Source organism: Furipterus horrens, unplaced genomic scaffold (genome assembly GCF_987537825.1).
Source record: "Furipterus horrens unplaced genomic scaffold, mFurHor1.1.pri manual_scaffold_1, whole genome shotgun sequence".
Lineage (NCBI taxonomy): Eukaryota > Metazoa > Chordata > Mammalia > Chiroptera > Furipteridae > Furipterus > Furipterus horrens.
This window is the reverse complement of record NW_028327171.1, coordinates 1394565-1532488: the sequence shown is the minus strand read 5'-3', so window position 1 is coordinate 1532488 and position 137924 is coordinate 1394565. Positions and strand designations below refer to the sequence as shown.

The 137924-nt window shown below is 58.2% G+C and overlaps 1 protein-coding gene across 4 annotated transcripts; it reads right to left on the bottom strand.

Moving 5' to 3' along the window:
- Positions 1-29081: 29081 nt before the first annotated feature.
- On the bottom strand, positions 29082-96972 carry HUNK (hormonally up-regulated Neu-associated kinase). 4 transcript variants are annotated; one of them, XR_016509885.1, is made up of 12 exons: positions 95332-96138; positions 71590-71882; positions 60618-60673; positions 55515-55650; positions 45842-45969; positions 42807-42942; positions 41589-41751; positions 38553-38636; positions 35789-35836; positions 31796-31976; positions 29445-31616; positions 29082-29300 (listed from the first exon to the last, which is right to left on the bottom strand). XR_016509885.1 is itself a non-coding variant. In XM_090271409.1 (11 exons), exons 2-11 carry the CDS (start codon positions 71793-71795, stop codon positions 30961-30963), a joined length of 1794 nt encoding a protein of 597 aa, XP_090127535.1. In that variant the 5' UTR covers positions 71796-71882; positions 96886-96972; the 3' UTR covers positions 29082-30960. The 4 variants fall into 4 exon arrangements, 3 of the variants coding, with proteins under 3 accessions (XP_090127535.1, XP_090127518.1, XP_090127532.1); XM_090271409.1 differs by lacking the exon at positions 95332-96138 and adding an exon at positions 96886-96972 and having other exon boundaries at positions 29082-31616; XM_090271392.1 differs by having other exon boundaries at positions 29082-31616.
- Between the last annotated feature and the right edge of the window lie 40952 nt (positions 96973-137924).

Below are 137924 nucleotides of genomic sequence, written 5' to 3'. Positions count from 1 at the left end.
TGCGCCCCATCGGGACGGTGGGGTGACAGATGCCACACAACGAAACCCCGCGGGGAGCAGGGCAGCAGTCCTTAGTTTCCCCGTCTCGCGGCGAGCGTTTCCTGCCTTCCGCCCCCAGGCGCACTACCGACCCCGCGCGGAGGGGGCGGGGGGCGGAACACGGAGGCGCCGGAGGCGCGCAGGCGCAGCGTCGCGTCCCTGCACGACTGTCCACGCGGCTCCCTGTCCCGGCCCCGCCCCTTCCGGCGTGGGCGCAGGAAGCTGAGCGCGGCCCACGAGCCGCGGGGGCGGTGACAGTGTGGCTGCTGCTCGGGCAGGGACACAGGAGGGAGCCCGGGGTCGGCGCAGTCATTGGAGGCCCGCGCGTTCGTGGACAGGAGGCCACGGGGACCGCCCGCGCAGCCGGCGCGCGTGCGCCGAGCCCCTGTCGCCCTGCAGGGCCGTTGACACCCGCCAGCCCGGCCTGGGACTCACAGACGCGCACGAGCCTCACACGGCAGGTAAGGGGGGTCCAAACCCGGCGGGCAGTTTCCAGCGTGGAGCCCACAAAACTGAGTCCGTTTGGACCCGTGGGCGGGAGAAGACTTAGAGATGGGTGACCGGTAACGTGGGTGCGGGAGTCCGCCGGAGCCCCAGACGGGGCGTGGCAGGTCCCCGGGGTGCTGTCTCCACGGCCCGCCGCCGCGCTGCAGAGGAGCCGAATTCCAGGGCCGCGGACGAGCCGCCCCCTTCGGAAGGGGTCGCTGAGACGCACCTGTCTGTGGGGTCTTCTGCCGGGACCTCCAAGCTCCTGCCTACCACGGGCCTAGGAGACACCGGGCCGTGGTCTCCCAGGAGCTTTGAAACAGATGCATTGGACTCAGTCCTCCCCCCACCCCCACCCCACGGGGAAACCCACTGTTAGGCCTTGAGTTGTTTCTGTCCCCCCACATTCAGGTGGAACCCTGACCCCTAGGACCTCAGGATGTGCCCACCTTTAGAAACAGGGCCGTTGCAGGTGTGGTCAGTTAGGATGCGGTCACACCGGGGAAGGGCCCCTAATTCACTGAGACAGGTGTCCTTACAAAAGAAGCAGATGAGGACGCAGACATGTGCACAGGGAGGGCTCCGTGTCCACATGAAGGCAGGGATCGGGGTGCTGTGTCTATAAGCCAAGGAACTCCAAGGGAGCCGGGAGCCGCCAGGAGCCGGGAGGGGCTGGAGCGGAGCGTCCCTCGACCTCAGAGGGCGCAGCCCTGCGGGTGCCTGAGCCTCAAAGCGCCAGCCTCCAGGGCTGAGACCGCCTCTGCGTGTGAGTCCCCAGCGTGAGGTGCTTTGTCCCAGCAGCCTGAGCAGAACAAAGTGTCACCTCAGAGCTGCTTTCCTTGCCAGCAGCAGGACAGCCACGTTATCTTCTCTGTGGGCGATGGCCGACTCTGCCACCTTGTGCCTGATGCGCGCAGGTGCCCGGCAGCCCGGGGCTGCTGCTGCGGGCAGCGCCGTTCTCAGAGTGTTCGGACGCGGGGCAGCTGCCTCTCCAGGCCCGGGTGCTCTGGGCGCAGGGAGCTCCGATTCGGGGGCAGCTTCAGTCACTGCCGCGCAGGAGGAGCGCGGCCTGTCCCGGCCAGCGGCCTCTGCCCCTCTGCTCAGACAGACGCACCCGCGGGCCACAGGACACGCGGAGGAAGTGGAGACCAGGCTCCCCGGCTGGCCAGGAGGCCCGGAAAGGCCCCGGCTCCGCCAGCCTCCCGATGAGCAGCTTTGAGAACGGCGCTGCCCTGCAGCCAATGGTTGAATTCAGGCCCCTGGGGTTCGTTCCGGTGCCCCCAGTGTGGAGGCTGAACGCACCCTTGAAAAGCAGAGCCTATGTCTAGCGTCCTGCTTCTGAGCCGCAGGGGGCACTCTGAGGACGAGGGGCCGGAAACTAGGGCTCCCACGTCAGTTTCCTAACCACCCTTCAGGCCAGCGCCATCTTCCCACCACTGACGGTGCATCAGGTGCCGGGACAGGCACTTCGTGGCGCTGAGCCTTCCACCCTTCTGCTCTAGGAGGAGGTCCCTTTCATCGTCCCATCTCATGCACGAGGGAGCTGAGCACAGAGGGGTTAAGGAACTCGCCCAGGGCCAAAGGGCTGGAAACCACGTGCTGAAGCTTCCACCTTGGGGTGCGCCCCTGGGGAAGGCCTCGGGCAGACAGCTGGCAGAGCAGGACTGGTGGAGGCCCCTGCGGAGCGAGGGACAAGGTCGAGGGTCTGCTCCAGGCCTTGTGTCCCTGACTCTGCTGCCCAGCAGATCGCAAAGTCGTACCGAGTGGAACTGAATGGGGCCTTGACATTCGTACGGTCCCCATTTCTCTCACAAAGAGGCCAAGGGCCAGGGAGGTGAAGGGACTGTCCCCAAATCCCAGTGCAAATCAGTGGCAGAACCAGGTCAGGGGCAGATGTCTTGGTTTACAACCCAGTGGCCTTTGTTATTACCACGTTCTGGCTCAACAAGAGGAGTCATTTTCTTCCACAGCCTGAGAGAGTCTTTCAAGATGAGAAACCCTTTCCTGTCCCCCAGGTTGTGGGTTGTCTTTTGCCTCCGCAGACCTCCCACGGGAGTTTGAAAAGTGGGGACGTGGGCTAGGTACGGTGACTCCCGGCGGGGACAGGCGCCCCTCCCCGCCCCCGCTGCCGCCCTGGTGTAGGAGGAGGTCCTGCACGTGAACTGTGGGCGAGAATTAGCCCACACAGCCCGCTCATATGGTTAGCTTTGGGGAGGGAGCAGATTGCAGTGAGATCCTGCTCTTCAGCCAAGACTCAGATTAGTCCCAGACGCTCAGAGAATCCGATGGAAGGCACAGGGCCGTCAACAAGGACACTTCCAAGGGGCTGCGGCTGGGGGGTGGCCCGGCAGGTGCAGGTGCCCAGCCAGCGAGGGAGGTCGCGAAGGAAAGGCCGGCTTCTCCACTCCCAACGACACCCCGAACGCAAAGGACAAGTCGCAGCATATCTGCCACACACACAGTAGGGTTACCAGTGCCCACGTCTAAGAACTCTCACGAAACAACACCAGATGGAAGAGAGCAGAAACGGCAAGGAATGCGAATGCCTGTTTCACAGAAGAACCAGAACCGGGCAATGTGCACAGGGAAGCAGTAAAAACAGCTGGAAACCGAATAGTATCTAAACTAACAGTATAGCATTTCAGCTGTCACGCTTGGCAACTATTTTGAAGATTAGTTTCTTTCAAGGATGTGATTTCGATCACACGCGCCCAGTGCCATGAACCAGTGCAGCTTCGCTGGCAAAGGAAGCGACACCGTGTGTAAGAGATGGTAAGTACACGCCTGCCCCGTGGAAGGCAAGGACTGCTCCGGGAGTTCGTCCTAAGGGAATAACAGAACACGCGAGGACACGGGTGAAGACTGACACTTAGGGACAGTCACGGCAGCGTTCGCCACCACGGAGACCTGGGAAAGGCCCAAGCGTCTCAGCTGGGGGGGGGATTCACTGGAAAAAGTGCATGTCTATGAGACGGGGCCGGCCCGTCAGTGACCCTCATAAATGAGGCAGCGTGGTGTGCCCCAAGTGGCGCCACACTGTGCGCAGACTGACTCCAGCTGGGACTCTCTCCCCCATGTCTCTGTCTCTGTCTCTGCGTCTCCCCACCTCGCCGTCTCTGTCACGCGTGCGCGACTACAAGGACACTGACCACAAGGCTAGCAGAGGTGACCTCTGAAGGGTGGGTGTAGCACTGATTTGGTACTTTTCCCCCGCAGGTACTACTTCTGCGGTCAGCGAAGGTGAGCTCCGTCTTAACTCTGGCGAGTCCACAGCCCGCCACGCTGACTGCGCGTCGCCCGGCCTCGACCCCCCCAGGGGCCGGAGCCTCGGCTGAGGTTGTTTACTGGGCCCCACAAAACAATTCTAGTAAATCATTACACAACCTGGGGCGCCAGTCACTTCTTCCGCAGGGACTTGTGTGCGCAGCTCCAGCCCGAGAGTTACCCAGCGTGGGCTCACCACCCCGACATCCGGCCAATGCCCCAGGGAGGTGCCTCTGCTGGGAGCAGCCGTCAGAGCCGCCCACAGCAAACTGGCCTGAGGGCCCATGCTGGGCCCCCACCCTGTGCTGGAAAAGCCGCGAGTTAAGAACAGTTTTTATATTTTAAAATGGTTATGTAATTACCTACATAATATCCTTGATTTTACCTCTTGGACCACAAAGCCTCAAGTCTTTTTTTTTTCTTTTCTTTTTTTATGATTTTATTTATTTTCAGTGAGAGGGCAAAGGAGGGACAGAGAGGTAGAGAAACATCGATGTGAAAGAGATACATCAATCAGTTGGCTCTCGCGCACCCCCAGCTGGGGACCTGGCCCGCCACCCAGGCCTGTGCCCTGACAGGGGACCTATCCTGCGACCCCTTGGTCGGCAGGCAGGTCGGCAGGTCGGCACGCAGTCCACTGAGCCGCACTAGCCAGGGTAGCCCAGTCTTTCCGAGCCGGCCCTTCCCTGCCTGCCCTCCCGGCCCACATGGTGTCGGGCTGCTTGGACACACGTGCACTTTAGTCAAACACCAGTAACAGTTTCAGAAGGCAGTGCCTTCCCTGAAAACGAGAGGAGTGACGTCACCCAGTGTGTGGGGCGGCCATACAGGCGCAGGGACCGCGGCTGCTGGGGACGGTGGGCTTGCTTAGCCTCTTCCCCGCAGTGATTAGGAATTACACACCAAAAGCCCTTCGGTGTGTGCAAACTTACTTACCTAGCAATGCCTCTTATTGGAACTTGTGCTGAGAAATGTTCCCTGTGTGCACGAAAATATACAATATAGCTGCATAGATGTTCACTGAAGCATTCACCACGAAACTGAGGATTCAGAACCCGCCTTGACGTCCAGCAGCGAAAGCTTTGCTACACACATTACGGAGCCTCCATCTGGTTATGCGGCCCTACTACGCACATGATTAACAGACACAGAAAGATGTCCGTGCGACAGAATAGAACCCAGTCAATAAGAACTATTACGCAGTATGAGCCCACTTTTTATGCTTTTTGGCATAAAAACTCCTAGAAGAATATAAACAAAAATGCCAGCAGTGGTCACATCTGTGTGATGGGATTGCAGGTCATCCCCCCCCCCCCCTTTTGCCTACCTGGACGTTAGGGATTGTTTCTGTTCAGGAGCACACATTGTTTATGCCTCTGCTCCCTTCCCGCGCCTACGTCCCGACCATCAGACCGAAAGCTGATGAACAGAGTCTCTCTAACCGTTGTACAAACATTGTTCGGAATTAATTTTCTTCTAGACTGAAGCCAAGGACCGAACTTTATCGTCCTCCTCTCCGCCCAGGGCTGACCCGGCTCTGTCGCCCCGTAGCCTTTGCAGATGTTTTAACACACAGGACTTCCTTCGGTTCTGTGCATTTCAAACATACCCGAAGGCTCCGTGTCTCCACTAGCCATTGCTGCAAAACCATACGCCCAAAATTTAGTGGCCTGAAACAGCCGCCGTTTTACTAGGTGCTTAGGATGTTGCAATTTGAACGGCATGTGGTAGGAGAGCTGGTCTCGGCCCCAAAGGGTGTCACCATGGCAACCAGACCAGCGAGGGCCGCCCGGGGTCTTAGCTCTGGGGCTTTGGCTCTCACTGTTGGGAGTGGTCCCTCCGTGGGTCTTCTTCACACAGTTAGCGTGGCTCCCTCCTGGCACGCTCCTCTCAGGTCGCTGGCCTTCTTCCGGGGCCGCCGGCTTCCTGCTGTGCAGGCTCGGCCTCACGCTGCCCGCGTTTGGTACACGCAGGTAGCCCACGTCAGCCCGGGGCCACATGGGAGGGGCCCGCACCCGCTGGGGGTGGCCACCGAAGGGACAGCCTCCTACCCTCAGCATTCACGGGGACATTGTAGCAGATTCTCTGGAAGGTGCACTGGTCGGTTATTAATGTAATTTGTATTTCCCTGGACAGAAATGCTTCAGCTCAGCAACGCCTGTAACAGGATGGTTTGTTACATATTTTACGGTTAGTGCGCACCTCTCACCTGACATAGTGCACGTACGATCGGTTCAAATATCATAAAATGGTCCTTTCATGTGCCACGTTACGAGAAGACTGTCATTTAAATATCGACATCTCCCTTTTGTTCCCCTAAAAGCAGCTAACGATGTAGGTAATCTGAGCCCCAGTGTTGCTCAGACCCCCAACTTCTGTGGTGAGATTCAGGGTACAGGGAGCATTTTGGATACAAGTTTCCCAAACTCTTCCAGCCGGACCAGCATTGGTCACCGAAGGGCAGAAGGACTCAAGGAGGCCCCAGACACCCAGCTGCAGTCACCGGGCTGTGGCGGGCAGGAACCGGGAGTGTGAGCAGCGAGGGTCTTGACCTCAGCCCCTGCCCCCACCCCCGGCTGCTCCATCTCCCACGGGACCAGGGACAGGCTCCTTGGCTTTCTCGCTGTCTTCCGCACTTCCTCCCGCTCCTCGTCTGCTGGCTCATTGCCAAGCTGTGATATTTGGGATGGGAGGTCAGGTGCGTCTCAGTTGGAGGCAGGGCCAGCACCGCATACTGACTGTCCCTCGGCTCCTTGTACCCACCCCCCCACGGTGACTGCCACTGCGGCCCCCGTTCCTCACTCCCAGACCCCCAGCAGAGGAGCCTCCTCAGTGTCTGCCCTCACCCAGCCTCAGCGTCCCCTTGACAGATCCAGACAGAGCCCGCCCGCCAAGTCCCCAACGGGCCCCTCAACCACGCGGTGAACCTCTCTGTGGCAGAAAATGGGGTGCCCATTCGGTCAGCGCTCCTGGGACAGGCGTGCTGCGTTTCCGTCTCTGGTGCCTCCGCGCAGGCTCCCTTTCCTCTGCCACGAGGGTGACGTCCCCAAAGGCCTGTGCTGGGCCCTCTTTTGGTTAAGTTCGTTCCAGGCCAGAGAGGTTCTTAATCTTGACTCTAGGACCTCACAACGTCTGTGATTCTGGAAGCAGGACCCGCGGGGAGATTGCTGCGTGCGCCGCTTTTCTGGCAAAGTTCCCAAAGTGTGGCGTGACCCGCAGACGGTGAAACCCCACTGACTGGGGCCGCCACACCCCTGTCCTGGCTCTGCCAGACCTCCACCGGCCCAGGACTTCGATTTTATTTACTTACTTCTTACTTCACTGAAGATTTCTGAGTCTTCCTCTCTGGCTCCTGTATCTTCCTGAAGAAAGGTGCATCCACCCTCGAAGTCTCACTGTGACTTCGTAGCCATAGGTCCAAGATCCAGCTCCTTATCTTCCCCTGAAATCCGGGTCCTTCCCCTCTCTCACCAAAGCTCCTGTGCTTCGCAAGCGACCCTTTTCCCTCCATCTTCAGTAGCTGCCTGAGCCCAGTCTTTCTCCCGCGTTCACGTCCAGTCCGGGCCTGTAGCTTTCGGCCGCCTCCGCCTTGTTCCCTTGGTGTGAGCCAGGAGTTGGCAAACGTTGTCCACGTAGAGCCGGACAACAAGCATTCAGGTCTCCGTCACACCTACTCAGCCGTGTCCTTGTGGCGCAAAAGCACCCTAGACTGAAGCACAGCTGAGTACCTGCGGCCAGATCCCAGAAGAGCTAGTCACGGATGCTGAAGTTCAGACTTTAGGTAATTTTTTACATGTCGTGGTATATTATTATTATTCCCATTTTCTTTAACTCTCCGGGAGTGCAAAATTCATTCTTGGCCTTTGGGCCATTCAGAAAGAGGCAGCAAGTTAGAGCTGAACCAGGGGCCCTCAGTGACCACTCCTGGCTCAGGACCTCCCAGCTCTGGCCCGGAATGGCCTTCCCCCAGAATCCCCCCTCGGATCTGCTTGCTCCTCTGGTGAGCATCCTGAGGAGGCCGCCGGGCGCCCCTCTCCTGCGTCAAACCTGCAGCAGGTCCCGTCGGCCCGAGAGCAGGTCTCCTCCGTCCCAGCTCCGGAGGGCGTCCTGGGGGTGGGGGTTCTCCTGCGCCTTCAGATGGTCCCCGTTCTGTCCGTCTGGTGCCAGTCTCACCCCCCCGGGGGTAACAGTCAAAAATGTCTTTGGATGTTGCAGAATAACCCTGGTTGAGGGCCGGGGCCCAGAAGGAAAGCCCCCGCTCCCTGGCAGGGCACACGGTGCTCCCTGACGCGGCCCCGCCTTCCGCCCTGACGCCAGCCGCGCTGAGCCCCCTCTACTTCCCCAGTGCGGGGTGGGGGGGGATTGCTCTGCAGTCCAGCTGCTTTGGCTGCTGTCAGATAACCACCCAGACGTGAGACCGCCGAACGAGAGAAAGCGACCAAATTTACTCACGGGCGCGTGCATGGGAGCCCCACCTGCACGCGCAGGTCAGCGACAGAAAGAGAAGCTGAGCACCTCAGACGTCCTGAGTGAACGCGGGGCGGCCCGGGGCCCCGTGGGGAGAGCGTGTGCTGGGCTGCTTTGCCCGCCCCGTCGACAGGAAGAAGGGCCCTGCTCATGACAACCGACCGCAGGCCGGGCTCCCAGTGTCAGTTCTGGACAGTCGAGGGGACAGGAGTTCCTCCTGAGCCTGCAGCGTCCTGGCCGCCTGTAGCTCTGAATAACATGCATATCACCAGGGCAGTCTGGGGGTGACGCACGCTGAACCCCACACGGGCCTGGCAGGCCTTTCCCACCCCATCCCTCCAGGAGCCCCCTCCTGCCCCTGGGTAGGGGCCCCTCCCCGTCCACAGCCCTGTCCTGTGCAGCCGTCCCGCGGAGAGACCCGACCTGGTCCCCTGCTGTCACCCCCACGTTCTTCTGTCAAAGCCCTTAAGACGCCATTAAGCCTCATGTTCCCACTTGTCTGCCATGTTGGATCATGGGCCCCCGTTGTGCTCGGTCCCTCTCTGCAGCCTCAGCCGTGGGTGAGTACGTAAGTGGGTAAACTGAGGCTCATACACCGGCGCCCGTGGTGGAAGAGCGCAGGACCAGGACCACGTGTGAGTGCCGGAGCCAGAGGCAGGTCAGCCCCGGCCCCGGCGCCCCGCCTCGCTGTGCTGCAGACCCCACGCCTGGAGGGTGGCTTTGGTGGCTGAGAGCTTTGCTCTTGCGGGTGAACGGGGACCATTTCCAGGAGAAAAGGACACTCCAGGGAAGACGCGTGGGGCCTGCGTCACTGGGCCCGCACACGCTGACTTCTGTGGGAGCCCTGGGGTTTGCCCCCCATGCCAGCGGGCGAAGGCAGACTGGCTCCCAGCGCAGCGACGGGCTGCGTGCAGACCCAGGCCCAGGCGACCGGAGCCATGAGGGCAGCCGTCTCCCACGCAGGGGCCGGGGCAGGCGGCAGAAGCCGGATGCGCCAGCTCCCAGCACCCTGGGGCCTCACGTCCCGGGGGTGCCCGGCTGCTGTGAGCTGGGGGAGATGACCGTCATCAGCCCGTGCTCCAGAATAGCATCACGGCAGGATTTTCGCAGCAGGCACTGAAGCACCCGGAGCCGCCGACAGCCACCTGGCTCGTGGCCGCTGTGTCCTCGATAGGTCATGCCGCCCGGACGGAGTCTCAGAAGAGCATCCACAGGCCTGAGACGCCCCCAGTTAAAACCCGAACCCTAGTTACGAGAGAGGCTTTTACAGCAGCGGCAAGGTGTTGAGAAGTGGCCTGGACCTCGGCAGGCCGGGGACAGTCCCGCTTGCGCTTCTGAGGGCACGTAGCTCTGGCCACCCTTCCCCACCCGCACCCAAGGTCCCGGCGCTGGCACCGCAGATGGGGCCTGCGTGTCCGGCCATCTGGGCCTCGCTGGGGCAGCTTCCGGCGCCTGAGTCAGGCCCTCCGTTCCTGTCACACTTCCTCCCACATGTGCCAACACCAGCAAGCTGTGCCTGGGGAGGTGCAGGGGAGGTGGGGCCGCCCTCTTTTCCCCAGACCCGCAGCAGCACCCAGGAGGAGGGACCGGGGACACCGGCAGCCGGAAGGCAGCGTGCTGCCGTCTCTCCACCTGCCTGGCTCACAGAGGAGCCCGAGGCCAGCGATGGGAGACGCCGGCCCAGGGAGCGTCGCCTGCCGTGATGTGACTGAGTGCATTCTATCGTCCTGCGCTCCCCCAAATGCCCAGCAGCGGAGGATGGGTCCCCGAGCTGGTGGAGCACCCCGCAGGGGAACGCTCTGCAGCCTGCCAGACGCGCTCCGGAGATGGGGGCGCCCTGAGGGCGGACACACAGCAAGCCTCTCGACTCAGCGCGGAGCAGAAGCCAGAGCAGCCGGCGGATGAAAGGGCCCAATACATGCTGCTTGGAAGCTGTCCTGGGCTGCCCTGCATCCCCCCAGAAGGCACGTCCAGGTCTTAGTCCCCGTGCTTGTGACGGGGCCTGATTTGGAAGGAAGGCCTTGCAGAGGTTGAGGGTGCGGCGGAGACGTAGTGTGGGGACCCCCCCCCCCCCCAGTGAGGAGTCTCCTTGGAAGAGCAAGGAGAGGAAGACTGGGGCACATGGGGAGAGGCCAGCGAACGGGGAGACAGCAGCTGGAGGGATGGGGCCACAAGCCAAAGGTCACCTGGAACCCCCAGGAGCCGGGAGAGGCAGGAGCGCCCTCCGCTGGAGCTGCCAGAGGGAGTGAGGCCTTGGCTCCTCGTGTTGGGACTTCCGCCTCCAGGCTGGGAGGGCATGCATTTCTGCTGCTTATTGCTGTTGTTGTTTTACTCTTTATTTTTTTATTTTTAAGTGTATTTTATTGATTCTGCTGTTACAGTTGTCCTAATTTTTCCCCTTTGCACCCCTCCGCCCAGTACCCCCTTCCCTCCAGCAATCCCACCCCCCTTAGTTCATGTCCATGGGTCGTGCATATACGTTCTTTGGCTTCACCCTTTCCTATATTGTTCTTAACTTCCCCTGTTTTGTACCAACCAATTATGCTTCTTAGTCCCTGCACCATTTCCCCATTTCTCCCCCTCCCCCCTCACAGCTGATCACCCTCCAAATGATCCCCACACCTATGATTCTGTTCCTGTTCTGGTTTGCTTAGCTGGATTTTGTTTTTATTTTTTAGATTCAGTTGTTGATAGTTGTGAGTTTGTTCTCATTTTAGTGTTCATAGTTTTGATCTACTTTTTCTTAAGTAAGTCCCTTTGACATTTCATATAATAATGTCTTGGTGATGATGAACTCCTTTAGCTTCACCTTGTCTGGGAAGCACTTCATCTGCCCTTCCGTTCTAAATGATAGCTTTGCTGGGTAGAATAATCTTGGTTGTAAGTCCTTACTTTTCATCACTTTGGATACTTCTTGCCAGTCCCTTCTGGCCTGCAAAGTTTCTTTTGAGAAGTCATGTGATAGTCCTATAGGCGCCATTTTGTAGGTAACTCTCCACTTCTCTCTTGCTGCTTTAAGATTCTCTCTTTATCTTTCAGCTTTAGCATTTTAATGATGATGTGTCTTGGTGTGGTCCTCCTTGGGTCTAGCTTGTTTGGGACTCTGTGCTTCCTGGACTTGGATGTCTATTTCCTTCGCCAAATTTGGGAAGTTTTCCTTCATTATTTTTTCACATAAGATTTCAATTTCTTGCTCTTCCTCTTCTCCTTCTGGCACCCCTATGATTCAGATGTTTTCAGTTTGGGAGATGTCCCAGAGTCTTCTTATTCTCTCCTCATTTTTTTGAATTCTTGTTTCCTCATTCTGCTCTGGTTGACTGTTTATTTCTTCCTTATGTTCCAAATCATTGATCTGAGCCCTTACATTTGCGTTGTTTTAAGCCACTAAGTTTATGGTAATTTATTAGGGCAGCCTTGGAGAATTAACATAGATGCTAATGGATAATTTTTAAAGTGAATTTAGATTTTATTGAATGCAAGATTAATATTTAAAAAATCAGTAACCTACAGTACTTATATGTACCAGTAATAAATGGTTATAAAATAAAAAATTCAAACTATGCCATTTATAATAGGATCAAATATATTAAATACCTAAGAATAAATATAACAAAAGCTATGCAAAAGCTCACTCTAGAAAACTATAAAATATTATTAAGAAAAATTAAAAATCTAAATAAATGGAAATAAATGTCACACTTATGGATTTGGCGTTTCATGAACAGTGTCAGGGGCCCCTAAGTGGCTTAATCAGCACAACAGAGGCGGACCGCGACCACCGTCAGCACTTGTGACGCCAATACACTGACCCTGACATGTGTGTGGGAAACTCAAGAATAACCAGCAGGCCTCACCGAGCAGCGGCCACCGGGGCCGCGCGGACTGGCCGGCCCCTGGAGCAGAACAGAGCACCCAAGAACAGACCCACACGCACACGAGCACGCGTGGGAGGCCGGTACGGATGGCACAGAGGGCTGTGGTCGCTGTGTGGGGCCAGAACCGGGATATGGACCTATAAGCCTCCACCGGCTGCCACATGCGCCCCCCGTGCTGTACTGCCCGTCCCGCTTTCTGGGGGTTCAGACGCAGAACAGGAATGCAAGGCCCTCTCGGAAGTCGATGAAGCCTGCTTGCTCTGTGTAGCCCCAGATCCTCGTCAGCAGGATGTGAAGGGAACAAAATGTTTGAGGAAACAGAGGCCTCACGGTCTTGCTGCCTGTCTCCCTCTGCTGACTTACGCTTCCCTCTGTCCTTCCTCCCAAGCGTTTGGGGGAGGTCTGCGTGCTCACCCCGTGCATTTTTGCGCGTAGCAAACTCAGTGAAAACCCTGACTGAGAAGAAGGGGATCAGTGACCTCCTATGAGAGACGCTCACCCTTCTCTGTCCTCAGACAACTCGTTTGAGTCAGTTCTTGCATCCGCGCCGAGGGAGCTGCAGGACGGGGAACCTCCCTAGTGGCACGGAACAGGGACCGGCGGGAAGGACTCGCCGGGGAACCGCACAAGCACGTTTGGTTTGATTTAGGACGAAAGATTCTCACTGCCAAATGGGGGCAATAGGAGCTTTTCAATAAGTGGTCTGAGTCAGTGGGCTGTGGATAGGGACACAGTCCCCGTCCCAGCCCCTCACAGCACACAGAGAACTCGGTTCCAGATCAGTCGCAGACCTAGGTGAGAACCGCAAAACCACAGCGACCGCAGCTGGAATAAGCAAAGGTTCTCAAAGACGCAAAACACCAGCCCTGGTGGGAAAGGGCGATTTACTAAATGCCACCAAAATCGAGGGCTTACTGATCAAAGGCCACGAGAGGAGGGTGCACGGGAAAGCGGCAGGACGGGAGGGGACAGCTGCGTTCCACCCGGCTGAGGGAGGACCTGTGTCTGCACCGTGTGGACACTCCTCTGTGCAGCAGCAGCAAAGACACCCCCGGGGGCTCCCAGGGCGAGCGGCTGGGGCAGGCACCTCCTGGGAGGCTACCCTGATGAGCAGGAAAAATAAACAAACTAAATCAGGCTGGGGTCATCGGATACGGCAGCCCCAAGCCAGCCCCAGTTTTGGAAATGAATTCAGAGCTGAAACTCCCTGTCGTGGGTCTGCCTCGGACCAGGCCCTGCCAAGGCCACAGCCGGAAGGTTTGCAATGACATCGAAAAGTAAAATGAGCGACAAGCAATGGAAAGGTGCTCGGAGCCATCAGCCATGAGCGCAGTGCAGACCACAGCCGTCAGGGAAACCGTGCGCACCTGTCCGAAAGCTGAGGTGAAAGGACTGGGGACAGCGTTTGGTGACAAAGAGGCGGAGCCGCTGGAGGTGGCCTAGCTGCTGAGCAGGCGAAGCCAGCCAGCCCGTGGGGAAATGGGCAGTTTCTACTGAAGTCGGACGCAAATATACGTTTCCCCAGCGACACGGGCGAGGATGCGCACGGTCACACTATTAGCAATAGCTCAGGAATGAACGCTTCCCCCCAGGAGAGGCAACCAGACGTCCACTGAGCGGAGGAGTGAGGGCCCTGTCGCGTTTTCATTCGGCGGGACAGGGAGTCACCATGAAGTGACGGCACCCCAGCTGCTGGTAAAAGCTGACGTGCAGGAAGGAAGCAGATTCCCTGGGGCGAACGTGCAGCGTTGGGACGCCAGCCTCAGGGGGCAGAACTGGGAGCGCAGAGAGGCTCTGCCATTGGGAGGGGCCCGAAGACACCAGGAAGGTCCCATAATTTTTATTTAAAAAAATTTTAATCCTCATTCAAGGACATGTTTGTTGATTTTAGGGAGGGGAACTTGGAAAGAGAGAGAGGGAGAGAGGGAGAGAGATATCTGCTGGCTGCCTCCCATACGTGCCCCGACCGGGGATCGAACCTGCAACCCCTCAGAGCACAGGACAGCGCTCCAAGCAACCGAGCCAGGGCCGGGGTGGAAGGCCCGTTTCTTGACGCGCGTCGCAGTGACAGTAGGCTGTTCGTTTTGTAACGATGCCCTGAATTTTGCATTCAGGAAGTTTGCATAGGTGAGGTGCATTTCGTGAATATTCGTAACATCAGTTAAGATCTTTAAAAAATTTTTCAGGGAAGACAAAAAAAATCCAAATTAAAAAAACAAAAAATCAAAGGCCTGAGAAAATATCACTGGGAGGGGGGGGCGGGGGGCAGAAGTTAAAAGGCAGCACAAGTTCTGAAGAGAAACCCTCTGGTTGCAGCCCCGCCCCTCGTGCCGCCCACCTCCAGGCGGCAGGAACGCCCCAGCGGGGACAGGAGGTGACAGCAGGACTGCACAGGAAGAGAGGGGAGAGGAAGGAAACTGGGATCGGTTTCCCTCCTCCACATGTGCAGTCACGTCGCTACCAGGCAGCAGGTTTAAAATCCCGGTGTCCCTGCGGGTGGTCAGCCGCCCGCGGCAGGGGGTCACCCCTCGCTCTGGGCCCTCTGAGTAGCAGGAAGAGGATGAAGGGCTCTTGTTGAAGTCAGCCCGGGAGGAAAGGCCAGCCTCACTCGGGGGTCATGAGAGGACAGGCCCCGGGCAGTGTGGGTTCCCAGGCGCATGGGGACAAGGGAAAGGGGACAGTCAAGGACCCAGGGGAGAGAACCGGCCAGCTTCCCAGTGGTGCTCAGTGTCTGGGCCCAGTTTCCCTCTTCCTGACCCCGGGAGGGACATGGAGGGCTGCCCTTATCACCCCCACCCCCCTGAGCTGGTGGTCCCGCCTCTGCAAGTGACCTGCCGGGTGTCCGGCCCAGCTCTGCCCACAGAGCCTCCCCTGCAGGCTCAGCCCTGCCCCCCCCCCCGCCCGTGTGGCCGGGGAGCCTGGGCCCCCAGTTCAGGCAGCCCACAGCAGCTTGCCTGGGGTCACTGTCACCTCTCACAGCCCCGCCCAGCACCCTGAGTGCCCGCCCCCCAGGCCAGGCCGGCTGCACCCCCTGCGGCCCTTTCAGCACAGGATCCCCGCGCGCCTGCCTCGCTCCGGACGCCCAGTGTGATTTCCAGGCCCAGCCCGTGTCGCCACCCTGAAGCTCCATCTGGGAAAGGGGACAGTGGCCGCTGCTGCCGCCGCCACCGTCCAGCATGCATGTGGGCTCTGCTCTGTGCTGGGCGTCGTTACCGGTGTCCCCGCAGCACATGCGCAGCCACTGCTTACTAGTGTTCCTATCTTACAGGTGATCACGCGAGACGGGTCAGGCACCTGGCCGAGGGCGCTCGGCTACCACGCGGGAACCAGGAGTCAGGCCCCACCGCCGTGCTGCGCTGGGGCGGGCAGCCGGAGCCGGGCCAGCCCCTAAACAGCGCCCGAGACGGGAGTGCTCGCAGGGCAGGAGGGGCCGAGGGGGCGCGGGGGCAGCTGGGCGAGCCCCCGCCGCGGCCCCCATGGCCGCACGCAAGCCTGGCTTTCCGGCGCCCGGCAGGGACCCAGTGCCCGGCAGGAGCAAGGCAGGCTGCCTCAGCACCCTGGCCACCCGCTCCGTCGGGGGTCGCGAAGCGGCTGCCTGGGACTGTGACGCGCTCTGGCCCTGCAGGGGTCCCAGCTAGGAGGGCCCAGCTCCAGCTTCCACACCAGCCTTGGGGTCTTCTCCGCCTCGCCCACCACCACCGCCTCTGCTTCCTTTTCATTGTCTGACGCTGGTCCTTGTGCATGTCAGCTCGGTGGGTCCCTCGGCCCCACTGGGTGGTTTTCCCGCCACTAACCCCCAGGAACAGGGCCGAGAGCGTGGAAACAGTAGTTACTAAGCGGGTGTGACCGAATGGGCGAATGGGGTAAAACTCACTGTCTGTCGAAGAGACTCAGCTGGGCCGGTGGTTCTCCAAATTCACCGTGTCTCTTCTCTGGCTGCTCTGAGCCCCAGCTGACCCGGCTCCAGCCTTAAGTGGGGGCACGGAGGTGGGGGGACAGCGTGTGGGCAGTTGCCCTGGTTCCCTTGACTGCTCCTCACTGGGCCCAGATGACGGCGCCGCCTCCCCCCAGGCCTGGGGTGGGAGAAGCTTCTCCTGTGATCAGCACCTGGGACGCGTCCTTGGCCCGCCCCCGATGCCTGCCCACAGCTGGGGACCAAGCCTCCGCAGCGTCTGCACCTGCCCGGCCTGGGACAAGGGTTCCCGCGGGCCTGCTGCTCCGCCTGGGCCTCTCCTCTGAGCGCGTGTGACTCAGGTGTCACTTCTGCACTTCCAAGCGCGGTAAGGTTGTGCTTCCCCCTTTTTCCTTTATGTGTTTAAGGAAATGTTGTGGCTTTATTTATACACTGTCTTCTGTTATCTACATTGTGCTGTGTGTGTGTGTGTCTGTGTGTGTGTCTGTGTGGGTATGTGTGTGTGTGTGTCTGTGTGTGTGTGTGTGTGTCTGCCATCCCGGGAACCTCTCTTCTCACTGTGCAAAACATAGAAGCACCTAAAGAACAAACTGTCTTCAACAAAACAAGGTTCAGAAAATGCAAATCAGAAAATGTTGCTTCTAAAGTTTACGTTCCCCCAAGTAATTTATGAACTTAGAGCTGAGCTATAAAAATGTTGAAGGCGGAAAGGGGTGTTTTTGCTGCTGTTAAGGGCTTTTTCTCAATTGTTTTTGAACAAACGATTAAAATTTATCCAGGTAGATATTTAATTTCTTGTAGAGACTTCCAATAACAGCTCATGGCATGAAAAAAATGGTCTTTACTGTTTTAAATAAAGTCTGTTCTGTGTCAGACTTCAGTGATGGTCAAAGTAATAGTGGACTGTTTATTTAAATCAAAATACAATGCTTATATTATCTAATTCTAGAGGGTCCAATGTATGAAAATAACGTACAATAGTCATAAAATTATATTAACTGAACTTTATTTTTAGTGAATATTTAAAGATACTAATGTAAGACTTCAATGCTACATCTGCTTGAATTAGAGGATTATAGTGTCGGCAGCTAAACTCAGAAGAGGCGGATCAGAATCACTGGGACGGGCGCAGGCAGATGGTGCGTCCTGGTCGCGGGGCTCAGGGCCCAGCCGCTGTGGAAGCTGAGTCACACCTGGTAGGCGACCCCGGATTCCTGGGCTCTTACTGCGGGCTCCTTCTTGGGACCTGGTGACCCAGGGGACGGCCTGGCCCTTCGGGGCTCTGCAGGCTGTTGGCGGAGCAGCGGCAGCAGAAGGGCCACCTGGGAAGGGCCCGAGTGAGGACCCCGCCTGGGCCAGCATCTGCCCGCGGCGCTCATTTCTCTCCGTAGCCCCTGGAACTGTCTCTCCGTGTACGTGGCTGCCCCGCGGGCTGCCTCCGCCCTTCCCTGATGGCATCGCAGCTCCCTCGCGTAGCAGGAAGCGCTCCCTCGTCGCTCCTGCCTCCTGTCCTCGGCCATCGCCCTGGACGTGTGCAGAACCTGGTGGGCGAGTTCCTGCTTCTCCAGTCGGTGAACCGTTTCTTCTCCGTGTCTCGGCGGCGCGTTTCCGCCTCCGACACCGGTTCGTGGCGCCGTGCGGGACGCTGATCTTCACGCGTGTCAGGCATAACTGGGAGCTGCAGCCTCAGCTGCGGAATCTCAGCTCTTAGGGTGCATTTTCACGCCGCAGAGCTGCTTTCTGGGTTCGCACACTCGTTATTTCTGCCGCAAGCTCTTCACTGATTTGCTTCCACAACTGCCCGGCTGCCCCCCGATTTTCCTGGTCGGCGTGTTGAAGGGACACGTTGAGGCCAGCATCACGAGGGACACCCCTGAGATCATCTTCTGACCCCCGGATGAACCGAACCCCGTTTCCTGCTTCCCTCTGCGGCTGGACCTGCGACCTGACGTGAGCCAAGTGACCTCCGAGGCCCTCGGGCCCGGGGCTGGTCCGCAGGGGGCTTCCCACCACGGACAGGGGCCCGCCGGCTCTACCGCGTAGGACCCGCTCCATCTGCGCGGCCGGCGGCTCCAGCCTTCGTTTCCCCTCCTCCTCCTCGGGGACGCTGCGCTTCCTGCCCATCGTTTCATCTCGGCGCCGGGCTGGGCTTCCGGGGTCGCGGGTGTTTGTCTTCAACCCGCGCGGTGTGTTGTGAAGCTGTTCTCCGTCAGTCCCCGAGGCTTTGGAGATGGGCTTCGCATCGGTCACGGGGGCACGTTTAGGAGGCTGGCTCTTGCAAACTGTTTTCAGTAAGTCAAGCACCAGGACCTGATGCGACAGCGTTCTGTTCAGTCTTCAGAGGACGGGGCTCCACCCCAGGGGACCTGAGGACGCTGTCGGCCTCCGTCTTTGGCCCAGTGCTCTCACCACGTGCTGCAGAGACTTCATCGCCGGCAGGACCCCGTCCGCCCGGCGCCGTCCCACCTCCTGGAGTGCACTGTCTCTGATACGAAGGACATCACCTCCGCTTGGGCCACCGGGAACACCCGGGGCAGCACAGCGAGAACTGCGACATGTCCCGAGCCCTGGGAGATCAGCAGCAGAACCGCGCACACGTGCTGCAGGACCTCCTGGGACGTGGGCGCGGTGGCGGTGGCCGTGGCAGGCACCGGGCCCCCATGGCTGGCCTGGCTCCCAGCCCTGCCACCCACTGCCAGTGTGCTGTGGGCACCAGTAACCGCTCGGAACCCTGCGGAGGGTTGGTTCCGTCTCTACGGGAGACAGGCGCCTAGCAACCGGGCCGATCGGTTGGGCTGGGGGAGGGGAGGCCAGTAGGTGTAGAACACGGCCCCTCACTTTGCTCTGAAGCAGGAAGTGGTGGCCTCACGGGCCCTGGGCCCAGAGGACACGGCTGATGGCGGCCTGGAGAGCGGTCCCTGCAGGCGCCACCGCAAACCTCGGGGGCCACAGCGGGGCCAGGCCACGCCCCTTTCTGAGCTCAGGAGCCAGTCAGGGCCAATGGTGGGTCGTCCCTGGGTGGACCCAGTCTCCTGCTCTCAGGTTTCCTTCTGCAGCAGGGACACCCGCAGCGAAGGGGCCAGGGCCGTCCCCCTCCAGGTGCCCTCTCTTTGCCAGTAGCCGCTGTGGCCAGGCAGGGCCCAGGACGCGGGGGGTGTCCCCACAGCTACTAACTGTGGGACCTGGACGCCAGCCTAACATCTCAGGTGAACTCAGTGAGACTGGGAGAGTCTTACAGTCAGAGTCTGAAAAGCTTCCTGGAAGGGGGTGACTGTGCTCCTCCCCGTGTACCCCACTCTCATCAGCCCACACCGCCAAGGTTCCCCGGGGAGGGTCTCCAGTCCACTGACTCTGGCTCTCCTACCTGACTTGCCATTAGGAGTGAAATTGCTCCCCCCGCCAATATGTATGTTGACCTCAGAACTGGACCTGATGTGGAGCTGACCCGAGGTCATGAGGGGTGGCCCCAATCCAGAGGCACTTCACAGCCAGCGGAGGAGGGGGTGGGGACGCGGCCTTTGGGCTCCGCAGCTGTTAGTCCAGATGCTCTGCCCACACTCGCCCTGAAGTGGCCGTTTTCCCTCTTGTGCCTCAAAGACACACTGTCAGCCCTTTCGCCGCATTACTGTCAGGCTGGTGGGTCGCTCCTCAGCAAACTGGCTCCTGACACTGATGTCTGCCAGGAAGGGGAAGGTTCCCCTCCCCCAAACGTATCTCCCCACCATCTGGAAGGGGGACCGCAAGGCCCATGACCTTCAGGGCCCACGACACCAGCCACACCGGGAGCCTGAAGGGCAGAGGCACAGGGGGCCAGCCGTGCAGGGACCTTTCTAAATGGTCGGTCATGCGGCCTTGCCGCACGCAGGTCAGTGGGTGGCTGGGCACGGCCCCACATCAGGGCGCCGGGTTTCCGCCTGGGAGGTGTGGATAGTGGCCCCAAACCCACAGCGCGTGTCTTGGCCCCGAATCCAGGAAGGTCACGGCCCACACACCACCACGGGGAGGCGGTTGGCGGTTCCAAGTGGGACCTGAGCTCCAGCCTGTGCGGTTTGGCCGCGTGAGTCCCTGGCAGTACTAACACATTCACATTCAAACCACAGCCTCCCTGCATGGGGGCGAAGGACGTCAGGGAGCCTCTAACCAGCCCCCCCACCCCATGTAGCAGGGCTGTCTGCCTGTGCACCCGACGCGCAGCTCCCCGAGAGTGGCGCCTGCTGCGTCGGCGCCGGGCGGGGCGGGGCGCAGGGGAGGGAACGGCTGCCACGCCCTTCTCCAAACCAGCCAGTTCCAGGGCCCAGGTCAGACCTTAAAGTCAGGGTGAGCCCTGGCTGGTGTGGCTCAGTGGATTGAGCGCCGGCCTGCAAACCAGAGGGTCACCGGTTCGATTCCCAGTCAGGGCACAGGCCTGGGTTGGAGGCCGGGTCCCAGTTGGCGTGCGAGAGGCAACCACATGTTAACGTTTCTCTCTCTTTCTCCCTCCCTTCTCCTCTCCAAAAATAAATAAAATCTTAAAAAACAACAAACCAGGATGAGGTCGCTCCTCACTTCGTCACTGACCAAGGTCATGCTGAGCACGGAGGGGCTGCAGGCCCAGCTGGTACTGGGGACACCAGATGAGAGATAGGACCCTGGGCTTGAAGAGCATGCGGCTGGGGGTGAAGGGGGTGCGCAGGGGCAGAAACAGACGAGTGTAAACCAGAGTGAGGTGGAGTGAACGGGACACACATACGTGGTTATGGGAGAATGAGAGGGGCATTGCGGTTGACGGAGTGATGTGCCCCCTCCCCAAGATGTGCGCACCCTGACATCCGGGACCTGGAAGTGTTACCTTCTGAGGCAAAAGGGACCGTGCAGAGGTGATGAAAACAAGGGGAGAGAAGCTGGGTTATCCAGGTGGGCCCGACCCAATCACAGAAGCCCTTGCGAGAGGGAGGGAGAGGAGGGGCAGAGCAGGCGGTGAAGGCAGCGGAGCGGGAGTGATGCACTTGGACGTGGCCACGGGCCAGGAGCCCAGGCAGCCACTCGAGGCTGAGAAGGCAGGGAGACCGTCCCCGTCAGACCCTCCAGAAGGAAGTGGGCCCGCCAGCAGCCGGATCTGAGCCCCATAACACCCGTTTCCGCCTTCTGACCTGCAGAGGAGCGAGAGGCTACGTTTGTGTCGTGTAGACGGTTCCGTGGGGGACAATCGGGAACAGCAGCAACGGGGCACTAAGACAGGCACATGGCACCCCAGTCCCAGTCCGGGAGGGGCTGCATGGGGGCGGGGTGCCCCTGGGTGAGAGGAGATCCGACGTGGTCTTACAGGACAGGCAGGAACAGTGGGAGCGCGGGCTGAGTAGCGAAGGCGGAGGCGTTGGGAGGAAACCTCAGGAGCGTCTGAGCGGGGCCGAGCGCCGAGCTGCAGACAGAAGTGGCGAGAGCCCAGCCTAGAGGTCAGCAGGGCCCCGCGTTCCTGCCAGGGAGCGAGGACGCTGTTGTGTGTGGTTGCCACGGGCCACGGGCCACGGGCCACGGGAGGGGCGTGGCCTGGTCAGTGCACACCCTTAGGAGGAGGCGTGGCCAGGCGGGCGAGCCGTGCGTTTCAGGAGACCCCGTAGACGGGGGCTGCCCTTGGCTTGACCAGCAGTGGGGAGGCTGGCGTGGACCGCGGCAAGGGGACGGCTTCACGGAAGAGTAAGGAAACCCTGTGGTGGTCGGACGGGGGAGCTGAGGGAGAGGAACCCAGCTCGAGGGGCCTCGGGGCCGGGCGCTGGCAGTGAGGTGGCCGAGAGAGTCCCAGCCAGACACTGGACACCCACATCTCAAGTTCAGGGAGGCACGGGGTTCACGACTTCGGCTTGTGGGTCCAGTTAAATGGTGGGAGGCAGGGACATCGACACTGGAGAGCAGGTGGGGGAAGAGGGACTCCTGGGGGAGACCAGGAAGGAACAGAGAGGTAAGAGGAGAACCGCAGAACTGGACAGCAGGGAGTTTCTGGGAGGAAAGTGTACCGGTCAGCTAGGGCTGCCAGAACAAAGTACAGAAGTCCCCACCACGCTGTCAGCAGGGTCTTTGAACTACGACAAAGTGACATAGAACAGAACCGATTTGGTCACAGGCTAATGGGCGTGAACAAGAGCTGGTCGTCACAGCGTCTCATCAATGCCATAATGAAATGACACTGAACACAATGACACTGTTCAGGGCCTCCCGTGCCACAGATTAGGTGGTTTAACCGGAAGAAATGTATTTTCTCATGGTTCTGGGGGCTGGAAGTCCAAGATCAAGGTGTCAGTGGGCTGGTGTCTCCCGAGGCCTCTCTCCTGGGCTTGCAGACGGCCGTCTTCTCCCTGTGTCCTCACAGGGCCTTTCGTCTGTGTGCACACAGCCCCGGGGGCTCCTCCGCTTCTTGTAAGGCCACCTCTATCCAACCAGGCTCCCCTGATGACCTTATTTACCCTTCATTACATCCTTCAGGCCCTGTCTCCCTGGGAAATGGGGACTCAACATACGAATTTCCGGTGAGGCGTGGGGCACAGGGACGATTCAGTCCATAGCAGACGGTTGAGGGAGGCGTTGGACAGCGCCCATTGTACTTGGCAATGAGCAAGTCCCTGGTGGTGCTGGAGGACACGTTCAGTGAAACGGCAGGAGGAGCAGCCAGAACGCAGGGGGCGAGGTGAGTGAAGCGGCGCAAAGCAGTGGGGGCAGCAGGTGTGGGGGCACCGTTGATGACCTCGCAGTTGGGACAGGAAGGGGAAGAGAGAGAGCAGAGTCAGGTTAGAGTTGTGTTGGGCCAAGGTCGGGCGGTACTGGGGAGGCTTACTGTCATTTACGGGGCTCGACAGAGTCAGCCTCTGGGGGCGGATTTCTAGGAGTGCTTCCCAGCCAGATGCCAGACGTGGTTCTTTCGAGAACAGGGTCTTAATCGGGGTTCTTCAGTGAAGCAGAACCGATGGCTGGGTGGGTGGATGGTGGATGGTGGATGACGGATGGATGGATGGTGGGTGGATGGTGGATGGATGGTGGATGGTGGATGGATGGATGGTGGATGGATGGTGGATGGTGGATGGTGGATGGTGGATGATGGATGGTGGATGGATGGATGGTGGATGGATGGGTGGATGGTGGATGGATGGATGGTGGATGGATGGATGGTGGATGGATGGATGGTGGATGATGGATGGTGGATGATGGATGGTGGATGGTGGATGGATGGATGGTGGATGATGGATGGTGGATGATGGATGGTGGATGGATGGTGGATGGTGGATGGATGGATGGTGGATGGTGGATGGATGGATGGTGGATGGTGGATGGTGGATGGATGGATGGTGGATGATGGATGGTGGATGATGGATGGTGGATGGATGGATGGTGGATGATGGATGGTGGATGGTGGATGGATGGATGGTGGATGGTGGATGGTGGATGGATGGATGGATGGTGGATGGTGGATGGAGATGGATGGATGGTGGATGGATGAATGGTGGATGATGGATGGTGGATGGATGGATGGTGGATGGATGGATGGTGGATGGATGGATGGTGGATGGATGGATGGTGGATGATGGATGGTGGATGATGGATGGTGGATGGTGGATGGTGGATGGTGGATGGATGGATGGTGGATGGATGGATGGTGGATGATGGATGGTGGATGGTGGATGGATGGATGGTGGATGGATGGATGGTGGATGATGGATGGTGGATGGTGGATGGATGGATGGATGGTGGATGGTGGATGGTGGATGGATGGATGGATGGTGGATGGTGGATGGAGACGGATGGATGGTGGATGGATGAATGGATGGATGGATGACTGATGGATGGTGGATGGTGGATGGTGGGTGGATGGTGGATGGTGGATGGATGGTGGAGAATGAAGAACTGGTTCACGCGATTATGAGAACTGAGATGCCGTGTGGTCTGCCTGCCGACCGCAAGTGGGATGCCCAGGAAAGCCGGTCTGAGACTGAAGGTGTGAGTGAGAGCCGCGGAGCCTCTGTGGGAAACCCCAGCCTGAAGGCAGGAGGAGCTGTGAGGGGCTATCCCTGCATGGCCAGTGAGGCAGAAGAGCGGGCAGAGTCCTTCCTTCCTTTATTCCTTTACTCTGCTCAAGCCCTCCACAGAATGGACGGGGCCCCCTCACGCTGAGGTGGGTCATCTGCTTTCCTGCATCCCCCGAGTCCAGTGCTGATCTCATTTAACATCCATAGACACCCAGAGATGATGTGAAATCGGGGCACACTGTGGCTAGTCAGGGTGACGTGTAAAATTAATCATCGCAGACAGGAGAGACATTTTTTCTCTGCCCCATGAGTATCAGTCCATTCACTGAAATGGGCTTCTGTGTATCCCAGGGGTGGCCTGCGAGGCTGGCGGACGGTAAGGACCAGTCTCAGCAGGGACCTGCGCAGCCCGCCATCGCCTGGGAGCAGCAGGGCCCCCCACACAAGCAGGCGGGTCCACCCCAGACGGGAGTGCCCACGTGCCTGCCGCTTTACACTGTGTCAGAGGGATCGTCTTGAGAGTGCAGAATCTCATCCTCTGAATAAAGAAAACAAGGGGCAAGTTAGACGCTGGCACATTACAAAGAAGCATTTGGAAGAAAACGCCAAGAACAGACGGCGAAGGAGAGTTTTGGACGGTCCCGGCAGTTTCAGAGAGGAAGGGGCCGGCTCAGCCCCGTCGCCCGCAGGAGGGACGGAAAGGCCAAGAGGCTGCGTGGTGGACAGCTGTCCGTGAGCGCGGCCGCAGGACTGCGGTCCTGAAGGCCAGGAACATGTCTGTGAAAACTTGCCAAGGGTTTTGAATGATAAAGTTAAAACTAAAACGCCTTGACATTTGCTCCGATGTTTCAAGGGGGTGTTGGGAAAAATCAGAAAGCACACACGTTCTTAAGGAAAATAGTGGCTAATCACGGACCAATGCATCAAGGCTCGTGGTAGAAAGTTCAGTGTCCCCAAGACTCGGGAAAAACACCCATTTAAAAGGCACAGGTGAAGCAAGCGCCGGTCTGTGCCTTGAACATCAGTGACATTGGTCAGGCTGGGTTTTCGTGAATAAAAATACAAAAGCAACCGGGGCGTGAGGAGCGCTTCTGAGAAAGGACTCCAGCTGTGACGGGCTTCTCGGCCGCAGCAGCACTTGGCTCCTGACTCACTGCCTGCCGCACGGTTCCTGATGCAAAACGTTACCTAACGCACGTGACCACCAGCCTACATCCCACCAGGCAGGATTCGAAACGGCTTTTGTTGTTAAATCCGCTCACCCGGAAACTGGATTTGCTGCTCTTGGCAGCGTTCAAACAGAGGACGTGAACCAGGGCCCCGTGACTGATTCTAGGGCGGAGGGAACACAAGGCGAGGCTGGAGCCCCTTGTAGTGCCAGGACGTGAGGATGTGCGCCCCCAAAAGGGGGGGGAGGGACCCTGTCAGAGGGGCACAGGAACCCGCCTGCAAGAGCTCCCGTGGCTGAAGCTGGAACATTCGAAGCAGCAAGACTGATAATGCGGTAGTGCAGGATAGATCTCCCTGGGCCCGTACTGGGAAGAGTAAGTGATTGGGTAAATAGATCAATAAATGGGGGAAAGAGACACCTCTTTCTTACAGAAGAATTCTAAGCACTACTTGGCCCCTAGGAGCTACAGCTGAAGTCTCCACTCCTCCTCCTTTCGGGGGGCGGGGGGTGGGGAGCGAGACTTCGTCACTGACGTCCAGAGGCCAGAGCAGAGAAAGGGAAACACAGGACCCTGACAAACTGCACTTGAACCCCGTGCTCAAGGTCACTGCCATCCCCACCGTCATGCGGCTCCCGTGTGCTCCTGGCTCACCGCTGCGGCGCTCCTTACAAACACCCACAACCCCAGTGTGGTCAGGGGGAAACCAGCAGACAAGCCTGGACCCTTGGACAGTCCACAGGACACTGGCCAGTACCCTCCACAGCGCCCAGGGTCATGAGAACCCACGCAAGAGGCCAGAGCGGACGGCGGAGACGTGACAGCCCAACAGTGGGACGTCCTGGGTTGGCTCCTGGAACAGGAGAGGCCATTAGTGGGAGAACTGCTGACGTCCAAATAAAGCCTAGAGGCCAGTCAGCAGGAGCACACCAATGCTAGCATCTCCGTTGTCACAAACACCCGGGATGTGACAGATGCTAACGCCGGGGGGGCTGGGTGACGGGGAATGAACTGTACTGTGTTTGCATCTTTTCTGTAAATCTAAAAAATTTTCAAAATCAAGTCAATTAAAAAAAAAGAAGAAGAATAGGATGAATTCCAAGAGCAATATCAAAACGGAATCCCACCTGCCGGGTGGCTCCGTGGGCAGAGCATCGTCCCTGCACCACAAGGCTGCGTGTTCGAACCCCGGCTGGGGCACGCACAGGAGGCGGCCGGTGGATGTTTCTCGGTCCCATGGGTGGTTCTTGCTCTCCTCCTCTCTCTCTGAAATCCTTCAGTGAGGAAAAACAAAACAAAACAGAATTCCACACGGCAGTCTGAAAAATGATAGCAATGCTAAGATGTGACTTCAGTCTCTCGTGGGGCTGACGCCAACTCTGCTTTTGTTTCATTTCGGCGAGGAGTCCGTCCTCAGAGTGCGGCAGCTTGTTGGAGTGCTTCGGGGGGCATCGCGGCGTCTGGCGGCTGCGTGCACGACCCCGCGGCTCTTGCAGACACTTCCACACACGGCCTTGCAGCACGGTCCTCGGCGTCTGGGTGTGTGAACCGTTTAACCCCCACATTTACCCTCTCGCCCCCAGTTCCTGTTTGCAGAAGCTTCCGGGCTGGGCGTACCTCCCACCGCCCCGCGCCGAATGGCCAGGGCGGTTTCAGCCGCATGGAGTCTGAGCTGCAGGCCCTGCATCCTCGGCGCCTGGAACCGATCAGACTCGTGAACGGACTGGATGTGGGAGTTCCGGGGCAGCGTGGCCCCGAGTGGGGCTCGGGGCTCGGGCTGTTCGTGACACGAGGGAGCACAGGGGCAGCTGGTGCTGGACCGACCGAGTTCAGTGCCGACCTTCTCTGAGTGACAGACGGGCCCGAAGCGCCAGGGACCATTCTGCACCGAAGATACAGTTTGGGGACCAAAACTATGTTGACACCCCATGGATTTTGGGGAGAATCATGGGTTACATCAAGATGTCAGCCTTCCTGCAGTTAAGCCCATACCCGGCGGCTGTCCCTCTCTCTGGCTGCTCTGTGACAGTCTGTGTCTGGAGGGACCAGAGCATCACCTTGGCCACAGTGTCTGCCTCCTGGGGTGGGGGTGGGGGCTGCCAATCACACCACGTGGTCAGAGGCGGAGTCCTGTCCTTCCTGCCTCTGAGTGTCCCAGAGTCCCCGCCAGGGGGTTGCTTCCTCACCCCCCCCCACCCGTCCTGGACATCACGGGACTTCAGGGGCTGACTCCCAGCGTGACCGAGGCCCCAGGCCGGTCCGGACTTGCCTGGCTGCTGGCCCTGGTGGCAGCCAGGCAGGGGCCTCAGCCTGCACAGTGGGTGGAAGGGTTTCTCCCCAAAGTTCATATTGACTTGCAGCCTCAGAATGTGACCTGCTTTGGGAACGGGTCATTGGAGAGGTCATTAGTTAAGAAGACGTCACACCAGATCGGGGGGGGGGGGGGTGCCTAAATCCAATAGCCGGTGTCTTCATGAGGCCACGTGAAGACAAGGGGAACATCAGAGGGATGAGGCCACAGCCACGGACCGCCAGGGTCGCCAGTGGTGGAGGGGCAGAGGAGGGTCCTGCCCCAGAGCCTCCTGGGAGAGCACAGCGCCGCACCCTGGATCCAGACTCCTCGTCTGCAGCCCCGAGCGGGAACGCGTCTCTTGTTCTAAGCCACCGGGCCTGTGGTCACGTGTTAGAGCAGCCCCAGGAGGCGAAGGTGGCCAACACGGGGTGTGGGAGACACGTGAGATACTAACCCAGCCCCCAGGGCTGCTCTGACTGTTCCCACTGTGCCCAGAGCCCCGAGAAATCAGACACAACCACCAGGGGGCCTCCAGCCCCCCCCAAAGTGCCAGCCTTGCCCCCCGACTTTGTCTCGCTTTGTGACGGGGCTGCACAGAAAATGCTTTCTTGCTCTAACCTGGGGAAACCCAATAGCCTTCCAGCAGCTGAGGCAGGAACGGGCTCCCCAGGGGTGGCTGCCCCCCCTGGGCGTCTGTTGAGAAGAGTCTTTTTCTAGCTGGTGGACAGTGGGGTGTGATGCTCAGACCCTCAAGAGGCTGCACCACTGGAAAGTGACTTTAAAATGCAGAGACACTTCTGACAGCTTGATTCGCCCCTGACTTACCCGCCCCCCAGGTGGCCGCACCAACTGCTCGTGTTCCCAGAGGGGCGCTCTGCCCCCAGACCCGCCCCCGCCCCACGCCACTGCATCCAAGGACCCTGGGGCACCGAAGCACAGAAAAATCTGTGGAAGGAACGAACCTTCCTTGGGGCCCGTTTTCTCTTCCTCAAAAGGACCGACTGAGGCTGTGCCGGATTTGCTCCGGTCTCCTCCTGCTCTACAATGTTCTGATTATTAGGAGAACATCGTCACGAAAACTCGCTGGTCATCCCTTCACCCCCTGCCCCCCAAACTCCGGGCTTCTTGCAGGGGCTGCTCCTGCTACGCCCCGCTCTGAGCCTCCGCGCACAGGGCGCAGGCGCGAGTGGGGCAGCATGTGGGGAAACCTCGCTGGGCTCAGTCATAGAGTCAGAAGTGGGGCACTCTGCCGGTCCCCCCAGGCCCCCCCCCCGGCCCTCCTTGTCACCCCGAGGCCCAAACCCGAAGGTGACGGTCACCAACATTGTTCTTCCCGTGCCGTTTGCAGCGTCTTTGTGGAAGAGCCTGTGTCCCCCAAAGAAAAAACCGCCGACTCACCCTGAGCTGCCACTGGCTGTGTTCGCCCCACGGACCGCAGTTTGCAGAGCAGGGACACGAGAGCAGAAGGCACCCCCGGGACCTGCCCCTCGATCCCCCTTGGGGCCCGTCACTTGCTAGCCGAGAACGCCACCCGTCTGCAAAGTGCTCCCTGCTCCACGACCGACAGCAAACACACACGGCAGCCACAGTGAGGGAGGTGTGTATTTCACAGTCATTATAAAGCACAGCCATGTAGTAACGCACACGCGCGCGGTCCTCGCCCGTGACCACACCGCACCGCGAGGCTGACCTTTCCTCCTGGACCCCTCCCGGGGCAGCCCAGTCGCTCCGTCTGCAGCCGCGGGCTGACCGAGGCCACAGACACATGGGGGCGGCCGTGGCTCAAAGGGACAGTCAGGCTTTCTGTATAAATATAATAAAATAATAAAGAATTTACCATTTCTTCTCTCATCCGATTTCGTACATTTGTCAGGTGCTCACACACAGAAAATACGGCCCAGCCCCCCACCCCCACCCCCACCGGGTGCACAATACACCCGAGCTCACAGTCCAAGGCCCCGAGGGAGGCACGGTGGCGAGTGTGTGACAGTCTGCAGCTGCTGAAGGGTCCTCAAGGGGCGGGAGCTGCGCGCGAGGACACCAGGCCAGGCGTGGACAAGGCACAGGGGCAGCCCGCTGGAGCCCCCCCTTCAGAAACGGTTGCTTCCCCGACTGGAAACCAAGCTATGTCCGATAGAGAGGCTCTTTCTCCCATGCTCCTGTGTGCTTCCAGAGCTCTATTTTCGATGGAATGTTCCAGAACCCAGTCTGGAGCCACACAAGGAAATCACAGCACAGCCAGGGGCCTCACTGGCCCCTGCCCAGCCGGAGAGCGGGGTGGGGAGCCCCTCCCGCGGGGCGCAGAAGCTGCAGGTCTGTCCAGGTCGGCCAGGAACGGGCAGCGTGTGGCTTCTGACGTCAGCAGACATCCGCCCTCCCCTCACCCCATCAGGGACAGGGGGTAAGGGAGGTCCCATGGGCAGACAAGCAAACATGGGCCACCGCGCTCACTGGCACCGTCTGTCCACCGGTGCACACGGGCGCAGGCATCCAGTTCTCCGGGGCCGTGGCCGGCTTCAGGGGGCCGAGGACACGCCTGGCGTGGCCACCACAGGGCCTTCTGTCTCCTGCCCGAGGCCACCGTCGAGGCCTCCGGGCCGCTGCGCTCTCGCGCTCCTGGATCCATCGCTCTCTAACCTGTGCCAATTCCTCGTCCCATGCTGCTCATGACTGAGCGGTCCCCAAGTGCCGGACCCAGCACCCCATGCAGCCGGCTCCTGGGCAGAGCAGCGAGACCCGGGCAGACCTCGTGGGGGCCACAAGGCACATGCAGGGACGGCAGACGCAGAGCGGAGACGCATCTTTGGTTCGATCCTTGGCGGGAGGTGTGGAGACAGAGCGTGGCTCGGAGCCTGTGGGGGAGCCCTGCCGTCCTCAGGGAAGACGCGCGCTGTCCTGGGAAGGCGGCCCTGCCAGGCCAAGTCATCTCTGGGGAGGAGGACTGAGCCATGAGCAAGCTCTAACCAAAACGGAAAGCATCCGGCAAAACGCTGCTTTGGAAACGCGCGCGGCCTTTGGTCTCCTCCCGTCATTGGGGCCCCACCGTTTGGACGGGTCTTTGCCCAGCTGTGCCCTCTGAGCAGGAGGGGACAGCTGGTGGCTGAGGCTCCAGCCCGCCTCCCTGTGAGGCAGGCAGTCACCCCTGCCGAAGGAAGGAAACCGTGGCCTGGATGAGCCGCTGCAGGGCACTGCCGCCGGGGTCCTGCGATCGTGGCCGATGGCTAAAGAGCGTGACCCAGAGGCACGGGCAGAGTGCACAGCGAAGGCTGGTCTGGTGACAGTCCGTGATCAGCGCGGCCCCAGGCCGCAGACAGCGTCCGCCCCCAGCGAGCACAGCTGAGGGAGCGGGAGGAAATGACCGTGGCGGCTGTCCCCGCAGCCCGCCCTGCTGGTGAGCTCCGGCCCCTGTGATTTCAGCTGCTCCCGGCTGTCCTCAGAAGCGCGCCGTCCCACCGCCCGCCTGTCAGCACTGGCCCTTGACGCCGTCCGCCACGTCGAAGGGCAGGCCCCTGGCTGCGGGCTGCAGCGAGGGCATGCTGGCCTCCAGGGGCCTGTCTGCGGGGGGCTGCAGGCTCTGGTGCCGCTTCCTCAGCATCTGCCCGATGCCCATCATGGGGAACCGGCCTCGGCTCTTCACGCAGTTCGGGCTGCCCGGGGGCAGTGCGGTGCCGGAGCCGGGAAGCGGAGGCGGGGAGCACACCCCCGCTTCCCTGGGGAGGCCGTTCCTGTTTTCGTGCGCAAAGGAGACCAGAGTGGGATGCAAAGGAGCCTGGAGAGGTAGCGGGCTCCCAGGCAGCGGGGCCGGGGACAGCGCCCGCTCCCCGGGGCTCCCACGAGCTGGACCCCCCGGGGAGCCCAGGGCCCCACAGAGGTGGGCCGGGGGCAGCAGCTCCAGCTGGTCGTCGCGGTCCACGGACTCGAAGGAGCGGACCATGTCCAGCATCAGGGGGTCCTCCCTGGGGGGCATGCCACTGCTCCCCAGGTCCTGCTCAGGGGCCTCGGCTTTCTTGACAGTCCGGGGGGTCCTGGGCAGGGCGGCGGCCATGAACTCCACGGAAGAAGACGCCACGCAATGGCTGTCCGAGGCTTTGCGGAAAATGCTGCGGCAGCCACAGGCGTCTGCACCCGAGAAAGCAGAGGGGCTCGTGAGGCCCCTGCCCACGTCCCCGCCCCGCCCGCCCCTGCCTCTGCGTTCTCGACCTTCCGGGCACAGGTGCCTCTGCTCCCAGGGGCCACAGCGGCCACGGCGGCCGTGCAGCTCTGGATGGGGGCCCGGGGGGCAGGCCGGGCGGACCCACCTTTGTCGGGGAAGGCGGCCTTGGTGGCCTTCCGGTCCCGCGGCGGCGCCCTGGTGCTCTGCAGCGCGGTCGCGAGCGCGGCTGGGGGCTGCCTCGGCGAGGGCAGGCTCTTCTCCAGCTTCTTGGAAAACGGCCGGGGAAGAAAGTCCCCCCTTTTCTCTTGTTCTTTGGGCTTTTTATCCTGCGAATCGGAAGAGAACACGTAGTCAGACACACAGCTCTGCTGGGTTCCCCAAAAAGTTCATTTAGGCTTTTCCGTACGACGGCTCTAGTAGCACTTCGTTGTCATTAACTTCCTTCGAAATAATTCTGTTGGATTGTAATGTGACAGCTGTCACGTCAGCGTGCATTTAAACAGAAATAAAAATTGGTGCATTTTTGTGCAGCCGTTTTAATATGGGAGATGGAAGAAAACACCTTTTCGGCGTATCATGCTTTATTATTTCGGAAAAGGTAAAAATGCAACTGGAACACAAAAGATCTGTGCCGTGTGTGGGTGGGGCGCTGGGACGCATCGAGCGTGTCAGACGTGGATTGCGACGTTCCTAGGTACTGCTGACGTTGTGAGTCCTCTGCTGCGGGGCCGTCTCACGCACTGGAGGGGTTTAGCAGCACCCCGGCCTCTGCCCACTGGAAGCCAACAGCGGGAGATCGCTGACACACTCAGAAGACCCACATCAGTAGTTACTGGTGAACATGAAAAATGTGTCTTTTATTTTATGGAAAACATGTAAGGAGTTTTTAGCCAACTCAGTACAATGTGATTCCTGTTTGAGGAGCAATCCAGGCGGATTTGAGAAACCCAGCTCTTCGCAACTCTCTGAACAGAGCCGAGGCCTGGGGGACCCGCAGGGGCCACCTCCCCTCCCCGTGCCCGGGCCCCGGTGGGCTTCTGCTGTCCCCAGCAACCTGCGCTGACTGCCTTGTGGTGCTCTGGCCACAAGGTCATCCCTGGGAGGTCGATTATTCTAGAACAAGCTGGACGAACTGAGGCCAAGCAGTTGAGGGCTTCTGGCTCCTGCCGTCTTACTACAGAGGAGAGAGAGCCTTAGGGTCCTGCCGCCGTGGACACGCGGCCACTCCAACCAGAGGCGCCCGTTCTCCCATGCTCAGCCAGCCCGCGGGGCCAGGCAGGAAGCCTCCGGGCCCTGAGCTGTCCTGGGCAAGTCCCTGACACACCACCATCCTCGTGTCACACGAGCGCTCACACGTGTCCTTAGACAGGCACTGCTTGGACACTTCTGCCACCATCGTCCCTTCACTGAACCCTCTGTAGCCCCTCCAGCAGGAGGGGATTTCACTAATATGTCTGCAGACCCACAGCCTCAGGCATAAAGCCAGGCATACAGAGAAGGTTTAATAAGTAGTTATCAAAACGTTAAAGAAGAAAAAGCCAGCGGAAACCAAAAGGAATTAACGTGAAACGAGGTCAAGCTTCTGGGAAGAGGGAGCCGCTGAGAAGGAGCTTTCTGTTTCTGGCCCCAGGGACCACGTGATGCGTCCTTGTCAGCCAGGCAGCTGGACGCCTGACCTCGCCGTGACCGAGGGGCAGACAGGCCCAGAGGCCCCGTCTGCGCTCCTGCACGAGGCTGCCAGGCTTGTCGGGGACACAGCTTTGTGCGGCAGTGCCTTTTCCAGCGAGGATGCACGGAGCCTTCACGGACTGGGCTTCGTCACGTCCCATTTGAGGGGATAAGAGCAGCAGGAAAAAAAAAGGGGTGCGGGGAGGCCCAGCTGAGCCCCAAGTGTCACCGTGCAAGGTCGGAGCCTCGGTGGTGGTGTGTCCCCAGGGCAGGGGTGGGGCGGGAAGAGATGGGAGGGGAAGCGTCTGCCAGCTCCTCCCCCGGCCTCTGCACGGCCACCAGCAGCCTTTGTGGGGACACTCGGGGCTCCAGACACTGTGCACAGAGCGTGACGCGATGAGGCGAGGCCCACAAGGGGCAAGTCACCCCAGAGCCTGAGGAACACTCAGGTTTTCCCAGAGCCCCGGAACCAGGTCCTAACCCAGGACTCCACACTACCCTCTGGGACCCAGGCAGGGAAGGCCAGGGGTCAGGGCCCCGCGGGAGTCCGGGGGCTCCGGGTCAGTATTCGGGGTGCTACGGTGCCAGGCGTGATGCCGCCAAGGGGAGGGGCCCATCTGCTCCAGGTCACCTTGGTCGGTTCCCTGCTTCCCTCTCCCTGCTTCTGCAAAATGGCCGCCCCCCCTCGAAGGCAGAAGAGAGCGCTCTCCCCTCCCCAAGCATCGAGGGGGCCGTGACCGCCCGCCCTGCAGAGCCCGCCTGCCCACCTGCCCGCGGCCCCGCAGCCCCTGCGCTGCCACGCGGCCGCGTCTGCATGACTCTGCCTCCAGCCCTTCCTCACGCTTGCTGGGGTGATGTGCTCGCCTTTGACCTGCCCACGTCCACTCCCATGCTCCTCTCCCGGGGGGCCATGCCCCGTGCGGGGACCCCCGGCTTCCTTCTGGGTCTGACTCTCACAGGGGCTGCTTCCCACAGCCCGGAGCCTGAGCGTAGGTGACGGCTCTAAAGCTGTCTGTGAAAAGGTCCCCCTCGGGACCCCCACAGGCAGAGAAGAGAGGACCCCTGGGCGGCCCCAGAAGCCCCACAGAAAACAGCTTCTCTTCCTTAAACACCCCATGGCACGTGTGCATGAAGAGATACACCACTGGGCCCCAAAAACGTGGTCCCCAAGGGCTGTCCACCAAGACTTTCAATGCCGTGGGCTGCTGGATGGAGGAGAGGAAGGGGGTGGTCATGACCTGCCGGGCACCTGGAGGGTGACATCTGCAGGCGTGACAGCGGGGGAAGGAAGCTGGTCCTCGGCCCCGGTGACCTGAGCTCCGGACACTGGTCTCCGGGGACTCCAGCCTCCTGCCCTCCGAAGCCCGCACCCCTCCCCCTGCCGTCCCAGTTTCCTCCTGTGGCTGCAGCAGGGTGACTTCCAGCAAGTCACCTCCCGTTCAAGGACGTGGCTCCCCATCTGTAACCCGAAGGGCAGGTCCTCCAGCTCTTCTCACACAGAAGCACATCTCACTTGCTTCAGCCCCGTGACAAGGCCAGGTGCGCCCGCAGCTGCCCAGGACACCTGTCTGCCCTCAGTAGTGACGCGTGACCACGGGGACGGATGCCGGCAGCAGAGGACCCCTGGGGCCTGCAGACGAGCTGAGTGACTGTCACGTCCAGCTCTGCACAGCTTTTCCGGAGCCTGCTGTCCCCTAGGTGACGAGCTAAGCTCACCCGGCTGTTGGGTCCAGGGCCCAGGCGTCTGTTGGCTGATTGGGGTTCCTCGCTGCCCACCCCGTAGGGAAAGCCGCGGCGGCCCGATTTTGCCGCAGGAAAAACACAAACGAGCTGAGAGAAGAGGGCTTGGTTCCTAAGTCAGGCCGCGGAGCCAGAGAGCCCTGGACTATTGCCGACCCCGCCACTTGCACGGGTAGAGACATGGAGAGCACAGCCGAGCGCGTAGTTACAGCGGGACAAGATAAGATGCCCGAAGAGAGGACAGGACGCGCAGGTCTGATCGGAGGCAGTGCTGGCAACCCCGTGCACAGCGGGACCCTGCAGGTTCGAATTCGGGACAAGGACGGCGGGCAGAGCCCGGAGCGCTGGGCGGGGTTCCAGCCGCCTGCAGGGGCACACGTGGTTAATTCATGCAGCAAGGCGGCCGGCCACAGCACCCAGCGTCTGCTCAAACGCCAGTCTCGCCGTTGCCGTGAAGGTATTTGTTTAGATGAGATTAACACTGTGATCAGCAGCCTCTGAGGAGAGCAGTCTGCCCCACACAACAGCGGGCCTTGTACGATCCGGCGAAGACCTCAGACGGAAAAGACCGAGGGGCCCCGAGGATGGAGGCCTGCCTCCCAGCAGCTCTGGGGCTGGAGCCGAGATGCCAGTTCCTCCCCGGGGGGCCCTGCGGGGACCCACGTGCTCTGTTGGCTCCATTTCTCTGGAGAACAATCGGCGAGTGTGCCACCGCGCCCCGGAGTCTTACCTGCACGGCGAGGAAGTCCAGGTCCCTCGCCCACGTGTCCAGGGAGGCCTGTGGAAAGCGGCATTTGTCAGCGATTCCGGGGCTGCCCCGGCTGCTGTTCCCTCGCCTGCTCCCCCATCGCGTGAACCTCCGTCTCAGAACTACTCATTTCCGTGTTTATGCCAGAAACCAGACTCGTCAGTCTTGGTGGAAGCAGGAGCAGGGGTCCTTGTTCAGGGCTGGGTCCCTGCTCCGGGTTCACTTGCCAGCTCTGAGACGCACGGGGGGTGCTCAAGGCCGCAGGCAGGTCAGCACGCTTTCTCTAAGGGCACCCAGGTCAGGAAAGGAGCCCCGAAGGCACTCTGGCCCCACCCGTGTCCCCTCCCAGTCCCCAAGGCAACTGCCATTCTCGGTTCTAATGGTGCAGGTTGCTGAGTAACTTCATTTTAAAATGTCCAGGCTGCAAACTAAAACTCAAGGTGGGCATTTTAAAATTTCACCTTTACACGTATCGTCCCCATTAGGGGTTGACTTGTGTTTCCCAATATGCCTGCGTTGGAGCCCTGCCTCCTAGGTCCTCAGAATGGGGCCATATTTGAAGACAGGCTCAGGGTAAGCCTGTCATATCCCCTTTGAACCTGACATTCGTGTCCTCTGCCTTCTAGAAGGGGGCCAGTTGGCATTACCACGCAGTAATCCAGCTAAAACAAGGTCACGGGGGGGACCCTAACACAGTGCAACTGGTATTCTTATAAAAAGGGGAAACTAGGCACAAGGCCACGCAGGGAGGCCTCCACGTAACAAAAGGCAGAGGTCAGGGTGATGCTCCCTCCAGCCAAGGAGCCGAAGGGTGCCAGCACCCCCGGGTGCCGGAGGAGGCCGGGACGGAGACTCCCGCCCAGCCTCCGCGGCCAGCCCAGCCCACACGTGGACCTTGGCCTCCCGGCCTCCAGCCTGAGGCAAGCCCGTCTGCGGTCCTTTGTCATGGCAGCACTCACACACCAACACAGTCCCTCCCCCCGCCCCCCAGCTTTTCTGCCCACACTGCGGGACGCCTTTGACACTGGCGGGAAGCCCTCCTGGTTCTGCCTGTCATGCTTCTACCCGGTAACATGATCTTTAAGGACTTGAACAAAAACGGCGGCTGGCCCTGGGTGGCTTTCCTGAGCCAGTTTGCATGGTGCCTGCCCCACCGGACCCGCTCGGTCCTCAGGGCCCCCCTTTCAGGGCGAGGCGTCCGCAGAGGGGACGCGTGTCCCACTTTTACAGACGCAGTCTCTGCCTTGGCAGGGAGAGGAGGTGGAGACGGTGGCCGAGCCCCATGTCCCAGCACTGAAGTCCCAAGAGGGAAGGTTTCGCCGCTTAATCCAGCTCCTTTGTCCCGGAGGAGAAAAGAAGTGGACCAGAGAAGCGCAGGGCCGCCCGGGCTCAGTGCGGGCCGGGCCCCGAGCCTCTCCCTGCCGGCCTGGGCCCCCGCTCACCGCCTGGCCACTTCCCCTGCACCCGCCGACCCACGAGGCCCGAGCGGGCTGCACCCTGGACACCCGGCTTCCTGCAGACTTTCCTCCCCGCTTTGCTGGCGGCCCGCCCACCCTCTCGATCCCCACACAGAACCATCGAGCACAGCCTGTCGCCTAACAAGCGGGAGCAGCGCTGCGAGTGGGGAAACCTCGTGGATCACAGAACGGAGGTGCTGTTCTCCCTCAGGGCCCCCGTAGGACCCGGCCGCTCCACATTCCAGCCAAGGTCTACCACGCCCACCGAGCGTTTGGGGGCCAAATGAAGTCATCACCTGGGGGGAAAGGGAAGCTCCTCTCCCGTCACAGCCCTGGTGCTTTCAAACGCACGTCCCCGGGGCTGGGCACGCGGGCACCCAGGCCACTTGGGGCACACGCAGGGCCCGCGGTTGGCCTAAGTCGGCTCTGTACTTGAGGCCCTACAGAGTCAAGTGCGAACCCAGGAAGCAGAACCCCCCAGTGAGTCCTGCCTCTGGGGTCTGGGAGGCCTTCCAAGGCTTGATCAGGGGAGGGACGTGGTCCGATCGGGGCAGAGTGGTTATAAGGTTGTGGCCAAGGTCCGGGGCAGGGGGATGGGGTAGGACAGGAGAGGGTTGGAGAACTTCAGGAGTCAAGTGGGCGGAACCTGGTGACCGGCTGGCTCTGGGGTGAGGAAAAGGAATTACAACAACACCTGGGCTCCTGCCCCGGGTTGGGGGTGAGGCTCCCTGGGGGCTCCTGGCCTCCGATCTGGACTCCCAGGCTCAGTCTCATCAGGAGCATGTATGTGGGTCTGAATCTGGGGCTATTTGCCACACGACACTAGTTTTTACTCTGAAATCAAAGGACCTCGACACTTCCTCTCTGGTTTGCGCCAGGGGCCTCGGGTCACCGGGGCTAGCACCCGTCTTTCCTCTGCTGGCACCCACGGGTGCCTTCACTTCTGCTTCCGCGCAGTCCAGCTGCACTTTTTAAGAGGCTGGACAGTGGTTCCCAGCCCTAACCACCCCGTGGAATCATCGCAGTAGCTTTAGAGGTGCGGGGACGGGTGGGGGTGTGGCCGGGGCCGCCCCGCCGTCCGAAGGCTCTGGTGTTCCGCAGCCACAGTGGCGGGCAGGCCGGTCTGCGCCTGGACCAGGGTGGCCGCCCTAGAAGCCGTGCTAGGGGCTCAGTTGGGCGGGAGCCTGTCCTTTGCTTCTGTCCCACGGTCACTGTTTCCTTCCCCCCCACCCCCGCCCCAGCAATGGAAGCCCGCTGTCACGCCACCCTGGGGCCACGGGGCCGCTCACCTCGCACGGCTCCTTGCCGGGCCTGCACCTGTCCGCCTGGGGGAGCTGGGTCTTGGAGCAGATGCCGCCCTGGAGGTCGGGTTTCTAGGGAAGAGGAAAACCACGCTTCACTCACAGGGGACAGAGACACCCACTAAGACGCGTCCATTTCTAAACCCGGGCTGGGCTCAGGGTGCCCCACGTGGCTGGCAAGTCAGGGCACTGCAGAGGAGCCCCATCCGTGGACGGCCCCGGGCAGGGTGCTGCTCCTTGTGGGCCTCCGTCCCCTCTCCTGTGCGGGGCAGGCCCTCTGAGACGGGACAGCAGAGCCCAGCGCCCGAGTGGGGAAGAGCACCTTATCTCACCTGGACTGCTACACAGACACAGACCTCGGTGGCTCGCTGATCTGAAAACAGCCCCAACCCCTGCCTGCGGCCCCACCCCCACCCCCACCCCCGCCCCCAAGGGGCGCCCCAGAGATTCTTCCGGGGAAGACAGCCGTGCTTGCAGACGGGTGAGGCTAAGTGGCTGGTTAGTTTGTCAACCAACAGATACTCACAGACCGTCCCTGCAGGTTCTCAAACTAAAACCCATGCTTCTTGGCTTTAGAAAAACAAAACACGAAAACAAGGATCGAGAGAGAAGGGGAGAAATAACGAGGAATTAAGACCTAACACTTCAATCTTTCGGTCACGAGTTTCATTTTCAAAATCACACGTGTCGTTCTTAACTGGCTGCGATCAAGAACTGGGACAGCAGACACAGCGCAGCTAAACTAGCCCCACGTGGAGCCGCTGGGCCCATGGGGACTCATCGCTCCGGAGGGGCAGCAGTCTGAGACCAGGCAGGTCCTAGGGCTGCGGGACTCAGTGCAAAGCAGACGTGGTGACGTGAGAACCGTCCCCAGCGAGAGCTCCGGGCGCCGAGGGTCTGGAGGCTCCCTGGAGCCACGCCGACCACACATGTGCAATTGCGAATTTCCAGGCAGGTTCGTGGAAATACCTTCTAAAGACACGTGTTTTGAACAGCATTCGTCACTTGAAGAAAGACGATCCGTGGGCTAAGCCTCTCCCCTTCCTTCCACTTAGCTTCTTCCATGTCGTCCTCTCCCCCAGTGGTCCCGGTGGTCCCCAGCGTGTGACCTTGAGCCCGCCCGTGAGCATGTTGTAGGCAGGCGCCTCTCACATGTTCCCGTTTGTTTATAAACCACGGGCATGTCACCCTGTACTAACTTACCATGCATGTCACAGATAGAAAAAGCAGGGACGCAAAGTGACGAGAAAGAAACGGGGGACGTAGACCCTTCTAATAAAACACAAACGAGAAACAGCTTCCAGCACCACCTGTCCTCTGAGCTCCCTGTCATGGGAGGACAGCGAGCCTGTGTGCGTGAGTTTCTCTGTGGCTCCTGATCACGTGATAAAGGGACACCAATGAGGCACCAGGTCAAAGGTCCCGTCTCTCTGCCTCGACTTCCCTCGACAGTAGCTGTCCTGTGACCGCGACACCGTCTCCAAAACCCAGCCTCACAGTGGCCCCTCGGCCCCGTCACCTCTGCCCACACGGAGCACTTCTGCTCTGTAAACCACTGCTCTTGTTTTAAAAGCCTTTTACCGTTGAGAGTTTCCTCTCGAGCACGTCTTTGCTCGCGTGGTTCACCACGGAAGGAATTCTGCGGGTCGTTTCCTGCGGAAGCCGAGCCCAACAAGTGTCCAAAGCTGAACCAGCAAGGGACCCCCGTCCTTTCTCCTGGCAGCTGGGCAAACTCCCGTGGAGGGTCTGCCTCTTCGGCGAAGTCTCCAAGACGCCTCCCAGACCCGTCCACTGAAGAGACACACTCTTGACCACCCTGTCCCCAGGCGGGACAGGTCCTTCCCGCCCTGTCACAGAGGACGCCCCTTCCCCTGGTGTGGGTGGACTTCCATCTTTGTCTCTACAGTAGGACCCTCACAAAACGCTCCCCGCCCCGGGCCGGCGTGCTCGGCTGGGCGGCGCACCGTCCTGTAGCTGCAGGATCCAGGCGCGCATGCTCCCATGCTTTTCTCTCGCCCTTCCCCTCTCTCTAAAAGCAATGAAAAATGTGCTTGGTGAGGATTAAAAAAAAAAAAAAAAGGTTTCCAAGCCTACTATAGGGAAATATCAGGCTATCACATGACTTTAAATAGCACTGGAAAAAAAAACCAAAACTGAAGAAGTTCATCCTCATGGTCTGGATTCTAAATGTCTTCCTGACAGCAATGACCCCCCATAGCTAGACCCCACGGTGCCCCGTCCTCAGGGCGGAGGTCACCCTTCATGCCAGTGGGAGCAGAATACAGTTTCCGATGCCTTCCTGACACTGGCGGGTCCCCCGGGTGGACCCCTTATAGCAGGCCAGCCCCCCCATTCTGAGCAGGAGAAACGGGCACGAGGTGCAGAAGCCTCCCTGCCATCGACCGGCTTCTGTGCAGAATGGTTTCTGAGCTGCTGTCCAACGACAGGGGGCTCATTCGGTCAAAACTAAACCTCGATGCCGCCCACGTCACTCCCCAGAGCCAGGCCGCTGCGGGCTGCTCGTGGCGCAGGGGGTGGCGGCTGCAGGGGAGGGCACCCCTGCACCCCCAGCTGGGCCTCCCGACCTCTCTGACGCACAGCCTTGGAGAAGAGGGGGCCAGGGTCAAGGTGGGGCCGGCCTCGTCCTCCTGGAGCATGAAGGTGAGCAGAGCCTCTCTGCTATCCCCTGCTCCCCAGCTTCCGTGGCCACACGAGTCCCCAGTGCCCCCAGGGGGGACCCCGGGGAGCTAAGCGGTGGCAGAGAGGAGGGGAAGGAGGCACGGACCTCCCACCTGTCTGCCCGGGCCTCACTCTGCGGGAGAAGGCTGGAGGCGGCCTCGGGGGGAGGGCACGGGCTCCCGGCCCGGCAGCTGGCCGCTGTTCCATCCCCGCTCAGGGCACGTGGCCCCTGCCAGCCCCCTCGGTCTAAAGGAACAGCCGTGAGCCAGTGCTGGCGCGGGGGGCACAGGGCGGCTGCCAGAGCTCCTCCCCCGCCGGGAAACGCCACGCGAGGGCCCCACTCACCCCTGCCAGGTAGCGCTGGAGCTTCTTGTTCAGGAGGAAGTAGATGGCGAGGATGTGGCAGGCGCGGTTGGCCAGCACCGTGTTGATGACGTCGCTGTTCCTGTAGCCCAGCTTCTCGGTCATGTGCAGCACCACGCGCGGGCTCAGGTCCGCCAGCGAGATCCTGGCGGCGGGGGACAGGCAGCGGTCAGCCCGCTCCGCGGGGAGAGGCCCGCGGGCGCCGCTCCATTCATGCCCCGACTTCCCACTCAGAAACATGTCACTTACACAGAAGAGCCGGGGACCCAGTGTCGGTGCCCTACGCGGACCCGGCGCCTGCACGTGCCGGTGTTAACACTTCGCGGTTTTTCCTTCTTGCCTCCCTCCCTCGTCCCTTTCTCTCTCTCTCTTTCTTATCTTAAACCCCGACACCCACCCAGCTAGCTCATGTGCAGCCTTACACATGTGACCAAGTGACAGAGCTGCGGCAGCGCCCGGCCCGACACCTGGAGGCATGGACTGACGGCGGCTGAAGTGTCAGAGCGGAGAGGGGGCAGAGGGGCCCGGCGGTGGCTGGGAGGAGAGAGACAACCCCACCGGGTCTGCCGACGCTGGCAGGGGCGCCGCGGCGGGGCTCCCTCACTCACACTCATGCACTCACATCTGCACACACGCACTCACACACGGGCCCACACGTCACACACGCACACGCACGTGTTCACACAGTCACACTCAGACACATACACATTCACATACACACTCACATGTGTGCTCTCATTCACAGTCACAGACACACACACTCACACGTGTGTGCGCACATTCACACTCACGCTGACATACACACATTCACATCCATTCACACATGCGCTCATGCTCCCACACACTCACACAAACACATGTGCGCACACTCGCACACTCAGACACACACACTTAGATACACATGTACTCAGACACACGTTTTCATACACACGCATGGACACACGCTCCTTTGAGCACAGGTGGCCTACAGGGCCCCTCTGCAGAGAGCGCCGCCCACTAGCAGGTGTGACAGGGGCCGGGCCGGACCTCGGCCTCACCCGCCCTGCGCCAGGCAGCGGCGGGGTGCGCGGTCATCCGGCCACACCTCCTCCTGCGCCGGGAGGGCGCTGCTGGGTCTGTGTGGGTGCGGAGGGGCGGGCGGGTCACACACAGCCTCCTGCGCCGGCGGTTCAGGGCCGTGGGGCCGGCCCGCCCGCCCACCTGTTGGGGTAGGTGACGCTGCAGGGCACCCTGCCCACGTTGCTCTCGCTGAGCCAGCGGTGCGTCAGGGCCTGCTGGATGTCGGGCCTCTTCACCGGGTCGGGCTCCAGCAGCGAGCGCAGGAAGCTGACGGCCCCTGCGGAGACAGCCGCGGGGCGCACATGTTAGGGGCGGCGCAGCACTGGCCCGGCCGCGGGTCTCTGAGGCCGCAAGCCCAAGGGGCCCGAGATCTGTGCAGCACGTGCACTGGGCACAGGAGGAAGGCCCGCGGCCCGGGAACCTGCACTCTGCTCCCACGGTCCCCCTCTGGCCGGGCCACATCAGTCCGCTCGAGGGGGCGAGAGGGAAGAGAACCCGCTCCATCTCATGGCAGGTTTCTGAGCACTCGGAAAGGGAACCGGGCCCTCCATGTGGCCCTCACTGTGTGACGGCCACTCCCACGAGGCCAGGGAGACTGTTTTCTCTCTGGTCCTCTCCTTGAGAGCCAATCCCCACGGCTGCCCTGCAGCCACCGGCTGTGGGGTCTACCCCGTCACTGCACAGCCCCCAGCCTGCCCCGACTGATGCAACGAGAGGCAGCTCTCCAGGTCCCTGGGGTCTCCCCGGGGTGCAAAGCGTCTTCCTTTTGCAGGCACGGGGGTACAGACACCCTCCTAGTGCCCTCTGGTATGGGTCCTGAGGACAAACAGGACCGGTCTGGGAGATGACAGTGACTGTGATGACAGAACCCGGGAAAGCGGCGGTGAAAGACCGCCATCATTGGTAAACGTTCGACCTTATTGGCCACAAGCTACCCGGGACGCCGTCCGAACAGCTAAAATAGAAACAGGGATAGCGCCCAATGCAGACAGCATCACGGCCTCCGGCTGGGAGCAGCGGGGCCTCCCACCACCCACGTGGCTTCCCGCCTGACCGCAGCTTCCCTCGCAGGCGTGTGTCCCGGAGAGTGGAAACATGTCCCACAACCCCCTGTACACGGATGTTGGCAGCAGCTCCGCTCCTAAGAGGCCAAAGCTGGAGGCAGCCCAACGCCCTTCAGTGGGCGAAGCTTACACACACGTGACGTGTCTCTCGCGCGGCATTCTGCTCGGCGATTCAAAGGAACAGGATGGATGCGGGCCGCACCTCGGATGGGTCTCAGGGAGCTAAGCTGAGCGAAAGCAGCCCTATAGGCAGCATGTCTGAAGTGGCAGAATTACAGAGATGGAGAACAGGGTCACGGCGGTCAGGGCTGAGGGAGCGTTTGAGGCAGGGAGGTGGCCAGGGCTGCAGCCCACGGGGTCCCTGGCAGGAGGCTGACAGCTGTGTGTCCCGACTGGGCTGGCTGGCACGCAAACGCACACCCACACACACGGGTGCATGGAAATGTGAATGAGGTCACGGGGGTTCAGCAGGATCACTTTCCCAGGTCACCCTACACTACAGCTGCCTGACACATGACCAAGGCGGGGGCTGGGTGACGACAGACGCGCCGCTACGGTTTCTTATGACCACAGGTGACCTACAGCTGTGCCACAGTACAAAGGCTCTTAAAAACCTTATCTGTTAAAAAAAGAAACTGCCCTGACTCCCTCCGCCCTTGCCCGGCTTTACCTTCCCTGCACTTACACAGCCGGACAGCCGTGCTGGTTTCTGTTTCCTCCCTGCCGCGCTGTGCTGGGTAAGCCTGGGCAGGCGGAGGCTGCGTCTGTCTGTCTCCTGTCCCTCTGGCGCCAGCCCATCCCTGCACACGGCTGGTGCACAGCACGTGCGCGCAGGATAACCGAACGGGTGGGAGATACAGAGGGCGGGGCGGAGCACTGCTCAGGGTGCTTTGGGACCCTTTCAGCATTTCTGGGCGCTCTGAAGCCAGAGTGCACCAGGCCCTTCAGCATCCCACACGCCCGCTGAGTTACCGTTCCCAGCGCAGAAGTGTTCCTCTGACAATGTCACCTTCCCTGAGCACGCACTTCCCTACCTGCCCAGGTGCGTGCTCCCCTACCCACACAGGTGCATACACCCCTACCCACACAGGTGCGTGCTTCCCTACCTGCACAGGTGCATACACCCGTACCTGCACAGGTGCGTGCTCCTCTACCCACACAGGTGCATACACCCGTACCTGCACAGGTACATACTTCGCAACCTGCACAGGTATACATGCCGCCATGCTTCTGGCCTCCCTAGCAAAGGTGCAAATGTGGACAAATCAGATCATTTCATTCAAGAATGCACTTCCACTTTGCAAACATAAATTTGGGGTCAGCCTCATGGATGCTTTATAAACTCAAAAGCTAAACATGTAACAGTAGCAAAATAAGAATGCTCTATTTTAACCATGTATCGTAAGTTGGAATTAAATAATTCCCTTCTTTGGTCACACGCCTTAACTCAGTGAAGCTCAGTTTAGTCTAAGGAGCCAATTAAATAATTAAATCACTGTCAAGACCAACCCGAGACCGGGAACTTGAGGTGCAGTGTGACCCAAACAAGAAAACAAAGGGTGCCGATTTCCTGGATCCGACACCCGATCCTCGTATGAACTGTTTACAGAAACGTGAGCCGGCTAAGCCCGCGATTACTTCCCAGACACACCTGAGGGAACGCACTCAAAAGCCCAGACAGCGAAACAAATCAGAGACCAACCTTGAATAAAACGAACATGTCCTTACAGTGAACTAAGACTCCACAGAAACGTGATTACAAACGCCCTTTTCAGAGGCAACATTACAGGGCGGTGAGTTTTACAGCAGTGAAGCCTGCGATTATTTCTGCAACGGAGACGATTAAGACCCTTTTGATCTGTGTTTTCAGCAGACGGAGGGAGGCAGGAGCTCGGAATTCTAACGGGAAAGGAAGGAGGGAGGGAGGCGAGACGGTGGGAACGGCTGTGCAGAGGTGGGAAACCCAGCGGCTCCTCAGACTCGTCCCAGTCCTGGGAGGAGACCCAGAGCCGTGGGGGGTCCTCGCGCCCTCGAGGCCAAACAAAGCCCATGTCCGCTGGACCCGCACGGGCGGGCACCCAACTGCGGCAGCCAGGCCGTCAGGTACGTTACCTGCGGAGAGCTGGGCGGGGAGGGGGTTCATCTCCTTGTCCACCATCTTCTGGTACAGCGCCCTCAGGCTGAAAGGCTCCACGGTGAAGGGCAGGGTCCCCGTCAGCATGGCATACATGTTCACGCCTCTGGGAAGAGAGAGGCCGGAGCGTGAGGGCAGCGTGAGGCCCCGGGGAAGGACGACCAACTAGCAGGGCAGGGCTGGGCGACCCTCCGTCCTGTCCCTTTCTAGAACCCTCTAAAATGCTCAGCACTACCCCCACGCAGCCACGGTGAAAGGCCCGGGCGAGGGCGGGAGCTCCCGGAGGTGGGGCACACCAAGCCCCTTCCCGCTGCAAGGAGCCAGACCGAATTCCGTGGGAAATACCCAGGGCATGGCAGGCACTCCGAATAAACGCCACTTCGCCGTTCTGTGGGAGTCCAGTGTGGTCTCCATCAGAGGCGGGTTTAACGGCGGGCGCACCGGGCGCGCGCCCTGGGCCCCGGCATCTGAAGGGCCCCGCAAATCCTCAACTGTACACTTTTTTTCTAATGACACCAAGTCTGGTTTCATCACTACGCTGCATAAAATACGGTTAACACGTATTTTTATTTTTCCCGTCTCTTTTTTTAAGGGGCCCAATATTTTCTTCTGTGCTGGGGCCTTCACCGACCTTCATCCGCCTCTACAAGGTGGAGCCAGGCAGGGGAGGGCGGGCAGGCCAGACCGAGACGCACAGGGCCCAGGTCCGCGCGCAGCGACTCGCGGGCGACGGCACAGGCCTGTGAAACGAAATCTGCGGACACCGGGCTGGGCTCTCCCCTGGAACGCTGGCCGGGCCTGGAAGCAGAGGAATCCCTGCGGGGAGGGGTATCCGCTAGCCTCTCCGGTTGTTTACGTCCTTGTTTCCCGGGACATTCTGCCCCCAGCCCTGGCCCCATCTCTCAGGTGTGGGCCCTCTGGACGGGCTCCGCCCTTCTATCCAAAGCCAACCTAGACAACAGCATCTGCTGGGGACGGGAAGGGTTCCCGACGCAGGAGCTGAATATCATTTTGATGCGATTTCCGATGGGGCTGAAACGTCTCCCTGCCAAGAGGCCTCAATCTCCAAAGCGCCCAAGGAAGTGTTTTAAAAACGCAATAGGCTTTCCAGTCCAAACGAGTCCCGTGAGACCGATTACCATGAATTACGACCCTTGGGGCCCGTTCCGTTCCTCCGAGGCCGGCTGGGTTGGAGCGCTCCTGGCAGGCACCCAGGGCCCAGCCAGCACTAACGCGTCCCGCAGTCGCAGACATGCGCCCGCCGGCCCTGCGCCGTGGCTCACAGCGGAGTTGGGGCAACAGGCAACCCTCGTCCCCAGCCCCCACCATCACCCACAAGTGCTTGCAGGCTGGCTCTGCCCCAAGCAGGGGCATAGGTGTCGGGTGCGGGAACCCGACAAGGTCCCACCTTCTTGCACTGGGGGGACACGATCAGCAAGGGCACAGATAAATAAGTGCAACCCTTCCTGGTGGTGCCCAGTGCGGAGGGGACAAGAAAATGCTGAACTGTCCTGCTTTTGACCTGGAACGAGGGGTGAACAGCAGCAGTTGGAGCAACAGAACTGAGTGAGCTGGGAGGAGCCAGCCGGGGATGAAGCCATCGAGGGGGGCGGAGCCATACAGGGGGCAGGAGCTGGTTTGGGGGAGGAGCCACACAGAGGGCGGAGCCATCCAGGGGGAGGAGCCTATCTGTGGGGAGGAGCCACACAGGGGGCGGAGCCATCCAGGGGGCAGGAGCTGGTCTGGGGGAGGAGCCTGTCTGCGGGGAGGAGCCACACAGGGGGCGGATCCAGCCAGGGGGAGGAGCCCATCTGTGGGGAGGAGCCACACAGGGGGCGGAGCCAGCCAGGGGGCAGGAGCCAGCCAGGGGGCGGAGCCTGTCTGCAGGAGGACTAGGGCCCGCGACACGCTAGGACCAGTGGGGGGGGCGGGGGCACCGCATTTGGGGTGTGTTGGGAGTAGAGTTAAACATCCGTGCTTTGGAGGATTCTGGGAAATCGGGAAGAGGAGAAGCTAAGAGGTACCCCCAGCTGTAGACCTGCATCCGAAGGGGCCTTGGACACATTGCTGAACGGATGCACACCCCTGGAGCACCCCCAAAGCTGTTATTCGGGACCACGAACTGCCCCTGGGCCAGCTGTTTCCGGCCTCCGGTGCCGCGGTTCCATTCAGGGCAACCCCGCGCATGAGGAGGGGCTTCGCAATACGAGCCAAAATCGACAGCTGCCCCCAGCGGCTGCGGGGCGGGAGCAGGTGACCCTGCCGCGGCTCACCTGTGTGTCGTGCCTCAGTCGTGGCGCTGACGTGCGTGCCCCACGCTGACGAGGCTGGTGCGCACACAGGGTCACGTTTCTGCGGGCAGGTGTACCCACCGCAGACTGTTTCTCAACCGAGGCACCTGGACACCTTCCAGGAGACCTCCAGTTCCGCCTCTCCTCATTGTTTGGTGATTACGAAACCGGGAACAAAGCCCCCACCCCCACGCCCGGCGCACTGGACGAGCCCCGTACAGCCACGCGCGCCCCCCCCGGCTCGCCCTTCACGCCACAGCCTGCTTTTTTGTATTCGTTTATCGACCCAGAGCTTTTTCTAAAATACACCACGTTGACTGTCACAGGCTAAGCAGGAAGGAGACGTGGTCATCTGTCAATGACGTGTCTGCGCCCCTCTCTGTGGGAAAGGAAGCCCAGGGGTGCAGCAGTTCCCACGGGTGGTCGTCAGGCCAACGCAGCGTCACCCGGGAACCTGCTAGCAGGTGACCCCTCGGCCCACCCAGGCCTGCTGACTCAGGCCCTCGGGCGGCTGTGGTCTGTGCTCACGGGCCCTGCGAGGTTCCGGGCGCACCCCCCAGCGTGAAAGCCACTGGGAGCAGGGCGAAGGGGGTGGTCCCTGGGCAGGCGGCCATGCAGAGCCCGCCCCGCCACGCCCCGCAGCGAGAGCCCCAGGCGGACTGTGCTCAGCAATTCAGCCCTGACGGGTCCGAGCCACTGCTGCAATCACGTGGCTCCTTTGAATATCTGGGGGTTCTTTTAGATGGGTTATATTTAACATGAACATTATTTTTGGTTTGTGTCTGTACAGAGCCATAAATAAAAGGAGTTTAATTTTATGTTCATGAACCTGTTAAATAAAATTTAAATAAAAATAAGTCCAGCAGAGGGGTTACCAAGAATGTTTTTCTTTTCCAAGAAGGCTGTACAGCACGTACTCAAGTTTGAAGAACACCGCCCTATGACCTTTCTCTTTTTTTTCCAAATTATAAGAGGTTTACTTAGTAAGTAACAGAAGTAGTAGAAGTGAACCAGCTGGGCTGTCCAGGCTCAGGAAACATGTTACAGAAGCAAAGGGAGGGCCCTTGGGGTTCAGGACAGAGGTAGGCAAAGGTAACAGGCCGGGGGGTGGGGGGTGATGCGGAAGCAGAGGGGGATGGGAAAGGCCCAGGCACGCTCCCGAGCCCGAGTCTCTCTGGCCTTTTAAATTTCCATTTATCTTTAGGGAACACAGAGCTCCTGCCGCGGGTGGGTGTGTGAACAGCACAGAACGTGACCGTGACGTCACAGGAGGAGCTTGGGGGGGCCAACTCTAACACCTTTAGGAACGTTTCTTTCTTCAAGGAGTCCCTGAGACGTTACACTTCTTGTCTCCTTGTTACCACACACACACAGGTGGCAGGTGCCTGGCTTACAGGCGGCGCCAGGAACCGCTGAGGCCGGGCCAGGACCGAGCGAGCGTTTTCACAGTGACGCCAACTGGCTCCTTTACCATACGGATCCCAGAACTCCATTCCCTGGGCAGAGTTTGTCACGAACAAGTACGGTCCCAAACCCTTAAACAGCATCTGCCCCCTCACCTTGGGGCCTCTTGTCTACAAAACATGGACAGGAACAGCGCTCGCCGCTCAGGCTGTATGCAGGTGAAATGAACTGAGCCACAGAAAGAGCTGGACGCTGGTTTTTTGGCATAAATTCACTGCCTGACAAATGGGACCCATTGCGCCACAAAACTTAAAAAAAAAAAAAAAAAGAAAAGAAACAGGAAAAAGAAGGTGCAACGTGTGTCATGTTTGCCAAATAATTAGGGTCACCGACATTAACAGTCGCATGGTCCCAGAGAGACTTTAAGAGGGAAACCAGGCTGAGCGACTTAAGCCCTCTCCCTGGCGTCTCTGCAGACCTTTAATGTCCGGACAAAGAGAGGGCTGGTCCCCATGACATTCTGGAAGCACATGAGACCACCCAGGAAAAACGTGGGATGCAGCTTATAAATCTCTGTAATCTCACAGCATTAGCAGGTTCCAAAGCGCGTTCAGAAGTCCCTGACGGGGCTTTGAAACATGGCCCGGGGAATTTCTAGCTTCCCCACAGCAGACATGCGGCCCCGAGAACCACAGAGAGTTTTAAAGAAAGCGAGTGGTAAGACTCTGGGAGGCAGGGAGGCAACAAGCAAACACGATTCAGGTTTTCCTAAGCAGAAAGAAACACGGGGCAGTCATCGTTGGGTGGAAGAAACCCCAAAGGTGCCGGCCAGGGTGGAACACGCTGGTGACAAAAGAGAAAGAAAAATGACCCCGAGAGGCAGCTGGAAGAATTGGGGAAGAGGCCCCAGAAAATGGAAATGGGGAAACGTGGGAATTAAATCAGGAGCCCATGCTCCCTGGAGGAAAAGCTAGGGTGTCACCTGTCACCCTTGAGAAGAAAGAGTCAGCTCCCTGGGGAAATCAGCCGCAACCTGAGCATGACACAGGGACAAAGCCGTGGACAGAGCTCTGCTGGCAGGTGGAGCGTCTGTCTGATGACCCGCTGTCACAGGTGGGCAGGATCCCCAAACACTGTCCCGTTTCCGCCAGATGCAGCCACCAGCACCTTCAGCCAACATTTGGCTTCTACGTGATTCTCTAAGCAAGAAATCACCTCGGAAAGATCTAAAACAACCCTGCACCTAACGGCAATCTCCTTCCATCTTTCAGCAGCGTCAGCTTTCAGTACAAATTCTGGTTACAGGTCTCGAGAGTGGAAACAGATCCATCCGTTTGGAAAACCTCATGCGTCACGACGGCTCCGTTAACTGATCTCTCTTCACCAAGGAATCATTTTTTATGGATTTTAAGGCTTTTTTCCATTTCCTCTCTTCCTTTCCCTTTTCTATCTTACTTTAAATGCACATGCTAACTACAGAAAAAAGTCTTAGGTTTTGTAACTGAAAAACCTCACAAGCCAAAGGAAGCTCCTCTTTTAAAAATCAAAAGCTCCACATGACCCGACAGAAGCCACAGGTCTCCTCTTTCCACCTCCTGCTCCTGCCGCCCGTCGTTCTGAGGAGTCTGAATGGAGAGAACATGCTGTCCTGCCCTATGTTACTCTTTTAGGAAAACAGAGTCAAGCCCTGGAATAAATCTCCCTCCTGAATTGCCAGCCAGGTCTGTAGGGACTCTACCCGGCCAACTGGTCTACCCAAAAGCCAGCGCGGGAGACGGCTCCTCACGCGCGCCCTCGATTCGGCGAGGCCGGGGCGGCGCCCACCGTGTGCTGTGCACCTGCCCCACGAGCACCAGGCCTCCCACAATGTGCCCACCCCGGTCGCCCGGGGACAGCGAAGAGCGGCTTTGGGTGAAAAAATACTGGACTCTCAATCTTTTAAGGCTAGAACCCCCATTTCCATTTCCTTACCCTTAGAGAGGCCCCACTGATCTCAAACGAGCCCGATAATATTCTGAAAATAAAGTTAATTTTGATTCTTTTCATTTAAAAAGTGTATCTGCATTAAAGTTTTTTAAATTACCCTATATGCCACTCGGAGGAAAAGTCAGTTAGCCATAAAAAAGGTTCACTGCACCGGAACGAACATTTTTGGTTTTGAATCTGAAATCTCCACGTTCACTGCAGATCCAGATCCAGATATTTCATTCGCCGGGATGAAAGGAAAGATGGGAGCGATTTTAAAGAGTTCATGTGTGGGCCACGTAGGGGAATAATGGACCCCCCCCCAAGATGGAGGCAACACGCTCCATCCACTGAGGTCATTGCGGATTCACTGCAGGAGGGGGAGCGGAGCCCCGTGCAGGGGAGGAGTGTTCTCGCCCAAGGACAGGCTGCTCTCCTGCCTCTGTCAGGCTCAAGTCCTGGGAAAAGGCCCGTCCGCCCGGCGAGGCCCAAGCCCTTCGGAGCGGGGCGTTGGCTTTTGATGTGGGAAACAAGCTCTTTGTTCTGCTGCCGTTTCCGAGCCATAAAAAGGGGTGTTGGGTCATAACAGGGTCTGACGCAGAGAGAAAACTGGTTCCATTTCACTGTTTAACTGCCTTTTAAATTAAATTCTCTTCGGGCTTTCCATTTCCAATTCCGACAGCAAAGTCGAGGGCAGCACACAGAAACCAACCGCATCTCAGACACAACCTCCCAAAGAGGCGGAAAATGAGTCCCTCGCAGGAGGCTCTGAAGTTCTCCGTTGGTGCTCAGGGCGATCGGCGGCCTTCCCGCCTCTGCAGAAGCCGCTCCCTTCGCCTGGAGGGTCCCCCGCCTCCCCTCCAGCCGGCGGGCTCTGCCTGGACCTGCAGGAGCAGACTGAGCCCAGCGGGCAGCCGTGGGTGCTCTCTGTTTGCAGTGAGCCGTGCAGGCGAGCAGGTAGCTTAGTCCGTGGCGGTGCCGTCACGCACACCACAGGCAGGGTGGCTTAACCGACAGACGTCGTCCCCACAAGCTGGGCGTCCGTGGCTGGCTCTGGGGAGAGCCCTGCTGGCCCGCAGACCTTCTGATGGTGTCCTCACACGTCGGAGAGCAAGCGAGCCTCTCGACTCTCTCCTTAGAAGGACAGTCGTCTCATCGTGGGGGCTCCACGCACATGACCTCATCGGACCCTCAATACCTGCCAAGGCCTCACCTCCAAATGCCGTCCCTGTGAGCGGGGTGTGGCCATGCAGCCTCACCCTCTCAGGGGTGCAGGCAGGGGCGGCTGGCAGGGTCGCTCCAGGGAAAACCCCGCTCATTAGAAGGAACTTCACGACTGAGCAAAGGGAAGCATCTCCAGCCCCACTCCCCACCGTGGGGCACCATGGGCACCGGGACAGCGCCTGGGGCTGCAGCTTCTGGTCCCCCCGAGGCCCCCCGGGGCCCCCAGAGCCACACCACTGTCCGTCAGGGCCAGCGTCTGCGTGGTGCAGAACCGGGCAGCAAAGGCTCCCGCGTGTGCTACGAGCGCCCCGCTGGCTGCACGGCCCAGCCTCCCACCTTACGCCCAGGCCCAAGGACGCACCTGCCCCACCAGGGGCGGCTGGAAAGGGTCCCCTTCCGCAGGCGAGCCCCATCACCATGACAACTGGAGACCACCCCATACTGTCCAGTCCCCTCGAGGGCAAGGCCTCAGGGGCAAACCGTCTCCCGCTCTCCCAGCCACGGTCTTCACTTCCCCTTGGTCACCACATCCCCACCCCCTTCCCTGTCACCACATGACACCCCCGAATCTCTTGGTCTTTCAGGCTCCCCACTCTCCATAGTCTTTTTTCCTCACTTTTTTGTGCAAAATCTGTCTCTTTCAGAGCTTCCCATTTAGCATAAATGGGTTCCCTGTTAAGGAGAGAATATTCATATTCATCCAGGCGATAAGTCCGCACTGAGGGAAGTCACGTGCCCAGCACCTGCCGGAGGTCCCGCGCGCTGGAAGGAACCGAGACAGCATTTCGTTTCCTGCACCAGCCCTGCTGGGCGGGCAGCGGCAGCCTGGGGCGCAGTGCTGGGAAGGATGCGGAGGGACGCGGGGCCCAGCAGTCCGTGATCAGCAATGCACCCCATCCCCAGGGCCCCCGCAGCGGCTCCTGCCGGCAGCCCGCCCGCGGCACACGCCCACCGCCCCACTGCCTGGCCGTGCCCCGTGGGAGGCGGCGAGGGGGCAGAGCTGACGGGGAAAGGCCTGTGAGTGCCTCTGGCGGGACAGCCCCCACCCCGCCAGCCCCTCTCCTGTCCGCATCCTGGGGATCAGCCATGGAAGTGGATTCCCGACTCCCATGTTTCCCCTGTGACAAGCAGGGGTCCTGGGGAGAGCTGGACCTTTCCGGGGAAGTTTGAGGAATTCTGGGGCCCTCAGACCCCCATTCTCCTGTCTGTGCCCTCTGCCTTCCAGTGGACTTCGGGATCCCTCCCCTTCTAGACCCCGGCACTGGTCGCAGCCGTCATCTGGCTTCCTCTGCCCACGGTGGGCTCTGACCCTCTACTCCTGCTCACCTGGATGGCGTGCCTGTCCCTCCCTCCCTCCCCTCCTTTCCAGTCCGGGCTTCGTGCCAGGTGCTGAAGAATCCCTGGAACAAGCCGGGGGGTCCCTGCCCCTCAATCTGCAGACCCAGGTGACTCGATGGCCACAGGGTGAGGCCAGGAGAGCAGAGGTCAGGGGCCTTGCGGAGACAAGGGAGGCCCCCAAGCCAGTCTGCACGTGCCAGGAGGGCAGCCCCGGGGAAAGGAGCATGCCGGGGTGCGAGGAGGCGGGCCGCGTCGGGGGCAGGAAGCTGGCGTTAGAGGGTGGGTGGGGGCCAGCGCCAGGGTCAGGAGGCGTGGCCTCCGACGAGCTGCGGGGTCCACGCAAGGCTGTGCACACTGCGGTCAAGACCCAGTCCTCCTTCCTGAGACCCCGGAGACCGCCAGTCCTTCACTTACGGCTCCGTGACCCCGGGACACCGTATGAATTTCTCCCACGGTCGGTTTCTTCTTCAGTGAAGTGGGGCTGACAGAGCCACGGTTCCGCTGGGTGACCATGAACCAAATCACAGGGCTTTCCCGCAGCGACGTGGGGGAAGGCAGGAGGCGCCGGGCGGGGCCCGGAACAGTGCCCCCTTGGTTCTGGTCAGCGCCTCCCGTCTCCCGCTCCCACACCCTAATCCGGAGCCTGCTCTGTCTGTCTGTCTGTCTGTCTGAAGGCCACTTCCCAGAGCAAGGGACTGACACGTGATGCTGAGGGGCCAGGAGGGACCTGGGCTCGGTGGCCACGGCTCTGACCGCCACCCAGGCCTCTGTCCCTCAGGCCTGTGCTCGGCCCCGGGGGCGCCCCTGAGCCGGGCCCTGGGAGCTGGCCAGGCGGGTGCCCCCCCTCAGGCGGCACCGAGGGGTCAGACGCACGGTCACAAACAAGAACACAGCGCACAGGCGGGTGCTGGCAAGGGAGTGAGCAGGGTGAGGGGACCGCGTCAGGGGACCCTTGTGACAGGGGACACAGAGACGGTCTCCGCAGGGTGACCCGAGATCGAAACTGCAGCGAGCGACAGACAGGCCCCTCGGCAAGGGAAGGAGGCGTGCAAGGCCCAGAGGCGGGGGTGCCGGGGCAGAAGACCCTGCAGGGAGTGTGGCACCCGCCACCCGCCACTGGGCTGAGTCTGCGCGGGTGCCGGTGCACAAGCCACAGGAGGCTCTAAGCAGCAAAACAGGTGGTTCTCTGAGTGCAGGCCTTTGTTTTCCGGCCTCCCCAGCCGCTGAATGAATTTCGGGACAGGCTCTCCAGCAGTGTGCGGAGGAAGGACCAGGAGGAAGGGGTGGAAACCCGGGCCCCGGAGAACCTCTGAGGGTCTGCGCCAGAGCCTACGACCTAACGCGTCCCCTCCGACACTGAAACGCCGTCTCTCAGGGAAGGGGTGGGGCCGCAGCAGGGAGCCCTCGCCTTTCCAGGCCCACGACTCACATGGACCAGACGTCGATCTTGGGGCCGTACTTCTTCCTGGCGAGCAGCTCTGGCGCAGCGTAGGCGGGGCTGCCGCACTGCGTGCTGAACGGGTCCGAGTGGCCCAGGATCCCCGCACAGTTGCTCAGCCCGAAGTCTGCGAAGAGGGGACAGAAAGGGCGTGAGAAAACGGGGTGTGGAACAGGCAGGAGGAGAGGCAGCGGGAAAGGAAACGGCCTCCCCGGCTGACACCTCCCCAGGCAGCCAACAGGAAGCCCCGCAGCGCAAACTCTAACCTCCAGGACGGGGCCTCCCCCCCCCCCCGCCCCCGGCTGAGCTGGAGACATTTGTCAGGCCTCACTGTGAAATGCAGCTCCAGCCACGAGAACGTGGGACCGAAACACGTTTCTAGCAAGTGTTAGAGTGAGTCACTCAGGAAAAGGAGAGGCTTTGCTTTCTAGGATGCAGGCGGAGGCGCGGCCACGCGGGGGGCCTTGGAGTCGCGACCGGGCTTCCGCGTGACCCGCTGGGGACACGCGCAAGGAAGACTGATCTTCTCGGCTGGTGTCAGCGTCACCCCCAGGGACACGCGGTCCTGCCGCGGAGAGCTGGCTCCTCCAGCAGAATGCTTCCATTTCACGCAGGCTTTGGACACTGCTCCCAAAGCGTGCGGTGACAGATGGTGATCTGAGGAGCGGAGCAGCACATGCCCCATGACTCAGACACGCTGAGCACTGGCTGCAGAAACAGCCCCAGGAGGAGAGCGGTGGGAAGAGACGAAGGGACCGCAGCGCGTCACTGTGTCCCTGGGCAACGGAGGCACCGGGGAAGAGGGGAGAGGAGGCCACACACCCACAGCGCCCTGGGTCCTCCTGCCTTTGGCAGTGTGTTCTCCTAGACCTTAAAGATTGGTGACGCGACAGCTGTGAGCTCTGACACCTGTCCCCACTCTTGGCCGAGCTCAGACTCCACGTCACAGCTCCTCCTTGACACGTCGATGTCAACAGGATGGTTCTCGTCCCCAAACAGAGGACTTCGGCCCACAGGGCTCAGTCAGGAGGGGACTGTGGGCAGACAAGATGCGCCGCCCTTTTTCAACTGGCAGGATTTATGTCTGAGTTCATTGCTGTATCTCCTCCTGGCCTTTAACGTGTCTCCAGCCGCCAAGTGCGTGACTACCGGGCAAGCTCAGGACAGCAGGATGGGAAGGAATCACACACTGAGGGTCAGGACGCTTCCAAGGCCGCTCCCGGCACAGAGTGCGGCCGGCTGTACGGTGGCGGCGACTTTCCAAACTCTGTCCAGGCAGAGCTCTGAAAACTTCAAGGTTCTCGGAGTCTCGAACACAGGGCTGGGGGTGAAGACGAGCCCACCACCGGGACTGGCCGACCAACTGCAGAGTGGCTGTCTGCCCCCATGTTTAACTGGTCGTTAGTTTGGTGATGATCCCTTTTTATTCTTGAAGCCCCCCCACCCCCACCCCCGCCCTCTTCCTCTGCTCCCTGCCCTTCCGCCCTCCCCTGGCCCCCGTTTTTGTTCCCAGGGCCAGGCAGCACTAGCAGGCCCCACCCCACCTGCCCAAGCAGGCCCCGGGGGCCAGCTCCCAGACACCCATCATGGGGGATCTCTGCTCAAAGGGGCCTCGGGGCCTGCTCCCTCCTGCAGAGCCACTGCCCCAAGAAAAGGCAGAGGGGCGGGGGAACACTCCTCTAGGGAGAAAAGCCATCCTGAGCTTTGCCCTGGATGTCTGCAGAAACGCTTTCAGTTTGAAAGTCAAGCTGAGGGAATGTTCAGGAAGCCACGAATGCCTGAAGGGCACCCACTAGGACCCAGTGGGACCCCAGCACGGAGAGCAAAGATGTACATGACTTGGGCAACACTCTGAGGGAAGCTTCATACGTAGCCTGTCTCCTGGGAGGCCCAGAGGACTCGCTCTCAGACTTCTGAGAGGAACACAGGACCCCTTCGCCCTCTCCCTGGGCTTCCTGCCCATAATGCAAGGGACTTCCCGTTCCCTCCGCTTCTCGGCGCCTGGTCTCTAACCCTAAAGACGTGCCTGATAGCAGACCCGGGCCAGCAAGCAGATCAGAGGCCAGATCACCCCGCCGAGATAAGAGGCCAGATCGCCCAGCCGGTTCCCAGGCCAGTTTGGGAACAGTCTTGTCTTATCTTAAGCACAGTTTCAGGAAGATAAGTTAGCAGAGGGGTGGGGGAGCGGAGAAGAAAAAACATGCATTTTAAGTGGCTGAGGCTGACCTAGCCCGAAGGGTTTAATGTAAAACATCTTGTGCAGAAATCACCAGCGTCTCCCGCCTGTAATTGTAATGAGGAACGTTTTAGACACGTGCCTGTACTCAGGACACGATACGGAGGGGAGCTCCCAGCTGATACAAGAGGGGAGCTCCCAGAAGGCCCCCGGGGGGCATCAGATCCATCGGCTGACCCCAGTGAGCTGTCCCCAGGTCTTCCCGAGCCCGGCCACAGGAATCTGAAAACGCACCCGGGGACACCGTGTTGGAAACCTGAGGCCCAGCTGTGTCCCCAGGCATGGCTCTCCCACCGGCTTTATCCTGAACGGTCAGCCCTCTGCTTTGTTTCTGAAAGGAAAAAACCCTGAGGATATCCACCCTGACTCCAGGTTAACTCTGGTTGACTTGAAACCTGGCTTCAGGAAAGTGATTTAAATCAAAATATTTCAAAGAAAAACGATTAAGAAGAATGGTAATAGCTATAATCAGCCTCTGAAAAACACGGTAAAATCTCTTGGAAGAAAGCGTTCAAAGGGCTTTCAAGCTGCAGAAAGACAGATGGAGAGATACCTGATCCAAACTGCTCAACCCCAGGGGCAAGAAACCCTCCGAGACCCTGACGAGCTTCACTCCCGTGCCTCCCTCGCGTCCTGGGAAAGAACAAGGAAACGTAGATCCTGCTAAATCAGCCCCATCTCCAGGTGCCCTCTGGGGTGGGGCGGGCTCCCTCTTGGCTTCCGCCACTCGCGAGTGTCCTTGCAGAGGGAGAGTCAGGGCGCAGAGCCCCGGGGCAGCCGTTCCGGGAATTCCGCTTTCTGACCCCCGTTTCTGGCAGCCCCCCACCCTGGGGTACCAAGGCTGGAACACGAGGCTGGGAGCCAGCCCGGTGCTGCCAGGCTGAGGGTGCTGGCATCTGGGTGCCACGGTTCCTGGTCTGGGGTGTTCCAGCACCCCTGAAACTAACACGAAATGACAGTCACGTCCCCTGTACCCGAAACAAATTCTGAAAAGAGAGAAAAAGAAATCAAGAGCGCGGACCCCAGGAGAAAAGCCCCTGGTTCCTGGTCCCCAACCTGCCCTCACGCTCCCCCCACCGCGCGCAGGGGGCGGGGCTCTGGCTCAGGTCCCCCGTGCCCGCATCTCATGTCACAGGTCTTGTCACACGGTCCGTCTGTGAGCTCCTTAGAAATGCGTCTGATGGTGACACTGACAGGCTCCTCCAGAACCTTCCGAGCAGAGCTTCCCAACCCTGGTCATCCCACAGCACGCGTCTCTCTACCCCAGCGGCCGTCCGGGGCTCTCACGGGGGAGTGGGGACAGGGCCAGCACGCAGGCAGCAGCGAGGCAGAGGGGCGCAAGGGGACCGCTCGGGCACTGAAGCGGGGGGACGGGGACCCGCCTGGAGACCAAACAGTTGGCCAAACACCAGCCTCGGGCCCCACCGCTCTGGCACGTGCACCAGCCGTCACATGGCCGGTCTGCTTATACGCTCGGCTGCCATTAGGGCACCGCTGTCCCTGTCACCCCATTTTCTGATGGCAGGTCACAGGTCAGCCTTCCAGGGAACCTCCAAATGACCTCCCGTCTCCCCTCCCAGCCCCACCAAGCTGAGCCTGGGTTCCTGCCGCAGACGGGGACCAGGCCGACAGCCGCAGGTGAGTCACAGGCCTTGTGCAAAGCTGCCGGTTTCGCCCCGGGGACGACCGACATGCAGGAGCGGAACAATCTGATAAGGAGAACATTCTCCGCATGGTTCCAATATCTTCTCAGAAGACATTCTTTCAGATCTTTGGGGGAGAAAAGGTGGCTCCCTCCTAGTGGCTCCTCTTCCGGTACCAGGTGGGCTCATCACCGCCTGTCACTGGCCCTTCGTGACCGGCCGAGGGGCCTGGAGTCCCTGCAGCCCTGGGCCTGCTGTCGAGTCGGGACCTGACTGTATGACAGAGTATCTAATCGGTCGTTTGATGACGTTTAGAGTCTTGAGACGGTTTCCAGCAGTTGACAAACAAATGTCCTTCTTGAGCACAGAAGCCAAATTCACCAAGTTGTCCTGATCCTGCTCTTTTCTCCTAAGACGAAACCTTTTCCAAGCCTTGGCGTGGAAGGAATTCCTAGCACTCGAGGTGGGGAAGATAGAAAAGAGGGGTCACAGTGGGCACTGTCTAGCACCTGGGCGTGGACATGCCGCCTGGGACTTTGCCAGGAGCCACCACACAGGTCTGGAGAGAAACGAAACCTCCTCAAGAAGGAGCCACAGAGCATTCACTATGGACCCCGCCAGGCGTGACTCCCTCCCCGGGAGCCTCCTTCCAGGGGGCACACACCCAGCCCAGCGGGGCCCTGGGGGTTTCTCTCTGCACAGCCGCCTGCGCCCTGTCCCGGGGCCGGCCACGCGGACGGGAGGCTGCCTTCCCACCCAGCACGCACTGAAGAGAGACTCAGACATGGCCAAGCCAGGGGCAGCGCCTCCTAACCTAACCACTTCCACCGTTTCCAAGAAGGTTTATGGTGAATCCAAATACAAACACCTCCTATAAAAGTTCAGCTCCGTCGGAGTTTAGGGAGAAGTTGAAGCTTGAATAACCCAAAGAATGTGTAACCCACAAATATTTATTCAGGGCCGTGAAGTTTACTTTATGGTCACTTTACAGCACTTCACCTTCCTACTTATGTTTAAATTACTTTTAAAATTAAATTTCATTTTCAAAACCATTATTAAATATTAGAGGTAAAGGAAGTGACCTAGAGGTGTTGCCTGGGGGTTAAAAATAGACCAGGAATGACTTTCTAAGGCAGCAATCCGGAAACAAATAACAGGCAACTGACCGCAATATTTAAAGGATGATCTTTAAAGGAAAAAAAAGAGAAGTCATACCAATCAGCTTGATGTTATTGTCTTCATCTAGTAGCAAATTTTCTATCTTCAAGTCTCTGAAATAAAGAAAACCACACAATGTGTCAGATGGGCATTTGAAGAAACAAAAATAACATTTTTCTTCTCAGGGGAAACATGGTTTGAGAGCCCCCCGTGAACCCACCCACAAAGCTTTCTGCCAAAATGCCACCATCAGAAAGTAAATATTTATACGACGCGCTTGAGTTCACTGCTGCAGATTCCAACCGCCAGTGGACTTCAGAGCAGACGCGGGGCACCGAAGGCAGAACCCAGCACCAGAAGGTCCCAGAAGATGCGCGACAGACGCTGGAAGCTAGGAGCAAGCTACGACCGTCACGGGCACAGAGGTGGCCGCGTGGTGGTGAGACGGCGGGCAGCCCCCGTCCGAGGGGACGGCAACAGACTTGGGGGAGCAGTTTGAAAAGACCCGAACGCAGTAAAATCCGTCTGTCCTTCCACCTCCCCGCGTGGAGGCCAGAGTGGCGGCTGATGATACGTAAGTTCACCTTTTCAGGGGGCAGGCGCTCTGGTGGGCAGAAGACTGGAGCCCAGTGACGTCACACCTGCCTGTGTGCTCACTTTACAAGGTCCCAGGGAATCGGGGCGCAGAGGGGATGAGGGCGCTCATTGAGGGAAGGGCACCCTGATCACGGACTCAGAGCTGACAGGGGCCGAGGAAGGAGAAACAGCCCAGGTCACCTGAGTGCGAAGGGCCTGTGGCGTGGGAGCTGAGCACCGGGGCTCCCCCAGGGAGCTGCCTCGTCGCCTGCTCGCTCACCTGCGCACGGCCAGGCGTTTGCTGCCCACCAGGGAGCCTACACCACTGAAGGGGCCGTTCTGGATTTCTGAACGAAGAAAAGGAGGGCAAAAGCATGTATGTGGTCGTTAGAACCACCCAGGTCGACGATTATCAGCATTTTAAACTGTCGCCTGTCGGCTCGGACGCACCGGGACCGGGACCGGGACCCGCGGCGGAGGGGCCTTCCCTTCCACGCACACAGGCTGTCTGCTGGTGCCTCGGGCCCGGCGCCCCTTTCTCACTGTTGAACAGAGATGTGGGCAGAAGCCCCATTACAAAGCTGGGGGACGGTGCCTTCCTCCCTTTCTGCTGGTTCCCTTGGGGGACGTCAGGAAGCACCCCGAGGCACCAGGGAGGCAAGCAGAGCCCGTTCTCCGACTAGTGCCCGGGTAGTTGAAAATGAAGTAATTAAGATTGCGTCCCATCCAAGGGGCCACTAAGGACTCTGTGAGGCACGTCCCCTCTTCTGAAGATGCTTAGGACAAACGATAAGCCTGACCCTGTTGTATTCAAGCATATACGGTAATCAGAACACACTCTTACACACACACTCACACTCACACCCACCCACACACATTCACACACACTCTCTCACACACACCCACACACACTCACACACATTCACACACTCACACTCTCACACTTACCCACACACACACCCTCACACACACACTCACACACACACACACTCTCTCACAGCTCCCCCACACACCCTCACACATACATACTCACACACTCACACCCTCACACACACTCACACCCACACACACACTCGCACACATTCACACACTCACACTCTCACACTCACCCACACACACACCCTCACACACACTCTCTCACACACACACTCTCACACACACACACTCATACACTCTCACAGCCCCACACACACACACCCTCACACACACTCACACACACCCTCACACACACTCACACCCACACACACACTCACACACATTCACACACACACTCGCAGACCGTGGTCCCGTGAGAGCCGGTTATAAAGCAGTGGCGCTGGTTAAGCCTAAGGCGGCCGCAGCTGGGTCCCAGCAAACTGAACCTCTTTCTCCAGCGAGAAAGGAAAGCTCCGAAGGCGTCAAAGGAGAAAGTCAGGGCAGGACAAACGCTGTGGAGAAAAGGGGCTTTAAGGAGTGAGGTCAGAAACAGCAGCGCCGAGAATAAAAAAACCAAGCGGGCTAATTCTGGGGCCACAAAAGCCCCGTGAACACCCACACGAGGAGAAGGGCCTCAATGGAGGAGTCGACAGAGGGAATAACGCACAAGGAAGAAACCGGGGGCCTGGGGGGAGGAATGAAAATGGAATTATCAGGCAAAACAAGGAAAATGAAATACTTCCAGGCCACTCTCTTCCCACGCACGGCATCCCACAGGGACCCGCGCCAGGCCCGAGCCGGCCGGCCCTGGGTCACTAACACGCGCGCCGCCTTTCCGCTGCGGTTTCTGGAGGACGTGCGCAGGGACTCCTCCCTGTGCCCGGGGACGGGGAGGGCGGGCCGCGCTGGCCTCTGTCCGGTCCGCGCACCCACGACCCAGAGGAAAGGAGCATCGCCCCTCATTCACCTTGTTCGTTTCCACCCTTAGACACACACCTGGGAGGAAGGGGAAGAACACCCTCCTTCCGACTCTTCAGGAAAACACACTCTAACGCCCTGGTTCTAAAAGCAGCTTTGCCTCAACAGTCACCCCAACGAGGTGAAAACGTATGAACACGGAGGCTAATGGCAGCTGTATGTGTAATCACCAAAACCTGGGAGCACCAAGATGCCTTCCAGTAGGTGACGAATAAGTAAACTGGGGTCCATGCTGACTAGGGAGCATGTATTATTCGGCAATGAGAAGAAATGAGCTATCGAGCCATGAAAGACACGGAGGAGCCGTGTACACGTGTGTCTCAGTGAAAGGAGGCGGTCTGAGAAAGATCACGTTCCGTATGATCCCAAGAACATGGCCTTCTGGAGAAGACAGAGCTACTCAGACGGTAGAAAGATCGGTGGTTGCCAGAGGTTTCGGGAGGCGGGAGGGTGAACAGGCGGAGCATATTTCTCTTAGGCTGGCGAAATTATTTCTTATGATATTGTACGGTGGCTACATGACACCAGGACTTGTCAAAATCGGGCGAATGTACAATTCAGAGCGCGTGCAGAGCAGGGCCCGTAGCTCATGATACTGGACCGACATCGGCTCATCAATTGTCATGGATGTCCTACAGGATCGCAGACACTAAAACGGAAAAACGACGCAGAGGGGGTGGGAGGGGCTGGGAACGCCTGGCCTTTCAGCACCATTTTTCTGTAAACCTAAAACTGTTCTAAAAAATACAGTCTGTTCATTTTTCTTAAATGGATTCTGAGTATCGTCCCTTTCCCGAGAGCACAGGCCTCGCCCAGGCCGTTCGCTGCGGGGCCGCCTCGCCACCTGGGATTCGCGGCCCGCCCTCCAGCACAGGGGGCCGCTCAGACGCAGGCCCGGCTGCTCCGCAAGGACCATCAAGGCCACGACTGACCCCAGAGGCCACACGACGGAGAGCTGCCTGCTGCAGCAACAAGAAGGGTGGCTCTGCCCCAAGGGTTCAGTATGAGCGTTTCCCGTGTACCTTTAAAAAGCACTAGCAGGCCTCTGCTACCACGGGTGGCCCGTGGGAGAGCGCGCTCCGTGCCAGGGAGCAAACCGCCGGCTCTGTGAAGCGTCCCACGTGCCACCAGGGCAGGAACGGGTGACAGCTGACCAGCCTGCACTTGGTGATGGAGGGGAGGCTCGCTTTGCATTAATGCCCCCTGATCGGATCAGTCACTTGGTGGCAGGAGAGAGAGAAGTAGGCCCGGCTCCTCCCTGTGGCAGGAGAACCAGAAGTTCCGGGGGAACTGGTCACTGAGAACAGAGGGAAGGAGGAGAAGGGGCCCCTGGGTGGAGGGAATAGGTGTTTCTTGGCCAAAGGGGCTCCTAGGAGGAGTCAGGACACATGAGGAAGGGAACGGGCGCCCCCAGTATAAGGGGTGACGGGGCAGGTCACTGGGGCCGGAGGGCGGGGGGCAGCAGGGACCCGTGTCTTGGAAACAGAGGAAACTGCCGTAAGGAGGGAGCCCAGGGGCACAGAGGCGCTGCCCCTTCTCGGGAGGGAAGTGCCCCTCAGGGCTCCCCGCAAGGCCCTCAGCAGACCTGGCACTGGGTCCCCATCTTGCCTGTGCTGGGGGGTGGGGGCAGGATGGGGTGTCAGAGGTGGAGGGCGAGCCCGCGGGGAGAGCCCTAATCACTAGCCCTTTGTTCTGGGTTATTTCAAAGGAACAAGCTCAGACAGGCCAGCTGCCGGTCCACCGACGAGCTCCCCAGCGCACCCTTGCCCTCCCCACGGACCCGCCCGGACTCTCCTGCGCGGCCTCAGAGCCGGTAATTAAACGTCAAGCTCTGGAGACCAGCCACAGTGAACTCCGTCGGGACAGGGAGACCCTGCGGCCAAAACAAACACTGAGGGCCTGGTGCCGGACCCTGGAGAGCAAAGGCCTGCTGGGGCGCGGTGCGTGCGTGCGACGAGTGTGAACACACGTGGGTCTGTGCATGCACGCAAGTGTGAACACATTCATGTGTGTGCATGCCTTTGGGTATGCATGCATATGGGGAAAGCGTGGGGGGGGTGCGTGGCTGTGTGTGCAGCTCCGTGAGCAGGTACGCATGTGAGAGTGCACGTGTGGCTCTATGTGTTGCACGCACACCCACATGTATGTGAGAGTACACGCGCCATCCAGAACACTGGAGGGATGAAGGAGTTTGTCCCAGGCCTTCCCAGGCCAGGCCGAGGCCGGCAGAGGTCTAACACACCTGGGCCCGGACAGAGGGGCAGAAACTCAGGAAGGAGCCTGGGGAGCCACTCAGGGCCACCCCACATGAAAGGAGGAACCGGATGACATCAAACAGAACAGCAGAGGCCGCTGGGCTTCCAGGGAGGGGCCAGGAGGCCAGAGGGAGACTTGGGGGTACCGGCAAAGCCCCACGCAGAGAAGCCGCGCGGACCCCGCGGCCGCCTGGGGACGAAGGAGCCGGCCCTGCAGCGGGTTCTCCCCATCCGGCCGACTGCGACCACCGTCCACGTGTCATTTAAGGCCCGGAGCTTCGGACGGTCTGTCCTTGGACAAATGGCCTCAGGAGCAGGGCCGTCTGGCAGGGCAGCTCGCAGTCCTGCGTGTGGGGCCGCACCAGGCCCGGCGGCCACCACAGAGAACAGCTGAGGACGGTCAGGGGAGAGGTTCTAACGCAAGTCCAGGGCGAGGTCCAGAAAGGCGGAAGGGCGATTCGCTCCGCGATGAAGTGCCGGGGCATCGGCTCCCAGGTGAATGGCCCGAGAGAAGCAGGGCTGGGCTGGGCTCACAGAGCAGCTCAGCAGGGGGAGGTTCTGCCCATGGGAGGGCCGCGGGGCGGGCTCCACAGTGCGCTGAGGGGAAGCCTCGGAGAAGGGCCACGGCTCCCCAGGCGGCGGGCGCTTTGCCGTGAGCGAGGGTTTGGGGAGGTTTAGGTGTTACCTCCAAAAGCTCTGCATTGAAACCAAATGATTTTTTAATCTTTGATTTATTTACAATATGGGCAACTTGGTAAAACACAAGAACAATTTAAGCATGGGCCCGATTTTATTTATTCAAAATGAAGCCTTTAGTGAGCTCCTACAATGTTCACAAAATGAATGAGCTAGTCACTCACCAAAAAGATGCCACTCTTCCCACTGTCACCTGAAAACTGAACCAAGTGGTCCTAAGTCAAAGAAATTCCCTTGAAATTACAGGGAAAATATGGAATATTCTAGAAACTATGTGGGACCGGTCACCAGAAAGCTGCCATCCCAGAGCTGAGTCTGACAGGGGCTGCGTTTGTTCAATTTCCTGCCCCTCATCCAGCAAGGCTCCCTGGTGCCCACTGGACTGGCGCTGAGCGAGCATGAGGCCTGCGCAGAAGACAGATATCAGACAAGGAAGCCGTTGCTTGAAAAGTGGTTGGAAAGCAAAGCAGAAGGTGCTATGGGAGCTTATGACTAAGGGCACCTAGCCTGGAGGGCCTCCTGGAGGAGGTGAGCTTAGAGCTGGGATCTGAAGGATGAGTAGGATCCAGCCAAAGGTGGCAAGAGCCATAACAACAGAGAGCCGCGGTGGGGCCTGGAGCCCACAGAACTCCACTTCCCACAGGTAAAGAGAAGGATGTAGACGCATGATCAGTACAGTGAACACGTCTTCAGTCCAGCAGGGCCTCAAACAACAGCCCTGGGTTCAGTGGGTGTAACTTTGATGAGATGCCCTGGGACCGTAACTCTTGTTTGTATCCATTTGCCTGTGGTCACTTGGCTTCAAGTCACAGAGCCGATCGACCCTGTAAATGAGGACTTCCTGTACTCGGGTCTCGGCATCAAGATCTTGGCCTGGATTGACTCATTTAGTCCTCAGACGGCCCTGCGGAGTGGATAAGCCCCTGTTCCCACTGCGCAGATGGGAAAAGAGGCCCAAGAGCCTGAGCGGGCCGCCGGGGCCACTTTCAGGCAGGGAGCTGCCGAGCACCCAGGCGGTCTGGCTTCCGAATCAACACCACTGACCGTGTCCTCCCCAGTCCCCAAAGCTGTGAGCCTGAGCGCGGTCAAATCTCATGTTTCCATTCTCTTTCTGAAAGCCCAACGATGCACAAAACCCTCGGTCTCTAGAACCAGCGCCTCCGGATAGGCGGGCGCTCTCAGCAGAAGGCCCGGGCTCAGACACCCTCCCGTCTGCCTGCCCCGCCCGCCCCTCTCCGAGAAAACCTGGAAGTTAAAAGAACAGCCTAATACCAGACCCGTCCAGGCTGTGCCTGCTTCTTGTCAGACCCACAGAACAAAGCGGGGCCCCTCGCTTCCCGCATTCCTCCCAGCGCGCGCACACGGGCCCCCTCCCGGGGTTGGTGAATGAACAGGGTCACTCCGGGCACAGCCCGCAGCCCCTTTCTTGGGTCACGTGCCTCTGTCCTGCTGCCCCCACCCCCACCCCCACCCCCGTCCCTTCCTGCTCAGGGCTGGCGGCACTGTGCTCCCTGCGGGTTCTGTCTGTACAGTCTGATTGGACTTTGTTGGTTTGAATGCACAGATGAATCTCAAATCAGCAGCACTCACAGCACCAGTGCTGCGGGGGGCGGGCGCAGGAGTCACGCACGCTCCGTATGCACCGAGCAGATCATCACGGTCTGGTGCCCTGCTGGGGCGGCACGTTTGAGAAAAAGGGGAAAAGAAACATTCGATTTTAAACATGGGGAGCATCTCAGGCGACGCTGAGATGGAGGTGTGACGACCACACTATCCGCCAGAGTCCTCAACAGCCCCGTCGCAGCGAGAGGCACAAACGTCACGGCCGGTCCGGCGCAAAGGCCGTGCTCTGCCGGCCGAGGAAACCTGCTCTACGCAAGTTCAGTTTCTTTTCTGATGTAATAGTTACACGATTTTTAAAGACTGGCCTTTAAATGACATTGGGGTCGTTCTGGTGGCTAACGACGTGTACAGACTTAACGTCCCAGGAAGGACGGCCCCCCGCTGCGTTGATGACCTCACGTCAGGCCGGCAGCCGCCCGCCGAGGGGCTGTGCCGTTCTCCATGGTGCCCTCGGGCCCCCCAAAGCCTTTCAGAAGGTGCAACCTGTTTGCTCAGAAATCTTCCCAGTATTGACCCCAGGGCACCCCTGATTCCTCTGACAGATCTCAACCTCAAAGGAGTCATTTGCGAAATGCACCCCGCCTCCGCAGCACGAAGGGGAAGTTCTGCGCCGTGGAAGCGGCCACAGTACACAGCGTGCCGGCGGCGAGCCCGGTTACACGGGCTAAATGCGGGCGGTGCCGAGTCTGCAAGTCAAGATATTCAGTTCAAGTCCCCCGTGTCGATTCCGCAACACGCATGATTGTGCGGTGCCTCGGCCACGTGACGGGCCACCTGCGTCCGGGGGTGCTGACACCCATGGACGTGATTTCTAGAGAAAACCAGCGAGGTGCCCCTCTGCCACAAGCCCCGTGTTTCTACTCTTCCCCAACTTTCAAAACTTGGCGCCTCTGCCATCCGTGGCTCCTGAACGCACTTCCGGGACAGTGCAGGGCCGCGCCGCGCGGGTCGGAGTGAGAACAGCGCCCGTCTTTGCTGTGACACGTCACTCAGTTCCTTCCTTTTCCATCCAGACAGTTGTGGAGGGGGAGGGGCTGGGTTCTGTGACGTTCATGTTCAAAGGGCAGTGGAGAGTCCCCTTCAGGAGAGGTCACGGCACAGCTGTCACCACCGCCCCTTTGCTGACCTCAGATCCCCGAAGCTGGGCGCACGCGGGGTGTCTGACAGTGTGACCCCCCGTGATCCCAGCCCGAGTCCCCCAGAACGTGTTGCCGGCTCTGCCCTCCGCCACGGGCAGTGGGGTCGGCCACCCAGAAGGTGACGGCGTGTGTCACCCTCATCAGGAGGCAGTGCCAGGCACGCCTGCAGCCACCATGTCCCCAGCCGCGGCAGAGCTGTGGCATGACAGGCGACCCGGGGCACTGTGGGGAAAAGACAGAAATAGCGTCATTCACTCGGAGTTTCTAAATGTTCCCTCTCCTGCTGATCCAGACTGACGGCGCCCGAGCACAGCGTGATTTCGTGACAGCGTGTGGGCTGAAAATAGACACTCGAAGAGGTTCTGCTTCTCTCGCTCGGGGATGAGGTGACCTGCCGGGATGGCGCGTGGTGCCGGCTGGCTGGGAGGGCCCCCCGCAGGGTGCCGGGGAGCATGGCCGGGGAGCCAGTGCCGCGAGGGAGGAGTGGCTCTCCCTACCCTGAGAGCCTGCCGGCTCGATGACTTCAGACCTGCAGCCACTTTCTGTCCCAGTCAGACCGTGAATGGCTTCCAGCTGATAAAAGGCACCATCATTAGCTGAATGTCTAAAACTGCACGTAGCCGCCAACGGTTAAACACGGGGCTGCCGCTGACCCGGCAGGTCCCGAGGGCGCTGGAGACGCACTCACACCATCACTAGCACACGCGCGTCCGCAGCCGCGTGCTCACGACTGCCAGAGGGGGCACAGCCGCGTGGCCATACTGACCTCGGCGTGTCCACGCAGGGGCGAGTCAACGGTCGTACAGAGCAGGGACGCCCTGGCTCCTGCCCCGCCACGGCCGAGCCCTGGAGGCCTTACACTGGGTGACAGAAGCCGTCCCCAGAGGCCACCTGCTTTTCTTTCCATTCACAGGGAACGTCCAGAACAGGCCAATCCACGGAGACAGAGAAGAGACGCGGCTGCCGGGGGCCCACGGGTGGCGGGAACGGGGAGTGGCCGCTCATGGGCTCAGGGCTCCCTTTCAGGGCCGGGAACACGCTCTGGAATTAGCGGCGGCGAGAGAGACGCAGCTCCGTGCACAGACTGACGGCCGCTTCCCCGTGTGCTGCCCAGCGGGGGCCCCACGGGATGGGGCTGATTGGCCAGAAGCTCCTTTGGCTTTTCCCGTACGAGGGCTCCAGTAGCGCTTAGCCGTCTTTAATTCCATTTGAAACAATTTTGTTAGATTGTATTGTGACAGCTGTCCTTTCAGCGTGCGTTTTTAAAAAATGTCAAAATTGGTGAATTTTTGTGCAGCCATTTTAATACTGAAGATGGAAGAAAATACGCAACATTTTCAGCACACTGTGCTTTATTATTTCAAGAGAGGTAACGCCACTGAAACACACAAAAAAGGTGTGCGCCGTGTGGGGGGAAGGGGCCGTGACTGAGCAAACGTGTCAGATGGGGTTCGTGATGTTTCCTGCTGGAGACCTCTCGCTGGACGGTGCTCCGAGGACAGGCAGGCCAGCTGAGGTTGAGAGCAATCAAATCAAGACATTAACCGAGAACAATCAGTGTTCTGCCACGTGAGAGCTGACATGCTCAGATTATTCAAATCAATGAAATTATTGGTGAAAACGAAAAGTGTGTGTTTTATTTTATGGAAAAAATCCATACGGAGTTTTTGGCCAACGCAATTATCTCCATACAAAACTTTAATCCGTGTGTATAGATACACCCACCCTGTTGTATGCTTTGCTCCTGCTGTTTAAACCGAGAATCCGCTAGCTCTGGCTGGTGTGGCTCCGCGGCTGGAGTGTTGTCTGAAAGGCTGCAGGTTCAATTCCCAGTCAGGGCACAGGCCTGGGTTGCAGGTTCGGACCTCGGCTGGGGCGCATGCAAGAGGCAACCGAGCACTGTCTCTCCCTCACGCCGCTCTTTCTCTCCCTCCGTTCCCCTCTCTCTAAATCAATAATAAGCATGTTCTCAGGTGAGGATTATAAATAAGGAAGTAGATAGATAAATAAAATGAGAACCCAGTAAGCACAAATCCTACGTTTTCTCCACACCCCAGAGTCTTTCCTGGATGTACCTGCATGAAGGAGCTCTGCCTTCACTGCAGAAGGGACCACTTGCCTGGTGGCAGGGGCACCTTCCTCTGCGATTTGATTTCAGCACGGCACCCAGGGCGGGCACCGCCACCCACGTGGCGAGGCCGCGCACACAGCTGGCAGGCACGTCCCCTGCAGAGCTCCTCCTCAGGAGGAAGCCAGCTGTTTTTAAAAATGTGTGATTTTCATAATTACGGGCAAGGTTGGTTTGGCTACTGGATAACACCTGTCGCTTCTCAGGGCACGTTCACAGTTCAAAGGGTGACTGAGTGTCACCAAGGAGAACAGCTATGGAGCCGCCACCACGCAGACGGCAGACGCCGTGACGGCCCCCCGAGGGCGTGCGGAAGCGCCTCTCTCACCGTCTGAGCCCCGCGCGGCTGGTCTCGTGACTTCGCAAATAATGAGAACAACAACCAACACGTCCGTGTCCCTTACTCAGGACCACACACGGTCCAGGCTTTTCCCACAGGTTAACTCACACGGTCTCTGTATTAACCTTTACACCGACCGCAAAACCAGCAGCAACACTGCTCCCGTTTTATAGAAGAGAGACCGAGGTTCAGAGCGGCTACGTGCCTTAACTCAGGGTCCCACAGCCGTGAAGGGGCAGAGCCGGGACGCAGAGCCAGGCGCTACCCCACGCTGGCATGAGCCCAGCTCACAGAGCAACTCCCTGGAACGCGAGCGCAGACGGGCCACAGAGCACGCGGCGGCCACCCCGCCTCGCCCAGGCACGCGCGCGGCGCTCACCTGTGGACCACTCCGGCCCGGTGCAGGTGCTCCACCGCCGAGATGAGCTGCCTGATGTATCTGCGAGCCTCGGATTCCTCCAGCCGCTTCTTCTCGTAGATCTTGTGCATCAGGTTGCCGCCGGGACACAGCTCCATGACCAGGTAGTAGCTGTTCTCCGTCTCTAGGATGTCGAGCAGCTGCGTGATGTTGGGGTGGCGGATCATCTGCTGGATCTGCCCCTCCCGCCGAAGGTTTTTGGTGACGTAGGTGTCCTTCTTGGCTCTCCTCTTGTCAATGACTTTTATGGCCACCTAAGGAGACAGCGAGAACACGGCTGTGGTCAGTCCCCGCGGGCAAAGGCCAGTCCCTGACGATGCGCAAGAACCGAGGAAAACGCACGGCTACTCTGCTCTGGGAGGAAAACGAGATCTAAGGCAGCCTCAAAGGAGCGAAAGGCGTCACAGCAGCAAGGACCCCGAGGTTCACTAATTAAGGAAGAGAGTGGGATTTACTGACGCAAACACGGACGGCGGTCTGGGAGGCTCCGTGGGGGGTCGCACCAAGCCTGGATCTCCAAGGGAGAAACGTCAACTTCTCCCCAGCCAAGGGCCCTCCCCCGGCTCTGGCCTCGCCATCCCCCCTCCAGGATGGGTCCCCCTAGCTTCCCCGTCTGAAACAGCCAATGCTGCCCCATCAGTGGTGCTAGGCCGTGGGTGGAACACTGGGGGACGCAGCACTCGGTGACAAGGTGGCATCGCCGCCCTCCGCTGTCCTCTCTCAGCCGCACCAGCCCTCGGACCAGGCTGCCGCCCCTCCAGCACTCAGGTGTTCCCCTCAGGGGATCACCGCAAAGGGCAGCTTGGCCCCACGTCAGCCCCAACCCCCCGCAGCGGCTCCCAGGTCTCATCTCCACGACTCACAGACACTCGTCCCGGGTCCTGTCCCCCTAGTCAGCATGTCCCACCCGTGCGCCCTCCAGCCTTTACCAGCCGCTGACACCCTGTGGACCCCGTCCGCGAACGGCCCTCGCCTGTCCTTCCTCTCCGCTCATGACGCCCCCAGTCTGGGTCAGCCAGGGCCTTGCCCCCCAGTGCCCAGACACATCGTGTCCCCGTGAGACTCAGCCACCGAGGGGCGTTCGTCCACAGGCTCTGGAGCCGCCTGCTGCAGGACTGAAACAGCAGACGTCCCGTTTCTGCTTGTCTCCTTTCTCGTCAGGAGAGTCTGACTGTTCCATGGTGCCCTCAGCGTATCGATACAGCGTATCAATAGTAAGTGATCAGTAAACGGCAGGTGCGTACCTACAGGCACGTCTGCCGTAAGGGACTCGGGTGCCGTTTTCTTAACTCAGGTTAGTGACAGGAAAGTAAACATCGGGCCCCCACCCGCCCGGACTATGGCGTCAGCGTCAGCGTCACACTTCTGTCCCCGACACTCATCCCGCACACACACTCACACTCATTCACATGCACTCACACGTCCACACACATTCTGACACACACGTGCACTCACACATGTTCGCACACATGCGCACTGGCACACGCACATGTATTCACACACGCACTTGTCTGCACGTGTGCTCGCACGCTCACACACATGTACTGACGCACACACATGAACGGACAGACGCACACACGTGCTCACATACCCATTGTCTTGTGGGGGGAAGAGGGGTGTTGAAGGGCACAGGTAGGGCCTGTCTTTGCATTAGTCTGTGTTGCAGCTTTAAAAGTCACACCCCTTGGTAAGGAAATTCTTAGAAGTCCCAGGAATAACAGCCTGAAAGCCCAGCAGTGACGTGACCTGCCTCTTCAGGCCGAGCACACAACTACGGCGGGGACAGCTCGTTCAGCTCTTTATCTGCCTGCAGTAGGTTATGTGACGGCCACCCAAAGACACGCAGCCCCGTCCCTGGAGCGCGTGGACGGGCCCTTCTCTGGAAGGAGGGACGGAATCGGAGACAGGAGCAGCCTGCCCTGTCCAGGTGCGCCCGGGGGTCATCGCCAGCGTCCCTACAAAGCAGAGGGTGGGCTTCCCCACAAACGCACGGAGGGAAGGGGGCAGAGGTGGCGGTGACGCGCCGTTAGCCGGGCTACGCCAGGGCCACCAGAAGCTGGAAGAGGCCAAGGACTGGTGTCCCCTAGAGCCATCGGAGGGGGTGTGGCCCTGTCTGATGAAATGGGTTCTGGACGCCTGGCCTCCAGAACTGCGGGAGAGCACGTTTCTGTTGCTTTAAGCCACCGGGCGTGTGGCGGTTTGTTACGGTGCCACACGGCGCAGGTGTGTGAACCCCACCCCGGCTACCTCCCCAAGTTCTAGGCTCCGAGCGCCCGGGAGCCGCCTCCCTGTCAGGCTCCGTCCCCACTTCCAAACGCCAGCTCCTGAGCGGCCCGCGTGGCTTTGCCCTAAATGCAAAAGCGCCGCGCGGGCGACGCTGACCAGGGAAAGCCGTCCTTGGTGGCGCAGAACCGGCGGATGAACTTTACCTGCAAGAGTGGAAGTGGAGGCCCTGAAGGGGACGGTGGGGAAAGCCCCTGCCTCCGCTCAGCAGACTCAGAGCTCGGCGGGCCCTGCGCAGGCCCGAGGAGGGTCTCTCACTGAGAAGGTGAACTGCTAGTCGGGTGTCTTCAGGAGGAAAAGCGAACCGCACATCCCGCCCAGGGCCAAGGGCGAGGGCCGGACTGGACCCCAAGCTGTCCCCAGGGTGCTGAGGGGCGGGGGTGTCGGGGCCCTGCAGCCTGTGTCACCCCAGCAACCGAGAAAAGCGATGGTGCTGGGGAAGGTCCGTGAATCGGGGACTCCAGCTCTTCCGCAGGTCCGCGCTGCAAAGCCACCGAACCCTGTTTCCTTGATCTGCAGTTTGGGCGAGTTAACAACAAGAAGAGCCTGGGCCACGTTTCGGTGTCTGGAACTCTCTGAAACAGAGTTGCTTTTACATCCCAAGGCAGTGGTTTGACAGCAGCCTCGGCTGTCACCTCTGGCATATTGTCTTAGCTGGGATTGTCTACACAGGCCCACAGTTACCAGGATTTAAAATTCATCCCTTCATCCTGGACCGCCCTCCGCTGGCTTTAACACTCATTCCCCCGGAACATGTCAGGACCTGTGACGCGCCCGATCCGCACCACGGGAAGGCCGACGGAGCGAGGCAGAGGCGCTGATCAAAGAGACGGCACTTCCCCAGCCCACGGCCACATCTGCGTCTCGCCCGTTACGTAACGCGCACTGTGTAGTCCGAAATCCACGCCCTTTTCTTCAACACGATTTCACAGGGCGACGTTTTAAAGAATCCAAGCGGCCAGGGACTAGGCGGCCTGACTTTTCTCTTTGTATGGAAGTGAGCCAAAAGAGCTCTTTCCGGAACACTCAGGTTTCTTTTTTCTTCTTTTTTAAGATTGCATTTATTCTTAGAGAGAGCGGAAGGGAGGGAGAAAGAGAGGGAGAGAAACATCCGTGTTTGCTTGCCCAGGCCTGTGCCCCGACTGGGAATTGAACCTGTGACCCTTTGGTTCGCAGGCTGGCTCTCAGTCCACGGAGCCCACCAGTAACGAGTCCTGTATGGGAAACTCAAACAAGTCTTTTGAGCGACAGCCGGCACTGATGAGGCACCTGAAACATCTGCGCTTCTACTTCCCAGTGCACACAGCGAGACCACACGGCTGCTCAGGCCCGCGTGCGGGGGCGGCGCGGACTCCCTCAGTGTTCCCACCTGTCGTGGGCTGGCCTGGATTTCCCCCAAGGGCGCACGGTGAAGCCCGCACCCACAACGTCACCATATTTGGATAACTGAGGTCACAGATCAGATAGGATCTGTCCAGACGGACGGAAGGCCCTGTGCGGGTGCGGGAGAAGGTGGCCGTCTGCGAGCCGAGGAGAGGCCGCAGGAGACACCGGACCTCCCCCGCCTCGACCTCCAGGACAGGCAGAGGAAACATTTCTGCTGCTGACACTCAGGTCAGAACACGCAGCCTGCGGGGCTTTGTGGGCATCCGGGCAAACTAGCACAGGCCCTTCCGACCAGGGGTGGGAATGACGGCTTGCCTGGCACGGCACATCGTGACAACAGTCTGCAGGAAATGAGCTGCGCAGGGGGACTCAGGGAGGACGCCCCAAAAGCCACGAAGGAGCGACGAGGGGCCCACGGCTCTGAGGCTCCCGGCGTCAGCCCGAGCCTGAGCTGGAGTTTGGTGTGGCAACTGCAGTGACTGGCGTGACCCAGTGGGAAGGCGTGACAATGAATTGGTTTCACGCCTTCTCCCAAGAAATACACATCAGTGCACGCAAAGCATCAGAGTGGAACGTGCTTCTGTGCGGAAGACACTTACTTAACAGAAAGTGGAAAACAGCCTCTGCTGGGTTTATCGCTCATTCCCCAGAGAGAGGATGCAGACACTGAGCACGCGTGGGCGGCTGCCATGAACGGGGCCCACTAATTGCTGCCACTTACGTATCCCAGGGAGACAGCTCTGACCCCCGCTCCCTGCCCACCCCCCTCCTGCGGCTACAGGCTAAACTCTGTCTTCTTCTAAATGAAGGGGGAGTGTCCTTCCCAGTTTAAACAACAGAGCTCATTAGGACGGATCTTGGCAACTATCACAGAACCCAGTGTGAGAAAAGGCAAAGACTCAGCTCTACCCAAAGGGAAAGAAAGGCCCGGGCAGGGCTGGGAGACCCCCCACGTCCTCCTCCCCCAGGGAGTCCTGAGCCGTTGTCCGGGAGCAGCTATGCCCTGCCCCCGGCTCTGACTGTGAAAGCAGATCCCGTCCCGACACCCTGGGGACACCAGGCCGGTGGGCGCCCAGAAGCCAGCCCTCACAGGGAGGAAGGGAAAAGCAAGACGCAGAGTTCTGAGTGACAGAGGCGGCCTTTCCGCAGCTGGAACTCTCATCCAAACCCGTCCGCGTGGCTGCCGCACGCGTGCTCCAGAACGCGTCCATGACCCACGGGGACAAAAGTGACGCCGATCCCCGCTCAGGAGGAACGGACCACAACCGGGAGGCTGCAGGGGAGCCGAGGTACAAAGTAAACCGGGCACCGCGAGCACCGTTCGTTTGGTTTCGGAAGGGTCCCAAGGCCCACAGGGGACCCATCTTGGCGGCCCCACCACGGCTGGCTCCTGAAGCCCCCAACACATTGAATCAATACGTACGTCGGCTAAAAAACCGAACGCCCCGTTGTCCCAAATACCCTTCCACTCCGACCCCCCAGCGGCGGCCCCTGCTGCAGCTTCTCCCTTTGCGGCCCCGGTTTTAACTGACGAGGATTATAATGCAGGCCAGCGCGTCGTCTGGGCCCAGACAGACCCATAAACCCCAGCACAGCCATCGCCGCAACACGCTGGGAAGGCCCCTACGGGGACGGCCCACGCAGCCTCCACAGGATCCCACTCCTCGCCGTCCCCCTCCGAGGAAGCCCTTGTGTTCCGTCCTTCCCTGAGGCCGCCTGGGCGCCCCTCCCCTCCCACCCAGCACCCAGGAGACCCCTCCTCGCCCCCACTGCTGCCGGCCAGCTCCCCGGGGCCCCCTCTCCACCTCGAGGCTCCACAGTTTTCTTTCTAAGACGGTAATGAATATCGTCTGTGCTCAGAAACCTCTGAAAGAAACTCAGTCCCTTGATGAGAAATTAAAACTCTCCTGTGGTCTGGCAACAGCCCCAGACCTCCCCCACAGGCCCCGCTTTTTTAAGAAAAAAAAAATTGTTTCGCACATGAAAGGACGTGGTCACTAACCATGGAAACAGATTTTAAATCCTGAGATACCTGTTTTCTCCTGGAGGGGGGGACACCTGCTCTCAGTTGGCGACCCACCCTGTGAATTTGGGACAGGCACCCCTTACCCATTTCTTTCATCCAAATCACGGAGCTTCGTTACGTCGGAACGAGGCCGGGAAGGCTTAACCGTGTCTTTCACGAGACGAGATTGGTTGGCAACCCCCCCCTCCCCCTCCACCAAAACAAGAAAACCAAAAAGGAATCGGGCACTTGGACCGTTGTCACGGTTTCCTAAGGGGACCCGTGGTGATGACCTCGCTGTGCTGAACGAGTCCGGCGTGACGCGCACTCAGAGCACGTGTCGTCGTCAGCACGGGCCTCCGCGAGCCGGCCCGACGGACCGACCAGTCGCTGCTGCCGCTCACACTTACGTTACAGAAACGGTCTACCTGGCCGGGAACCCTGGGCTGTCGATAAACATAAAATCAATGAGCGGCGTGGACAACCGCCATTCTCGGTCAACTGCGCAGCATGAAAAGCAATAAAAACGCACACGTACGTGGCCTGCAGCCACCAGGCCACACACGTCCCAGGGGGGACTCGTCCCACGTACTGGCCATGGGACAAGCAAGACCGGCAGGTGCGCTGGGAGACGACCCTGCGGTTTTCCCTTTTTCCATGGCGGAAACCCTCGTTCACAGGGACAGGCCGCGGGGACACGGTGCGGCCCGGACTGCACTTGACCCCACAGCTAAGCCGCCGCTGGCCCGGCTGCACATCGGTTCTCTGATATCGGGACTCGCTGAAGCGGGCCATTCACAGCAGCCCAGGAAAACGAAAACAAAACAAGCCGCCCAGGCTCCACACTGGTCCCTTTCAAAGCAGCATTTCCAAGTCTCCACCTCAGGCCCCTGCTCATGAGACATCCTAGGAAGGGTCAGAATTTGGTAAACAGAGGAAGACACCGCGGGGGAATGGGGGGGCAGTGTAAACAGATAAGGGTGACTTAGAAGCGTAAACAGGAGCTAATCAGAGGCAGAGATGTGACTGACACAAGGTCCTCCACCCTGAGGTCTCCAGAACTCGCTCTCAGAGGGCCCACCCATCCGTGCTGGCCAGACGGGCAGGGCCACCCACGGCCCGCCGCCCCCGGCCAGGCTGGCCCTTCGGCCACCAGGCTGAGGCCTCACAGCTGAGAATGGCCGCCACGTGCCAGCACCAGGGGCACAGACCCGGAGCTGTTTCTCCAGAGACGAGCGGGGACGAGTGAGCGGAGGTGGCCGCCCTGTCTCCTCACGCCCTCCACGTCTGAGGGTGCGCCCCTCGTCCTGGCAAACGTCCGTGCCCGACCCACGTCACCCCGCAGACGCGCACAGGCTCTGTGGGAGAGCCAGGCTTGGCACTTCTTATGGGTTGAACTGTATCCCCCCAAAAAGTCCATGTGAAGTCCTAACCTGGGACGGCAGATTGAGACCTTTGGAAACAAGAGTCACTGCCAATGTCATTAGCAAAGACGCCGGCATCAGGGTGGCCCCCGTTCAATGACCAGCCACAAGCTGAGGAACTGCCAGGAGCTCCAGGAAACGGGGGACAGCTCCCCCAGAGCCGTCAGAGGGGCTGCGGCCCGGTCGCACCTTCATCGGAGCCACCCGGCCTCCAGAGGGTTGAGAGGAGCCATCCCTGCGGCTCTAAGTCACCGGCTGCGGTACCTTGTCACGGTAACCCCAGCCAACGGGCCCAGGGGTGACTGACCCCCGGCCCCGCCTGAAACCCCCGGGAGACTCTCTAACCGCCCGCACACAGTCCAGCAGGAAGTTAAAACTGAACCACAGTTCAGAGTACTGATTAACCAAGTCACACAGGGCTCGGCAGCGGGACGCCGTCCAGAGAGCCAGGCTCACAGAGGGGACCTTGGACCAGGACGGGGACTCCGGAGACCGCCCCAGTGTCCCCAGGAAGACCTCCGTGCCCCACCCCTGCTGCCCCGGCACCGCCATCTGCAACAGGTCAGGACAGTCACCGAGTTTGGTTTTCATGACTGAGACCCAGCTCTGCCCTGAATGACCCTACAAGCTGGTGAGGGAGCGAACGGGGGCTGGCTCTGGTGCCCCGGGTGTCACGTGCAGTGTGAGAGGTGACACAGAGGAGGCGGGACCACGAGGCAGGAGACATGGCTGCAGGCTCGGCAATCAGGGCGGGCTCCACGGGAGAAGGGGCATTTTAGAGGCTGAAGGTGGGCCCGCAGGGCTCCAGCACGGAGCAGGGGCGCAGTGGCAGCGCCCGTGTCCCCACCCCCGCCCCCGAGGGACCTGCCTGGCTGACCCGGCGGTGGGACAGAAGCCAGACACAGCCCAGGACTGATGGCAGAGAGCCCCGAACGCAGGGGCCGAGCCTGGGAATTTTCTCTGCAGGGGAGAAGGGAACCGAACCAGCAAGGTTTTCCCACCGGGGCTGGAGCAGGATTCGGGTCTGTTTCCCGACGGTTAGGTGGATGGCAGCCGCGAGGAACCAGGGACGGCGAGGGTCAGCGAGGACTGAACCAGGATGGGGCGCTGGGACTGGTGTGCGGACGCCCCGACCCGCCAGGGGCCACAGGGACGGAGGAGATGACCAAGCAGGGGGAGGGCAGGGAGGTGCAGTGGTTGGAGGCGCGAGGCCTGCACAAGGTCTGCCACGTGTTAGGGGCCGGGCGGCGGCAGGACCGCAGAGCGGGGCCTCGGCTGGAGGCAGGTCACTGCGGATGTCCTTGGTTCAGGCAGGAGCAGGGCAGGCCCTCACCCCACCTGGCCGGCGTCCTTCCCGGAGAAGAGACGCCAAGGCGCACCCGTGAGGAGAGGCGGCGGCTGGTCCAGGCAACTAGCAGCCCTTTAGGGGCAGAAGCCCCTGAGCAATGACAGTCAAAGGCTGCGGACACCTGGGCGCAGGGAGGCGTGGCCAGCCCAGCCGCTGGGGCTCCGTCCCAAGCCACCGTCCCAGGCTGAAGTGTTCCCATCAGAGACGGAGGAGCGCTCAGACTGCAGAGAAACCCAAATGTCTCTCTCCTTTCCCAGGAAAAAAGAAAAAAGAAACTGCTCAAAGGCTCTTGCTTTTCCTTGTCCCCACGTGCATGTGACCACCACCGGCCCCTTATTAAACAGTCACTCTGTTCACCCAGACAAGGAAAAAGCTGGGCGGATGCCCAGTTAGCACTCCGGGGGATTTTCCTCTTTGAACTTGGGGTGGGGGGCTGACAGTCCCTTCAACGCTTCACACACAGGAAGCCTGAGCCCAGGGCCACTGTCAGGTCCAAGGCTGACCCAGGACACAGAAGGGCCATAGGGCGTAGGCTCCAGGGCAGGGCGCTCCCCATTCCTGCCGCTGCCCTCCGCGGGGCCCGTTCTGTGTCGCCACAGCAGTCACGTGGGACAGAAGTGCGTGCTCTGTCTTGCGGTCTCTCTGACGGAGCGAAGGAGCGATGCGCCTTCCCCAAGGGAGCCCAGGACCAGGGCGGCAGATCCCCCCACCGAGGGTCCCTAGGATCCCTGGACCCTTCCCGGGTCGCACGCTCAGGAAACAGGCCCACGGTAGCGCCATGAGTTCGCGCACGGGGTTGGCGGCCCGGGGCAGCTCGGGTTCTTGCCTGGTTCACAGCACATTCGGCGCCTTTTACACAAAAACGTCCGCTCAGGGGCGGCGTTTGGGACAGAAACCCAGCCTGCCCGCCCGTGTGCCCTGGAGCAGAGGTGGCGGGCTCCCCACCCAGGGGGTGCACCCTGCACCAAGTGGTCTCCCCAGAGGGGACGCCTACGCCCCAACGGTCTGCCTGCGCAGCACCCGTTCTAATCTGCACAGACGCCTCTGCCAGCCGCTCTGCGTTGAGAAGACAATCCATGAACGTCTGAAAGAAGCGGCACAGGGTCCCCCCCAACAGCCAGGTCACAGTCACGCTTCTCCTCTTTTAACTGGTTACAGCTGGGTCCGTCTGACCTCACGGTGCACCCAACCACGGCCTCAGAATAAGAAACAAAGTTCTAAAAAGGACGCGGTGAAGCTGGGGGAGATTCCCGTGTGGACAGGGACTGAGTTAGAAGCGGGGAGTCCTGAGCTTTCTCCTTCCCCTGCCCCGGCCCTCGGCCTCAGGACACCTTCCCTCCTACAGCAGAGGTCAGGCAAGCCGTCTTCAAATTCTGACATTTGATACTTTAAACTCCAAAGCTCGAATTCAAGAAGCATCCCTGCCCACCGGCAGCAGGACACGATCCATATTCTGTTCTCACATCCCAGGCCCCTGGCAGCCCGATGCAGCTGAAAAGGGACAAGAACATAGTCGCTTTGGGGAGGCGGGGGGGTGGGGTGGGGGAGCGCCGTAAGAACGGAAACACAGACAGCTGGCCAATAATAATCCAAGAAAAAACCCTCAATCCGATGCTGGCCTCTAAAGAGATCTTAGCCCACGCTGGACAGGACAGGACTTCCAGTCAAGAGCCGGTTAACAGATAAGAAGTCCTAACCCTTGAGGACAGCAAATGTGGAGCGCTGAGGAAGGGCTGGCCACGGACTGAGCCTGGAGAGGTAAGTTGTAAGCTCATCTTTTCCGCATCCCTCCAGCCCGACACGGGGGACACACCCACAGATTCCCTCTTCCTTCCCCAGTCAGAGTGATTTTCTGCCATTAAAGGAGCTGCGTGCTCTTAGGCCAGCAAGGACTCGAGGATACCTTCCTGGCACGACGCCCCCACCCAAGAAATGGGAGGCCACCCCGAAGTCTCTAGAGGGAGCACACAGCAAAAACCAGGAGGCAGAGGAGCCGCCACAGTGAGACGCCCGGCCTGGGGAACAGGCTTAGGCCACAGAAGCTGCCGGATGCTCCCCAAGAGGCTGCGAGGAGGGAAGCGGAATTTGAGGAATGCAGACCGCACTGCCCTCTGGGGTCCAGGGTGCACTTCCATCCCTTGGCAGCGGGGGTGGTGGTGGGGGTGGTGGTGTGTGTGTGTGTGTGTGTGTCAACTGCAGAAGGGAGAAGTGTAGCCAGAATCTTCTTCCTAACCTCCCTCTATCCTTAAAATAAGACTGCATCAGGCATGATAAAGTGCATGGGTGTCTGTCTCTCCCCACCCGAAAGAGGCTGATTAACACGCACCTTTAAACATAACTGTGGAAGTCCAGCAGAAGAGAATCACCACCTGCCCTGTCTTCCCTAGCAGAACACTGAATGGATCCTCAGACCGTGTGCTGTACACACACACACACACACACACATACATGTGTATAAGACAAATATATGTGTATGCAGAATAGATTTTTAACACACACACATATGTACTTAGTCAAATTCCCACTGAATTCTGTGAGGGACTGTTATCATCATTTACAGACTCAGAAACCGAAGCTTAGAGGGTCTGACTCCCTCGCGGAAGACGCCACCGCTGCTGACTGGGGCCCACGCCTGGCAGCCTCTGCCACCTGCGCGGGAGCACCGGACGCCAGGAGGCCACGTCATTTGGCAACAGGTCAGAAGAGCACATCAAAGACCCCCGCGCAGCACGAAGGCTTTTCTGCAGAGCCGGGGCCTTGTAGATACAGCAAAAGCGGTAACAGAGCCTGGGGTTCCCCGAAGCAGGAAGCTGAAGAAAAAGGCTGACCGGTGTGGCTGCACAGAAGATGACATTTCTATGTGCCCCGCCCCCAGAAAGACAGACACTGAACCCAAAGGCAAACGACCAACTGGACGAACCGGTTTGTAAAATCGTAAGTAACTTCAAGAACGGAACGTGAAGGACCGCTGAACGACGCGGACAATTGCTCCCTGCCAAGGCGGGGAACATGGTTACAGCGCGCACGTCGCCTCTCAAGGTTGTCACACGCGGCTTCAAAAGGGTAAAAAAAGCAACTACAGTCCTGCACCGCGTCCCAGCGGAGACGCACCCTGAAATGCGAGGACGGGCGAGCACCGTGGCGGGTGACCCACGCCGTGTGGCGGTGCCTCTGTGCCCCTGGGGCCCGCGGGGCAGCCTGAGCGCCGGGGCCGCGAGCCGCCAGAAGAGCGCGCGAGAGAACAGGACGCGACGGACACGCTGCGAACCCGCGGGGGCAGCGGCCGCGGGGGGTCACCCGACGCAGTGTGGACCGCAAGCTCGGTTTACGCAGAGGAGGATGGTCAGGTGCAGCCGCCGGTGGCAGAGTTAATGCCGAAAAGGGCAGACGGGAGCGGGAATGCAGGCGAGACGCACGGCACCTAACCAGCGTCGGCCCGGGAGTCGTTCCGGTTGATTAGACGCTTCAAGCGCTCTAGGACCTACCAGGGACCAACTGGTCCAAAGAGTCTGAAAACACTAAGTACTCGGTCAAAAAGACTTTACAATTTAGTTTAAATATTTACACTCTAAAGTATCTATGCTTTAACATAAATAATTAAAATGTCAATATTTTAAATTTTTATTTTTAGACGTTATCGCTGACCACAGGGAAAACACTGATTGATATGAGATCCTGTGTATCTATTTTTAAATGTTGGCAGCCGTCCGTCTCGAGAGACGATGGTGTAGCTTCTTAAGAGTCTATCTGCACCGCCGAGAATGGCTGTGCAGTCCGACTCGGGAGTGACACGGTATCTGTCTCCTCCCGTGTTGAATCGACATCTTGCGATGACGCTGGAGTGTCCTCTCCAGTGAAGCTGAAGCTACAGAGCCTGGGCAGGGTGATATGGAGGGTCTGCTGTTGCCCATGCAGCAGACCCCCCTCTCTTCGCAGCTGAAGGGTCCAAGGGAAAGACGGAGTCAATACAGCTTGGCTTCAGGTGCGCCGCAGGAGTTGCCGGTGTTGACTACAACGTCAAACCGCCTTAGGGACTCCGGCTCCGGATTTTCTGTCGGGGTTTACTCCCTTAGCCTTTCCCCTGAAGAGGTATGCCGCAAGGCAGCGGAGGTTTTTTGGAGTCAGAGTTTTCCTTCTCTGATGTGCCCTGACTGGAAGATCGAACCAGTGACACTTAGCTCACAGGCTGACGCTCCTATGCCCCTTTGGAACCTGGAAGGCACTGTTCCAAGTCTGATGACTGGAAGGAAACTGGGTTCCTCGCGCGCTCCCTGGTGCTTTAATCTCATGGCTACGATAAGAAGCGGGCTATTGATCCAGGAAGAACTCTCTCTGCAATGAACCAGGTGGCCGTGTGACAGTGATACAGCACGTCCCCTCCAGAGGGAAATTCCAGTTCATTACATCAAATTGGGCTTGAAATTGTCACTGCTGCTCACCGGTGTTCCTTCTTCATAGAATAAAACGTCCTGTGGGAATGGCACGCTACAAACTCGGAGCCTGTTTTCCAAGCAAGCGTTTGTTTTATTGCATCACAAAATGTGAATGTCCCCCTGAGGACTGCGTCACTCGGGGTGTGTCCGCGGGAACCCTAACCTGGGATGGAGACGGCCCCTGGGAAGCTGGGCTAACCCTCAGAGCTCGGATCGCGTGAGGGACCGCCCTTATCTCTGTCCCTTCGGTTTTCGCTGACGCACAGCTCAGATAAAATGCCAGGACATTCTGACCCCAGACTGGATGCCGACCTGCCCTGGAGCGCCTTCATGTTCTCCTGCACGTCCCCATTCCAGGTGCCTCTGAGGGCCCAGCCCAAACAGAGCCAGAAAAGCTGGTCTGGTTCAGGCCATCCGCCCGGGCTCGCGGGTGCGGCCTTGCTTACGACAGATGATCTGCGTTTTTCTCCTGCAGCAGGGCGGTGCCCCGGGGGGCCCTGGGGCCGCGGGGGGTGCTGCTCAGTCAGGTGCCAGAGACGCTTCTCCTTCCAGCGCAGAGGAGAGGCCACGAAACTAAGTCACTGCTCACCAGAGCCACCCAACGTCCCTGCTTCCGTCCTTGAGAAAGTCTGCTCCCAGGAAGTCCTCCTCAGCACGGAGTTACGCCGTCTGTATCTAACAGGGTACATCTGCGTGTGTGTGCAGATACATGAAGTTGACCCTTGAACAACACGGGTGTGAGCGGCACGGGCCCACTCACACAGGCACGTGGCTTTTTGTCAGCAAACACAGTAGCGGCATTTTCTCGTCCTTGTGATTTTCTGGACACCGTTTCCCTTTCTCTAGCTCCCTTTGCTATCAGAACACAATATATCACACGGATCACACACACGCTTTGTGCTAAGCAACTACTTATGCTCTCGCCAAGGCGTCGGGGCGACAGGGGGCTCCGGGAACAGCCCACCCCCACCCCGCCAATTCCCGCCCGCCAACAGAAAAGACGGGTGTCTGTCCGCAGTCGGGTGGATCTGCAGAGAGAAAGGCCAGCAGCAGAAGCTGGGGGGAGTCAAAAGCTGTACATGGGTCAGTGGCTGTGCTGGGGGACCGGCACCCTAACCCCTGCATTATTCACGGGTCACCTGTATGTGCACATGTGCATTTGTGTGGGACGCACGCACACACACACGTGCGCGCGCGGCTCAAGCTCTTCACGTCAAAGCGAACTTACAAGAAACGGCAGAGCAGCACCACAGCCCACACCTGAGACTCCGCGCACTGAGCCCAGAGTGTTGGCGCGACGCGGGGGAAGCACCACCCGGGGCCCCAGCAGCCTGTCCCCCACGGCCAGCACCCGCTCCCGTCCAGGACTTCGGGCTTCTGTGCGTTCACCGCTGACTCCCAACCTCCCCCCTTCAAGTGAAAACCCTCAATGGGATTCAAAACACTCGAATGAACTGCTTGGTTTCTTGAATGAATCTGGTTTTGCCCTTGTCTGGCGGTTCCCCCAAATGCAGGACTCCCGGCTCTACACCTGAGAGCCCTGGACGCTCCGGGACAGCTGGGCACCCTAATCTGCAAAATTGGGACGACGGCACCCACCACAGAGGCCGCCGCAGGGACTCATCTTCTACGCAGCAACGCCTCCAGATGGAGCCTCGCAGACAGCGCTAGTCACGGTCCCCAGCGTGACAGCCCTCGGCCCGTTCCTGCAGGGTTCGCAGATCTGGGGGGTCGTGAAGTCCCTGGTCCGCTCCGGGAAGGCTGAGGAACTGCTGGGAGTCCGGACTCAGCCCGTGGCCTGTACACAGAGAGGCCCCGGCCCCTTGGGGCCGCCGCCACCGCACCCCCCACCCCGCCCCAGTCCCTGAGGGCCGCACTCTGAGCCCACGGGGTGCCGTCATGCTGTCCCCGCTCCCGTGTGCTGTGAGCAGGAGAGAAACTTCCGGCACAAGAGCGTGCAGACAGAGGCAGAAAGGCGGGCGGACACCTACCGGAAAGCTGAGAGGCGGGACCTGAGACAGGACTCCCCACAGGAGCCACGCGGGGAGCAGGGCAGAGGTCATGGCTCAGAGGTCGGCGGGGGAGCGAGTGGGCTTACCCCGCATCTGGGCAGCCGTCGGCGTAGGAGACTGACCAACAGAGAAAACGTTCGTCAGAGGGACAGGCCCAGGCCTCCGTGTGTCCCCACGGGGAGCAGGGGGATGTTCGCAGACAGCCACTTCGCTGCCGGTCCAGTTCCCGGGACAGCGCTGAGGGCTGGTGAACAGCCCCAGGAGAGGGCAAAACACTTTCTGCTCTGGCTGGGCACCTGCCGCCCTGGCACCTGCAGAAGGCAGAGGCGTTCAGGGCTGGACGTTCTCCTGAAGAGCGCCAACCGGACACAGACAACCTGTCCAACCTCGTGGCTCCCACGGGCCCCCCAGGAGCTGCGAGCGAGACAGCACCCTCAGACTGTCCCCTGCCACCCGGGACCACCACCCAGCGGGCTGTCCTCATGTCCTGGGAAGGTCCGAGTGTCGTTCGATCCCATCACAAGGTACTGCTGAGCCCCTCCTATGATTCAGGGGCGCCTCCTCCGATTCAGGGCACCTCCAGGCACTGGGGATGGCGGTGTCGTCCGTCCCTCCCAGGAGATAATCAACCGGGGGCTGAGTTCAGTGGTGTCCCCCGCCCCCCAGAATTCGTATGTTGAAGTCCTGTCTCAGTGCGTGTAGGCTCTGCCGTAACGAAACCCCACGGCCTGGGGGGCTTGTAAGGACAGGGATGCATTGCTCACACTCTGGAGCCTGGGAAGCCTGGGTGTGGACACCGAGGGTCTCGCGTAAGAACACTCACCCTCCTCATGGGCTCTGACCTCCCAAAGGCCCCACCTCCTCATGCCACCATGTTAGGGATTAGGGTTCACGTATGAATTTGGGGGGGTGGTCACAAACATTCAGGCTCTGCCAAGTCCCTGCTGCGGGACCACAGAATGTGACCTTATTTGGAGATGCTAAGCCTTTTCAGACACAACCGAGGTCAAGTGAGGGCATTCGAATGGACCTGAATCTATTGTAACTGGTGTCCTCACAGGACAGGGAGACACTACCCAGGGACAGACCCACAGAGGGAAGAAGACATGGAGACGCGGGAGAAGCTGGCCATCTGCCAGCCACGAGGCCCCCTCACAGCCCCGGGAGGACCCGGCCCTGCCCACACCTTGACTTTGGACGTCCAGCCTCCAGACTGGGAGACAGTGGCCACCAAGTCTGTGGGGCTTTGTCACAGGGGCCCCAGCAAACAGACCCAGGTGCCCAGAGGCACTTGGAAGAAAGACAACGTGGCAAAGGGGCAGAGGCGACAGGGGACATTTTAGAGACGGTCATGAGAGCGAGGCCGTGCTGACCTCAGATTCCAAACGGCAGAGCCCAGGGGTCCCCTCCCCCAGGACCACTGTCCAGAGCTCCTCGGGCCACAGACTATCCCACAGGGCCCGAGGCAAATTCTTATACACTTAGTCCCCTTATGTCCAAATGACGTGACGTCTGCCGCTCCTTAAACTTCCCAGCTCCCTCCCAGTCCGCTCCTGCTTCTCTCCACCCCCCACCCCCGTAACTGCAGACGCTGGGACATGGACCCGGGGTTCAGAGCCTTCCCAGCAACGGCCGACATTTCCCAGACACCTGCCCACACCCCATCTGGACCCACGTCAGTGACCTGCGCAGGCAGGGCGGGAGCGGAAGTCAGGTGTCCGGGGACCCCGGTCCACGGTCATGGCTGTGGAGCCAACCTGCCGAACCTGAGTGGGACCGGCAACGTTAGCCCAGCAGCACGGGCGCTCACAAACCACGGTGACCGACCCTCCCCCGGCGATGCCCGACCTCAGCTGGTCAGCCCAGTGGGTGGGTGGGCAGCCGCGCCGCGGCTCTTACGTTTTGGGCGTAAAGAGCTCCTTTCAAAGCTGATGAGAGCCACGTACCCTCTCCCCAGAAATGTAATCACACACCTGCGACGCACTGGGGGTCATGGACTGACTGCTCATCGACCTGCCCTCCGTAATTAGTGGGGTCCAGGGAAGTGACCCCTGCAATGGCAAGAACCACCAAGAAACAAAGACCGTGGACACACAGGGAGTGGGGAGGAGGAGGAGGAGGGTACACCCCTGAAGGGTGACTGGTTCCCTTCATATACAACAAGGGCCTTTAAATCCACAGGGGAAAGACCAAAAACCACAGGGAAAATGGGGAACAGACATGAACAATCAACAGAAGTGACAGGCAGGGGGTTGCTGGACGTAGGAAAATACGCTCAACTCATTGTAAGTAAGAGAAACTATACGTCAAGCAGACGCTGGGACACACTGTTTCCTAGGCTGGCAGAGCGCAGACGGCTCGCGCGCCCCGGGCGCGGACACAGATGTGGGACCGGGCACCCGCGAGGCCGCTGTGGGGACAGAAGCAAAACCCTCTATGAAAGGCGGCACCCGGAAATTTACCAGCAGCTGAAGTGGTGAGACCCCTTCACTGAGACCAGGGACTCATCCCTCAGCCCCAACGGAACAGGCGCAGCGGGTGACGGCAGCGCGGCTTGGGGGTGACACACACGGCGCGACACCTCCACGTCCGCTCTAACCGCCCGCAGTTCTTGCAGCAACGTCCAGTGACGTGAGCCACGAGGGACGGGGCCGTGAACACGGACCCTCCACACTGTGAATACCGGGCAGTAGTGAAAAGAATGAAGGAAACCCTCCGTGGTTTTGGGGGAGAAGGTCCAAGACGTAACGCTACAGCGTGTACAGGGGAAAGCACCTCTTCCTACGCCTCTAATATACACACACGGGCGCCCGCGGGCCCGCGCGGCCTGGAAGGGCCCGGAAGCCGGGCTGGCCCCGAGGCACGCAGGTGGGAGGCAGAACTCCCCCACTACGTTCCGCTGGACACTGCTGAATGTCAGAGCAGGGGTCGGTGTTAACTACCCCAACACTTGCTCAAATGGACCTTAAAGTCACACCAAAATGATTAAGAAGCAAACAGAAGCCAGTCGTTGGCGGCTGCCTCACTAGGCGGGGCGGAGCGGGCACAGGGGTGCTGGTCAGAGGGCGTGAGCAGGTGGCTCTGACCCGAGTCCCCGAGGCCCGCCCCTCTTAACAGAGTTTCCGGCCCAGGAGTGGGGGGAGGGAGGGTCTCTCCCAGGCAAGCAGCACTGTCTGCGCGGGAGGCAGGCAGGTCGACCAGCTGGCCGAATGCTGTCACCACAATGTCCTCAAGAGAAGAGGCACAGAACACAGCAAAATGCCCTAAAGTGCCCACAAACACAGCAAAGAGGCCCTAGGATCCCAGACAGCGGGAGGCGTGAGGCCAGACTATCTCCCGGAGGCTGAGAGGGGCTCCTCATTCCAGGGTGAGTGGGACCACTCCTGGGGAGCAGCCGGGGAGGGGAAGCTGCCCACTCTCTGTACGGAAGCGGCCTGGACTCAGGTAAGACCCTGGCCCTGGCTCTGTCTCACTCAGGAGCGGGTGCTGGCACCCACTGCCCGGATCTCGCTTCCGGGCTGCAGCCTGAGCCGGCTCCCAGCGGGGGGCTTACCCCAGGAACAGCCCTCAGCAAGGGTCCAAGGCCGTGGCCCCTTCCCAGGGCAGCCCCCGTCCAATGACGGCCACACAGAGGCACAGAGGCCCCGGCCCCTCGCCAGACGCAGGCGCCGCGGAAGGAGGCTGCCGGCTGCAGGGCTCACGGTGGCCTGGCAGGGCCTTCAGTTAAGACAGCACCAGGGCCCAGCTTCCCCCTCTGCCCAAGGCGGCTGGGCCCCCCCTCCCCTCCCCGCCAGGTACTGGTCTGGAGGGTATTGCCCAAGACGACATTGTCTCCCTCAGGGCCTGCACACCAGGACATCACCTGGGACACAGCCCTAACACTGAAAAGGTCTGCTGAAATCACGTGAAGAGGAGGTCCTATGACTTAGGGTCACCCCTACATCCCATGACTAATGTCCTGATCAGGAAGAAGTGGGACAGTGGAGACAGGTGACCCACAGGGGCACAGAGTGAGGAGTGATGTAGCGACAAGCCCAGGACTGTCAGCAGCCCCGAGACGCTGGGACAGACGAGGCAGACGCCCCCTGGAGCCTTCAGAGGGGGCACGCCCTGCAGACACCTCCACTTTGGACTCTGGTCTCCAGAAGCACGAGAGAAAAAATCGCTCATTTCAAGCCCCCTGGCCGGTGGTTTATTGTTAGGGCAGCACCCCAGCAATGATGAGGGGTCAGAGGGCAACCTCCCGAAGGTGTCCTCCTTGGTCAACGCCCAGGGTCCCCGCAAGCCTCCGAGGAGGAAATGCGTGGAGGACCGGAGCAAACGACGCACCACCGACCTGGCGTGCACGACAAAGGACAGGCAGCAGCTCTCCACCTTTGAGGCGCCAGCCCCTCGGGTACTGTCCGGCCCTGTGGGTCACCTCTCCCCTGCTGGCCCTCCCGCCAGCTGGCAGCAGCAGCCACCCACCCAAGAGCACAGCAGCGGCCAGAGCCAGGCGGCCGGCGCGGAGGAAGAGGTTTCTCCAGTTTGCTGAAGTCAGGCTGGGCGCGGCCGGGCTGCGGGTCTCAATGAGCCAGGAGGGCAGGTCACCCGCGACATGAACAGGCGAGACGGGGTGTCTGTTCCACGCTGAGGGGCACTTCACGTCCGAGCCGCCTCCCACGGTGGACCCGGGCCTGCCCACCCCCCGGGCGGAGGCCCAGACGCCCCTCTCCATGCTCCCTGGGGGGGTGACCGCCACGCCGCACTGGAGCCCCCCGTGCCAGTGAGCCCACACCTGGAGGGAAAACTCGGGGTTGCGCTCCTCTGTGCGGGCAGCACGCGGCACTGTGGGGCGGACTCGGGGCGCCCTTTCTAGTCCCCGGGGCCTGGACATCAGCGCCCACCGAGGGCCGGCCAATTTCCACCCTTCCCAAGCACTCCAGAAAGATGCGGCCGCGCAGGAAGTTCCGTGGGCTGCCCGGACGCCGCACACAGATGCGGGGAGGGCAGGTGGCACAGCCTTGTCACTCACACACACAGGCACGCACGCGCGCGCCACACGGAGCTGCGCTTCTGCCAAGCGCCCCCCGCTGCCCGAGAACCCCCGCTGAGCATGAATGGGAATCTCCAGTGCTCTGAGCATGCCTTGCTCCTCAGGACTAGAACCCTAAATTTCTAGCGCCAAAAAAAAAAAAAAAAAAAAAAAAAATTACTGGATTTGGCACCTGTTTGTTTTAGAAGTACCTGCTAAAAACAGATCTGCCAAAAGGCCACTTTTAAAATCCGTCGTGTTTCCTGCTCTGCGGAGCACGCTGAGCTGTATTTTTAGAAACTCCTTCGCCCCAGGTAGCTGGCAGGCCCACTCCAGGCACGATTATCGGCAGCGTACTGAGGAGGCCGACTTTATTTTTAGCCTCCAAATAGTTTTAATGAAAGTAATAAACAGGTTTATTTTTTTAACCAATGGTTAGAACAAGACATGTAAACACCCTTGCCGGTCGTGTTATGTACCCAACTTCATGTCTTGTTGAGACTTCGTCACTGAAGAAGGGGACGGTGGCATCGACCTTTCCACCGCCCACGACACCAGTTCTGAAGCTGAGACGCACCTGTGCCTTCCTCCACAAGCCTTTCCAACTGTAGTTTAACAACTTTTAAAAAATGTACTAAGAGCCTCCCTCATGCTCGAGGCTCTGCGTTCCACAGGGGCAGTGGGCACAGCCTCTCCGGGTCTCTCAAGGCCACCACCCGAAAGTCCTGCTCGGCAACTTCGCTCTCTGCCTCGGAGCCAGAGGATCCTTCCCAGCCCCTGATTTTCTGACCATTTTCCCTCTGCCAGCCGTCACGCAGGCTGAGTCAAAGGCGCTCAGCCCTGACTGGGAGCGCACCTCTCAGGAGTTTCCCATGAGTGAGTGAATCGCTCATTTTTAAAGCCACGTGAACAGACGTTGCTTCAACTCAAAGCTGGAGGGCAAAATCAGGTCTCGGCCAAGGCCACCCTTTCTTTTCAAGCAGTACAAGGGCCATCTCCCATCAAATGGCTTTCAAACAACTTCTGAGGACAGGCAGGCACACCACTGTCCCACAGGCCATGGTGGGAAAAGCCCCTGGAGGAGCCAAGACTGAAGCCTGCTGTGACAAGTGACAAAGTGGTTGTTTGTCATTTGGACTCAAGCTGTGGAGGACTTCTCCCAAATCTTTCTGGAAACGTGCCCTGCATTAAAACACAACACACACACGCTCTCCAGCCCCCCCGCCAGCTTCTTCATGAACTGACCCCCTCCTCCACCGCCGCCCTAAATCAGTTCGCTCAGAGGTGGCACGGGGCACGCATCTATTTCTTACTACAGTGTTCATGACTTCCCCTCCCACTGTGGTCTCTGTCCTTTAGAAAGCTAAGGAGAAAAGTAAAGTGCTTCCTCCAAAAAGTATACACCTTCTAAATGGGGGATGTGTTGGGGGAGAGGCTTTCCTATGCCACCAGCACCAGCCACCCCGGGGGACACTTCCTTCCCTTCCTCCAGGCTCTGTCACCCCAGATCTCCCCTGGCACGGCTCACATGAGCTGCCCTCTTCCAGGGGTAACCTCTCTAACAGCCCATCTTTTAAAGACACCAAAGGCAGCGAGGACTGTGAGGGTGACTTCGCCTTCATTTTGGCCTCAGTGAGACAACATTCATCACCAGAGTGGGGATGGGACCCACGAACTCAGCAATCATCCTGGGCAGAGACAGACAGACACACGTGCATATGCATTTTACTCTCTACACTCGGCCCAAACCCAAACCTACTAGTTAAGCGCTAAAGGCGCTGGAGCTGGGCGGGAAAAGCTGGGAAGGACAGCCACGGTCCCCTCCAGGCCGGCAATTACAGAGCTGAAATCCACGCTGCTCCTGATGCTGGAGGCTGAGCCCCTGAGAGAGGTCCTCCTGCCTCCCCTCCACTCTGGGGACCACGCCCCTTTGCCAGATCCCCCGAGGCGTCCAGCGCAGTGATGTGACAGCCGCCAGGCAGCCCTGGCCTGGCTGAGAGGGAGCGAGGTGACTCATGGAAGACAGGGACGATGCGAGCCCATGGCTGAGCAGCGAGGGGAGCCGGGGCTCCTCCGGGGGACCCCGTCTGGGCAGGAGCTCCCCACACTCCAGCGAGCCCAGGACCCAGGCAGCCGGGGACGGACAGAGGTCGGAGTGCGACCTCGCGCGGTGCCGCCAAGGCCAACAGCCCGATGTTGGGGAGCAGCGCCCCGACACAGAGTGGGGAGGGGGCGAGAAGCGAGAAGCAGCCCTGCGCAGGGCAGGCGACGGAAACGTGCCTGTTCTGGGAGCCGCTGGCTGCCAGCGTAAAGCCCCGTCTCTTTCTGCCAAGTTTCACGAGCAAACACACACGACCAGGCCGAATCCTACGCCGTGATGGAAATCAAGTTCCCCCACCTGCGCGGACATGAGCTCGTTCCCACGGGGGGGGGGGCAGCCGGGCGTGCACAACACTGAGGGGCTGGGCCCCCTGCCCCCCCCCACCCCCCGGCGCCCTGGCCTGGGTGTCAGGTCTGGGCACGCAGGGGAGCCGGCCAGGAGGGTGCCCTCCCCCTGTGCCCTGGAAGAGTCCGGAGTTTTTGTTTGGTTTTGTCTTCTGTGAAGTTGCTCGATTCAGTGAGTTCCCCTTGAACATTCCCTTCTTGCGTGGAAATCCAAGCAAGTACACGCCAACCCCACTCACCCCGAACAGAGGGCAGATGGCGGGGCTGACAGAGACCTGCACTCACATTCAAGGGGCTCCAGGGCAGTGGGGAGGTGGGAGGAAACCTGAAGTGGGGACCCTGGCGCAGGGGGACTGGGGGACAGGGGGCAGGGCACCTCACACTGCCATGAGAGGGCCCACCGTGGGGCGTGCCCAGGAGCTCCCAGGTTGGGCAGAGAATCCCAGGTCCGCGGCTGGAAGGAGGGGTTAGGGGGCCCGCAGCTTCCCGGCCACATTGCTGACGCCTCCCCGGGCTTTGGGCCACAGAGGGGGGACCACTCCCGGGCCGGCGGTGCTGAGCGACGCCGCCTGCAGGAGCCTAGCTGCTGAGCCGGCCTAAGCCTGGGGCTGAAGTGGCTCCAAGCCGAGGCAACTCCACGCCGGAGCAGTCTCCCCGCTGGGGGCCGCGCACCTCCGAAAGGAAGTCGCCGTATCTGGGGTTTCTTCTCACAGGTCTAAGTTACAAGTTGGATCCACCTGGGTCTGGCCTGGTGCAGGTTCCCAACTAACTTCTAACTTATCCCGAGGCTGGAGAGGGTGTCCCTCCGGGCCCGGGGGTGACGGCGTGCGGTTCCCTCACCCCGGAGCAGAGTCCTTCCTGCAGCTTCCACGCAGGCACCGCGGGGTGTGGCGCTGCGATAACCCTCCTGCGGCACGAAAACTTCCCCCGGCTGCCCCAGCGCGCAGGTGGAGAGGAGTGCCCCCCCCCTCGCCTTCTCCCCGGGGCCCAGGTCGGTGCGCACACGCCAGGCTCCCCCAAGGGCCGGCTAATCGGCCCTCCCACCCTCCCAAGGGCGCACGCGCTCCGCCCCGGTTCCTGCCTCCCCGCGGATCTCCGGCCCCTACCCGCCCCGGGAGCCGAGCCCCCCACCCCGCGCTAGTGTCCGCCAGGCGGCGCCCTGCCAGGAGCAAAAGAGCTGCGGGCCGCTTCTGGGGTGAGCCAGCCTCCCCCCGGAACCTGCCGGACCTCCCCTCGGCAAAGGCCGCGCAGGCTGGGGGACCTGCGCGCGTCCGGAGAGAAAAGGTGGGCGGCGCGCGGCCGGACCCCGCCGCCGACCCCCCGCCCGGGTCCCGCGCGGCGCCCGCGGCTCACCTTCTCGCCGGTCAGCACGTGCAGCCCCTCGCGCACCTTGGCGAAGGAGCCCTCGCCCAGCTTCCTGCTGCCCACCAGGTAGTTGCCCACGCGCTTGTGGTGCTGGAAGTCGCGGAGCCGCTCGCGGGGCACGCCGCTCACCCAGGCCGGCAGGAAACTTCCCTCGCAGGCCGCCGCGGGCCGCGCCGCGTCCTCCCCGCCCCCGCCGCCGCCCGCCGCCGGCTCGCTCAGGAGCCCGTCGCCCGCCGCCGCCGGCATCGCGCTGCCCGGCTCCTCCTCCGGCTCCGCTCCGGCTCCGCTCCGGCTCCTCTGGCCGCCGCCGGGCCCGGCCCCGCCGAGCGCGCACAGACAATAGCGGCCGCGCAGGCGATGGGGGCCGGGGACCGCCCCCAACAAGTTCTTCTTCGGAGGGTCTCCTGGCCCCTCGCAGGACACGGGCTCCGGCCCGGGTCCCGTCCGGGCAGCGGAGGACAGTGGCCCCGCTCCGGCTGGGGAGCGGTGGCGAGGGCGCGGTCCGGTGCGCGGTCCGGATCCCGGCGCCCGAGTCCCCGGGCCCCCGAGCCCGGCGCCTCGGCAGCCTCCGCCCTGCCTCGCCGACTGGTCCGCGCGGGCTCGGTCCGCCGCCTGCTCGCTCCTAGCCGGGCGCGCGGCGGGCTGCAGGCGCCCTCCGGACGGCCGCAGAAGAAAGCCCCATTCAGTCGGAATTCGCAGAAATTTAATCCGGCGCGGGCGGCGGGAACAGACGCGAGCTCCCTGCGCAGCCCGTGCACTTTCAAACCGCCCGTAGCCCCTCCCTCCGCGCGCAACAGCCGCGCTCGACCCTGGCTGGGGGGGGGGGGGGGGGGCGGGGGAGGGGAGCGCGCAGCCGCCGAGCGGCGGACAGGGGGACCCCGCGCGGCCTGGCAGACGCGCGCTCCCGGCGCAGGAGTCGGGCCGGCTCCCGCTGCGCCTCCCGCCGGACTCTGAGCTCGAGCTTTCTGGACCTTTCGGTGGTGAAATCCCCCACCAGCCGCACCCACCGGGGGCAAGAGGGAAGGAGGGGCTCCCGACCGGGTGGCCAGCCCAGGGCCTGGCACACAGTAGGGCCCTCTGGACCCTGGAGGGGTGGACGGACAGATGCACGGACGGGCGGGCGGATGGAGGGATGGGTGGAAAGAGGGGCTGCAGGGCGCCTGCCCGGGTTCGCACGCAGATGGCAGATGGGACCGCTGTGTTGAAGGGGAAGCGGCCACAATACTAACAGTGGCGACAGCAGGGCAGGAGCCAGGGCGGTGGCAGCCGCTGCCTGCACGTTCGCCCCTTCGCTCCCTGTGGCAATGCTGCGGGCACTGGCGGGATGGGGGCCCCCCTGCGCTCCCCGCTCCCGGAGGCTTTTGTTCCGCGTGCCCCGTGATGTGCTCGCCCCTCGTAAACAAGCGCAGCTGCCCTGACGCCTCAGATCTTCTGCAAGATCCCCAACGTCTTCTCCAACCAAAAATGAGGAATCTCGAGAGGGAGAAGCTGGGGGGCGGGGCGGGGTTGGGGGGAGGCGGAGAGAAATTTACAAAATGCTACCTGTTGAGCGGCCAGGTAAACGGCGCCAACGTTGCACGCACACGTCAGAGCTGCAGCGAAGACTCGGCCTTAAGCGAGCGCCTTTGGTGCGGCTCCTCCTCCGCAAACCGGTAGGACAGGGTCCGTGTCCCCGCTCCGAAGTGGGGGGAGGGGGCGACAGCTGCCGTGGACCCAGCGTCCTGGGAGCTCTCGGGCTGCCCGAAAAGCGACCCAGAGAAACGTGTCTGCTGAACAGATCTAATTTTAAATGTTAACCTATAATCAACCCCGCATGTGTTTACCAGTCGCCAGCCTTGTTCTTTATAGGTGTCCTCAACGTTTCCATTTTTCAACATTAAAGATACAATGTCAAATGTATTTCTTGAGGTGTTTGAGGGACTCCTTTGCCACCGTCCACCCCCACAATTCCCGCAAAGCCCGTTCAGTCTGTGTCATGTCTCTGAATCAAATATCAAATTTTAAGGAGACAGTAACTTGGGGGGAGAGTGGACAAGTGTCTAACGAATGAGGAATACGAAGCTCACGTTGGGATCAAAACCACCCTGAATCTTCTTTCAGAAAAGCTTCGGAACTGACCCCCAATGTTGTATTAATAGAATATGACATTTTAAAATTCTGGGCAATAGCTTTCCATGAAAGTATAGAAATTCCCTTATTATGGTGAGAGGCAAATGTCACCGACTTCATTAAAGCTCTTTATGACCTAAAAATAAAAAAATTAGCTTCAGGCATAAAAATGGTGGAAGACACAATGAAACCGAGATTTTTCTTTCCTTTTAATTATCCTCTTGGAGTGGAGGTCAGGAAAGGGGTGAAGAAGAGAGGAAGACCAGGCCCATTAAGTCTTTTTCAAGCCTGGTGCCTGGGTTTGACTCAAGTTCACTGCTAATTCCATCAGCTGGGAAGGGTGCCGAAGAGAAGTCCAAGTCCTGTGCCTGCCTGGGCCTAGCAACTGGTTTCTGAACTACAGAGGTCCTGCTCCCTGAATGCCCTCGTTTAATAAGCGATGGCCCCAGAAATTCCTGTTTGTGAGACCAAGGAGTGCACAGAGCGATGATCACCCTCGTATCGAAAAGCAATCGCAGAGCATTGAAGACTTTCTAATTGTCCTGAACTAAATTCCGTGGCCCTGGGCACTAGACTTCAGCTGCCCTCACCCCTACACCTCCTCCTGCGCCGCCCCACCCCCAGTCTGCCACCTCTGCCTCCTTCCGACTTAGACCCCAGGTGTCCAGCCCTTTCACGTGAAGCCCCCTGCAGTCATTAAGCTGCAGTGGGGGGAGGGGCTCCTCTTTTCTCTCCCACCACATAACCCTCATTTCACGCTTACTCTGGAGGTAGTGTCTTTTTTTAGTCGCATTGAGAAAGGGGGTTGTGCCTGATTTGGTACTTCATTTGCCCTAGAGCCCCACGCACAGGGTCTGAGATGTGGTCGGTGTTCAATCAGTGTGTGCAGAATAAATAAGTGGAAGTCGCTGTGCACTGGTTCCCGGATGAGTGGCATTTCATGGCTCCTGAGAGCAGGGCCCCACCTGTCCTGGGGGAGGAGGGTCCTCATCACTTTCCCAGAGCATTTGCAGGCGGTTGTTGGCTGCTTTTCAAAGGTGGGAGTTCTCTAACTTGGGTGAGTGAACCCTTTAAACAACGTTACCAATCACAATGGGCTGGAAACCTGGAGAAGCTTTCTCAGGGGACTTGTCCCAGCTGCACCCGTCCTCCCCTTCTCCGTCCCCATTTTTGCCCCCCATCTGGTCCGGAGACGGACTCTGCCCCCACAGAGTGCCAGCCAGGAGCCCAGCTGGAAGCAGTCAGAGACAGTTAGGAGTGCCCACGTGGGCACGGCCAGGAAACGAGGCCAGGAGCTGGCTGGGACTGGAAGAGGAGCGACAGCAAAGCCTGGACAGCAGGCATGAAGAAACTGGGCCTGGGAGCGGGTCTGTGAACGCCATACGTTCATTGTCCCCAAACAAAGCTCCTGGGAAGTCAGAGCCGGACGTGCACCCATGTCCCCAGAGGGCACGTCCACCACGACCCTTCCCCAGCGCCCAGCTGTTGAACGGGCACGACGCAAGCCCAGCCGAGGGAGGAAGAGTTCCCGAGTCACAAAGGTTGGTGACGTGCACCGCTGTGCCTGTTTCCATCTGAAAACTGGGACATGTGACCGTGAAATGAGATCAGGCCCATTACCTGCCGCAGCATGAGCACAGGTGAGTTTCCCGCAGGTCCTGCTATCAGGCCGACCCTGACAGAAGCCACTCAGCGATGCCCCAGAATCCCCCAAATGCAACTGTCCCGGCTGCTGAGTGACCCAAGGCATTTCCTGCCAGGGGGGACTCTTCCCTCGGGCCAGCACCCTGTGGGCAGCAAGTCCCACGGGCCTCCGACCTCGCCAGGGCTCAGCACCAAGCCGCACACACGCCCTCTGCACGCCTCCCTGCGGACTCCCCCACACCCACCCAGAAGTCTAGGGGCGCCCGGCTCCTTCCTTCCTGGCCCTCAGACTCAATCCCCTGGGCTCTACTCCACAACATCCCCCCGTGTGACCGCTTCCTCCACCCTCGGTCACTGTCTTCAGACACCGCGGTGCCTGGTCCCAGCGCCCAGCACACCCTCGCGACCCCCACCCCCGCCCTTACCCCCTCCCACTCCTTCCGGGGCAGCCTCTCTGAGCCCTCACTCTTCCTGCGAGCGCTGAATGTGTCCCTTTCAGAGCCTTAGTCCTCAATGTCCCCTCCACTCGCCACGTGCTGCTTCTCGATCGGGTCCTGGTCTGTCAGTCCCTTCACCCAGGGCTCTGCTGTCTCCATCCGAGAGCGACCCTCCCCCCCAGCCCCTGCTCAGTGTCCCCCCAGCCGTGCATCGGCAGTCACAGGAGACTGCACGTCAGTTTACGGTCACTGTCTCTCCCTCTAGAATGTAAGGCCCATGAAGCCAGGACTTGGGCTGTACCCCACCCCCATGCCCTGGGCACGCCTGCCATGTCTTCAGTGCCTCGTCCCAACTCCCAACCCTCCCGAGCATGGGAAGAGAGCCCCTGGGCTTCGGGCGGCGCCTGCGGCGTGATGGGGGCGGGTGGGGGTGCCCTGCTGCCCCCTGAGAGCACGTCCCACCACACTGAAGAGGACAGGCATTCTTCACACAGGACACCAATGGCAGCCCCCTGGGGAGCCGCCTGTCATCCTGCCTGTGCCCCCATGAGTCCCCAAGGCCCCCCGGTGCCATAACTATTCAGTGACAAATGCAACCCCACCTCCCAGCCACAGGGAAGCCCTAAGAGGCCACATCCTGAGGTTTGGGCCCTGCCTCCAGTTTCTGGAAACAGGCCGCTGAGAAGGAATGAAGTCCAACTAGTTTCCAGGACAAGGCCCGCACGTCCTGTCTGCTCAGGGCCACCTCTCCCTGCCAGCATTTCTCCTCTGGGAGTGGCCGCCCCTCTGAAGTCAGCAGCCCATCAGAGGGACGTGCAGCCTTCCCGGGTCCCCTCCGGGCTCGGACCCCCGCCCTCGCCACACCCCGGCTCCCGCTCCGTAGCGGCCTGTCCCTGACCAGCGCCTCCAATACCTCTCCCCCACCCCAGTTATCTGCGGATCTGGCCCCCTCCCCACCGCTGGGCGTTCGCTGAAACGTCACCTTCTCTGGGAGCCCCTCGTCCCACCCCTCCTTTGTTCACAATGCAAAGGCCCCCCCCATGCCTGGCACACCCCCACCCACCTGCGCCCTAGTCCCCTCGGCTGCTCTGTTCTTCTGCCTGGCACCCAGTGCTGGGGCGAAGCCTGTATTTCCCTCCCGCGTGTTGTGCGCTGCCTCCTGCCCGGGGAACAGAGGCTGCGTGGGCTGCGTGGGGGCGGGCTGCCGCCTGGCACGGGCAGGTGCCCAATGCAGATGGGCTGCGGTTGAATCAGGCTGTCACTCCCAGGGTCTGCCCCCGGGAAGGGGGCACCACAATACGGGAGTGAACAGGAAAGAGCGACAGAGTCCCGCTGGTGACCACAGGCAGCCGAGGGGCTCGGGGGGAACGGCGACGTCCCAGCCGCAGAGACGAAGGCCCAGGACAAGCAGGGAGGACACAACTGCCGTCCGCGCAAGGCCCGCAGTAGTCGATGGCTCCCGGCGACGCGCGCCAGCGCCTGTGCCTTTCTGGCCGGGCCCCGGCCAGGGACAGGGCTGGGGATGGGGCCGGGGCCGGGACAGAGCCCGGCGGCGTCAGCAGGTGAGCGGGGACCTGGAGGGTGAGCACAGCGCCCTGGGCGACCCCCAAGTGTGGCCCAGGGGAGGAGCCGCTGTGACAGTGGGGTCCTCCGGGCCGGCTGGGGACCGCGGCCGCCGCTCGGGGTGGCAGGTGGCCTGATGCGGACGCGGCGGGCGGCGCCCCCTGCTGGCCGAGCCGGCTCTCCGCGGGCAGAACGGGGGAAGCAGAGCCAGCGCCGCTCACCTGCGGGGCCGTCACCTGCGGGGCCGTCACCTGCGGGGCCATCACCTGCGGGGCCGTCACCTGCGGGGCCGTCACCTGCGGAGTCCCTCACCCGCTGGCTCCGCGGCCCTGAGCGGGGCACTGACCTTCTCTGCACGTCCCTTTTCTCCATCTGCAGAGGCAGTAACTCCTCTCTGTCATTTCTAGTTCCCAGGACTAAATGAGACAAATATATGTGCAGATGCCACAAAAATAGGGTACTGTCGTCTTCAAAGTGGAACGCGTCTGGGACATACATTAGAAAAGAATGAATTAAAATAAAATGAGGACGCCCGGCCAAGATGGAAACACAGGTAGACACGTTGCCTCTCCCTCCACCACTAAGAAGAAACACATCTACCTCAGAACTAGAGACAACCAGAAGTTCCAGAAAATCAAACTGCATGGAAGTCCAGCAAACAAAGACATAAAGAAGAAATACGCACCCAGACAGGTGGGGGGGCGGCGGAGAGGATGTGGGGTGGTGGTGGTGGCAGCAGTGGCAGCAGCAAGGCAGTGGCTGTGGCTGGCGGAAACGCAGTCACACATTATAAAAGGCAGGAGGGACAGCTGGGGAGTGATCAGACCAGACTGAGCAGCTCGTGGTCCCAGCGCCAGGGAAAATCAAGCCTCATTGCTTCTGACTGTGCAGACTAGTGGGGGTTGGGGCGGAGGCAGAAACTGCCCGTCTCTCAGCAGAGTCCGCTTGTTTAAAGGGCCCCCACGGTCCTAGAACATTCCCAGACCCACTACTCTGGGAAGGACGGCCAGGGCAACAGCTAGAGGGGCGCCAGTCGCATACACACGTGGGAGAGGTGCCTGGAAAAGGGGTGAGTGCTGGGCAAGCGGCATTGTTCCCTCTGAGACCCCCCACACACACAATTCCACAATGCAGTGAAACAGGTCACCCTGTACTGACGAATCCCTAAAGCTCCGCCTCTCAAAACGTAACAGGAGCGACAGCTCTCCCTGGGATGCGAGGCAAACACACACAGGAGCCTGTCAGAATGAGGAGACAGAAAAGTATGGCCCAAAAGGGAAAATAGATCAAGGTTCCAGTGGGAGAACTAAGTGATGAGGAGAGAGCCAACCTAACAGATGCAGAATCCAAAACACTGGTGATAAAGATGCTCACAGGCTTGACAGATAGGCTTGAGTATTGCAAACGCATAGGGGAAGAAGTGAAGGCTATGCTAAGTGAAACGAAGGAAAATCCACACAAAACCAATGGTGAGGGGAAGGAAACCGGGGTTCAAATCAATGATTTGGACCATAAGGAAGAAAAAAACAGTCAACCAGAACAGAATGAGGAAACAAGAATTCAAAAAAATGAGGAGAAGCTTAGGAACCTTTGGGACAACTTTAAACGTGCCAACATCCGAATCATAGGGGTGCCAGAAGGAGAAGAGGAAGAGCAAGAAATAGAAAGCTTATGTGAAAAAATAATGAAGGAAAACTTACCAAATTTGGTGAAGGAAATAAGACATACAAGTCCAGGACGCACAGAGAGTCCCAAACAAGCTAGACCCAAAGAGGACCACACCAAGACACATCATAATTAAAATGCGAAAGTTTCAAAATAAAGAGAGAATCTTAAAAGCTGCAAGAGAAAAGAAGAGCGTTACCTACAAAGGGGTGCCTATAAGACTATCAGCTAATTTCTCAAAAGCTTTTGTTTCCTGCGAGTTTGGTATTATTGTGATGCTTGTTAGATCCTACGTCCCAGGAAGGGACTGCCAAACGGATAAGCCGTTCCTGCTCCAGTGCCCTTGACCCCGCACCTGAGAACACAGCGTGAACCCACATGAGCTAATTTCACACCTGAAAAAAAATGTTTTAAAGGATCTTGAAAAGTTAGTTGATTCACTTTTTCAGCCCCGTTTATACCCCCTTCCCGTGCACACACTCCTCTTCCTCCCAGAGCACAGACCACAGCCGGAAGCACCAGGGCCGAGGAGCACTGGTGGGAGAACGAGGAAGCGGAGCGGGAGCCCACAGTCCTGCACCCGGTGTGCTACGCTGTGGCAGGACCGCGACTCGGGCTGTTTCAAAGAATCCCTCGTGATGCTGGAGGTCACGAAGAGTCGCAGAAGGAGGACGTAGTCAACAGACAAGCGCTGAGGGAGGTGTAGCAGGAACCCCCTACTGACCAAAGATACCAGTGCTGTTCGTTAGAGCTGCTGCCATCCACAGGGACAAGTCGCTCATGACAAAGCTGCAGCAGGACAGGGGTCGTCGCTGCCGAGCCCAGAGCCCACAGTCACCACGGGTCAGTCCGACAGGTGCCGAGGGCTGCGGACAAAATCCAGCCGCACTCATGGTGAAAACTCTCGCCCAACTGGGGAGAGGGAACGCACCCTGAGACAATCAGCGCTGATGTCCTCGCAGGGGGAGACGGAGGGCTTGACCCTCAAGACCAGGCACGAGACAATGGCCCCGCTCTCGCTGCTGCCACTGAATCTCGTGCTGGGACAGAGCTAGCCAGGGCGACGAGCAAGAAGAAGCAATAAAAAGCATTTGTATGTCAGTGCCATCTCACTCAGACTTAGGGCGGGGGGAAGAAAATTAATACAAATCATTATTTTTTCAATCTAAGAACTTGGACCCTTCAGGATTTCATTTCACAGATGTCATTTGCTCTAAAAGAGATAGACAGACTGACAAACAGATAGACAGATGTGTGTTTTATAGACCATCTTCCTGATACGGTTGAAATAGTTAGAAACCACATTGGCTAAACTCAATATTAGTTACCATGAAACCAGCCAGTTCATAGAACATGCAGCTGTTAAGCAGGTAAAAGTTAAAATACGAGTGTAGGGAGAGCTGGATTACACGTGGATGATACATTGCGGGTGGACTCACAGCTGCATGGCGTGATGTGATATCACAGGACGTGATACACAGCGTGTTCCTGAACTCTGCACCTGGAGTGCGGCTCTCACGGGCTCCGCATCAGTCCGACACCCATCGTGAACGGAACTGAAGGTGGGCAAGAATGAAAGAGACAGGGTGGTCCCTGTCCAGGTTAAAACTCATGGCCGCCTATCACGTGCCAAGAAGGGAGGTGCCATATTGCTATCCCGAAGCTGAGAGCTTGAATTTTCTCTTTGTGCCCCATCTGGGCGCCGGGTTTCTATTCAATCGGTTTGCAAGTCATGGGCAACGTGGGGCCGTCACGCCTCCCTCCATGCCGTTTTCTTTGCTCCTTAGAAATGCAATGAATTGGTTTTCAGTGGGCTTCAATTATTAGGGACACATTTCATTTTCAAATCGGAACATTTTTGCAAAGATGTGATATTTATAGAAAGCCTCCTGATATTTCTTTTCAGAAGCACTACTGATTTTATTGAAATGCCGTGTATAAAAAAGCAAAAGCCATAAAGATAGACATTTCAAAGAGTCAAGAATACATTAACCCTTTATTGTTTGAAAGAAAACAAAGCCAAAATAGAACAGGCAAGAATTTTTTGTGAAATACTCAGTTCTGGATCCTCAGAAATGAGGCAATCGTAGGGGAGGAGCCCAGGTGAGAGAACTCGGAGGGTGCGCACCTCCGGCCCCCAATCTGTCCCTGGGAGAACCCCCTGGACAGCACAGGGCATGCCGTCCACAACACTGTGGACCGTGTGTGGGGCCGGGAGCACCCGAGAGGGTATTGGGGGGCAGATAAAGGTCTCATCACCGTGCTGTAGATTGCAATAGTGAACATCAGCTACAATTGAATAACAACTCCTAGAAAAGGGAGCAAAGACATGCACACCAATGGAGTCCCTCCCTCCCACCGTCCGTGCAAATCCGTTGCATCAGGACCAACGCCCCATTTTTACAACAATCGTTGAAAATAAAGGATCATATGTTCATTCTCAGACTTCTTAAGAGAAAAAAAGGAAAAGCCACACACACAGAAAAGACCCGTCTGACCACCCCGGGGAGGCTGGGAGAGTGGGCCTCCCGGGACCTCAGGGACCAGGCGCGGGCCTGACCGTGGGCCCTGCCTGCCTGCCTGCCTGCCGGGCTCTGACTCCATCGCTGCATGGCACTGGGGCCTCGCTGCACACGGGCTGCCTGGGCAGTGAGGTCCCGGGAGGCTTGCGAAGGCGGCCCCCTCCTGGGAGCAGGGCTGGCTCCGCAGGCACAGGCTCCCCGCCGAGAGCCACACGCTCAGAGGGACCCCTGGATCAATGCTCTGCTGTGAACTTTCTAACAAGGAGGCCTGCAGAATCATTTCACACTGGGCCCCCCCCACACACAAACAATATTTATTTTATGGAACTGGCTCACAATATCGGGAGCCTCACAAGTTCAAAGTCTGCAGAGCAGTCCGAGGGGCCCGGAAAGAACTGGCTCCGCAGTCTCAAGGCTGAAGGCAGGCTGCAGGCGGGACTCCTTCCTCCCGGGGAGCTCCCAGCTCGTCCCTGCAGGCCTTCAGCTGCTCAGCCGAGGCCCGCCCACCGGCGTGGCTCAGAGTCTCCCGATGGGAATGCACAAAAGATGTTTGCAGACACATCTGGACTGGTGTTTGGTCGGACACTGGGCACCAGGGCCTAGGCCCCAAACTCACCACATCTATCACTTGACTCTCACTGTTGGAAAGTAACCTTGGGGGGCAGGAGTTCTTGGCTGCGGGCTCATTGCTCCAGCGCGTACAGCAGCGGGGGACACAGAGCGGGCGTTTGCTAAATGTTTATAGAATCCCTACGTGGGTACATTGACTAGAGCGGTCACTTGATGAGGCTGGTCAGGGAAGACTTCTCAGAGGGGGTGGTATTTGCACGGAGATCTGGAACTGAGGACATTAAGCCATGTGAAGTGTGGGCCAGAAGAGGAGGCTGCCCTGCTGAGCGCAGAGGTGGGCAGGGGCGGGCCGCAGAGGTCGGAGCTCACTGTGGCTGGAGGCTGCAGTGCTGGGAGCGGGGCGAGCGACCAGAGGGATGCTGGGACAGAGCAGAGCGGGGCCCCGGGTGCCTGCAGCCGGGGCCGCCTTGCGTGGGCCCCTCCAATAGCACCCCTTTTGCTAAGAAACTGTGAGTCAGATTTCGGCCACCTGCCCTGCAGAATCCAGCCGTAGCTCGCCTTCATGTGTCTTTCTGCACAAGGAAGCACCTTCTCTACCTTGCCCAGCTATGCGAAAATGTCTATATGCTTTCCTTCCTGTTCTTGCAGGAAAAGGGGGAAATCGCAGGTTCCCAGAGAGCATGATTCTATAAGCTGTTCTTGTTTCAATCCAGGAAGTGCTCGTGGTAGTCTGGAATCCATTTCACTCCCACGTACTCTGCACCCTGCGGAGGCTTCCCTGGGGCGGGCAGTTTGCTTTGCGTGGGATGGCTCTGGGTGATTTTCAAATCCCTGTCTGGCTCCAGAACTAAGCTCTTCAACTCCTTGGGGTTTACAGCCTGGTGCTCGGCTGATGCGAATTTCTTCTTCCTCCTTAAAAGTTCTGGACCCTTTTCCTTCCAATATCTTATCTTGAAACGTAAGAAGACTCGTGGGGTTGGGGAGCAGGAGGTGAGGTCTCCCCACCCAGGGTTGAAGGGCAGCTGTTACTTAGTTGGAGCGATACGGAGCTTGAGGTGATGTTAACCTGATCTCAGCTCTTCTCACAGCTCCGGAACGCACACAGTCACACGCTGGGCTCCGAGAGACTAGCTTACCTGGCCAGGGTCTGAGGAGACACCGGCGCGTCATTCTTTAGCATACAGCTGTCCCACCGACCACTTCCTGAGGGCTCCAGCCCTTAGCATGGCTGATCTCAAGTATTTGCTGCCCCTCCCTGAGGAAAGCTTACATGTCCCTGTGCCAGCCACGTCAGGTGAAGCCAGGGAACTTGCTTTGGACAACGGAAAGTGACGTGTGATTTCCGGCAGAAGCTGTAAGAGCCCATGTAAGTTTCGCCACGTGCCTTCACCCGAGCCGTGGCCAGCAACCTTCCAGAGGCTGCTCTGCCCACCCGCGCCCTGAAGCAGAGCCACCGGAGACGTGCAGTAGAACATTAACACGAGCAGGAAATGAACCTTCCATGTGCCAAGCCGCTGAGGTTGGGGGCCATTTTTCACAGCAGCTGGATGTAGCCCCCCGAAATAACACACAGGCCCACTGTGGGCTCATCTTCGTGCTGGATGCATAAGTTATTTACACGGACAACGACTAGGCCATGACCCCAAAATACTTTGCTTAATAGAAACTTCTTTTAAATAAGGGCACCGTGGCACGGGGGTTTCAGGCGTCCTTCACCCAGAACCCACCTCACCCGGAACACCAGCGAGAACAGACGCCAGCAGACGTCCTCCAGCTGCAAGTGTAAGGGCCAGGCACCTGGCCGTTCTGTCTCGCTGGGGACTGCACGCTCCTCAGAGCCACAGCCCTGGCCCGCGTTCCCTGCAGTTGGTGAGTAAATAGATTATTTCCTGCAGACTTTTTGAGGACTCTCTGGGGAATGCAATATGTCCACGGAGAGAGTTTTAAGTTTCCACAGTAGCAACAGGGTTCTTCAGGAGGTCTCGGGTTCAGCCGTCGAATTCACGGCTATAAAATAAAAGGACACGAGCAGCGATGGTAAAGATTCAGATCTTATTCCAACCGATTGCGCCAACTTTCCAATCTCAGTTCTGTCAGCGACGTCAGCGATTGCTATTGAGTGGTTTTGTTCAGCTGCCTGCTTTCCATTCCTTCGCTTTTAGTTAAAGCACCTCAGTTACGGGGGCCCACCCCTCTCCAGGGCTGATATTCGAACACGTAACCACTCCGCTGACACGCGTGTTACCGTGCCCGAGTTTAGAATGTTGCCTGTAGCAGCCAGCACTCCCTAAACAGTTCTGTTCAGTGAGTCCCATGTCATCTTTCCTTCGTGGCCCAGCCAAAGCAGGAAAGCTAATACACAGAGAAAAGGAATAAAGACCAAGGGTCTAATAATTCCCACATCGGGTAATTAGTCCTAAATGGCCACCAGCCCCGTGTGTTAGGGAAGACCAACACGCGGACGAGCCCAGGGAACGGCTCCCAGGGGCACCTACACTGTAACAAGAATTCCCCTCCGCGCGAACCCTCTCCCGCTCTTCCCGCAGGTGTGGCCTGCTGGGCAGAAGGCGCCTGACGCTCCCAGCAGTGGGGGAGGGCAGGCCCACACGGCACAAACCTTTCGGGAGACTCCTGGACACGCCGTCTTAAGCATGGCTTTTAAAAGCCTTTTAAACATTTACGGTTGAGCTCAGGGAAAGAAAGCCAAATCCCAGGGCTGTGTGCCAGGGAGACCGGATGCTGTAGAGTGATGGGGGCGGGGGGGCTGGTCCGAATGACCAAGGCACGCGGTTGGCAGCATTCCCATGAAGATACAAGCTGAGGCCACCGGCAAGATGAGGGGGGGTGAAAACCCCTGCGAGGAGCGCGATGGTCAGGCAGCCGCGACCTCAGCAAAGGGTGAACCTGGAAGAAGCCATTCATCAGCACAGCCGGGGGTGGGGGGAGCTCCCCTGTTTCTGCGTGGGCTCTGGAGACAGAATAAAGAGAAATGAAAGCCTAGCTCTTGCTTCATGCATCTGAGATGCTAATTTATACTAATCGTAGGGTCCAGGAAACTCAAACCTGGAAATAAATATAAAAATTGATTCTGGGCCAGGAAAAAATACCCCAGACAGAAAAAAATACAAGGTGAGCTCTCAGATACTCTGCTAAGAAAGCCATAGTAGATTCCCACAAAACAAAAGCCTTCATAAAAATGAACTTATGTGTTACAATACATACATATTCATATATGTACATATGTATACTTATGTGCACACACAATCCACAGGTATCACAAGACAAAACACACAAGAGGATTAGAGACACTAAGACTTTAAGGTTTAAAAATCAACTATGTGGAAAATAATGCAAATTAAATATGCTAAAAACAAGTAAAAAATTAGCAGATATGATGCCCTCCAGGGTGAAAAACAGCTAGTAAAGAGAACAAGTACATTTGAAAAGAAACCAAACAGAAATTCTAGAAATGTAAAATATATTCCACGATATTAAACCTCAATCGACAGAAACACAGCAGGTTAGACACTCCCACCAAGAGAATCGGTGAGATAGAAGACGGTTGTGATAGAGTCACTCAGAAGGCAAGACAGAGAAAAACAAGGCTCAGCCACCGTGGAAAACAGTATGGAGGAGCCTCAAAAAATTAAAAATAGAGCTATCATGATCTAGAAATTCTGCTTCTGGGAATATGTCCAAGGGGAATGGAAACACTAATCGAAAAAAATACCCGCGCCCCTGCGTCCATAGCCGCGTTGTTTACCATAGCTGACGCATGGACACAACCTAACTGTACGTCAGTGGAGGCGTGGATGAGGATATATATGTGTGTGTGTATTTCAGCCCAGAGAAGGAAAACTCTGACTCCAAAAAACCTCCGCTGCCTTGCGGCATACCTCTTCAGGGGAAAGGCTAAGGGAGTAAACCCCGACAGAAAATCCGGAGCCGGAGTCCCTAAGGCGGTTCGACGTTGTAGTCAACACCGGCAACTCCTGCGGCGCACCTGACCCCAAGCTGTATTGACTCCGTCTTTCCCTTGGATCCTTCAGCTGTGAAGAGAGGGGGGGTCTGCTGCTTGGGCAACAGCAGACCCTCCATATCACCCTGCCCAGGCTCTGTAGCTTCAGCGTCATCGCAAGATGTCGATTCAACATGGGAGGAGACAGATACCGTGTCACTCCCGAGTCGGACTGCACAGCCATTCTCGGCGGTGCAGATAGACTCTTAAGAAGCTACACCATCGTCTCTCGAGACGGACGGCTGCCGACGACAACGACGACGATTTCAGCCATTTTTAAAAAGAGGAAATCCTACCCTTTGTGACCACATGGACGGGCCTTAGCCTTATGCTGAGTGAGAAGTCAGTCGGAGAAAGAAAAATGCTGTATGAGCTCACTTACACGTGGAATCTAAAAAAAATGCATAAGAAGAAGAGCTCAGACCTGTGGTTACTAGAGGCGGGGGGTGAGGGAGGGGGAGTGGAATGAGGGGAGCAATACTGCAAAGCCCCAGTTATAAGATAAATACGTCCCGGGACGCGATGTACAACCTGACAGCCACATGTAATGCCGCTGCATACTTAATACAGAAAGGTAAGGAATTAAGGACTTTTCATCTTAGAAGTTCTCGGCACAAGGAGAAAACTTTCCCTGTTTTCCTTTTTTCTTTCTTCCCTTTCAGTTGTAGCTGGGGCGGAGCTGGGTGTTAGCCGAGCCTATCGTGGGAACCACTTCACAGTACATTCTGTGTGAATCAAACCGTTCTGCTGTACGTCTCCAACTTATACAGTGATGTATGCCAATATTTCTCAGTAAAACTGAGAATAAAAATTTTAAAAACAGGAAAATCAGATGGAAGAGTTGTTAATAGATTTGGAGAATGAAGCCAGAATATCTAATACAGGTCCTCAGAATTTCATGAGGGAGGGGAAATGTTGGTATATAAAATGGGTAAGAATTTCCTGGGAACTTAGTGTCTTAAATATAAGATCCTAAAAGCACAACAACCCAAGAAAAAATAGATAAATGGGACTTCATCAAAATTAAACAATTTTGTGCCTCAAAGAATACCGTCAAGAAAGCGAAAGGACTGGGAGGACACATTTACAATCACATGTCTGATAAAGGGCTTGCACCTACAATATAAAAAGCTCTTACAATTCAAGAATAAAAAGACCAATTAAAAAAATGGGCAAACGATTCACATAACCGCCTGTCCAAGAAGACATAGACGTGGGGAATAACTACGTGGAAGGCTGCCGAGCAGCGTCGTTCGCTAGGGAAATGCAAACCAGAAGCACAGGGAGGCCCTCCACTCGATGGCTACAGTCAGAGAGAGGGACAGTCCCAAGTGTTGGCAGGGAAACTGAGACCCTCCCACGCCGCCGGTGGGATGTACCACTGCGCAGCCGCTCTGGGAAAGTCTGGTGATGCCTGGGAAAGCCAAGCCCAGAACCACCGTGCGACCCAGTCATTCCACAGCCGGGAGTTTCCCCCTGAGAGCTGAAGGCAGGTGTGCAGACAGAAGCGGGTGCAGGGAGGCTCACAGCACCGTCGCTCGCAATAACTAAAAATGGAAACAGCCAAGCGGCTACTTACTGGTGACCAGCTCAACAAAACGCAGGCTGTCCGTACCGCGGAATGTTGTCCAGTCACGAAAAGGAGGTACTGACACTCACCACAGCGTGGAGGACCGCTGAAAACCCTCTGCCAAACGGAAGAAGCCAGACACACAGGCCCACGCTGTGTCATTCCATTTCCGTGAAATCTATAAAAGAGGCAAGTTCATGGAGACAGAAAAGAAGTTAGCAGTGAGCTGCCGGCGGCCGGGGGGCGGGGAGGAGTGGGGGGGCGGGGCCGCTTCCTGGTGCAGAGTTCCTCTGTCGAGATGATATAAAGGCTCTGAAATGACCAGTGGAATTAATTAATCACACAGTTTGGTAAACATGCCTAACTGTAAGTTTTCAAAGGTGACTCTTCTGATGGGTTAATCACACTTCAATTTTTAAAATGGCTAATATCTAGACATGGGGAAAACAGACAACTCTAAAAATAATAATGCTTACATTAGAAAATAATGTTTTCCAAGAAAAGAAAGTGGTAATAAATCAATTCCAATGTTTAAAAAACCCTGCAGGACTTGCAGGCAGTGTTCCGCTCACCTGCGCCCTGACTTCAGGGTCTGCCTCCCAGGGCACCCCCCCCACACACCCTCTCCACCCCCCACACACCCCCCACCCCCCCACCCCCACCCCCACACACCCCCCACCCCCCCACCCCCAGCCCCTGTCGCGGCCGCAGCCTGCGAAGAGGCTCCTCGTTTTCCAGGGCTGCTTACGGGCCGAGGCGTCGGCGAGGGGGAGAGCCAACCACGCGCCCGGCAGGGAGGAAGGAAGGGGCACACCTGCCCGCGCCCCTCATCCTGCGCTTCTGGCCCCTCCCCCGGCCGACCCCAGGCGGACCCCAGGGGTCAAGTGCACTGACGCGGGCGGGCAAGACCACCGCTCTGGACGCTGAGCCGGGCGGGTGGCCGGGCAGCAGAGACAAGTGGAGAGGGTCCGGCTCCCGTGTCCGTGTCATTCTGCATAAGATTGGAAGTCAGAGGAGGACCCCAGTGGCCCGGGTAGGTCCCGCTTCTCACCTCTCGGGCTTGACTGGCCGGCACGTAAGGCGTCACGAGGTCGATGGAGAGACTTTCGGGGAGAAAGTGCCTGCCTGGCTGCCCGGCCGGCGCCGCTGGCCCCGGGCATCTCCTAGACCCCACGGTCGCGCAGCCCCGGGGCCCTTGGCGCCGGCCACGGCCGCAGCAGGACAGGCGGCGGGCGCTTCGCGAGCACCTGGCGCCTGGCCCTGCTCCCCCCGAGCAGGGGAAGTTCAGGGACAGCTCCAACGTGGCGTCTGCAAACGGCGATGAAGAAACGGCTGCCGGGCCTCCCAGAGAGCAGGCTGGCAGCGGGGCCGGGGGCGGCGGGGCGTGTGGACACAGCGGTGTGGGCGATGCGGGGCGGCGGGCTGGGGGCAGAGTGTAAAAGGGGGTAAATGGTAATGAAAAAGTGCAATTAAAATAATAAAGAATAAAATTAAGAAATTGCTTCTCACCCTGGGCAGGTGACTCAGCGGATTGAGTGCCGGCCGGCGAACCAAAGGGTCGCCGGTTCGATTCCCAGTCAGGGCCCAGGCCTGGTTATGGGCCAGGTCGCCAGTTAGGGGCACGCGAGAGGCAACCACACATGGATGTTTCTCTCTTTCTCCCTCCCTTCCCCTCTCTCTAAAAATAAATAAATAAAATCTTTTTTAAAAAAGAAAAAGAAAGAAATGGAAGCTGCCCTGACTGGTGTGGCTCAGTGCGTTGGGCATCATTCCACAGGCCAAAGGGTCGCCGGTCCAGTTCCCGGTCAGGGCACAGGCCTGGGTTCCGGGCCAGGTCCCCAGTTGGGGACGTGCAAGAGGCCACCACACACTGATGTTTCTGTCCCTCACTTTCTCTCTCTCTTCCCCTCTCTCTAAAAATAAGTAAATAAAAATTTTTTTTAAAAAAGGAAGTGGAAGCAGAAGGAATAAATGAGGGAGGCACAAGCAAGCGCCTCTAACTGGGCTCCGTATCTTCCCTCCCGAGTCCATGACTCTGTATAATCCACCCCCCCTCCTCCAGGGATGCGCCAGCAAAGCTGACATAAATAGCTGCCCGCGTTCTCCGCTGACTGGGGGCCGTGGGGAGCAGTCAGCGTGTGCACTGTCGGAAACCGCACGCACATTGGGGTGTGAGGAACACTCATCGGAGCCCCCGTCTGCCTCGCTGCTTCAGGAAAGAGCCATAAATTAGCACTTTCCATGAGCTGCATTCAGCAAATGTGATCAAGGCACCGACTTGAATGTCAAATATGGAATATTTTTGACTTTTAAGTGTCTAGCCTTTTAATTGATATTCACACTCTGAAATCTAAATGAACTATTGAAATCTACCCAAATATTATAATTTCGGGGATGTTTTCTCTTTGTCTCCTCATGAAGACATTTCTCTGATTGGATCATTGATAAGTTTTTGAAGCTCAGCTTTTCCTCTAAAGGGCAAGGGAAGAAAAGTGTTTCTGCCCCTTCACGGCTGTCAGTAGGAAGCACACCGTGGACAGCGTGGACTAAGGTCCTAGAGACACGGAGCCCGGGGCCCAGCTCACAGGACGGCCATGTCCCGCCGTCCCCACACTGACCGAGTCACACTCCTGTCCCCTGGGAAGAGTGACAGCCCCCAGCCCTCTCTGGCACACACTCTCCTGAGAAAGTCAGCTCCCTAGCTTGTCTGTCGGTGAGATCACCCCCGGCTTGGGGTGCGTTCCCAATGCACCAAAGCGCCACACGGCCCAACAGGAGAACGAGGGCGACAAGAGGACTCCCGCCCAGAGCTGAGAGCAAGACTGCAGGAGGAGACGTGTCAAGGAAGCACGCAGTGAAGTAAACATGGACGCGTGCGCACGGACGAGCATACCGATAGCCTCCTTTCTTGGGCTCCCGGCCCAGAGACCCAGCTTCAGTCGACGGATCCGGATCGGCCGAAGCCGGTCATGGCCACCTGGGCCTCTGAGCTCCCGGGGCTTTTGCCACGGTGCCGGGGGCCACAATCCTCACTCGCCAAATGTAACGGGAAGACCCCCGTCCCCTGGCCCTGAGCTCTGGGGTGGCCTCCCACCCTTTCCTGTTGGGAATGTGGACGTGATCTTCGAAGTGGCGACACCATCTTGCGACCGTGAGTGAAAGCGCAAGGACTGCAAGGACGCCAGCCCAGAAACCCTTCGTGCCAAGATGGTGCCGGGAGCCGCCAGCCTTTGGGCTTCCCGCCGGGCGAGGACACAGGGCTCGGGCCGGCCACGGAACGCACTCCCCGACGGTGCCCACATGCGTATAAAGTGTGTCCCCGTACGAAAGGACGCAGGTGCATTCACACAAAGGGAAGAGTTGCAGGAAGCGAAGCATCAGTCCCGTGTCTGCTTCCCAGTCAGCCTCGGAACAGCCAGCTGGCCCCATTTCAGTTCCTCACTTGGGTGCTGATTCATCAACCAGTACGATGGTGGGTCCTCAAGTGTGGTCTCCAGGCTGGAACGAATGAGAGAGAGAGAGAGAGAGAGAGCTGCGGTCTAAATGGCGCGCTCCGCCAGGCCTGGGAGAAGAGACGGGCACTGAGCGCCCGCGAGGCTTCCCCGCCCCGGCCCCACCGACTACCCGGGCACAGAGCGCTGGGCAGGCACTCAGCCTCCTGGCGGAGAAGCTCCAAGGTTAGCGCCTCTGGAATCAGCTGAGAAGACTTCTCCAGAGTCCTAATAGGCCCAGACCCAATGTGATCTACAAATTTAATGCAATTCCCATCAAAATTCCAACAACCTTTAAAAAAAAAAGATGGAAAAGCCATTTCTCAAATTTATATGGCATGGCTAGGGCCTTGGCACCACCAAAACGAGCTTGAGAAAGAAGAGCAAAGTTGGAGGACCCACACTTGCCAATTTCAAAACTTACCCCAAGTGGAAGTAATCAAACAGCGTGGCGCTAGCAGAAGGGGGAAGGGAGTGACGGAGTAGGACAGAGTCAGAAACAGCCCCACGCGAGATGGGCCGGCTCCCTGGTGACGGGGGTGCCCAGACCACTCAGTGGGCAGAGGACAGGGTCGCTTCAGCAGGTGCTGCTGGGACAACGACATCACCACACGCAGAAGTGCGAAGCGGGGCCCTTCCCTCACGTCACAGACAAAAATGAACTCAAAACGGATCAAGGACCTAAACATAGGAGCTAAAATGTAGAAGTCTTAGAAGAAAACACAGGGGCAGACCGTCACGACATTGGATTTAGCAGTGGACTCCTGGGGACAGCACCAAAGCACAAGCCACAGGAGAAAGCACAGAGACTGGCCTTACTTAAAGTGAAAAAAGAAAATTATCCATCAAAGGACAAAAAGACAACCTGCAGAATGGGAAAAATACCTAAAAATTGTATATCTGACAAGGGTATAACATCCACAGTATATAAAGAACTCTATAATGAAACAAAAAAGACAAACAACCCAATTTAAAAATGGGCAAAAGAGCTGGAATAGGCATGTCTTCCAGAAAGATACACAAGTGGCCAATACGCCCGTGGAAAGATGCTCGACACCCTCGGTCACTAGGGAAAGCCAGGTTAAAGCCACACCTCCTCGCCCTCACCTGCGCGGCCCAGGCGGTCGGGTGTCGTCCAGCCAGTCGCTGCCTCTTTCCCTCTCTCTCCCTCCCTCCCCCTCTCTCAAATCAGTGAGCATGTCCTTGGGTGAGGAGTAAAGAAGAAGAAAAAGAACCACTCACAGTTAAAATCCATTTTTAAAAAGGAAAAAGATACGTACTTATCGCAAGCGTCTCATTTTAGCTGAAACCACGGGACCGCCCAGTTCTTTCTCTCTGGACGAGCACCCAAAGCCTCTCTCGGGTGTGGGTTTGCTGACTGGATGGCTTCCTTGTTTTTCTCGTATAAATTACATCCGTGTATTTCTAGTTTTGGCTTCTTTAAAATAGAACAAAAATCTAAAGATACCGTGAAGTACTCTGAGCATGGAATCCTTCCAGATCTTTGCAACATTTTTCAAACCCTGTTACCGTTGTCTCAACCGCACCAGATTAAGCAGAATTTCTGAGCAACTCACATTTGTTGAGTCTCGCAGACGCATTCAGTTTAGTCTCAGACCCAACTCTATGAGGTAAATTATATCTTTCTGCATAGAATCAAAGTTACAAAAAAAAAAAAAAAAGAGATCTTTGTATTGCTCATCAATTTTACTTTGAGCATGAAAAGCCTAGTACATTGTAGTGTTCACTTTCTTTTAAAAATTAGTTCAAGCCCTGGCGAGTATGGCTCAGTGGATTAAGTGCCAACCTGAGAACCAAAGGGTCGCTGGTTCGAATCCCAGTCAGGGCACCTGCCTGGGTGCAGACCAGGTCCCCAGTTGGGGGCGCACGCGAGGCAACTGACTGATGTTCCTCTCACACATTGATGTTTCTCTCCTCTTTCTCCCTCCCTTCCCCCTCTCTAAAAATAAATTTTTAACAATTAAAACAAATTATGGTAAAAAATAAAAATTGGTTCACATAATATTAAATTAAATTAATTACAGGCCCGACAGGGTGGCCCCATTGATTGGAACATTGTCCTGTGCACCAGAAGGTTGTGGGTTCGATACCTGGTCAAGGCACATATCTGGGTTGCAGGTTTGATCCCTGGTCAGGGTACATATGAGAGGCAAGCAACTGATGTCTCTCTCTCAGTCTCTCTCTCTCTCTTTCCCTTCCTTTCTCTTTAAGCATATCCTTGGGAGAGGATAATTTTAAAATATTTTATTAACGACAGTGATCGTACAGCCAGTACAAAATTATCTGGGAGCCAACACATCTCACCCAGAGAGCCCAGCAGCTACATCAGCAGGTGCGTGGGAAAGTGGTCGGCCAGCTCTGAGCAGAAATTGCCTCGCGTCGCGGCGGGGGTTGTGCTTCGCAGGGGTGGGGAGTGCCCCCCAAGCTGGGGAGTCTCTTAGGTGACCGTCCTCTCTCCTGACAGACGAGGAGCCTCGGTCCCCTGAGGCCTGCGAGAGTCAGGGGAAGGCGGCAGGCCGAGCTCCTCCATTTCTGCCCGGAACAGCTCTTCTCTCCAGGAAGGCCTCTGCCGGCTTCGGCCCGCCCTGCAGGCGACGGGCTGCTTGGTCGCCACAGGGTGCCCGTCCCGCCGCCCCTGCAGGAGCGACGTGTTCGCCCTCACGTGTTCAACCTCACCCGGAGGCTGTTTAGTCGTGTCCTTCTTGGCCAAGCGGGCGCTCGCATGGACTCATCGGAGCCCCACTCGGAACGGTGTCGGAGCGTCAGTGCACCCTGCCCAGTGCCCGGCCTTCCTGCAGCAAGGGGACACTTCGCTCCCTCCCGTCTCCCCCTTGGTGATGGCAGCTCACACGGCTGCTGTGAAAATTCAGGGAGATAACACGCGTGAAGCACTTGGGCTCCAACACATGGCTGCCATTGCGTTTGGGTCTGTGCCCGGCTGTCACCGCGCCTGGCGAGCGTCCAGAACCAATCAGCAAATGCGGAAAGGTGCGTGGATCGAATTTCTGCTGAATCAGCGGTCGCAGCCCTGACACGTGGCCCGTAATTAACCTTTGCTTCTTCAGCCCACACTGGTGTCTGGGACAATGAGGACCTACAGCAGGAGTCAAACAAGGCACACAGCACGTTCAGGTAGATGTGGAAAGGCTGCAGGAGAGGCCAGCAGTGACGGGGTCACCTCACTGTCCCACGGTCTCTCTCAGACCCCCCTCACGAGAAACACTGCATTCAACAGGGGAAACCGCACCCAGCCAGTAAGGCGGATGGCATAAAGAATTTGTATTGGTCATGGGAAACGATCGTAGTTTCAGCTAAAGATTTAAAAAGATACTAGTCATTTAAGTATTCGTTAACACAAAGCCATTGGCAAATAAGACCTGCTCTCTGTGACCCCATGAAACGTGTGTTCTTGCAAGAGGGCTGAAGGGGAAACACAGCACGGTTCTTGGGTGTGGGCTGTGGCTGCTCATGAACTTGGGCAGGACGGGGTCGGACAATTAGAGGTGGGGAGGGAGGAGAAGGTATGTGGGTGAGCTGCTGGGAAAGTGCGTCCGGGGCACACCGCCCGAGACCCTCGCTCTGTCGTGGCCAAGGTGCTGGGTGAGCAGTGGACAAGATGCCCAGCTCTGTCGCTGTCCGTCCACCTCCTCCCCCGGGACTCGCCAGCCATTCTTCAGTGGCTCCCGAGCCAAGTGGCCGCGGAGGTGGGAGGGGAACTTACTGATGGATCAAAGGCCTGCTCAGAGACGCCCCTTCTCCGGCGCCAGTCTGACTACTCGTGATGAAGACCAGCTCGCGGCTAGCACGGACCAGCCTCCACCCCGTGGCACTGTCTTCCCGTGAGGGGCCATCCTGCGGTGGCAGGTAGCGTTCAGTCCCTTCTGTCGTGAGGTTCAGCGTCCGCCCTCACGGATTGGACAGTTATTCCGGGTTCGAACCTGCTCTCTGCCTGGCACTTTCTGGTCAGCATCGCCGTCCGCCACACATATTGCTTCTGTCTAAGGAGCGCACGCTAGAGACAGGAAATAAGCCAGTGAGCTGCTGCACGGGCCACCCACTGACCCCACGTTGTACATTTTCACCCAGAAATAGCTTTGCAAACGTACCCAAACCGGCGAGACGTGACGGATGCGCGCTGAGCGTGACAGCGCCCTGGTGCGCGCTGCCCTCCTCCCTCCGTGGCTACACATTTCTGGGCCCTCGGCGGCAGCCTCCCTCTTCCTGACCAGGCTAGAGGAGACGGAGGGCCACCACGCAGGACCACATCAACCACATCGGTCACTGCGCCCGAACAGGTCAGCCCGGGCAACCTCAGGCCGCGCGCCCTCCCGTCCTGAAACGCCCGGCCGCCTCCTGAGCGCGGCCAAGGCGGGCCGGGCCAGCTCTGCCTCCCCCACGTGAGCGGCCTTGCTCAGCCAGCTGTCCTGGGGCCTGCCCGGGATCCCCCGACGCCTTCACCGTTTCTCCGAGGACCCTTGGACCTCTGGTGCAAGCAGGACTTGGGGTGAGCTCGTGGTCCCATGGCCCCAGGTGCACAGACAGGTGAAGGCTGATGATGACCCTCGCGTGAGACGAGACAGCGGGGCGGCAAACTGCCCCCGCTCACTCAGGGCCGGCCTGCCTTTAGCACGGACGATCCTGCCCCAGGACAGCCCTCAGTGCAGTTCCTTAGACCTACCAAACCCTGCCAGAGCCTGAAAATATCCGTGGGAGTCCTGGAGCTTGCCCCCTCCCAGCCGGCTGACCGCGGAGGGCGGCGCCCCTGCTTGGCTGCTTCAACCTTCCGGCTTTTCGCCACTCCAGCCGGTCTTCGCTGGACCTGTGCGAGGCGTCTGCGTCTTCCTGACCCCCGGGCACGGGGACTGAACGCCAGGCACGCTTGTGGGGACCGCCGCCTCCTCCTCTCCTTACGCGCCGCACGCACAAGCACTGCAACAGCCCCCTGGATGTCTTAGCCTAGCGTGGCGAGTGCTTTTAAGACGTATGCGCACACAGACAGGTGTACTTTGTTAGTCGAGAAAATGAGCATCTTCTAAGGTCAAGACCACATCTTTTAGGGTTAAAAAGGGCTGGACAACACTCTTAGGGAACTGATGCACGGGACAGTAGGAAGGGAAGTGGGTGGAGTCCTAACGGTCTTGTTAGAGCCCTAGCTCAGCCGCCGCCAGCTGGGGGACCCCAGAGAAGTCACCTCACCAGCCCCACTCTCCAGTTGCTTGTGAGTGAAAGCAAAGGGGTTAGACAGGGCGTCACCAAAGTCCTCTCCGTGACTGCTAATTGGGAAAAAACAAATACACGTCAGGATAACATCTCCTCCAGCGGATCTGATGGGGGTGGGGCCGGACTGGAAGCACCTGGGATCTTTTTGCAAAAGACACCCGCTTCTGCAGCCGGCCACCTGCAGCCTGCCAAGGCACATGGGCTTTTGGAGAAGGTGGAAGAGGTATTTCTGATTTATGTAAGACCTCCTAGTGATGTGATGGTCACTGAGGTGGGCAGAATAATGTCCCCCCAACCCCTGGAACCTGTCAGTACATTAGGTTACATGTCAAAGAGGAACTGAAGTTGATTGAGGGTGTTTATCAGCCGACCTTCAGATAGAGAGATTCTCCTGGGTGACCCATGTGGGCCCAAGGGCCCTTTCAGGTAGAAGACGGCAGAAGGACAGGTCAGAGTGTTCAGAGTGAGAAGGACTCTGCCACCCACGGCTGGCTTTGGAGAGGAGGACGGGGCCGCAAGCCAAGGGACACAGGGGCCTCGGGCAGCCGAGAGAGGCGAGGAGCAGAGTGCCCTGGAGCGTCCAGAGGGAATACGGCCCTGCCCAGCCTTGATTTCAGCCCCTGAGACCCATGCGGGGCCTCTGACTCTAGAAATATAACCAGTTTGTGTTGTTTCAGCCAGTACATGAGGTGTTTTGTTACGACTGCAACAGGAAACACATTCAGTGGCTTCTAGGGCCAGTATGTGGACACACACTCACGTATGCACACACACTCTCTTATGCGCTCACATTGTCACACATCTGCACGCTCACACGCACATACACTCCCTCCCCCACACACTCCCTCACGTACACGCACTCACACACACGTCTTTACGAACTAATTCATCCACCTGCCCTGGACTTTACAAAGTTATGTCTAGGGACTCTCAGTGTCCCCAGGAGGAGACTGTAAATCCCTTCTAATCACACCAAGAAAAGATTTGCAATGAAACAGTTTCAGCCCACGACGGAGCTCTGACAACCAGACCCCCTGCCAGGCCTCCCTGGGCCTCCTGCCCTGGTGCTGGGCCTCGGAGACTCCCCGCAGCCCCTCACCGGGCCACACAGCCCCACCTCTTCCCCTGCGGGAATCTCTCCGTCCTTTCCCGACCTTGCTCATCTCCCTCCCACAGGCTAAAGGAGCTCCGTGCCATCTGTCCCGCTGCCCCCGATGCGTGACTCACTCCCTCCAGAGTGCATTCTGAAAACTCTTCCTGATACCAGCACGTGATTTTGTCTTCCTTACTGCAACTCTCCTCGGCATTTGGGGCACAGTTTTTTTAAGTCACCAATTAAGCACCATTGGACAACTATTCTTCACATCAGAACCTCTTATCTAAACACTAGACTTAAAGTACATAGTGGTGGAAGAGGGGACACAGATTGTCTTTGTCTCGAGGGCCACTCATTGGTTGCCAGAAGTTGACTGAAGTGCCATGTTAAGAAGAAGCCTAAAACTGCTTTTGAAGTCAGCAAGAAAGGCGTCACATCTACCAGCGATGCCCCCGTGGGCAGGGGGCGGGGGGCCCTCGTGCCACATGCATGCAGCCCAGGAGAGCAACCCCCTAACTGTGCATCAAAACAGCTTTTTGGCAGAAAAAACGCAACCCACTTACACTGAGCTCCGTTTCCCACATTGTGCAAAACATTGCAAAATTCAGAGCAGAGAGGAAAACATTGGGTCCAAATATTCAAAAGCATATGTGTTTCACTGAACGAGAAAAGCTCCCTGTGACAGAGAAACGGGAGAAAATAGAACCGCTTAGCAGATATACAGAGCACGGTGTGGGGAGCTGTCTGCGGGAATTCATACGCAGGCAGCTCCAAAATAAGAACCAAGGAAAATGCTAAACTTGAACTTGGACCACATTTTCGTTTTACAGTCTGCCCTCTGGTGATGTTAGCAAGCAACAGACCCACCCGAGACTGAATTTACTGAGGGAAAACGGGGAAGTGAGGAGATGAGAGGCAGGTGCTCCCCTAAGATGTGATGGTGATGGTGGTGGCGATGATGATGATGATGATGATTGTAATGGCGAGGATGATTTTGGTGATGATGGTGGTGAGGATAATAGTGATGATGGTGATGATGGTGATGGTGAGAATGATGATGATGATGGGGATGATGTTGATGGTGATAATGATGGTGATGGTGATGGTGCTGATGATGGGGATGATGTTGATGGTGATGATGATGGTGGTGGTGATGATGATGATGGGGATGGTGATGATAATAGTGATGCTGGTGATGATGATAATGATGATGGTGGTGATGGTGGTGACGATGGTGATGGTGATAACGGTGGTGACAATGATGATGGTGATGACGGGGGTGATAGCTAATACATACGTAGCATTTCTCTATGCCTGGCTCTATTGCAAATGCTTTACATACATGCATTAGTTTAATCCTCACAACATATGGAGCAGGTACTTTTATGATCCCCTTTTACATGTGAGGAAACCGAAGCACAGAGAAGTTATGCCACTTGCCCAATGTAGCACAGCTCGTAAGCAGAGGGAAATGGAGAGGCTCCTGGCACCCTGCTCTAGAATATAGAATAAATAAATTCTCCCAAGAGCTAGTCCTGTTTAGAGTTTCATGAAGGTTCTCTCTCAAAGGACAAGTGTAACTTGGTATGTGAAGGCCGGTCACTCACACGTGTGTGACGTACCTTAATCAAGTGTTACTCCAATTACTTGGGAGTTTTCACTGAAGGTGGGAAGGGAGGGGTGGTGCTGAGTGAGAAGCCCGGGCAGGTTTGGGGGGACGGGCTGCTGTAGCGGGAGGGGCTTGTCCCAGGCATCCATAAGGCAGGGACAGTTTGAGTCCGGAACAAGGCGTCTATAAGTGGGAGAGTTCCAACCGTGAGGCTTATTCACCTTGCGGATGTCCCAGAGACGGCCACGGGCACGTGTGGCCCCGGTTCCTTCCCAGGACTGCGTGGACCCCCGCCTTACAGTGCTGCCATCGTGCTTCCCAAGACCATCTATGGGTTAAAGTTGCCCCTGGAAATCAGTGTCACATCGGTCCAGCTGCCTAGTAACTACCGCAGCCGCCGCTATAACCACGATGTGCGTGCACATTTGCATGGCCCACGGCCACAGACACCCATGTGGGGAGGGGCTGGGGTGGGGGCGAAGGCAGGAAAGCCGCGGTGGGGGCATCTTTAATAAAAACAGGCTTAGGAAGTTTTTATATTCATGTTGTACTGCCAGCCGCCTCCATGTTTCTCCTTCTCACCCTGCCCCTCCTCCCTCCCTCCCTCCCTCCCTTCCTTTTCTTTAGTGCAAGTGCCAGATTTAGCCTTGACTTCCCAGGCACCATTTCAAAGGTGGCTATTTCCACTAAACACATGGCCAGCCACAGAGATACAGGGCCAGGCTCCCCCCACCCCTAGGCACCTTTGTATAAGGGCTCTCGATCGATCTGTCACTGACCATGGGGACACCTGTGAGGTTTCTCTCCCTGAGCTTTCAATTCCCAACTCTTGTTTTAAATTCACCAATAAAGGGTGAGCTTGTGACACCCTCATCCCCTCCTCCACCCCCTGGCCCCCATCGTCCTGGCTGGTGTGGCTCAGGGGGTCGCGAGCACTGGCTTGCGAACTTAAAGGTTGCCAATTGGATTCCTGGTCAGGGCAGATGCCTGGTTGCCAGCCAGGCCCCAGCGTGGGGCGCGGGGGAGGCAATCAATGTTTCTCTCACACACTGATGTCTCTCTCTGACTCTCTCCCTTTCTTCCCCTCTCTCTAAAAAATAAATCTTAAAAAAATTTTTTTTAATGCTTCTATATTCTGTAATCCCAAAGCAGCATAGAACACCGCCTTAGGGACACGGCGAATGGAATCGTGCAGGTAGATGGGATTGGAAAGTAAATGTTTTATGAAGGACACAGTGCTGTCTGCAGGAAATAGCAGCCAGTGGCCCGGCAGAGCGAATGAAAGAGGACCTCTCTGAGGACATGGCATCTCAGCTAAGAACCAGACTCATGGAAGGAGCCGGCCACGAGAAGAGGGGCGCATAGGGGCCAGCGTGAGTGTGGAAGTCGACAAGCAGGAAGCACCTGACCACGTGGGACTCTCCTGGCCTTCCCTCCCAAGGGAGCAATGGAGAAGCCTTTGGGGGCTGGGAGGGGTTCCGCGAGGGAGCGCATGATGGGACTTGCTTTTGAAGAACTCCGGCCGTGTGTGAGAGACACGTTAAAGGGACCAGACAAGGAGCGGGCCACCAGGCGGCCCTTGGCAGAAGTCCTGGCCAGCCGCCGCGGTGGCCATGCCGGCCCGGCGCAGAGAGAGTCGGAAGGTGTCTCCGACGAAGAGCGGGAGGCCCTGTGCTGGGTCCGTGGTGTAGGAAGAAGAGCGCGATCGAGGTTTTAATATTTGGCCTGAGCAGCAGGGTGGACACACGTGTCACTGCGCAGATGCGGAAGACGCGGATGGAGCCATCCGTGCTCCTGCTTTCGGAAGTGGGCGGGCAGAGGATTGATGTTGAAACGCCCATTAGACACGGGGGAGGAATTCACAGCAGGACGTCGGAGACAGGAGCCCGCAATGTCAGCGTCGTCAGCCTCCGGCCCGGCGGGGGAACAGCGGGGCACCCCGGCGCCGAGGCAGCAAACGCCGCGCATTGTGGGGCATCTGACCGCTTCCGCGCACCGCTGCGCGCGCCGGCTCCTGCGCTCAGGCAGTGCCTGTCGCCAGTGTTACTGATTAATCCTATTTTGCATGCGCATGTCCCTTCCGAGTTGCTGCAACCCCACCCCCACCCTCCCACCCACAGGCTGTCTCTGTCAGCTTGTTCCTTCTAACAACACTGGGAAACAGAAAGGCAGCCGCGAGCGCAGTAATTACACCTGCAGAGGCACCCAGACGGCTCGGGTGTGCCTACGGGCGTCCTGTTCTTTGAAAGCAGCTAGAAATGTTTGCCAGGTGCTGGGAGCCCTCTGCTGTCAGGCCGGGTTTCTCCATGAACTGAGACGTGGCAGCTGCAGAGCATAAAAGCGTTGCCTCAGAGGACGTGCGCCAGGTTGGAGGCGCAGATGCACACGCTGCGTCTAGAAGGAACACAACCACCTCAGAACTGGAGACAACCAGAAGTTCCAGAAAATCGAGCTGCATGGAAGTCCAGCAAACAAAGGTATAAAGAAGGAATACTCACCCAGACAGGTAGGAGGGGCGGAGCCGGGGCGGAGAGGACGCAGTCTCGTGGCAGCAGCAGCGGTGGCAGCGGCAGGCCAGTGGAAAGCGCAGTCACACATTTTTAAAAGTCGGGAGGGACACCTGGGGAGCGCTCCCAGCCCCAGACCAGACCAGACCACCCAGCTCACGGTCCCAGCGCTGGGGACAATAAAGCCTCATTGCTTCTGACTGTGCAGACCAGTGGGGGTTGGGGCAGAGGCAGAAACCGCTGGTCTCTCAGCCGAGTCAGCTTAGAGGCCCCCATGGTCCTAGAACGTCCGCAGACCCACCCACTCTGGGAACGATGGCCAAGGCAGCAGCTAGAGGGGTGCCAGTCACATACGGAAGTGGGAGAGGTGCCTGGAGAAGGGGCGAATGCTGATTAAGCAGCATTGTTCCCTCTCTGACCCCTGCCCCACATACAGCGCCACAACGTGGTGAAATGGGTTTCCTGTACTGATGAATCCCTAAGGCTCCGCCCCTTACAACGTTAACAGGTGCAACTGCTCTACCTAAGACACAGAGGCAAACACACACAGGAGCCTGTCAAGATGAGGAGACAGAGAAGTATGGCCTAAAAGAGGAAGCAAATCAAGGTTCCAGTGGGAGAACTAAGCATCGAGGAGATAGGCAACCTAACAGATGCAGAATTCAAAACACTGGTGATAAAGATGCTCACAGGCTTAACAGATATGCTTAAAATTTGGCAAACGCATAGGGAAGAAGTGAAGGCTATGCCAAGTGAAATGAAGGAAAATCCACATGAAACCAATGGTGAAGGGAAGAAAACCAGGGTTCAAATCAATGATTTGGAACATAAGAAAGAAATAAACAGTCAACCAGTACTGAATGAAGAAACAAGAATTGAAAAAAACGAAGAGAGGCTTAGGAACCTCTGGGACAACTTTAAACGTGCCAACATCCGAATCATGGGGGTGCCAGAAGGAGAAGAGAAAGAGCAAGAATTTGAAAACTTATGTGAAAAAATAACAAAGGAAAATGTCCCAAATTTGGTAAAAGAAATAGACATCCAAGTCCAGGAAGCACAGAGAGTCCCAAACAAACTAGACCCAAAGAGGACCACACCAAGACACATCATCATTAAAATGCCAAAGGTTCAAGATAAAGAGAGAATCTTAAAGCAGCAAGAGAAAAGCAGAGAATTACCTACAAAGGGGTTCCTATAAGACTCCCAGCTGGTTCCTCAAAAGAAACTTTGCAGGCAAGAAGGGACTGGTAAGAAATATTCAAAGTGATGAAAAGCAAGGACCTACAACCAAGATTCCTCTACCCAGCAAAGCTATCATTTAGAATGGAAGGGCAGATAAAGTGCTTCCCAGACAAGGTAAAGCTAAATGAGTTCATCATCACTAAGCCATTATTATATGAAATGTCAAAGGGACTTATTTGTGAAAAAGAGGATCAAAACTATGAACATTAAAATGACAACAAATTCACAACTATCAACAAAAGAACCTAAAAAAATAAATACAAAATCCAACTAAGCAAACCAGAACAGGAACAGAATCATAGGTATGGGGATCATTTGGAGGGTTATCAGCTGGGAGGGGAAGGGGGAGAAATGGGGAAATGGTGCAGGAATTAAGAAGCATAATCGGTTGGTACAAACTAGACAGAGGAAAGTTAAGAATAATATAGGAAAGGGTGAAGCCAAAGAACTTATATGCACGACCCATGGACATGAACTAAGGGGGGTGGGATTGCTGGAGGGAAGGTGGGTACTGGGTGGAGGGGAGCAAAGGGGAAATAAATTAGAACTACTATAACAATAAAATTAATAAAATATACTCAAAAATATTAAAAAATATAAGTATTGCATCAGTGTTCCCTTCGATTTTTGTAAAATGCTCTTGGGATAGAAACCCTTATAAGGGAACTCAGGAGTTGGAAAATTTTAATTTCAGGTGATAGTTAACAAGCCTTGTAGAGAATGCACCTAAAAAGCGGTTGTTTCAGGAACTGAAGGTACGGCCCACCCTGTCGCCAGGACACCACAAACAATTCGACCTTTGACTCCAGGAGAGACTAAAGCAATCAAGGTGGTATCTGAGCCCTTGTGTCCCCAGGGAGGGATGGTCCCTGCCCAGGTGACAGATAAGAAAATCACCCAGGACATCAGTGGTCAGAGGAGAAAGGATGGAGGGAAATTGCTGAACAGCAGCTTTTATCTGATTAACCTCTTTCCTGAACTCCAAGTCCCTTACCTACACTTTTCCGTTGAATCCCAAGTCCCTGACCTACACTTTTTCCCCGAATAAAAAGCCTGGCTTGAAAGGAAGGCAAGACGGCCTGTTAGGGTACAAACCCGCTGTCTTCTCAGATCGCCGACTCTCTGAATGAAGCGCCCGGAAAGATTCATCCCTGTCTCCGCTCATTGGGTCTGGTGGCGACTAGTAGCACAAACACCTGCTTTTCTGGTTTCAGTCCCACAAAATGACCATCGACCATTTTTAGAATAGTTTAGCTTGTCATGATGTACAGTATCTCCGCATTAGAGAGCCCAGTACTTTCTGGTCCAAGGAAGCAACGATGAGAGATACGAATGCTTGTACGTGCGACTCTTCCTCTGCCCCACCGCTAATTACCCAAATCTGGATACGGCCATCGAATAAAACCGGCAATTTCATGGCGAAAAGAAGATGAAAAGCATCTACACTTTTACGGCACCTGCTTCACAGGGAGGCCACCGGGACTCAGCCAGCGGGTATTTACCACGAATGTGGGAAGCCTTGTTTTAGTTCCGAGGCTGCTCTCCCGGCTCACGGACAGAGCGGCATCTGGGCGGCCCTACAAGAACGGAGATGGCCGAGGGAAGGGTATGGCCGCGCGGCCGCTGCGGAAGCCAGTGGGGAAGAGAGTGTCCGGCAGCAGGAGTCCCCTGACACCCCGCGGATCCTGGACTCTAGAGCAGGGGGGCACAGAGCCGCAGGAGGCGTGTGGTTGGCTGAGGGTCTTCAGCACCCTCCCCTGGCTGGCCGTGGGGACCCCAGAAGCTTACTGACTGGAAGGTGACAGACACGACCAGGTCTGGGCTTTCAAGGACGGTGGGCGTGGGCAGGGCAGTGGGAGGGCGCACGGGACGAGAATCATGCTCACCCAGGTGGCTCTGCTCACAGCGACAGAAGAGATCACAGGGGCCTCCGCTGCGGTCGTAGGAATCGGAAAGAGAAAATGATCAGATGGTGGGGCGGGAGGGGAAGGACATGGCCCCCTCCGGCATTACGTACACCAAAGCCCTGGAAAATGGGTTCCACTTCCGTCAACAGCAGCAAATATTTTGTCCTCCTGCCTATACACAACCCACCTTCCCACACCCAGGCTGACGGGCTGTGTCCCCAGGCTCGTCGTGGTTCCCAGGCCTCGGACCCATTCTGACCTTAGCCTGGTGATACTGAAGCACCAACCAAGAGCAGCAGCACCCCCCACCCAAGGGGCACATCTGAAAAAACTGGGAATTCTAACCCGTTTTCCTGGCTCTGTTCAAAGAATCGGCCCCACACTAGGTATTTGCATCGTCAGGTCTCATTCCCTTGTCTCCAAGTCAGGCCTCGCATCTGCCCCCGGGAACCGTCAGTGACAAGGGGCCCCGGGCACCTGTAGAACCCCTGTAAGTGGTCACGTTGCTCGTCAGCAAGAGCAGGGCGTGTGCATCAGCGAGGAGGAGGCGCTCCTGAGCCACAGCGGAGCCTCACGGCCTCTGCTGCTCAGTTTTGCGTCAACAGCATTTCTCCAAACCCTCGGGCTTCCTTGGCCTCCTGCGTGGATGCCCAGGACAATGCTTGGGAGGCAGCGGGCGTCCGCAAGTCACGCTCCTGGCCTGGGCCAGCCAGGGCCTCCTCCCCATCAGCCACCATGTCTTGCTTGATCAGGGACAGAGGAAACCCAAACTTTTCCCTGCAGCTGCCTCCTGTCCCATGGGACAGGGTCACCTGCACTAAGAGAAGTGTTGCCCCTGGAAGCAGGTGCCTCCAGGGACCCTGTGACCCTCCCCTGATTAGGACAGGAGGTGACAGAGCCCAGACGAGCCCTGGGGCCCAGGTACTGACAGCGGGTGCAGGCAGCTGCTCTGACACCACCTCACTGGGGTGTGAGGGAGCCACCAAGGGCCTCTAATTTGTGAATGAAGGCCGAGTGAGGGTCAGCCCCAGGGGACGGGCCTGCAGCAGGGCCCGCGTGCCACCAACACCCAGGCACGGTCTCAGCAGCGACAGCTCAGGAAACGGCTGACAAATAAAAGGCGACGTACCCACTGGACAGAGCTCGTCACAGCAGTGAGAAGACATTAAGTAGATCTCTGTGTGTGTGTGTGTGTGTGTGTGTGGTTAGCGTGTAAAAATACACTATGGAGGGGGAAAGTAAGCTTCAGAATGAACGTTGAGTATAGAACCTATTTGATAGTATTCACCTAAAATAATGTTGTATTTTATCTGTGGAAAATAGTGTTATATTTTATGTTGGCTAGAAATAAATGACAGACTTATTCAAGGGTCTTAGAGTCTGCAGACTGGGAAACAGTTAGGAAAAGCCCAGAAGTGTTCAAAGGAGAGAGAAAAGTTAGAAGTCCTTACAGCAAAAAGCAGGTTCTTGAGACTGGTCAGCCCTGCATTCCTAGCGGTAGCGTTGGTCCGGGTGGTTACCAGTCAGGTGTCAGGCAGTGAGGATGATGGGCATCAGGAGGCCTGGGCACACCCAGGGCTCTGCAGGGTGGGTGTCGGGTGGTCTGGATACGTGAGTCCTTCAGAAGGTAACGAGAGATCTGCCCGGAGGTGCAGACCCACCCCTCTGCGGGCACTGATGCAGGACTGGGAAGTTCAAGAGTTCAAGTTTCTAGGCGAATTAGAACAAGAATGGCGTCCTTCCTCAGGCTTCAGCCTTCATCATGTGAGTAACTTTAGCAGCTTGGTTACAGTGGCTCCATTTAATATGTTCCCTGGCTTCACTGTGTCCTCGGCTCTATCATATGTATTTTCAATGGGCCAGAGGGACACCCCCACCAAACTTATAGCAAAAGGAGAGGATGTAGGGACTGGGGAGAATCGATGAACTTCCATTCTGTCTGCAACGTCTTACTTCCTATATTTAAAGTGGGAGGGTGAGAAAATATGTTGTGGTTCACTGGTGTCCATCTGACGGTGAGAAGAGGCAGTAAGAGGAGGGACAGAGGGGGCCCACCCCTTCCCTCTGGGCGATGGGGCTCTGGGCCAGCCCACAAGGAGCCCCTTCCCGCCCTCGCCACCCCGTCGGGTGAAGGAGAGGAACGGCCATCTCCATCCCTGGGATCCCTGCATCCTTCCCAGGGGCCTTTCCTCCCAGACCGCGCGTAAGGAAACCGGAGGACAGAGGAGGACTTGGAAATGCGTGGAGATGAGGAGCCAAGGACCACGAGGGCCGAGGGAAGTCTGAAGAACCAGCAGCAGGGCCAAGGCTTCGAGTTCCGCAAAGTCTGTCATCTCTCCGTCCCCACAGCCATCTCTTCATTCATTCATTCACTCATGCATTCATTCGCTCATTCATTCATTTACACCCTCATGCATTTGTTCACTCATTCACTCACTCATGCATTCATTCACTCATTCATTCACACACATGCAGTCATTCACTCACACTCACACATTCATTCACGCATTCACACATTCATTCACACACATGCATTCATTCACTCATTCATTCACTCACACATTCATTCACACATTCACACATTCATTCACACACACGCATTCATTCTCATTCATTCATTCACACACCCATGCATTCACTCATTCATTCACGCACCCATGCATTCATTCACTCATTCACGCACCCATGCATTCATTCACGCACCCATGCATTCATTCACTCATTCACGCACTCATGCATTCATTCACTCATTCATTCATTCATTCTCTCATTCACACACCCATGCATTCACTCACTCATTCATTCACACACTCATGCATTCATTCACTCACACACATTCACTCACTCACTCATACATGCATTCACTCATTCATTCATTCACTCACGCATTCATCATTCATTCATTCACGCACTCATGCATTCATTCACTCACTCATTCATGCACTTGTTAGAAACAAGGTCATAGTGACTCCCAAACCAGTAAAAAGTCATTAGTAACAAAGGGCAAATGTAATTAAAGGGTCTTAAGGGCAAATGTAATTAGAGGGTCTCTGAGAAGGGAGCTGGCAGCACTGACATATCTACAAACCACAGAAGGGGCATTTAGATAACGTGTTAGATTGTAACTCCGGAGTAACCAGTAATGGAGAAATGGGGAAGAAGGAGAGGGGAGGGGGAGCTAATCGCTGTCACTTTAGGGCAAGGAAGATAATCACATTAGGGTGGCAATTTCAGGGTGGAGAAGATAATCACTTTAGGGTGGCAATTTCAGGGTGGGGAAGCTAAGACTATAAAACCAGTTTCCTTTGTCTACTTGGCGCGCACATTCTCCTGGCTGTGAGGGTGCGCCCAGCTCTGCAGACTCGTGAATAAAGGCCTCGTTTTACTGCTCAAGTCCTGTGTCCCAGTTTTTATTGTGAGCGTTTCTCACACACTCATGCATTCATTCACTCAGCCAGCCAGTCTGCAGTCGAGCCAGGCCCTGAACTACGTGCTGTGGGCTCCATGGAGGGCTCAGCAGTGCCCCAGTCTTCCAGGTGCTCACCGACCACTGAAGAAGACAGACGTCAAACAGCCCAGTTACGGCGCAAGGTCACGCAGTGGGAAGTGCTACCAAGGAAAAGAAATGTGAACAGGGACAGAAAAGAGCCGCAAATGGGGCTGTGTCCTTCATTGTGGCCCCTGAGCCGCTGGCCCAGCCCCAGAGGCTTGGATGAAAGGAGAGGGGGTTCCAGGCAGAGGGCACAGCCAGTGCAAAGGCCCCGCGGCAGGACCCTGTAAGAGATTCTAAGAAACCAGAGGTGCTGGCCCCCAGGGAGCAAGGTAAAGGGGTGGGAGATGAGAGGAAACAGTGAAACTTCAACCGGCAGCCTTTGTCGGCCAAGGTAAGGGCTTTCAGACTCTTTTGTGTTTGAGATGGCAGCCCTAGAAGAGTTTTAAGCAGGGAAATTACAAGATCCGATATTTCTTTTAAAATGTAGAGCTAACCTGGCCACACCCAGATCAGTGGGCCTTCTTGGAGTCCCAGAGCCAGAGGTCGTGGCGAGGAGCTGCAAGGTTTGGTTGATAAGGCGTTTGGTCTTCATCCATAGTTCCCAGCTCAGCTCCCCAGCCTCCAGGACTTCCTTAGTGTCTAGAGCAGCGGTTCTCAACCTGTGGATCGCGACCTCTTTGGGGGTCAAACGACCCTTTCACAGGGGTCAAGACCATCAGAAAATGCATATATAATTACATATTGTTTCTGTGATTTATCTCTATGCTTCGGTTATGTTCAATTTGTAACAATGAAAATACATCCTGCATATCAGATATTTACAGTATGATTCATAACAGTAGCTAAATTACAGTTATGAAGTAGCAACAAAAATAATTTTATGGTTGGGGGTCACCACAACATGAGGAACTGTATTAAAGGGTCATGAGCATGAGGAAGGTTGAGAACCTCTGGTCTAGAGGGAGCTGGTGTCTTTCATTTTGTTAATGAGGTGAGCTTTGGGCCCCACCCAACAGGGGGGACTGGTTGCCAGAAAAACCAACCTGTGCCCAGCAGTTTGGGACTTTCAGTCCCGCCCCTACCCCCACCTGTCAATCATGACTGTGAGCGGGCTACATGAAAACCCAGGGGGACAGTCCAGGGGCCCTCTGAGGGAGCGCTTTCCCGTGTCATCACGCCCCCAGCGTGAAGGCAGAGACTTCTTTGCTCAACTCTGCCCTTTCTGTCATTTCATCTGGCCGTGGGCTCACCGGTTTTCATTTCCTTTGCAACAAATCAGTCGTCTAGTGAGAAAACGGATTTTCCTGAGTTCTGTGAGCCATTCCAACAAATTAATCGAACCCAAGGAAAGGGTCCTTAGAAACTCCAATCTGTAGCCCGTGGGTCAGACTCACAGGGGCCACCTGGGCTCGCGACTGGCGTCTGGAGTGGACGGCGGCCTCGTGGGACCAAGCCGCTTCCCTGTGGAATAGGAGTCTGTCTCCAGGTGAACAGTGTTGGAATTGAGCTGAATTTTTGGAACACCCCATCAGTGACTGAGAATGGCGAATTGGCGTGGGGAGGCTTCCACACGTCAGAATGGGGGCCCCGCACCCCCTTTTCACTAACCTGCTTTTCAGTCCTCTCCTAGGCCCAAGTCTTCTTCCCCTTTTCCAGCTGTTGGCTCCGTTTTTCATTGGGTGCTGACGCACACTTTCTGCCCCCAAAGCCTGCCAGCTCCCAGATGCACTTCTAACTGCGCCGTCTCCTCTCGGTCAGCTCTGGCCCAGGGCAGGAGGCCCACTTGCATCTCCCCACATCAGGAGGCCAAAAGGGGGACCAGGCAATAAACAAATAAAGGGGGGCAGGAAGGGCTGAAGCAGAAGGGGGAGGAAAGTCATGTGAACCCCACTGCATCTCCGGGATTGCGCTGCTGGCGGTGCCACTGGGGGGCAGACAGTTTTAGCAGGTGTTTAGTTTTGAAGACTCCGCACTTATGTTTAAGCTGTTCTGGGGGCGGGGGTTGCCTTGGGGGAGCCCCACCCATCGCTCCACAGCGGGAGCTTAAGAAGGGCCCAGGCCAGGTCATGGTTGGGCAGGCTTGGCGCTCAGCTCTGTCCCTGCTCGGTGACCACCGCCCAGGACCCCTTTCCCCTTTGCTGGGGTGGCCCAGCAAGGACTGTGGAAGGTTGGGCAGTGACAAACGACGCTCACGCGGCACTTCCCCTGATGCCAATTCGGAAACTGGTTTGAGGAACAGAAACTCGGCTAAGGTTTGGCCACCCCCAGACAGCCCTACAGAGAAAGTCGGATCCTTAAAATAGAAGAAGAAAACGGTCTCTCAGGCGACTGAGAGGATTATTTTTACTCTGAGTAAGTGAGAGGCTCCCTGTGAAAAGCCCTGCCCGAACCTAGAATTGCCCGGGTTCGGTGGAATCTTCTCCAGGACGCGTCCGGGAACTGCTCCCCGCAGAGGCCGGCAGCTGGCCGGACACTGCGGGCACAGCGGGCTTCTCATCCGGGCTCCCAGCCACCCCGGGAGGGCCTGACGGCAGGGGGGGGCCCTTGTCCCCGTCCTGTTGCTGCCAAGGGTGAGGCTGAGGCTCAGAGAAGCTCAGTGACTTCTGAAGACCACGCTGCTGATCTGATTTGTAGTGTACGGGGTGGGGAAGGCCAAGCTCCAAGTCTGGAAGACGGGGGTTTGAGTCCAGACCTCTCCACGTCCCACGGAGAGCCCCCGCTGACACGTTCCCTAAAACACAGTGACAAGTGCGTGGATGAGGATTAAGCAAGGGACGTTTGTAAGGCACCCAGCTCGGTGTCCCACCAAGGGAGGTCTTGGTGAGTATTAACACATGCGACCTCTTGTTCTCCGTCTCACGTGGCAGCCTTCCTAGCCGTATGTGACGTTGAGACCCGGGGCAGCTTCCTTCGCCAGGGGTCTTGCTCCCGCACTCGCTGGCCTGGTTTCTCCTTGGGGAAGACGGTGGCCTGGTTTAGGCAGAGGTTCACTTATCAAGAGCCACTGAGGTCACAGGAGAGTGGTCAGAGGAGGGGGGGGCCCGCCTGCTCTGCATGCTCGTGAAGTGTCCGCCAGGGCTGCGCGGTAGGGAGACCACAGTGAGCGAGACGGGGCTGGATGGCCCCAGGCTCCGGGAGCTTACGCGTACAGAGAAGACAAACACCAAGCAAGTCACTTACGTCACCAGCGCGACCGTGAGCCTGCCCAAGCCACTGTGACAAAACACAGCAGCCTGGGCCACAGACACGTACTTCTCACGTTCCTAGAGCCGGAAGGTCCAAGATCAAGGTGCTGGCGGCCTCGGTATCTGGTGAGAACCCAATTCCTGGGTCATGCACGGCGGTCTTCTTGCTGCGCCTTCCCGTCGCTGCAGGCATGAGGGAGTGCTCTGCGGTCCCTTTCAGGGGGGCTCTGATCCCATGGCCTCATCACCCCCAAAAGGCCCTCCTTCCTGGTACCACCACCTGGAGGGTCAGAACTTTCACCTGTGCGTTTTAGGGGACACAACCGTTCAGACCACAGCGCTGACTTAGACACCGCTGGTCCCCTAGCTCTAGAGTTCAGAATTCACGGACAAACAGAAGCTCCCGCTGCTTCCTCCGCTCCCCTGCGGAGTCTTGGCAATGACGCAAGCATCCCGTCTAGGCAGAGGGAGTAATGGAAGTCCCAGTGACCCCGGCCTGCGCTGCCCACCACCCATTGCTGAGAACTAGTCCCCTGTCTGAGTCTGGACGTGGGTGGGGTTGACTGAACCAACACCTTCTGCACTCAGGGGCAGGGAGCAGGGGTGTGAAATGGTGGCCCGTGGGCCACCTCTGCTGAAGCCCGAAGAAGGCCAAACATGTCAGTAACAATAGCACAGGAAAGTCAACATAAAGGTATGGAAAGAGGTGGGAGAGGGCATGCCGGGTACATACTCACTTTGAGGATGAGGGACCCAAGGGTCAAGATTTTTAGATTTCCCAAAGACACCTAGCTGGTAAGTAGTGATGGAAGAATACACCCAGGTTTCCTTATTCTTTTGTGTTAATCCTCACCGGAGGATATATTTATTGATTTTAGAGTTGGAGGGAGGGGGAGGGGGGAGAGAGAGAAGGAACACCCATCAGCGGCCTCCCACATGCATCCCGAATGGGTGGGGACTGACCCCACAACCGCGGCACATCGGGACGACGTTCCAGTCAACTGAGCCACCCAGTCAGGGCCAGGTTTTCTTGCTTTAAGTTCTTCCTCAGTGAAAACACAGGACACTTGTTGCCACCGGTGACTGACACTGGCCGGGCCACTGTCCCTCGGAACATGGTAAGTCGGAGCCCCAGGAGCTCACTGGGGCGAGGGTGGCGGGGACAGTGAATAAGGCAGCAGGAAGAGGACGCAGAACACAAGCTACTTGGGGCTGTGGCAGAGATCCAACCCTCGGGCTGTTCCTGTGGGGGCCAGGTCCCCTTCTGAGCACCCAAGTCACGTTGTTCAGTCCCATGAAAACCCGTGGGAGGTTGGCACTGCTGTGTCAGCCTCGTGTACAGAGAACAGAGCTGAGTAAGACCCTCCAGCTCACAGGGTTAGTGAGGGACAGTGCCGGGGTTTGAACCCAGGCAGTCTGGCTCCACGGTCATTGCTCATAATCACGACGGGACAGTGCCTTTGAGCCAAAACCCTGGTTCTGGGTGTGAGAGTAGAAACCAGTCTGCCATGTGCCATGCGTGTGTTTCAGATAGAAAAGCATCACTAAGAGAAAAGAGCATCGATTTGCTACCTCAGATTTTTGATACTGCATGAAGTCAGGAGAAAGGAAATGTCCTCACACACACACACACACACACAGGATCTGGTTAGGAACACCCCTTTTATCGAGTATGTGTTTCGCTGCACCCCAGAGTTGGCACGCAGAAAGAAGGGACGCCATGTTCTCCTCGGCTCGGTCCCACCCGGGTGCAGAGGCCGAGAGCACCAGCCCCAAGACGGACACCGCTGTGACCCGCTGAGCCGCCCGGGCTGTGGGCTGCTTCCCCTTGTCAGGCTCTCACGTGAGACTGGAAACTCCATGAATAGCTTCAGATTAAGACAAAAATTTAGTATTTCAAGTTTAACTATTTGTCATGAAAAGTGAAGATCAATGTTTCCAAGGAGTTTAAAAATATATTATGATCTTTTCTATACATAGGTTTTAAGGTTCTAAATTTCCATGAAGTTGAACTTTAGAGGCACGTTAGAAACAATTTATGCTGTTTCTAATGGCGACATTATAAATAATGTTAATAAGGAAATAAAACAATGCGCCTTTGTCATTAGCAATATATCTGGACAGGTCCTTAGGAGCTTGGCATAACAAGCCCAGAAACTGTCTCGATAAATCAGAATGCAGACAGGGTATATGACCCTCTGCTGTCCTTTAGGGAATGATATTTCTTTACCAAAGTCATGATTAGAGAAAAGTATCCAAGGAAATAGGCAAAAAAGAAAAGACTTCGGATTTATGTTTTGCATGGGGGGCAGAGAAAAAATAGAGGGCGTTATTAATGATGATGGTGAATGGGTGGAGGGAAGATCAGGTGTGAACTCTTACCCAGGCTGGGGTGGCAGTCATGTTACTTTGCTGAAGAAGTCATTGTTCAGAAGCGATGTCACTGCGTTATGGAATGACAGGGACTCTGCCTGGGGGAGGGGGCAGATTCATAGCGTGGCAGGTACTGCAGGAGAAGCTAGGGCAACCTCAGGAAGCTTTCAAGACAGATTGTCAGAAGTGATCTGTGGGAAGCAAATTTTACTGGGAGAACTGGATGTGAGATAAGTCTCACACAGCTGCTGTCTAATAGATCGTCTGAACCATAACATATTAGAACATGAACAATACATGATGACATGGCCACATGCCATTTACTTACACGGGGGCTGT

Excerpts from the sequence above, each read along its gene's own strand:
- HUNK (XM_090271392.1), bottom strand. The coding sequence starts at position 95,589 with ATGCCGGCGGCGGCGGGCGACGGGCTCCTGAGCGAGCCGGCGGCGGGC. Across the intron at positions 71,883-95,331 it reads ACGTGCTGACCGGCGAGAAG|GTGGCCATAAAAGTCATTGA; the intron begins GTGAGCCGCGGG and ends CTGTCTCCTTAG. Across the intron at positions 42,943-45,841 it reads CCCCGCCCAGCTCTCCGCAG|GGGCCGTCAGCTTCCTGCGC; the intron begins GTAACGTACCTG and ends CTGTCTCCGCAG.